We start from the raw sequence: 121,896 nt of genomic DNA on the forward strand, positions 1-121,896 counted from the left end.
TGTCCAATATGAGTTAATATGCCTCTGCCTTCAGCCACTGGAGGCTCCTTGTCTCACCCCATGTACAAGCCTGGGTTATTGATTAACTCCAGAATGATTTCTAATAACAGCTGGAAAATGACATCCACCCTGTGCCCAAAGTGGGTCTTCTCCCTCCTATGGAGGAGCAGAACTGATGCCACTGTTCCAGATGCTGCAGGACAGCAGCTCTCAGCAGCTGCCAGGGTGGTGCAGGACAGTGGGCAGCAAGGTGATGCCCGGAGCAGCCCAACATCAGTACTTTGGGCACAGAATCCCAGCATGAGCATGTGGGGCTCAGGAGGTTTCCCAGCCTAACTCAGAGTGAAGCAGCCTGGGCTGAGTCAGCCTCCCACCTCCCACAAGGGCTGGGTGAGATGGGGCTGTGGGATGGGGCTGCTGGGACTGGAAATTGCTCTTTCTGGTTTTCATTTCCTCGTTGACATGGGCTGCCTTGCTCAGAAACGAAACAGAGATGCCGCAGAGCTGCCTGAATGCAGAGAGCCTCAGTGCCAGGCCGTGGTGCAGGGATAGGGCAGCTGTGGGGCTGTGTGCGTGTGTGCCATGTGGGCACAGCCCCGAGGGGCAAAGGGAGATGGCTGAGTCCCCACACAGCTCTGAAAGAGAGGGATGGGTGGGGAGATAATTTCAGGGGCAGAGTGGTCCAGGAGAGATAAGGAAGTGATGCTGGGAGGGAAAGAGCTTCCCATCTGCCCATCATTGCAGAAAGCACAGTTGAACCAGGAGATGCAGCATCTCGCTCTGCTTTGTTTCAAGGCAATATTGTTCATTTTTAGCTTCAACTCGTGGCAATGCTCCTTTCCCATAAGTAACTGTGGTGCACTAAAGGTTGTCTTCCTTGCACAGACAGGGCTAAATATGGTAACCCTATATGAGCCAGTGCCACACTGTGCAGGAGCTCTTACATGAGGCTACCTGGTTTCCACCATGACATGCAAGGAAAATGCAGGAGAGGTAAGTGAAGATTTTCAAATTCCAATTTCTATCTAAAGATAGAAAGAATAAAACTCAGGCCGTGCTAGATAACTCATCACTCATTCGGATGGAGTTCTCCTGATAGAGTGATGGAGATCTGTGTCTTTACTATGGAATGGCCTTAGGAAGAATCCTTTTCTTAGCACAGTTTATCATCACAGAGAGTAATTTATTCTGTAACACAGAAACCAAATCTGCATTCAGTAGCCTCATAAACACAAAACCAAAGTGAGCAATGCACCAACACACAGTAATTCTGAGCCTTTGAGCCTGGACAAGAGTCCTGCATCCCACTCACAGACATGATGTCTGTTTTCCCATTCATTGCACAGCCCCCTGGACATAGACTGGAGATCACTTGCTAACAGAAGCAATAGACTCGGTCATGAGAAACATGCGGGTAAGACTAGAATTAACCAATGAGAAGCAAGTGGAACGTCCATCTCATCCCAGACACCGTGCCAAATACTGAAACCCTCTTTGCTGCCCTTTAAGAGTCAGACAATGCAGTGCAGTCATCACCGTGCACCCACTGTGAGCTGGTTTCGATTTCCCATTCATTCAGAAGGGAACAGAGGCTGAAATATTTGTCCAAAGGAACTCCAGTTCTTTACCAGCTGAAACAGATCTCCTGTTCAAAAGCACGTGGAGCCACAAGGCAGAGGGGTGATGTTTGCTGGTTCTTCATCAACCTCGCCAATTTGTACAGATAGCTTAAAGTGAAAGCCGTAATTAAAAGCAAAGGGACAGCGAGTCCCGTTAGAGACTAAACGATTAGATTAAATATTATGCTCTACCTGATTATTAATGTGCAGGATAACTGTTCAGCCACTCACAATTTGTTTGGCGCATTTCATTAATAGCACCATGGCTAATATTTCCCGTAACGCGGGTTCCTTGCACCGAAGTTAAATATGAAAAGTTGCACCGTTTTCCTCTCGTGGTTTCTTTCTGCCTGGTGATTTCCAGATTTTCTGCATTATTTTGCTCTCAGGTTTAGTCAGTGCGGGTCTGGACTGCAGCCCCGATGGGGAGAAGAACTCTCCCGTTCCCCAAAATGCAGAGCTGCAAAACAGGCTGATTTCGTTTTTCCCTTTACGTAAATGGAAGGTCTCACTCTCCGTGATGCACTATCTTTGATTTCAAGCAATATCTCCAAGAAGCCCAACACAGCCTGTTCTGGTCAACCACCTCCACCATCCGCTGAAACGAAGGTGCGAGATCCCCGCTGAGAAGCACCGTGAAAGCAGCAAGGAGGAAAAGTGAGATGTGGAGGGAGCTGTTTGCCACCATGCAGCACATGAGCAGCTGGCTGTTGGGTTTCGTAACCTCAGAGTCAGTATTTCAGATGTCAGTATTTTCCACTGACAGCAACTGAGCTCCGGCCAACTCAGTGAGGGACTCAGATAAATGGGGGTAAAACTTTATGCTTGTTAGATGGAAAAGTCACAGTGAACAGAGAGGTGACCTAGGCGAACAATCCCTCCACTCAGCCCACTTTCCTCCTGTAGACAGCCAGAATGGATCTTGCCCAAGAAAAAGGAAGACAGCTGGCTCATGTTTGGCTGTCTAATGGCTGCCAGGACTCTACATCACCCTGGTCTTCCAGCTGTGCTCAAAGGGAGTGTTACAGGGCTGGCAGCAGTGGGGCAGAGCTGGCCGTAGTAGAGGAGCACTGTGTTCTGCATCACCACGGCTTCCTCAGAACCAAGCAGAGTTGAGCAGGAGCTGGCACAGTCTGAAAGAAAATGGTGCCTGGCTGTGTGCAGCTGCAGGGCTCACAGCAGTCATGGAGGAGCTGAGGGTCAAGAGCTGCAGCCTGGCAGTTTGAACTCAGATGTCTAAACTGCAGCAAGATGCCTTCTTCATTGCAAAAGTCCTGTGTTTGGGTCAGGCTTTGCTGGTCATCCATATCCTTACAGAGCTCCTCTACATAGGAAGCACAAGGCAATTTGGCAGGAAAAACCTGTCCCTCAGGGACTCTGAGCTGCCTGATCAGTGCTTGACCTAGAAGTGGGCAATCCTGATCATGGCAGGGGAGCTGGAACTAGATAATCTTTGAGGTCCCATCCATCCCCAGCCATCTGATTCTGTATTGAACTCTGACAAATCAACCCAGCTGGATGGCTGTGTTCGTAGTGTTTGAAGCAGGCACACAGCTTCCCCCTTCCCCAGTAAAAGCCATGCAGGAGCGCCTTGCTTGGCAATAGACACATTGCATTGAATCCCTAAGCTATGTGTCTGCAGACTACTCAGAATAAGGAAGAAATGTTGTGGGAAGGACTCTTAACTTGCAGTTTATTATATAGAGCACCATGAGACCTGGTGGGATCATCATCAGGGCCCCAGTGGGATCATCATCAGGACTTCTCCTCCAGGACAGCCAGTCCTCTCCATTATCTTGTTCATTATTAAAAATGGGATTCATTTTAAATGTATGCTCAGAAGGAACCCAACCAAAGGTCTTATAGGCAAGGAAAGAGATGCCATCAGCATGGCATCACTCACCTCATCACTCACATGTGAATGATACCTTAGTCATATTAATTATCATCTCAGCTCCAGAGGGCACCACAGCTTTGTAATCTTAGGTATCCCTTCCACCAGGAGATGTCAACCAGTTAGAGGTCAGTCCCATTTAATCATGCTCGGCCTTGAACACCCTCACAAGCTTGTGGAATTAAACATCTTTGCTTGAGTTGTCAGTAGGGGGTCATTTCACAAGAAGACCAGAAGCTAAATAAGAAATCTGATGGGTGGACTGTTTGACGGACAAAGAACTGGTTGCAACATCATACTCAGAGAGTGGTGGTCTATGGCTCAATGTGCAAATGGCCATCAGTAACAAGTGGTGACCTTCAGGGGTCTGCACTGGGACCAGTGCTCTTTAACATCTTCATCAATGACACTGACTGAGTTTGCAAACTCACCAGCAGTTTGCAGATGACACGAAGCTGTCTGGTGCAGTCAGCCTGAGGGATGGGATGCCATCCAGAGAGACCGAGACAGGCTGAGTAGTGGGCCCAAGTGGACCTTATGAGGTTCAACAAATCCCAATGCAAGGTCTGCACCTGGATAGTAGCAGCCCCACTATCATTACAAGCCGGGGGATGTAAGGATAGAGCACAGCCCTGCTGAAAAGGGCCTGTGGGTACTGGTGGATGGCAAGTGGGACACAGAACAGCAATATTGCCACTGATCGTCCCTTCCACAGGGGCAGCTGGATGCTACAGACCTCCTGTCTCCACTCCACACAAGGGGCCATGACTGAGCACTGCTTCTGTCATTCTTTAAGCCACTACACACACCTATGAAATAAAACTAAGGGAAAGAAAATGATAACCGTCTGCCTTCGTTCACTGTCATTCCCCGCTTCACAGCGCTAACAAACAACACGCAATGAGAACATGGAAGGCTCCCAGTAATAGATGTTGTGTTTTTATTGCTGCTCCTTTCTGCAAGGGTGGGCAGCAGGGAATGAGGACAGGGAGGCAAGAGAAGTGGCTTTCAGTCTGAACTGTGGCATTCGGTCCCTCTGTTTCTGAGTTCCTCCGTGCTTTAAAGCCCACTCATGCACCTCCAAAAAACTGCTCTTTGAAACCGGGTGCATATCATTAGTTGATGCTCTAGATACGTTTCGAGATACGTTTTAAAACTCACCTCTCTCTGGGCCTCCTTTCCCCAGGCTATGTAAAGAGAAGAAGAGTAATGAAGACGCAGGTGTATCTTGATGGAAGAATCATTTCTGTTCGTGTGGGGAGAGAGCACAGCTTCTGACAGTATTGCTGCTGAATGGAGGAGGGGCTGCTGCCTTCTCAGAATAGCAGACGTCCCTTAACAACATGGCCTGAACCGTTTTCTTCCTACCAAGAAAGAAACCCCAGTCTTAATGAGGATTTCAACTCGCAGAGCTGTGCCAGGGTTTAGATTAATACACAGAAACAGTTGTGGAGATCTCAGTATCCTCTTAATGCACTCGTGAGTCACTCAGTGCCTGCCAAGGTTTTATAGACTGGCAATTCTTCCTAGCATGCTCGTGGGTTGAGTGCTTGTGAGCTCCCTTGGCAAAGGGCAACCTGACAGTCAGATGTGATGGATGCCCCAGGACTGTGCGTTCAGCAGCATCAGTCTCCTGGCTGGGAAACCCCATGGACTTCCAATGGGCATTTAGGAGGGAGGGCAGAATGGAGGCCTCAGTGCCTCAGAAGTCATCAATTGCTGCTGACCTCTGGCTGAACATGGTCCCAGTGCCCTCAGCTCCCACATTGTCTTGGTTCTCACATCTTGCTGCTTTGGCAATATGTGCCTAAAATGTGCTTCTCCTCTTTATCTCTGGGCTCATGTTCACCTTATTCAGGGCACCCATGGAGGTGGCAGAGCCATCCTGATGCTGAAATCCAGTCTGGCAGACCAGACAGCAGGGAGCGTGGGGAGGAAGGGGATGACAGCACGTGCAGAAGCAGTAGAAGCACAGTCTGACATGGCTTCTGCACAGACTGACGTGTCCCAGGTCATGTCAACTGCACAAACATGACAGGGGCACCAGGACTTCTCAATAACTTCAGTGTGGCTCCCACTCCTTCTGTTCTTCCTTTTTCTTTCCTCCTACTGTACTTTACTTTAACTTCTCCTTGTGAGGCCTTCCCCACTCTCTTGGGTGACTGTGGCATCCTTTTGGCTCACTCTGAGCTCTCTCTTTTCTCTTACAAATCCCCCTGTAATGTCTCTTCCTGTTCTGCTGTGTTTTCTCAAGATACTTATTTCCTGTCTCTCCTTTTCCTTTGTCTTTGGTAGAGATTTCTCCCTTCTTTACACCTCTCTAAGCCCAAGGGAGGGAACTGGAATCCTTCTTCCAACACATCAGCTCTTATTTTCCTGAGCCCTGATCTACTGAAGCACCTGAAAAGATGGTGATGACAACCATAGCTGTACAAGTACCCAGTGATGAGTTTTTATTGAGAGTGTCATGGATGCCTGAGAAGGAAATAGCCCGTTCTGAGCCTCTGGTCCTAGACTGAGCTTGCTAGATGTGCAGTGATTGGTTCCTCCCATCTTTTTTAAAGTCAAAAGCAGATTTTGGTTGGGTTTGCCTTGTTATCAGTCGAGGAGATTAATCCACAACCCACCTCCTGCCCCAACCCTGCAGGAATCCCAGTTGCTCACAATGACAAGCAAGTCCAATAAATAACTTGGATGGAGTCAGTGCATTTAGTCAAACAAATAACTTCATTCAAAGGGCAGAATGGATTTTGTCTTTTGTCAAAAGCATTTTTTTTTTTTCTATTCTGTCAAAATGAAGGAAAAAAAAACGTGCCTCCCTTTCATTCTGTCACCACAAAGGCATCTATTCGAGCTTCTGGTTTTGCCTGATGTAAAAAAAAAAGCATAGCTGTCAAGCTCCACGCAGCGCATCGCTCTTCCTCATCGTGTTAGCATGAGCGCACAACCCCACGCTTCCGTGCTTGGGTGAGAGGGGGATGAGAATTGTCTCTCCCCAAAAGCTCTGTTTCAAATGGGGTCTGGGAATGGAGGACAGCAAAAGGCTGCAAACTCTCAGAACACTTATGGTGTAACTCTTGTGCAGGCATATACATGTATTCATGTCTTAGACACCGTATCTATGGATTGTACATATGTGTATGTGCAGATGTAGCTTTTGGATGGTTTTATCCCATGAAAAAATCCTAAGAAATGATCCCATGAGTCTCCTAGGAGTGATGGGCTTTGGGTTGTCTCATCAGCTCCATGGAGAACCTGGGACACAGAATAAATGTTTCCTAGTATTCAACCTGAGACTCCCCTGGTGCAACTTAGAGCCAGAACCTCTCCTCCTATTGCTGCTACCTGGGAGAAGAGGCCAACTCCCACCTCATCACAACCTCCTTTCAGGCAGTTGTACAGAGCAAGAAGGTCTCCCCCCAGCCTCTCCTCCACACTGAACTATCCCATTCCCTCAGCCACTCCCCATAAGACCTGTGCTCCAAAATACTCATCCCATTCACCCTGAGCTCATGTGTATCTGTCCCTTCTGTATGTCCCTTCTAGGAGCACTCTTCAAGGCATGGCAAACTCCAGCAGGATTTCCTGGAGATTCTGCTCATCTTCAGCCCCTCTGCCCTGGAGTGTGAGCAGAGAGCACTGCACACACTGAGTGCCCAGAGGAAACTCAGAATTCCCATATGGTTTTGAGAAATCCCTCTGTGCTTCATTGAGAACACTTTGTTAAATGAAGCGTGTGCACATCAGACGTCCAAAAACCGGAAAAGAGGTAAGATGGGTATTTTTGGCATGTTTTTCATTATATTCATTAGAAGTCATTGAAAAGAATGGGAAGAATTCTGGGGACTAAAACCTGTTCTATTTACAGTCAAAGAGGAGAGAGAAGGAGAGGGTCCAACAAGCAGAGTCAGACACCAGATGATGGAGTAGGGCCCTGGGCTATATCTCCTGCACATTTTCTCAGAGTATTTGCAGTCTCCCCTTGCAATATCTAGATGTGATGTGAGTTGCAATTTACCCCATAAGTCTTCATATTCACTGCAGCTTATAGCCAAATTTCCAGGCTGCCACCCAGAGGCAGCAGCCCCACAGAGGTCCCGCAGGGCTATGGTGATGCTTTAGCTAGCAGGACCTACAACTGTCCAGCTAAGCACAGGGAGACCTAGGAATGCTGCAGGCACTGCATAGTTCCCTCCAGCAAAGAATGGGGCCACCAGGGGATCATCACATCCAGAAGGACACACAAAACTTGCCTGTCTTTGTGCAATAAATTCCTCCGATATAAAAGATGCTCACGCATATGGCAACAGCCTCATCAGGCAGCTGACTCATAGCTGCTGGGGAAAAGAGGGAAGACATTAATACAACATGCTATTTTTATTTCCTGATTGGTGCTCTTTGCTGGAGGGGACATAAAAAGCTCAAGAAGACATGTTACTGTGTTGGATCTGTGCGAGTTCATGGTGCCATATCCTTCCACTCTGCCTGAAGGACCCCCCACCACCTGCAGCCTCCTCCAGCCTCTCACATCCCACTCCACACAGCAGCTCCAGGCCCTTTCTTCCCCAGGACAAGGGGAACCATGTTGTCCTCTGCACAGCCACCCCATTCCCAAACCCCACAGGGGTCCTGCATCTATGGACAGAGGGAGAGGAACTGCTCCATGGGATGAGAACAGGGCATTTCCCATCCCTATGGTAGAGCCCCATCCCATCCCATCCCTAGAGGTGGGACACGCCAAGCCTGTCTTCATGCTGCCATGCATCAACACGCAGCCACTCAGAGAATGGCAAAGCAGCCCTTCTTTCAGACACAGCAAGAGAATAATGAGTTCATTAGATACCAATTGATTGATAAAGAGGGATTTATTGAAAGGTCTAATGTGTGTAGCCAAAATTAGTTTGCCATGTAATTAACTAAAAATGACTTAAGCAATGCATTCTTAATTATTATCTTAGTACAGCCAACTTGTAAGAAATTTCAAGCATCTAATTGGCATTTGATAGAATAGCTATAGCAAGCTAATTAGGTACCAAATTATGGAATGCGCTAATTGATATTTAATAAGTATGTCAATTGGTATCTAACTAGCCAATATGTTATAGCTATCTTGGAATATGTCAATTAAGTGCCTAAAGATCTCTTTCAAGTAGATTATAAATGTAATCTATTAAGGATGTAATTTGCAACATTTTTTGATTATGGATTGTAACTTATTTTCTTCCTGATTACGTTATTGCTGTTCCTGGGCTCATTCATACCACGTACAGAATTTTGCATACATGAGCAATTTTGACAATCCATCTTTTTCTGGGCTTTCCCTTCCCATTTACTCTGGTGTAAATTTACAGTGCCTCAACGGGACCCGAAGGGGAACATCTGAAATGGATTTGCCAAGGGAGGTGGTGGGGTCAGCATCCCTGGAGGTGTTCAAGAGCTGTTATGGTGCACAGGGACGTGGTTTAGTGGGTAATATTGGTGGTAGGCAGATGGTTGGACTAGATGTTTTTAGAGGTCTTTTCCAACCTTAGTGATTCTATGATTCTGTGTTTCTCTGATTCAACGTGTGGTCTTGCTCCTCATCAAGTGGAAATCAAGGGGGATGCCACTGAAGTCAGTGCTGTTGCCCAGGTGTGAACCTTGCAAGCTGGCTTCTGAGATGATCAAAACTGCTGCTCTCAAGACAGGAACAAGAGGAGGTGGTGCATAGGAAAAAGCTGAATTTAAGTGTAAGATGTCTGCAGTGCCCCTCAGGTACTGCACACGGGGACACCACGCATTGCACAGGGGGACAACAGATATTGCACACGGGGATGTCATGCACTGCACATGGGGATGTCAGACATTGCACATGGGGATGTCAGGCCGGCAGTCGAGCTCCTGATGGAATTTACCTGTTGCAGGAGCACCACAGTCAGCCTGCAACCCCAAAGAACCTCACTAAAGAGTTAATTTAAAGCACGGCAATGACCACAGTTATTTTCTTTGATTTCTTTGATACAAGTTGCCATTCACAATACGACTTCTGAGGTCTTTTCCCTAAAGCAATCCACACATCTCTTTGTATCATGTGTAAGTGTAAGGCTTGTATTCTGAGAGGTGCAGCACATAACATTAGTGTTGGAGCGATCTGAGCACTTTATCTTCATGAGTAAAGTACCCAGCTGCTCTCGAATTCAACTGAAAAAAAAATATGCTGCCACTCGTAACAGCAATACATTTTCAGTTACTAATAACAACTGTTGTCATGGAAACAGCTGGTCCAGCATGAATGTAAGGATTTGCTTTCAGGTCAGTGCTGTATTAGTCAGCAGCCTTTCACAGCCCCATCTCCCAGCACTGAGTCTCCCGTCCAATTTACTCTCTACAACACTTTTTCTCCATCGTGAATTACTCAAAATTAATTACATTTTATGACAATCGTGCACAGCTCCTTTTCAACTCTTCTCGTTGTATAATTGCTTGGAAATGTTTGATGGAGGCTAAAAGAAAATTACATCCCTACATCCAGGTCCAGGGGTTCTTTATTTCACCTTTTATTTTCACAGGAACAGTAATAGTAGCAATAGGCTGAATGATGATTGTGATCATTAATAATAATAGAGCTTTCAGCATGCAGATGGACAAGCACTTGGGATGACTGTGGGTCCTGTGCTCCTTTCAGTGCCCAAGTTTGTTCTTCTCACCATGCAAGGTGCTATGAGACCATTTCTAGCATTACTTCTGGGCTCAAGGTTCAGCAGTGTCATATATCCAGAGCTCACATTGATACCAGGAGGAGCAAGAGGAATTTCAGCCCTTTCTATATTCCTCACTGCATGCCCAGCAGAAAGAACCAGAGCATTTCCAAGTGTGGGCACACTTTGCCTGGGAGCCCCTGCTCCTCTGTCAGATCCCTCCTACACAGACACAACCCTCCCGTTTCCTGAGAGTTGGAAAAGGAAATGCATCTATTTTCCACCATAGTGGTGTACAGCTTGCTGGTAAATATCCTCAGAGATGAGTGCAGAACAAAGGGCTGGTACTGATCCCATCCACTGCCTGTAACTGTGCTCCAGACTTCTGGTACAGTGAGGAGCAGAGGTTGGTCCTTCTTTCTTCTCAGACCTGCTCCATCCAGTTTCTTTCCTCTTTCTTTTCCCTTTAAAGGATCATAGCTTAAAAACTGAACTAATCTTCTGTATCCTTTAAGAGTGTGGTGGACAGAGCCCTGGCTGCAGGATGAGTCCTTGCCTCACTGCTGGGCAAGAAGCCATCTCACCAGCCTGAGCACAGCAGTCATCACTGAGAACTTCAGTCACTGCAGTCACTGTTCTTTGAATGAAAAGTCAGAGTCTAAAAGGGGCTGAAAATCACATGAAGGGCTGCAAATTGGTCAGCTTGGATGTCAACATCCTTCTCTTCACTACAGAGGTACCCCAATGCTCTCCCACATTCAGAGTACGACTAGTGCTGGTCTCCCTCTGAACATCTCCATGGAAGGAGAATGCTCTTGCCTCCTTCCATCCCACCAGCACCTTGTTGCTTCCTTCTGAGATGACTGTGTCTCCCCTTCTACCCATATTTTCCCACATCCTTCTTCCCCATGCCTTCATCTCCCTCCTCTCTGCTTGTTCTGCTTCCCAGCCCCTTTCTTCCTATTCTTGAGCACTGTTCTCGCTTTGTTTTCTTCCTTCCCAATGGTCCTGGTGAAGAAAGAAGTCTGAGCTGAGTGCAAAGAAACTCTTCTTGAGGACCATCTGCTTGTCTTCTGCCATCTTCTAAGGTAATGGAGTGGCCTGACAGCGTGAGGACATGAGAGATTTGATGGCATTTTTACTCTGGAACCATGGTAGAAACCTCCTGGCTCTAGCTAGGTAGAATCTAGAACATGATCTCACTGTTCTCTTCTAAATCATGTTGAAAGGAACTTCTGCTTCCTCTTGTCTTGCAGAGAAGCTCTGCAGGCAAACATGGTAAAGAAAAACAGCAATGGTCTGGGGCTTCAGGGAGGTTTTCTGAGGCAGAATTCTGTGCCAAAAGCTGTTCAAAAGGTTGGAAGGGCTTTGGCTTCAAGACCAACAGGTGCTGACAGAGAGGGGATAGAAGGGCTGAGGGAAGGAACGTAATCTCTCAGCATAGGAACTCAATGTGCTACCTGAGCACCTCCACCTCCCAGAGCCACTCTGCAGCCCTGCCTCCTCCCTTCCTACCCCAGCAGGGCTGAACGGAGGGGGCAGTTTGTTTAACCTTGAGCACTAAGTTCAGAATCAATACAGATAATGATAACGGGAAGGGAAGGAGCCTGGCAAGGACTGCTGAAGAAATGTTTGATTTCTCATTTCAGTGGAAGTTCTGCTCACCCAGGTGGAACACATGGTCTCACTCTTTGCCCATTAACCCAACCTGATTGATTTATTCATGGGAGCTTCGGGAGGCTGAGGGTCACCGCAGTGCTCCTATCTCAGGCTGTGGTATTGCAATGTCTGCACAAAACAAGGCTGTGCACTTGGCAGGTTAGACTGGATACAACCAATTTGTTTTGATATCTCTCCTACTACCCAAACCACAGGAAGGCATCCCAGTTCAGGGGTCCCCCTGCTCCCAGCAGTCACTCCACACACCCTTCTCTTTGCACAAATCTCCCTGTCCCAAGGAAATGAGGCACCCCAAAGGTTTCTTCTCTGAAGGTCAACAGTCTCACTTCTTACACTTCCTTCCAGCTCAAAACAAATAAAGGTTAGTCGGGCAGGAATCAGTGGATAAACCTCCATTTTCACATATTGCTTTGCATGCTGTAATGTTTTCTTCTCTGGGTCTTTAGTGAAGGGGATGCTGTAGTGATTGTGGTCTCCACTCACACACTATGAGGAACTGAGTTGAATCAACAGTTGCTCACATGCTTGAGGAGGCTCAGGTTGGATATTAGGAAACATTTCTTATCAGAAAGAGCGGCGATGCAGCGGAACAGCTGCCCAGAGAGGTGGGGGGGGTCACCACCCCTGGAGGTGTTGCAGAACCATGGAGATGTGGCAATGAGTGACATGGTCAGTGGGCATGGTGGGATGGGTTGGGGTTGGGAGATATGATCCTAGAGCTCATTTCCAACCTTGATGATTCTATGATTCCATGACTGAGCACACTCACTTGGTGGCAAAGCGTTTGGGCTCATCCTTCTTCACACTGTCACTACAGTCTGGGTGGGGGTCAAGCTGCCAGTCTGAACTTCAGGCTCCTTGTGTTGATGGTGCAGCCTGCTGAGGGGAGTTTGTGTCCTGGCTCAGCATCAGCAGCCAGGTTTATTGCTTACTCAGTAATTTTCAGGCCTTTGTCAACTGTTGATTTGCAATGTATATAAATAGAAATATAAAAAGTTGTTACTGAAGCCACAAAACAACCACTTTTAGAATTAGACAAGACACAACTCATGGTATCCCAAACCACTTCTCAGTGCCTGAGTCAAAAGCAGAAGGGAAAGCTAGCCTAGAAAGTACAACCACTGTGCCTTTTCTTTGGCCAAAAGACCCCCATTTTGACAGATAAGCATACTAGAAACGTGAAAATAGAAAATGAACACGGCTTGAGTCCTGAGATCAGTACCAAAAGGGCTGAGATACCTCAGCCAGACCTGCTCATGACCCCTCTCAGCACACAAGTGGACATAACTGTGCTGTACTGCAGTGTCCACAGCTCTGCTGCTGAAATCTCCCCTCTGCTGGGGAAGATACAGGCTTTGTTCTTAGCTCACTATGTTTCCACCTTTTTATTATTCTATTATCTGCTCTGAAATCTTGAAAAATGCATCCCAGACAGAGTACAGACAAAGTTCTGTTCCTACCAATGCATGGCACGGAAAAACAAGATGACAACAAATTGGGAACTAAAAAAAAACAATAATAGAATAGCTTTGCTCTTATATAATGCCTAATATGCACTGAAATAAATGAGTCTTCAGAGTGATAATGCCCTCATCCCCCAAGCCTGCTCTGCTGTGAAGCCGGACTGCTGCAGCAGTAGCTGCCTTTACAGCTCATTATGTATGCTGGAGTTTTTCCCTTCTCCTTTGAACTTGTTTGTAGGCTGTAATGGGACCCTTTCTGGATCTTCCTCCTATCCTCTGATATATGGGAGTGAAATGGAGGTTTTTGATATATTGAATATATTGAATATTTAAATGCTGTGAATTTGCAGGACAGAGCAGAGACTGCCTCTTGCGATAAGAGACATTATTATTGTTGTGAAGAATTCCTTTTAGATTCCATCTTAATCATTCTGCTATTGAAATGGAAGAATAAAGTAATAAATGGTTTGAATAGACTTGATTAAAAAGAATAATTATATTCCTTGGGTGGGTTAAATATATAAACTCTTTGTGGTTTTGCATTCTTTCAGCATGTGCCTGCTCGAGAGAGAGCTTTTCTTTTCAATGAGTGGGGTGTGCTGCAAGGAGGAGAAACCCACAGAGCTCTGTATCCCTTGGGAGAGAAGCAGCTCCAGGAATTGGGGTGGAAAAGATGGATTTTCCATCAGCCAGGGATCCTTTGCCAATGTTGGCAAGCTGCAGAGGCAGCTAACGGCCAGATGGATCCATCCCGCAGCACCTTCCATGGCAATTCAGACATTACAGTGTATTCTTGTGCCTTCAGTTATGAGGAAAATCGGACTATATGGCAAAATCAGGTATTCCAAGGTGTGTCTTACTGGTATTCTGGGCTCCATGTAGGATAATTGTAGAGACATTGAATTGTTTGAGTTGGAACGAACCTTTAAAGACCATTTGGTCCAACTCCCTTGCAATGAACAGGGACACCCACAGCTCCACCAGGTGCTCCAGCCTGACCTTGAGTGCTGAAAGTAAAACGTTCTCACTAACTGCAAGTGTGCACCTTACTCAAATGTATTGAGACTTCCTTCCCTATCTTAACTTCCCACTGATAGCTTTCCAAAGATGAACACTCAATGGGCAAAATCAAGTTTTCATTGCACCACCAGTTCCTGAAGGAAGCTGCTCTACAATAAGTCCAAAAAACCACTCCAGAGAAGTCTCCCTTTAACCCCCACAATACTAGGTCTACTTTGAAAACTGTTGTTAGTGAATTGCTTCCAGCCTACATTTCACTTTCTGCTCACATCAGAGTGACTGCCTACCTCCCCCTTCCCCTGCAGATCTGACTGTAGATGCTATACTACTAAGGCTTCATTATTTTTACAAAAATCCACTCCAGTACAGTACGAAGTGTTATAAATAATTAAAGAAACACCAGAGTTGTCAAAATAAATGAACAAAGTACACTTTGAGATGCATGTTCTTGGCTTATTTGGGCTCGTTCCGTTGGCAGTTGCATCTCACAACTCAGTCCCTGGAAATACCCACCAGGAACACAACCAGCAAGGCTCAGCCAGCAGCCAACAAGGAACATTTGTCTTCCCCTCAGAGTCATCTAGGAACAGCGATGGATGTCAAACAATGTGCAAAACACCAAGTGCAAGTCTTCTCTTGGCTTCTGCGGTGAATGTGAGGACCCAAAAGGGATCCACCCAGCCATGTATCCAGAAGTTAGCAGGACTTCTTGTATGGCTGGCTTTGTGCAATGTTAATGTTCCAAGTGAATGCCTCATTGCCCTGCACAATAAACCTTCTTCTCTTCATTCAATGCTCTTTTCCAGAAGGCCTTCTTTGTCGCCATGACGACAAATAAATTGCTTCTTGTTCACTGAGATCTGCTAAAAAGCTCGTTATTAAGCTAATGTGCCCAGGATGGCCACACAGCAGGGAAAGGCAGAGGACACCTTCTCCTTTGTGGTCTCTGTCCCATGGGCACCACTTCTCTGGGGTCTCCCTGCTTCACTTTCAGAGGTGTCTTGTAAAGATAAAGACCTTTCACAGAGAGGAGAAAAAGCTCCTGAGTGTGAGCCAAAGACATTGATAACCACCCACTCATCCGTGCCATCTGCCCCTGCCTACTGCTGTGCTCTTCCCATGCTGGCCTCTAACGTGCGCAAACCCAGTGTCCCCAGCACTGCCATCATCCCCAGTGTCCCCACCCCAGTGGGTGCTGTAGGGGCAGATGCCTGCATGAGATGGAGATATGAAGTGCATTGGCACTTAGAGAAGGGTCTTGAGAGCAGCAGTGCAGTTCAACGTGGTATGGATGAAGCTCATGAAAATCCCCAGGAGCTGGCAGCTTCTCATGGGTTGCCCATACCCCTTAACTTTGCAGGGTTAGCTCCTTCCACAGCATCTTTTTACCAGATTTCTTGCTCTCCCCAGAATCCAAAGTGCTAAAAGGTCCCGTGAGAGTAAATGTGAGCGCTTTCATGTGGTTACTGTCACTAGGGAAACCACTTCCTTGTGATTCACATGTTCTGTGAAGCTCTCTTCAGTTCTCTCTGCGTACAGAGAGGTGATGTTGTGCTGGGGCATGTCGGGGGGGATGGGGCTGGGAGAAGCAGGAAGATGTGTTAGCATGCAGTCAATTGTAGAGGCTGGAAAAACCTGAGCATCATGCCGGGGTGAGGTAGAGCAAATTTCTAGGAAGGGGTACGTGTCCAAAACTAGCAAAACAATTAAACTGACAGTGTGGGACTCAAAGTGATAGTCCCACAAAGAATTAAAACGCCCATTTTTCCCCTTCTGATGCTACTTTCCTTTTCTTTCCAACCTGTTTGCAATAGTTTGAGTTCAAAATGAGAGGATTGCCAGTCCTCAGTTCAGTCCATCTCAGGTGTGCACTTGACACTGGGTTTCATAGGGGGTCCTCTGCAAACTCCCCAGATGGTCAGGCCTTGTGCTGAGGACATCCACCCCCAGAGTCCCTTCATCCTCCTGTCTGCCTTACCCCTCACCTCCCTTCACACCGCCCTGCTGCAAGCAGATCTGTGCTGGCAAGGGTATCCGACCTGCAAATTGAGTTAGCATTCAGGTGCCTTTTATAGCCATAAGAGGTGGGTGCTTAAATCAAATGAAGATGAATATATTCGCTGACATATAATTGTTTTCTTTAGTAATTGCACTCGGGTCTCTTTGTCATTAATGCTGGGCTAGGATTGTTTGTGAAATGTCTTACTGTTTCTGATGAATCCTATGAAAAGTGACATTCTTGATTATTTTGCCATGCAGAGGATTACACCAGGATTCACTGCTAAGCAGTATTGATGGACCTTCTGCTGTCTTTTACCGTTCAGCTGCTACTAATAAATCAGAACTTGTTTTTTTCTCCACGTGATGAATCCTTTATCACACATGATGATGAGAAAAGAGAGCTTTTGGTGTGCCAGGGCATCTTCCTGTTGTGGTCAGCCTTATAGTGCTGGGAAGAGGCTGGGAACTTTGGTGCAGCCCCAGGATGGGTCCTGAGCACTGTTCTGGTGGTAGAAACCATGATAAGGGTTTGGAACTGGGTGGGTTTTAAAGTCCCTTTCAACTCAATCATAGAATCACCCAAGTTGGAAAGACCTACAAGATCACCCAGTCCAACCATCCACCTATCACCAACAGTCCCCTCTAAACCACAGCCCTCAACACAACATCCAAACTTCCCTTGAACATTTATTTTTTCCAGAATGGTAATTCTTGCCAACATGCATAAATGTACTTATATTTGAGAAGCATAATGTTAAGAAAGAAATGGTTTATTCCTCTGTAAGTACTGATTGGTGTATCTTTCACATAAGACATCATCTGTCATTCTGTGTTCTGTGACCTTTAAGGTCCTTTCCAATTCAAGCCAATCAGAGATTCCATGACTCTATGACTGTGTGATTCTATGACTCTATGATTCTATGATCCTATGACTTTATGATTCTATGACTCCATGACTCTATGATTCTCTGACCCTCTGACTCAACGATTGCATGACTCTGTGATACAATGACTCTATGACTCCCAGCCTAAAGCAGGGAGGTTGGAACTAGAAGACCTTAAAGGTCCCTTCTAACCCAAATCATTCTATGATTCTATTACTCTATTATACTATGATTGCATGACCCCATGACTCTATGATTCCATGACTCTATGACTCTACGGGTCTATGATCTATGGTGTTTGGGATGGTGAGTGGCCATGCCTGGCAGGTGACCATCCCACTGCGACAGCAATGTATTGGTGATTGCTGTTCACCCAGCGTGGGGCCTGGGAGCAGGTAAGCAATTAGAGAGGGAGAGTGAGAAAAAATACGCCTCCCCCTCCCTCTCAGCCTAATTGAGCTAATTAATTTAGCAAAGATCCAGTGCTCTGTAATTTGCTTATCCCTGTGAGCAGCTCCGCAGCAGCTGCAAGCCCTGCTGGCCATGAGCAAGGTCCCGTCAGGAGCTGTGCACCCCTGGGCACCTGCAAAGCCCCTTTGGGCCTCACTGCATACCCAGGACCACACCTGGCCACTACGTAACTACAGACTAAAAATATAATAATTAAATATTTCCCATGGCAGAGGATGTGATTTCTAACCTGGATCACTTGAAACCGAGCCTCTGATTGTCAAGAGCAGTTAAACTCTCAGCTGCTGGTGCTTGTTTATTCCCCAGCACCAGGATCCCTTTCCTACTGTGATTAGCGAGCTCCAGGCAGAAGGGGTTTTGCACAGATCCCCCTCTTCCAGAGGCTGCTTTCCTGCCTTTCTTCCTTTTTCTCTCCCTCTTAATGAAAATGTTGCACGCTCATCAAGTAAGTGTTTGTGGCTATGGATGAAGACGTGGAAACTGCCATAATAGGAGACCAAAATGAGCAGGCAACCGCGCGCTGATTAGAGACCATTAAAATCCCCTCTGCAACTGGCACCAGGGGTAGGAAAACAAGAGGGACTTCTATGCTGAAGTGGACTGCCAAATAAAAATTACATCTCGCTGAGGTCATTTCTTGCATGATGTATCTTGGGAAAAGAGGGGTTTCTCTTCTCTTCTTTCCCTGCAATATGCAGAAATTCAAAGTAAAAGCTTTCCATCGGGAGGGGCGGCACAGAGACCCTCAGAGCAGCCCTAATTCTGCCTTCATCCTTTTCTTCCTCTCTATCTGACAATCTTTAGGAATAAATAATAATAATAATAAAAAAAAACAACAACTAGATAAATCTTGACAGTTTTGTTTCTTTCTTTACTCGTCTCCTCGGTGTGTCAGCAATGAGACAAGATTATAACAACAATCCCTGCTCTCAGCACAAGGCATACATTCGCCATCCAAACAGGTTGGGTTTCTCCCTTTAATGCGAGCTATCACATTTGCCCAAGTTATTACCATCGATGCAGCAAAGCCACATCTATTTTAATCAGCTTGTTTATCAGCATCCCTGCATTCCCAAATTGCAAGGGAGCTCTCTTGCTAAATACACCTTTCTTTTCCAGGTAAGATAATTTCTAGGACAAAATGTCACAAAGCTCAACGCATCCCTTCAATTACTGCTGTACAGATTTTCTCTGAGCTGCTGGACAATAAGTAGCTTTCAGGGAAGCATTAAGGAGATTTGCCCTCCAGGGTTTGCATTTCAGTAGAGTGACAGTTATTTTTGTAATACACACATACAGAAAGAAACAAAAAGAAGGAAAAGAAAGGAAGGAAGGGGAAGAAACAGAAGGAGAAGAAAAAGATGGGGAAAAAAGAAAGGAAAGAGGAGAAAAAGCCCATCCAGAACAGCATCCCCCAGCCCCAGTAAAGCAGACAGACATGGGCTAGACAGCTGCTTATTACCCAAGAACCTTGAATCAGATAGGAAAACCAGAGTTTCTAATGTCTTCAAATGTCAGAGCATTGTGATTTATACCGGTACACAGTGTACCACGCTTCATTATAGGGGAAAAAAATTGAATTACAGCTAATGTCTTCCCCTTTATTTCAGAAGGCTTCGCGAGTAGTCTGAGGATATCAAATACATCATTAGTTGTTTTTAAGCTTGTCTCTAATGATGAACAAAATAATGGGGCATGAAACCCAGCCTTAGCAAAACAAAAACACAAAACGCAGCGTTTTACAGACTTTACGTAAACATAATGTGACAATGCACTTCCTTTCATTCTCTGCTATGACAGTTAATTCCAGACCAGGAAAACTGTCAAAAATGTTTAGTTCTGCTTGGGTTGAGTTAATTACAGGCCCCGGGGCTGTGTTGACTTTCTCCTGCTAATGGCACTGTGCTACAGGTAAAAATCCATTTGCAAGAATGTTTTCAGAGCTACAGATCTAATTTACTGAATATCAAATATTTATGCCATTGCAATTAAAGTGACAACGTTCCACCCCTCTTCCCCATGCAAGCTCGGGCTTTTTAATAGAATTTATTATACAGTAAACATTTGGTAAAAAGTTTTACTCGAGCTTATAATGTGAAAGCTTTGAATATTTTATTGATTTTATTTCTTTTGCACTCAATTCCTATCAACGCCGGAACGTTATGAACTTCTACAGCGCGGTGAGGATCATTTTTTACTGTCAGAGCCCTGCAAGATGCACGGAGGGGCTGAGGATGGAGGGTGGGCTGTGCCCCCACTCAGCCTGTGTGGGGAGGAAGAGGAGGCACCGAGGAGGGAGGAAGCATCAGGATGAATCTGCCATGACGTGGGATGCCATTTTACATCGGTGTGAGGGAAGGGCAGGGCTGTGGGGGACCTTTCCTGTTGGCACAGGATGCCCGTGGCCATCAGCTGCAGGACCTCGAGTGGTTGTAAGGAGCGTCTGTGAGGTTAACAAGGCTTCTGATGACGACTGTGAGAGTGGAGGAAGGGAGAGGGTTGCTTTCTCCCTCCCTGTTTTGTTGTGTTTTATTTAACACCAGAGATCAGGTTGCAAATTCTGCGCTCAGGACATTTTGTGCAGCATCTCCAGCTTTACGGAGCTCTCGCCAGGACAGCACCTGCCCATTATTTTGGCTCTGTAAGCCTGGCAAGTAACTGTTATGCCTCCCATGTGACTCGTTGCTCCTTAATTTGTGTCAGCCCCTTTTGACCCTGCTGACAACCACCTACTTCCTCAGGGCAGGCAGCTTCAGAACCTCCGCCTGTCTTCTCTGTACACCAGGCTCCCAGCAGCTTTATTAAATTCCCTTTGCACCACTCTGCTCCTTGCCCTCTGCATTGCTCCGTTGTCTTTTAGCCAATTTGCCTGACTTTCACATGGTTCTCCTATTGGAGCTGAAGTCCATATAGAGCAGGGATTTTTATCATGTCACACCTAAATGAGCTGCTGCCCTCCTGCAGAAGCATCCCAGCAGCACTCCTGGTGGGCTGCAGGGCGCCTTGCTGTAGGATGCTTCTATCACATCCCACGTGCAATCTCTTCACCTGGACCCAATGAGCAGCTGAGCTGGCTGGTGCATACATAGCTGATATTTCACACCATCACTGCCTGCCCCAACTCTGCAGCTCGGCTCAGCCCACTTAATGCATCCATGATTCTGTGGATATAATTCTCTGATTCCATGCCTCAATGACCCACAGCAGCTGGGGACAGTAGGTGGCCAGGCCTGGCAAGTGACCATCCCACAGGGACAGTGATGTACAGGTGCTATCATCATACATGCCATGCCACCCTCCCATCCACCCCGGCCCCTACCACTGTGCTCTTCCCTTCCCATGGTGCTGGTAATGCAGGATCATCACGTTTCAAGCATAGACCCCTCCGCAAGGGCTCCTTGATGCCTGCTGAAGGAGGACTGGTGGTCCCCAGGTTAAATGCAGCCCACTGACACTGTGCAGGAGCCCGTGGAGGTATTGCTGCTTCATGTGGAAGCTGCTGGTCAGCTGGATGGCAGATGTCCCATCCGATCCCACAGAGCAACTCTGTGCACCTGATAATGGCACCTCAACACCCCCAGTTCTTCCAGCACCAGGCCACGGCCTCGAGTTCTGCCAGCCACCGATCTCTCACCTCCTGCTTCCCTCTAATCACTTCAGAACCCAACTGCTGTCATGTCTTATTGCTTAGATACCTGCTCTGCCAGCTGCACATTTACATCCCGGCATTGACTCAGCTAATGTATCTGTCACTTAAGCACTAGTGATCTGCCAGGGATATTACTGCGTTCAGCAGCTATCGAGGTCAGGGCTCAGCACCTTCTGGTTGCACTGAGAAGCCTTGGGCTGTCCTGAGAAACCTCTGTTGGGACATCGCAGGGTTGCAGGATGGTGCTGACCCCACAGCATCTCAGTGGGGCTCAGCAAGGGGCAGACCACATCTCCCCTGCTCCAAGATCCCACTTCCAGCTGCCCCAGTGCCAAGGAAAAAAGGAAATGCCATGGGAAGCTGCTACCTGCTTGGAGCTGGGCCCTGTGTCACAGGAGGGGCAGGGGAAACATGCAGCCCTTGTTCCTCAAGTCAAGAACTGATGTAGAAATCACAGAAATTCTCACCTTTGATGTTTTTTCCCTGTGAGCAGCTGCCATGTACCTGCTTAAAATATCTGCAGGAAAATATGCCTAGAGCACGAGACAGGGAGGGAGATACTCCGGGGGTCAAAATCACATGCTGATGGGAAAAGGGAAGATGCCAGTAAATAAATGTGGAGGTGCCACGGGGACCTGGTTATCCCCTGGGGTGTGGGTCAAGCCCTGTTAGGAGCTCCTCTACCTCAAACCCATGCTGCTGCTGCTGCCCGGAGCCCTTCTGAGCCGCTGCATGGGAAGGGCTCATGTTCTGCCTTTGTCACTGCCTTGTCCTCATGAAAGTTTAATGCATCCCTTCTCTGTGGCTGGAAGTGAGCTGGCTCCCGCTGTTCTGCAAAGAATGCAATCCAGGCTGCATGGCCAAATCCAGCCCCAGGTCTGAGCAGAGCAGCCATGGGGCAGGAGGGGTGGTTAGACCCAGCCCACAGGTGAGCAGGGATGTCACAAGGTGGCACAGCTCTGCTGCTTCAGTAGTGGGGCCAGCGCCCAGAGGAGCCCCTCCGAGGTCGTGCTGCGCTTTAGGAAGCAAGCAGACTTAATGAAATCTTTTGTTTGTCAGTAAATGCCGCTGTATGAAGTGTAATTAATGGATTTACTAGAGCTGGATGTAGCCCAAACTGAAATAGAAGCACTCAGGGAGGCAGCCCAGAGCAGTGTCCTCTGCACCACTTAATTACAGGGTCAGTGCCGGAGCGGTGGGAGCTGAGCTGAGACTCCACTCAGGAGGAATCTTGCCAGCTCTGAATTTCCTCCTGCAGTGCCATGGTTTCATGGCTGCAGAGCAGCAAGCAGAGCATGCAGGGCTGCGGGTAGAGCCCAGGATGTGGCCAGCAGGGCTGTGGAGGAGTTTGCTCTGGTCACAGGGATGCCAGCACATTCTTTGCTCTGGCCGTTAGGTGCAGCCAGCATCAGGTTTTCTCCCCATCTGTCAGGTTTTCCTTCTGATCCCCCTTGGGTCCCACAGTACCTGTAAGTACTGGATGAGCACTGATGATATCCAGATTTCCATCCAGTTTTCCATGAGGAGAATTAGGTGCTCGGCTCAGGCCTCAGCTGGGGAGAAGGAGGTGGGATGCTGGGATGCCCAAGGGGGAACAGGGAGAGCAAGACAAGTCACAGCCCAAAGCAGCCCTGGTGTGAGGCCAGAGGGAAGGGGTAACATGCACTGGAGATGCCCAACCACCAGCAGGAAGTGGGAGCCTGCAACCCAGGGGGATAATTACTTTTTTAATCAAGTCTTTTCAAAACATCTAATTTTATTACTTTATTCTTCCATTTCAATAGCGGAACGATTAAGATGGAATCTAAAAGGAATTCTTCACAACAGTAATAATGTCTCTTATCGCAAGAGGCAGTCTCTGTCTGCTCTGTCCTGCAAATTCACAGCGTTTGAATATTAAATATATTCAATATATTAAAAAACTCCATTTCGTTCTGCAAAAAAATAATAAAGGAGATAAATATATATATATATATACATGTTTCTGTCTGCTTAAAAATAAATTGTACCCAAATGCTTTTCTCCTCCTCCCTGGGAAGGGAGTGGGGACAGTGGGGGTTGTGGGATGGATGGGATGCTCCCAAATAATGCGAGAGGAGTTTGTATTCTTGCTCTTCTCCCCGCATATAACTGATAAAAGGAAAAGCTGTTGTGTGAGTGGGGAGGAGAGGAGAAGCACATCGTGGGGGAGAGGCATGTGTCTGCTTTTGGGTTGTTGATGGCAGCTTATGGGAAGCTTACCTTTGCAAGCTCAGGATGCTGGGCATGAAGGCTAAATAGAAGGCCGAAACAAAACAAAACAAAACAAAAAGCCTAAAGCACCCAAAAAGGCTTGATTCAAGAAAAGGAAATAAGATACAATGTTGGAAATAAACATAGATGACCCTGAGCTGCTGTCTCATTCCAAAAGCACGCCTTTAATTTCCTATCTTGCTTTGCTTTTCAAAAGGAAAAGGTGAGAACAGATTCTATGGTGTTAAACATCCTTCGGGTGATCTACCTTCCTGCCCTGCTGCTGCTTGGGTCTACCTGTAAAGCTGCTGTGCCCCTGCCTGCCCATAGCACACCTGCTCACAGTACACCTGCCCAGTGCAGGCCCAGCTGTTACAGCACCACCAGGACCTGAAGCTCTGGAAGGATGAAGGCTCAGTCCTCCTCACAGCCCTGGGCTGTGTCTGGATGGCCATTTGCCACCCCACACCCAGCACGAGCTCTGGAAGCACCATGACCCGACAAGGAGCATCCCTCCCTTGTCAGCACCTGCTGCAACAAGTCAGCTCCAAAGCCCCGAGTTTGGATCTGTTATCTAACAGCACAGTTCTCTGCTCTGTAATGCTTTCCCCTCAGCATCGATACCGCCATGAGATGAGTGATTTTGAATTGATGTCTGCCTCTAATAGACTTTCCTCAGGCTCCCCTCGCACCGGTTGGAGATTAAAACCCACTCGAGCCTGCCCGGCAGCAGTTCATCAATGCCAGTTGTTTCATTTAGTTGATGCAAACCCGCTTAAAATAAATTCTAATTAAACCAGAAACAGAAATCATAAATATTTCTGGAGCAAGGCCGGCTCCCGTGCTGGTGGCGCTCAGCTCTGCACACTTTGCTCCCAGACCCTCTATTACTCAGCCCCGTGTCGCTGTGGATGCAGTGCAGACAATGCTAAATAAATAGTGCTTTCATTAACATCCCAGGCAATGCAGCAGCAGATTGGATTAGTTGTTCCTCGAGGTTCCCTGTGCACGTGAGCAAGGAGAGGGAAAAGAGGAGGGGAGGCAGAGCGGCTCTGCTGTCCCATCCTTCCCAGTGCCAATGCCTGCAAAAGGGACAGAAGGAAAAGTTCCCCTGGACATTCCCCTGGCACTGATGCATTGGGCTGCTGGGACAGAGCCTCCCCAGCCCAGCAGGCGCACTCCTGCTGCAAGAGATGGCAGGCATGCAAGAGGCTTTGCTTGCAGACCCTCAGGCGGGTGCCAAGGAAAGAAAGAGAGGCGGAAAGGGATGCTCTGATTGTATCAAAATCCTTTTTCCTGCTCAGGGAGCAGCTCCTCAGGCTCTGGAAGACGATTCTATTTAAACCACGAGATCATGTTGTAGCTACTTCTTATTTACCGGACTGGAAAGTTACATTAAGAAGTTATCACTTATCTTGCAGGAGAGCAGATTAGGAGAGAAGGACCGTTCCCTGGTTTGCATACAGCTGCACTTCCCAGGTTACTAAAAAGACAATTGATGTACCAGTTCAAGAAGAAATATGATTTTCATTATGATATGCAGGCATCAGGGACTGTGTTCTAATGGTCCCCTGTCACCAGTGAAGAGCAAAATGGCCTGTGACCACTGTAATGGAAAAAAAGGTTTCTGTAATATTTTGCATAGCATGGAGGGATTTTTTTTTTCTTTCTTTTTTTTTCCTTGATGGCAGCATTAAAGGGAACAGCACCTGTTTCTCCTAGAGGAGGAATCTGGGGTCTCACAATGAGCATTTTTTCTCTCAAAGTGTATTTCTATTTGAAATTAACTTCTTGGTTAATGATAAGATGAAGCAGCGGACCCCAATTTCAGCAGCCCTTGGAGGGGGGGGGGTGGAACCTGGGAACCTCTGCAGGCACACCCATCTCAGCAGGCAGAACTGCATGGTGCTACCCGAAGGCACCTCCTTTCTGGGATCCTTCCAGGTCCTTCTGGCAATACTGTGGTGCATGCAGGCTGTGGGCTGTTGGAAAACATCAGAGGGCAAAGCACGATGGGTTGGGTGCCAGGCTCAGCTGCAGGCAGGGCAGGCGGATGGCTCACACTGCCCCTGAGACACAGCAGCAGCCTTTGAACATCCCCTATTCCTCACCCATTACTTGGGAATCATTCCCAGAGGGGAAAAGAATTGCCAGCTTCTTAGCATCCTTAGCTTCCCATCCTTAGCTTCCATCCCATCCTTAGCTTCAGAACCACCAGAACAATGTGGGAAATGCTGCAGCAAGTGATGGGCTGTGATTTTTTCCCTCCCGTTTAATTGCTTACCTGCTATAACAACCAAACTGAGTTTCAAAGGCAGATAACTCCAATCCCTCCTCAGCAGTCAGCAAGCAGCCCTTCCCCTCCCATGAACTCCAGACAGCTGGGCTGAGCAGCTTTCCTTTAAACCCACCTAAGTTAAAGACAAACAATTTAGGTCCATTGATCTGGAGCTGCGGAGCCTCCTGTTTAAACTCAGGGAGCTGGAAGAAGCCTAAAGCTAGCGCATAGGATTTTCTTTGCATTGCTCAGATTAAAGGACGCGAGGATGAGTGGTGTGTGTGATGATCAAAAGATTTAACACGCTCTGCACCTGTCACAGGTACGAGCTCAACTCCGTATAGATAAAAACAGAGTAGAGCTGGCATAGCATGAGAGACTTACAGCAAGGCATGTGTGGGGAGTATAGTTTAAGCAGGCTGAATATTGGATTAGATGCTGGTATTATATGATAGGATGCTAATTTTCCTTAATTAGGCCATTCCTCACCTGAAGTTCCCATTGATCAGAGCACTCTGTAGCAGATGAAGAGGGGGATGAGGAATTGTCTTCATGGAAACAGGAGAAAGTTTCTAAATGCTGAGTAGGAAACAACCACAGTAACTCAGTGCTGTTTGCACGGCAGCCTCATCAGAATGGAGGAAATGGAGAAGTTCCCATCCCAGCACCAACCTTGGGAGCTGAAACAGAAGTGCACCTCTCTCAAGAGGATCTTTTGTTAAATCATCCCCTTGTGCTAAATTTACATCTCTCCATGCTCATGGCAAGTTAGAAATAAACAGATAAATGATACAATTAGACAATCAAGCAACACCCAGATAAAGACAGAAAGCAGCAGGATGCCAAGGAAAAGGCTGTGGGGAGATGCTAATTCTGCCAGACCGTTGCTTTTTATACTCATTCTTTCCTGTTCCAAGTGTCCATCAAAAGGCACTAAAGGAGATGGGAACAATGAGCTGGGAATGAGAGGAGGTTCAGGTGCTCCCTTCCTGCCTTCATCTGCATGGAGCATCCTGTACTGCCATCACACTGCGCACAGTCCAAAAATGGGGACCACAGAGATCCAGGAGCACCACCCACACCTGGATTTTCAAGGTAACCCAAAAAAGTAAATTACTCAGTGATGTCTCCTGGAAAACCCCCACCTGTGCTCAGCAGACGGCCCAGTGCTGCATTAACCTATGGGGGGATCTAAGCAGCTCACCCTGCTCACCCCACGCCCCAGCTCTTACCCATCCAAAGGAGTCCAAGAGCATCACAGCCGACATCAACACCTCATCTCCTGCAGCAGCCAGGGATGCTATTTCTCATCCCGGGCTCAGCACCTCAGCTCAAGATGAGGCTGAACCATAAGTCACAACAGTCAGGTTTCCCTGGTCTGGTTTCAGCAGATGCTTCACTGAAGAAACAAATTTCAAGCAGCAATTCTCCCTCAAGCCATCCCTTGAAGACCCCAAATAAAAGCACATTACAATCTGATCAGCATCCACAGGCAAAGTGACCAGGCAATTTCCTCCTGAATGTTGGCTTCAGAGAAGCAAGTCCACAACTGAATAGTGAAAAAGGGCTCCATAGTAGCTGAATGGGGAACATTTTGCTACAGAAAGGGAAAAGTGGCCTCACCAAGGCAAAGGGTAGTTACAGATAGGTAGTTTATGTTAAGGGAGGACAGAGAAAGGAGGAATTACAGACACTTAGTCAAAAGAAAACTGGAGAAGAGGGAAATAAAGATAAGAAGGAATTGTCTGGAGACCTCTGACAAGAAGAAGGATTAGATACCCCGGGCAAGACGACGCTGACATGGGAGAACTATAACAGCAGATAACACCAAGAAGAAAACAGAAGAAGAATGTCATCCCACAACAACAACAAGGGTCGCAGGGAATGGGGTCAGGGGGAATGGGGGAATGGGGTTGCAAGGGAATGGGGCCATAGGGAATGTAATGAATATGTAATCAAACTGGGGAGGGGACTATTGATTATGTATTAGCTTGACCTATATCTGTAACACACTTTTCTCCTTACGGTGTGCAAGTTTGGAGGAGCTATCCCCCTTGCACCCGGCGCTGCGCAACGCTGGAATAAACATACCTGCTTTATAACCAGTCTCTGAGTTATAGAGTTTGATTCCGCAAGTCAATTTGGCACCCCAGATGGGACCTCCTCTGTTCGGCTGCAGGACCAGCTGAGAAAGGGGACGCCTTTGGCGCGCCCCGAGATTTCTCGGAAGGACTCCCCTCCCTCATCTGATCACTGCAGGAGCAGACAAGGACCCTCTATCGGTGGACCAGGTATGTGAAATGGGGGACCCGTAAGTCGTGAGGAGACGTCCTACGCAGGGCACTGAGGAGTCGGCGTGCTCCCCCCCGAGGGATGTGAGCTCACGGGTTAGGTTGCCGGCTGGGTTAGGAGGACTCCATAGGGAGTGCCTACAAAGGGGCCAGTAAGTCGTACGCATGGTAAAAGAGCTATTGCTCTCAGGTGATTGCTAACAGGGCAGTATCATGGAATACTCAAGGTTGGAAAAGAGCTTCACTATCACCTTGCCCAACCATCCATGTCACCTACCGTGTCCCATCTCTAGACCAGTCCCTCAGTGCCACAGCCACACCTCTCCTGAATACCTCCAGGGATGGGGACACTAACTTCTTCCTAACATTCAAATTCTTGGCATAAATAGATTCTAGATGCATATATGGGTTATAGGATCGTATATGGGTTTGAGAAGCACATAAAGATTATAGATGCACCCCTCCTTCCCAACATCTGTCACTGGGAGGTGACTGAAGCCACCGCTGCTCTGCCAGCCACTGTGCACAGTAGAGCATGGCATGGAGCTGGCTGGTAGGACGCACTGTGCTGCACTGCTGATGAATAAAGCCATCCCACTGCCAAGCTTGGAAAGGGTTATTCTTCATAGAAGAAAAAGAATATTTAAGTCTGCAAAACTTCCTTTGACAGAGCTGTCTTTTAATTACCCTGCGGAATGATAAAATCCCAGCACTGAAAATGTGTCTTTACAAATCTCTAGCTGGAGTAATTAGTCCTGTGCCTGGCTCTCCTGAGAGATTATTGCTGCCTTCTTTTCAGATTACTTACCCAAATAGAAGTGGAATCGCTGCTATGTTTGACAGTGAGATATAAAATATCAGATAAAGCTGTTAAAATACTGTTTCACACACTGCTTTTCTGTGGAGTAAGGAAGCATCTGCTCTCAGTATCAGCAGCAGAGCTGAGCAAAAAAAAATCACAGCTGAGGGCTGAGACGATGAATCTCAATTCTTTTCTTGTTCCTGGCCGTTCCTGGAAAGATCCAAGTAATCAAGCATTCAATCATTATTGAGTGACTCAAACAGCACGATTTGCAGCTTGTGTCCATTCCAAGGCTTGAGCGCGCTCATGGGGTTTTAGGTCTGCTGAGTCCTCTGCTTCAGAATGAGGAGCACAGCTTGAAATACTCCTGTGACAAAGGGGAAGTTGCCCGGTGGTGCTGGTGAACTCTGAGAAGTCCAGGTCTTGTCACAGCCCAGTGGCTGCTAGGTGGATATCTCCCTTTATGCTTACACATACCCTACAGGGGATGCAAAACATAGGCAGCATCCCACCTCTCCCATGCTTCCTGGCATGGACTCAGACTGAGTTTCTCATTCAACGTGGCACAGATCCGAGGTAAAATTTCCGTTAAGTATGTTGCAGTTGTTATTTATTACTTTTTGGGGAAAGAAATCTTGCTTTGGGAATTAAAGTGCTTGCTACATTTTGTCAGGCTATTAAACTCACAGCGCTCAGAAAACGCATTACTGACAGCTCCCATCAGTCGCTGTGCAGTGGTACAGATTGCACCCTTGTTGGTTCATTCTTTTCTTACCAGCAGGACGAATCTATCCATGAGTATTTCCCAGGCCTCTGTAACTTCTGTGCTGGCTGTAGGGACACAGCACCAAAACAGCAGCTGCATCATTGAAGCACTGCCCCAGCATTGCATGGCCTGGAAAGGAGAGCTTGAGCGGCACCTTCTGTGCCATGAAACCATGAAATACAGGCGTCTTAGGATTATCAGAGTCTGTTATGTGCTCTGCTGGTCTGCAATGCAACTTTTTGCACCAAGCTAGGGCAGGTTTCTCAGGGTCTTTCTTGGTTGAGTTTTGAACATCCCCAGGAATGTCCATCCCCACAGTTTCTCCGAGCTCTGTTTCTAGTGTTCCACCAGGACAGAGAGAAAAAATTATCTACAGTAGCTAAAGGGAACACCCTCCTTGTGCAAGGAACTCCTGCCCAGGTCAATGTTATTTTACCCAGCAGAGCCCCAAAACACAACACACTCAATCATTTCCCACACCGGGAGTCGAACCCGGGCTGCCTGGGTGAAAACCAGAAATCCTAACCGCTAGACCATGTGGGAGCACATCTGGGTGGCACATCTGGGTGGCTCACCTGCCTGGCTCTGAGGCCACAGGCACATCTGACCCTGCTGAGCCCTGCAGAGACCCCGGAGCCAACCCCTCCTTTTCCTTCCCTTACACATCGCACAGCTTCGAGGGCAAAAGCACAAGAAGATGCTGGGACCGTCCTGTATCTCTTGTTTCAGAGATGCACAGTTTGCAGCAGGGACAAGCAGAGCTGGTGCAAGTCTTGTCCCAGGGCTGCTTACATTAGGCAGCTGCCCACCTGCAGTGCTGCTGCCCAGCTGAAGGCAAGGTCACACACGAAGCAATTAACACCATTAAATCGTTGTTAATTGGCGGCAAGAGCTAATTCCACCCAGCATGAAGGCACACTTCCTCCTTATTTTATTTGATTACACTTTTTTGTTGTTTTTCATGATTTCCTACGGTAAGTAGCTCATAATTAACGGAGGATGAATAACATTTCTGCCACTCTGTGCATTAAGTTTTCCCACAACAAATGAAAACATAATTGCCATCGCGCAGCACCTTTATCTGAGGAAACACGCTGCAATTGGGATGATGGAGATTTACTGATAGACACGCACACTTCAGCTGCTTAGAGATGAAAACAAACTGCCTATGGAGGGGCTGGAGCTGCTGTGCACTCTGCACAGCTTCCTGTTGAGAAGAACATTCCTTTGCTTGTCTCCACCATGGGCTTGCAGCCAGGAGCCAGGCCAGCAGGCTTTGCAGCACAGCAGCTTCTATGGAGCAAAGGATGGTCTGAGGACACACAGGAGGGGATGTGTGGGATGTGGTCCCTCCTCCCCCTGCCCAGGGAGACTCCAAAAAACTGATAGCGTGTGACAGGTCTGACATCACCCTTTGCTCATCTTTGATTTGTTCCAGAAGCCAGGGTGGGTGAAGCAGCCGTGAAGGGTAAGTGCAGGCACTGCCCAGGCTGATGATGGAGCAACATCAACACCCTGCACACATCCTTGGGGACACCAAGGAGGCACGACTGGAGAACCTTTATTCTCCCAACTGAATGTTTTCATTTTTCATCCAAAAGCAATGGCCAAACCCTAGATGTTAACCCCAAGAGCTTGAATAATGCTGCCAAAGATGCCCCATCCCTGGAGGTATTCAAGGCTAGGCTGGATGTGGCTCTGGGCAGCCTGGTCTGGTGGTTGGTGGCCGTGCACATAGCAGGGGGGTTGAAACCAGATGATCTTTGTGGTCCTTTTCAACTCAGGCCATTCTAAGTTCCTGTAATCTGGAACACTTGTCCAGGGCATGGGAAAAGCAGGATACTTCATAACCATGGACTTCCCTCTTCCTGTCCTGCTGCTACAATTGCTCCTTGGCATGGCCATTCTGTTTTTACTTTTCCTTCTTCAGTAGGCTCAGGTGAAACATGGACCCTTCACCCATGTCAGTTCTGCTCTAACCAAACCTGGGATCCCTCCAAGCACATTTGTTGAGTGATAGCTTCCCCACAGAGGACAACCTGGAGCATTTCCCACTCTCTGCCCTTCTGATTTGCTCATGCAGCAGCCCAGGCTTCCCATCTGCTGTTGTGATGCTGGTGTAGAGTTGCAGACAAAGTGTTTGGGGAGGATATAATTGCCAGTTGCTTCATGTGTTGCCTTCCCAACTTCTTATCTGAAAGTGAGTTCTCATTGCAGAATAAAGGAAATAATGAGTTTCTGGGAACAGACCTGTCCTGGCTGTACTTCACAAACAAATGGGGGCACAAAACGCAGGGCAGAAAATGCTGAGCTGTACTGATGTGCTGCAGAAAAGAGCTGCATCATTTGTGCTGGGTGTAATTAGTACTAATTAGAGTTACTTATCATACAGACACTCCCAGAGGCCCTACCAGGATTTCTGCTGGGTGTTGAGCAAATCCATGGAGAGAGCTTCCCTGCTCCCAAGCCATCTCAAAAGGAAACCTCCAGTGGGTATGGAGTTAAACAGCTCTAAAATGGATCTTGGTCAGCTTACTGCTGAGACCCAGCATTTCCTGCATGAGAATAACACAGGAGCTGGTTTCATGGGGCTTTTTCCTCCAGTTCTCCTCCATACACTGTAGTCCAATCATTTGGTTTGGTCATTACCTACATCGCACACAGCCTCAATGTGGCTGCCCCCAGCACACTGCATTGTGAGGGTGCCTGCCTGCCAGCCCCCTCCCAAAGCCGTTCCATTTTTATTTGTCAACCGCAAGAGATGTGCTGGGATCCAAAACGAAACACAAATGGGAACCATCCTTCCTCTGTACAGCGTTTAGAAGATTGAAAACAGATCTTCCAAGACGTTCCCATGGCTGGGAGCTGGATGGTGTTCTTCTCACACCGAGCTATCAGGATTAACACCATAATCACAGCCGAAGGAGAGGCAGAGTCTCAAGGGCAGCCATGCAAGGGTACACACCCTGCCCCCACCAATTTGCACATGGGTGTCACCAGGAGGCTGACGTGGCAGTCTGAGGACTTGTCACAACTAAGTACTTCTTCTAATTAAAAAGTGCTCTCTGTATATTGTGAACAACACGGGAGCACCTGAAAAGCCAGAAGCAAGCAAGAAATTGTCCAAGTTCTTTTGAAATGGAAGAATTCTCCTGATAAATAAAATCTCTTAATGAAATACAAGCAATTAAGCTAAAAGCCCTATCGAATGCTGCTTGTCACTCCACACATTGACATTTAATTGAATTTTTTTTTCCATCCCCTGGTCCCTTTTCCCTGATAAACAAATTCATTCACAGCGGATCAGGTTTCACTAACCCAGAAACCAGATGATAGTCAATCAACTAATTGACACAACAAAGACTTCTATATGAAAAAAAATAATAATTTAAAAAAAAATACGAGTCTAATTAAAGCTCAAATGAAATTTAATGATACACAGACGTCTTATAATAATGAACAGTCTTCTTATATTAATTACTCTGCTTTTAACCCTTTCCCTTCTTCTGGTCACCTAAGCCGTGAGGCTGATGGAAGCACAGGCTGTTGTGTCCATCAAGTCCCTCCTGGGAGACACTCCAGGCAGAGCGGGGTGCATGTGGGTGACCTCATTGCCTGGCTTCTGGGTGCTCCCAACCCACAAATAACAAGACCTGATCGAAGTAGGAGAGAAAAGCATCCCCAAACCAATGAGCAGCCGTTTGGGGAAGAGCCAGACAGAAGGAAGAGAGAAGAGCTCACCAAAGGGAATAAGAGTTACGTTTCTTAAAATGCTTAATTGCTTGTGCAAGGTGAATCCAAGAGGGATGTCAAGTGCCTTTTCCATTCCAGCTCTCTGCACACAGCGCTCTGGCCCTTCTTGCTGCTCTTGGCTCTCTTATTAAGAAGCAGCTATTATTTTCACAATCGTTTTCTAGTGCACTTTATACCATTAACGGAGCACGCTGTTGTGAATGGTCATTTTGTCTGCAGGCACGTTTGGACACACACAGCATCCAGCTCTTTCACCAGCAGAAAGCACGCAGTGCTCCTCTGTGTGCATGGGGGGCTCGGATACCCGCGGAGCTCATCAAGTGCCCAGGGCGATCCAAGGCACGCCGCTGCCATGAGAACTCAATTATGCTAAACAAAAGCTAATAGGGCACCAGAGGGGAGAGGAAGGGGGAATTAGCAGCCCTGTCAGACTTCTCCAGGTAATTATGGTTTCTCTATCTAAAAATTACAACTGCTGTGGAAATGCTGTTTGGTTATGCTGGTGCTTTTGGTGCAAATACGAATGGAGAAGAGTTGGTTCCACAGTGAAAGCCTTTATGTGTTTGAAAACGTTCTGCAGAGGTAATGTTACTGCAGAACTAATTGTCACCAGGAAGAAATCAGTTCTGGTTGGTGCCATGAGATGTAAAGATAGCAGAGAACTTAGAGTGCTTGAATAGCTGGGGGAGATCATAGCCTCACCGTCCCAAATGGAGATCCTCCATCTCCATCCCTTGAGGAGCTCAAAGCCATGTGGTCTAGATAGGGGAAAAAAGAAGACTGCTGGAAAGGAGAGAGAGAGATGGTGAAGGGGGAGCACCCCCAGAAAGAGCCCAGCATCCTTTCCCAGAGCCCTCAGTAACCAAGGCAGAGTGTCCTGGTCCCCAAATGCTCCCAGCACTCTCCCAGTGAAGCTCAGCCCACCAAAGCACCCCCCTGGCAGAGATCCCTGGGCCCAATCACTACATCCTCAGTGGTAGCACTGGGACATGCTGTGTCCCAGCAGGCAGAGGTGTGCAGCCATGGCTGCTGCTGCGCACACTGGAAGCAAAAAGCCCCCAGGAGACACACCAGAGGTGCCCAGCACTCGGGGTTGCTCCTTTCCACACCCTGCATGTCTTTTGGGAAGTGGGAATGCCAGCGATAGAGACTACAGTGCAGCTGTGGAATTTTCCCTGGTATATTTAAACGCATTGCTTGGCATTCGTGGATGTGGCAGGCTGACAAATGCTAGTGCTCTAAGGGTTAAGCTCTTTCAAATGTCTTGGGAGTTATTTGTAAAGCCATTACTTCTGAGTTTGTTAATAAATCAGGATTTAATACACCTGAGTTACATTATCTCTCGGTTCTAATGTATAAATCCTGTCACTAAACCTTCAGCCCCAAGTGCTGTGTGCTTTTAGTCTTAGGTTCAGCTACCTGGTTTCTAAAACATTAGATTGTTTCACAAGTCGAGAGATGGATTTTTAAACCCTTCAAATCTCCCAGCAAGTATACAAATCTGTGTCTGGAGTTACAAATCCGATCAGGAGGTTTGTAAATCCTACACCAGATTTATCTGAAAAAGTTTTCATTTACAAATTCTTGCTTTGCCTTTGGGACATGTAAGTGACTTATTTACAAAGGAGGATTCGGCAGAGCTGCTGTTGTTGGGTTAGGTTGAGAAATCCTGCTCTTCCATTGCCACACACGCCGCGTGGGATAAACGCTCAGTCAGCCAGCCTACATCCATAACCCAAATGGAGCCTGGGGTTAGTGATGGGATGTAGAGAACTTACAGAGAGGAATGGGTGCTCCAGCAGGGTGGCAGCCTCCCCTGAGGCCAAGGCACCATTTGGGGACTGTCATGTTCTGAAGATGCCACCTCACCCCACCAAGCACAAAGGGAGAGGGATGAGGAGCTGGGAGTAAAGGCCCTGCAGTGAGTCCTGTCCAAGGCTGTACCTGAAGCACATCAGTGCCTTCAGAAACATGGCTTGATGGAGAGGTGGAGGAATGGTGCTGCCATCCCAGCTTGTCCCATTCTGTGCTGCTCCTCCTGCCATAGGTGCCCTCCCCAGGTGCCATTGAGCCCAAGCTTTCACCTACCCTGTTCCTAGACCTGAACCCAGAGTCAATGCGAAGCTCAGCAGCATCATCCAGACAAGCTTCACCATCTTTTGTATCTGAGTTGATGTCTACACTATGGTCGTCTCTCTAAGTGCTTGGATAAACATTGTGCACCAGCACAGAAATCAGGACACGCAGTTTGGGTTAGTTCAAATGCTAAAGGTTTTTTAATCTGTTTTGTTTTTTTCCTGTGCTGTTTCACCTGCTGGTTTTAGACCCTCCCATTTGTCCTAGAAAACCTTGTTAGGATGCGGACCTTGGATGATGTGGAGGCAAATACAAAATGAAAGGAAAAAAAATAAAATCCAGGGAGGTTTTATCAGAAGTAGATCACATTAGACTAATTTAATATCGCTGTAATAAGAAAACAGTCAGGAGCAGAGGAACTAATCTATCTAGGTTTAAACAAAATACTGCATACACGGACTGATAGGAAATTATTATTTCAGTAGAGATTCTGGGAATGAGGACTGCAGTTACCATGTGGGTGCAGTTAGAGGGAGGCCATGAAGAGATACCAGCCCAGAGAGCAGTGCTGCAGGATGCTGCCTGGGAACACACCGGGCTCTTCCAACAGAAGTTATGTGTGTGCTTATGAAACTGGGAGTCTATGAAGTCAGAAGGTATTGCCATTGCTCAGGGAGTCCAGACTGCCATAAACGAAGAGATGAAATGGATTGCAAAATTAAACAAGAACAGACCACAATATTTGATGCCTAGCTTGCTTGTCCTGGGTTCAACCCATAGTTAAATTTGGGCTCATAAATGGCTTTCTTCCCACATGGACCATGGGAATTTTCTCTGTAGCAGAGTCCATCTTCCAGATGGTGTGAGTGTGATGGCAGAAGACACCAGTGATACCAAGGGCCATTGATGATTGGGGTTTTCCATCTTTCTCTCAGGATGCTTTTTGGCTCCTGTGCCTTTACAAAGATTCTGCTTGGAGCAGAGAAGCTGGGTGGACAACAGAGATCCCAACAACAACACGGCCTTTTCTCCTCTCCCCCCAGATGGTACCATGCTTGTTTTTAAAGGCAAAAAGGAGCAGGAGGACACCTGGTGCATTCTGCCTCTGTAGATGACCTAGTCTAGGGATGGTGAGATGCTGGGGGTGTGAAGATGCTGGAGATGCTGGGATGCAGAGATGCTGAAGATGCTGGGATGCTGGATGCTAGGATGCTGGGGATGCTGGAGATGCTGGGAATGCTGGATGCTAAGATGATGGAGATGCTGGGGATTCTGGGATAACAGGGATGCACTACCTGGGGTGAGGCTACCCATGCCCTGGGCTATCTGAATACAGCAGCAACAAACACCAGCCTGACCGCATCCCATCCTGTGGCTCCATATCAAGAAGGGTGGCCTAAAACGATATGGCACTTTTTAATTATAGAATCATCAACGTGAAATAAGTAGACATACTAAACCTTCCAAAAACAGATGCAGCTTTAAACTTGGGCTTAAAATTAAAAGAGAAACAAACCAGTCCAAAGGCTGGTTCAGCTCTGCATTTCTGTGTGCTTGAAAATCCAAACTGTCTTTGTCGTCTCATAGTGCTTCTGTTTGTCCATTCTTCCTGTCTCTGTTTTCATGTTTTCATTTTTCTATGGCTATGTGGAACACATTTCTCAGTTAAGTACTTGCTTTTGAGAGTTGTTGCCATAACAACCGTTTCATTCCACGATATGCACACTATCTCTGAAATACAGAATTTCTCCTTAAAGGAGCATGTGCCACACACATCAAAGAGGAATATGGACTCATTATTTTTACATTATTTTGTGGGCAAATAGATGTTTTCCAATACATTTTCTTTCTAACTGGATTTTCTTGTTCAGTGGAACTATGGTGGTTCTCTTTTAAGAATTCCTATCTTACAGCATAATTTTTGCCTGAAACCCAGAACATAAAGAGACAAGAATCTTTATTGTAGTTCCTTTTCTCCGAAGGTCTGAGGTAACTGTGCTGCAGTTAATGCATTTAAAACCCATTTTAATAGACGGAAGAAAATACATAAATAAAATATTAAGAATGCACAGTTCTGGAAGTAAAACCTTTACTTCACTGCACAAATTGGTGGCGGTAGGAAGGAGGGGATCAAGCAAAGGGAAACTGCTTCACTGCTTCGTTTCTCAGCACCTTGCTTTCCGTGGTCCTTGCCACGTGTATCATGTGTGCAGCAGAGCTCTTGCCACAAAACTCCCAAACGTTTCTGTGTCAGAAGGACCAAAATGCAGAGCTTTGCACAAGAGCAGGACCCTGCTGCTGGGGCTCCCTTTGGCTCCCAGTTCCCTTCCTGGGAGCTCTGAGCAAACCAGGAGCTCCCAAAGGCTCTTTGTGGGCCCAGCATAGGAGGGAGAAATGGATCCTACCTGTTGTTCAGGGCTCAGCAGGCCTGCTTGGTCCCCAGGATGCTTCAGTCAGCAGAAATGCTGTGAGCCTATCTGGTATGCAGCAGCAGAAGCACTGAAAGGGATGGAGGCACCAAGGGCAGGCAAAGGAAGCTCAGCCTTTTATCAGAAAACCTACACTTTTTAAAGGCCACTTCACAGGTCCCTCTTGTATGCAAGCTCCGGGCCTGTCTCCTAAATTTCTCCCACAACCAAACCCCAGGGCCACCATCCTGCATGTGATGGACACCATGGAGGCCTTGGTGCCCCTGGGAGCCCCTGGTGCCACATGTGCCCATGGTGCCTGTGGTGCCATGAGTGCTTCTGAGACCCCACATTGCCCCATTGGAGGCACAGCCCCACATGCAGCCGCCTCCCCCAGCAGCTCATCCATAGGCTTCTTTGAGCCCACTGCCACCATGAACACTTCATAGACTTGTTAGTGATGGGCATTCAGAAACACAGGTTTGGAGCTGTGGGAAATGGCTGTTAGCTTTCTCTGATTACTCATGTTCTACATCAAACTGATGTTTTCTAGATGCATTTCAATCAATACAATGGCATTTTTAGCACACATTACTGCTTGCCTCTGGCCTTTGGCCAGCCATCACTTTTCTTTGCAAGTGCCCATTTACATCAAACTTACCCCAATGGTGCACCACTCTCCCCTGACTGCCACCAGAGCTTTGGCAAACACTCCCACTTAGGTTTCAAAATGCCCTGTACTCTCAAGCTTCATTTCTGAGTGCTTCAGACAAACAGTTGGATGTGTTGTGCCATTCATGTCACACAGTTATTCTCTGCACAGCTTTCCATGCCACGGCAGCATGAATATTCAAGCTAACTCCTTTCCCTGGCCTCACTGCTGTGTGGGGGTCAAGGCAGTGCAGGGAGGTACACCCAAGGAGAAGGCTGAAAACAGGGCAATATCTTGGGTGAGCACATGCCAAGTGATGTGCTGCTGTGGTTTCACCATCCTGGGTACCCACGGGGCTATTTCCAGCCCAGCTCCCATTTGGCTCTAATATCCATCTGCTTCACTCAGTGCAGGTATGACAACATCTCTTCTGCTGCATCCAAGGTCTTCACTGCAAAACAAGAGTTGCAGGATCTGGGTGACCTTTAGAAATGTAGTAGCAATAGGGATATGGGGTTTTTATTTTGGATCCCTACTTTGAATAATCACCAACCCTGAAGATTTGCCTTTACTGCAATATGTGGCACACGGTTCTGCTTCTCAGTCAGTGCTATTGTTCTTCCCATCATCAGTCAGATCAACCAAGCCAAACCACCTTTGCTACCAACTATATTTTTAATGCTCCAGCTGCACTTGTTAAGGTCATTCAGTCCAAACCTGCAATTCCACTTTTCACTGAAAGGGCACATGGCGTTTTGCATGTTTTAAAGGACCGTTCTTTGTCGGTTGTAAAAAGCACACTGTTAAATAACACAGCTGTTGTCTTCATTTGTTCAGTGGTAAAATGAAAGCAAATGTTGATGTAGCAGAGGAGGGGGAAGGGATCTTCTTCTGCTGATGTTGCAGACCACAGACCAACTTCCCAAGCGTGCTTCACATGCCTGTTATTTCACTGGGTTGGTGATGGCTTTGTTGAGCTTCTCATGGCACACTCCATCCACAGCACTGAAGCCTGTTGACCATATATAAACACACCAGCCCACAGTGACAGCGATGAGCCCAAGGACAGTGGCATTCCTGTTCTCCCCTCCTGCCTTCAGCACATCCATCCCCACCAATGACCATCCAAACCAATGTTAGGTGCAAGTGCCTGAGCACACGTGAGCTCAGCTTCCATAGGCACTAGGAGGCAAGTGCTTTCATCCCTAGGCTGTGGGGAGCCCCAGCCCATGCTGACCATTGGACAGCTGTCACTGCAGTGGTCTCACCCCACACAGTGTCCTCCAGGTAAGCAGGCAGCCCAACTTCATGGCCGTCCTGTTCACCAAGCACCACGTTTGCCTCTTTTCCTGTGGCTGTTTTGTTCTTCCTCATGTTCAGCGTTCACTCGGGATTTGAAAGCATGTTTCACACCGAGAAGTCTAGAAAACTCCTGCTGCCTCTCCAGGTATCAGCTTTCTTTCCTTAACTTTTCTGCAAAGACTTGGTCTTTGTGAGCTTTTCCTTTGATTTCAAGGGGTGGTTGAGGGCTGGAATCAGGAACCTGAAAATCCCAGTGTTATAACCCAATTCTGCAGGAAAACAGTGAGCAGGATGGTGCTGTTGCCCCTCCAAGGGGAATGGAGTGACGAGGAATGTCTCTCCAAGCCCAGAGCACTTGCCATTAGCTTATGCACCACTGAGAACCACTGACTTCAGTGGGAATGATCTGACCAATGGATGCCAAAAGCTCCTTCAGATCCAGCCAGGGACTTTATCATCAGGGATGGCAATCAGCTACAGGCCTAGAGCTGGGAAGCATTAGCTGAAGTTAAGAAAGGGAAAATGTGATGTGAGGAGCAGCAAGCATTCCCTCGAGTGGGACCTACCAGCTGCTGAAATCTCTGGGGAAATGGCATCAGGTTCATCACTTTGGAAACTTAAATAAGGCACAGGACAGCTCATGTTGATGGTGAATGGACAGAAGTACCTGGAAGTATTTCTCTTGCTCTCCCAGACCTTCTATGGTTCCATCACGCTCATAAATAGCACCAGAAGTGCCCATCAGACCTGGACAGCAGTACAGCACAGGACAGGCATCAACTTTCCAGCACCTGAGGATCAGCTGAGTGTGAAAGATGCGCCAGGAGCGAGGTGATGTGGGAAAGATTTGACCAGCCAAAGTTTATCTCTTTCTCTATTCCCAGGTTTAAAAGAGCTCTCACAAGGTGCATATCTTATTTAAGTCCCCAGAGGCTGGCAGCCCCTGCACCTCTGTCCTGGTGTGTCCTGGAGGTGGGCAGCAGGTGGATCCAGAGGGAATGGCTTTATACTAGAAGAGGGGAGATGTTAAGAGGAAATTCTTTACTCAGAGGGCTGTGATGCCCTGGCACTGCTGTCCAGAGAAGTGTGGGTGCCCCATCCCTGGAGATGCCCCAAACCAGGCTGGGTGAGGCCCTGGGCAGCCTGATCTGCTGGGGATGTCCTTGCCATTGCAGGGGTTTAGAACTGGATGAGCTTAAAGGTCTTTAGGACTCCTTCCAACCCAAAGGTTGCCATTCAATGGTTCTGTGTTAATGCAGATGAGCAAGGTGCTGAGGAACAGGACCAGGACTGTGAGTATGGCCCAGACGTGGCAGTCAGCAGCCCAGAAGCACAGACACTGAGTGAGCACCAATGGAGGCAGAAACTGAACCTGACCTCTGCCCAGCCCCTCCATCCTGGAGCAGAGGGTCCAAGAGAGAGGTCCCTGTTGCACCCCAGAGTGAAGCCCTCTCCTCACTCTGCTCTCAGGCTCTGTGCTGGTGCTGCTACTTGTTTTCCACTTCCAGTTCTTGCAGAGGAAGAAGGAAAAGCCGTTTCCCCTGGAATTCAAGGTCAGTGCTGCTGAACTTCCAGGCTCTCAGGGAGGTTAGCACAAACTATTTCACCTGCTGAACATGGAGCCTGAATCCACGTTTCCACTCCCAGCACAGAATTTCCTTTGGCAGTAGTTTTTTGTTGAAAATAAAACTGAATAGAGGGCAGGATGTTGTCTTTAACTAGTCTGAGATGACTAATTATTAAACTCATTTTCTAAAGGTTACCATATACAGAAAAGCAATTATACGGAGATTAAAACAAGTTCAGAAACCTGATTCATTCTGAAACTATGGTAAACCCAAATCTTGTACTATTTCTGATTTTTAATGACCTCAGAAACATTTTATTTAACTTAGATGTGAAATGCGATTTCAAAATGAGAGATTAAATGTATTTCGTGCCTTCTTCTTTTCCCTACCGTCGCGCAGCACACAAACACCCAATGCCAATTCTGTCAGCAGATTCCAGCTGACGAAGGACAGTCCTGCTTAACCCCTGTGTGCCAGCACTGCTCTGAGGCACCCAGCAGTGCCTGCAGCCTGGTGCTGCATGGCTTGGGTGGGCTGTAAGGCTGCGCTTTGGGATTGAGAGGTGGGAAGTGAGGTGGGGCTGGTGATGCTCTTTCTTCTCACTGGTGCTCCTTGCTTGTTCTCATTGCCCAGAGCACAGCGTTGTAGATCCTTTTCCTCCTGGGTTGGGGGAGCACAAGGGAGTGTGATGGTCTGCACATCCCACTTGGAGCTGCTGGGCATCTTCCTTCTGTGGGTCTCTGGAAGAGGAAGAAGAGGCAATTTCCTGGCCTGGGGCAAATGTTGGGTGCACTGTGCCTACAAAAATACACCAGGGCTTGGCATAGGGCTGAAGGGAACCCCTGGCTACCTCTGCCATTGGCTGCCCTGGAGCAGTCCACTGAAAATGCCCATTTCTGAGCGAAGGAGGAGAATCCCTCCTAGTGAAGAGCAGGTCCCAAACAGGCTGAAGCTCAGACTCAGGATGTAACGATGCAAGAAAACATTTCCAGGACTAAATAGGACCCAAGGTTGGACCTACCTCGTACCAGCGATGGGCAGCTGCTTCCTGAGTCCCGGCCAGAACCCCCTGTGCAACAAGAGCTCATCCTGCGAGGAACATCGGCCTCCCAATCAGCAGTTACTAATTAGTGCATTGGCTTCAGTATTCAAGGTGCACACTGGCCTCTAGCGGTGCTCAGACAAACCCCATGTGATGTAACGGGCAGCACCGGGATGGATGACAGCACAAATGGTACAGATAGCATTGATAGACATACATGCACTTGTATCTGCGTCCTCATCTATTTGTTTACATAAAGACACACATTTATAACATGCATCTCATGCATGTCATACCGCAGCTTGCCCTTTGTGCAATTGCTTGAACTACCAGAGTCTCCTTTTGGCTAAAACCTGGAAAATGGGCACAGTTCTGGTCTGAAGTTGTAACACTGAAAACACTCTGCTCATTTGGGCTGATTCCTGCAGAATAACACGAGTGTTTGGTACAATTTCAGCTTCAGGAGTTGCAGCTATAGGAAAACACGTTGGATATCATGAATATCACCAGTGTCAATGGGGCAAGAATTCCAAGGGCTAAGTGTATTGATAGGAAAGTCGGGCTCTTTGCCTAGTGGTTCACACTCAGTACTCCTATCGCATCACTGTGCTCCATGGGGGAAACTGCAATACATCAGAAGGGGATCTGCAAAAGCACCACAAAACTCTGGACGCCATAAGAGAGAGCGGATAAACCCCTGTGGATCTTTATGGACTATGGGTGGTTATTAAACCTGGCTCGAAGCATTTGTAATTCAAGCAGACAAAGTTCCCAAAGCTCAGGCTTTGCTCACCTCAGTGCAGAGGTTTCTGCTTTATGTCCCACCCTCCCTGCAAGGCTGCACTGTGAGCTTTGCACATCCTTCCACGTGGCTCAGAAATCACACATTGTCACAGGCTGCAACCCAGGGCAGGTGGCAAAGCCCTGTGCTTGTGGGGACTTCTCACCTCCCAGGCTTTGGACAAGCTGGCTGGAAATCAGTCATCAGATTTAAAAGCTCTGCGGGGGGACTGACAGACAGATGGCAGAAAGACAAATAGGCAGCTGGCATGAGTGCAGCCTTAGAAGAGCAGAAATGAATGGGATGTGTGTAGTGCCAAAGCTTTTCAGAGGGGCTCGATGAGGCAGTGCTGGGAAGAAGGGCTGGCTCTGGGGTTCAGCAGTGCTTGAGGGGATGGAGAGGATAAGGGCTGGGGAGCCAGGAGTGTTAGGAAATAAAAAGGTCTCAGAAAATCCTAAGAAACTGCAGCAGCACCTGAGGAAAAGCAGCAGGGCAGGGCAGGACACAGGCTGGAGCAAAAGCACACAGCAAAGAGACTTTGCCCATCCCATATGAAGGATGAAGAAACCAAACTGAGCACAGCTGCAAAGAGGGAGGGATGCAACAGAGGGTCTGACCCCAGAATCAATTCCCCCTCCAGCCCAAGAAGCAGATGAGATGAGTCCACGAGCCGCAGTGTTGTCACAAGCGGCCAGCAGAAAAGCAGGCAGGAGTCCTTGATGCAAGCCCTGCAAGGACAGGTTTGTCGGTGGGTATTTCCCTTCCCTCCCTCCTCCCAAAGTTCAATCAGAGAATATTTTGACTCCTGTGGAAACATTTTGACTTCCCCCAGCGAAACTCCCATGCGGTGCCTGGCTGTTATCTGCAGTCTGTCTGCGTGCCCCTGTAGTTGTGAACCCGCCTGCTCAGGTGCAATCACAGAACACGAATAGGAGATCGACTTGGGAGATTTGGAACCATTGTTTTATGCTTTATTTCTTTGTCAGCAACCAAGAGAAACGTTCTGTTTAAAAAAAAAAAAAAGAAAAAAGAAAAAATGCCTAAACACAATATTTTGACATTTTCAAAATGTTCTCCTGTTCCCTTTAGCCAAAACACGCTGCTGCATTCAAAGCAAACTCACAGATCCCTCCAGGCCTCCCAAAGTGGTTTTGCTGTATTTCATGTGAGCTTTGCCACAGGGTGAGGGGCAGAGAGGAGTGGGTGAGGTGAGATGGGGCTGAGGGGAGCGGAGGGAGGGAGAAATGAAAGGGGCAGCGTGTTTTGGGGTGCCAGGAAGGAGAGACTGGGAGGCAGAGGGAGATGGGTTCCTAGCAGGGATGGAGGGAGCCTGGGAGAGTGGGAGCCCTGTGGATGTGGGGAAGTGGGGCTCAGTAGGTGGCACATGGGGCAGAGGGGTCGGCCCAGAACAGAGGCAGGCAAAGCTCTGGTGCCCATCAGCTGCAGGACAGCAGCCAGCAGAGCATCAGTCTCCATGCAGACACCTGAGCTGGGCTGTGCACCCTGGGCTGTGCACCCCTTTCTCACGGTACACCCAAACTGCCCTTGGCAGGGAGGAAAACAAAATAACCACATCTGAGAGGCTCTAGTGATGCTGCTTGCCAGCAACCATGGCCCATGGCTGCTCAGGTGCTGGCACATAAGCAGTGTCAGCAGCAGCAAGCCACACCAGGAAGGGGACTCTGCCACTCTGTCCTGAATCTCATCCACATGGTGAGGTAGAGAAAGGACTCCTCACCCAGCTGTGAGCACAGCTGCCAGAGCTGCTCTCAGGACTGCTCAGAAGCATTCTGCACACTTTCCCCCCTTCCAGCCCTATAAGCCAGGCACAAGGCAAACCTGCAGCCCAAGCTCATCAGGGAGGCAGCTGAGGAGCGTTCACACTGTTGAGTCCCATCCAAACCTGTTTCCATGGCAAAGGAACGAGTGTGGTACATGCTATCAGCATCATCAGCACTGAGGTGACATCTCGTTATGCCTATATTTCCTGTTATTTTACCAGAGTTACATGTGGATTCAGAGGTGATTCACGGGGTTCGTGACCAGCACAGATACTGCATTAATGGGGACACTGTGGGTGGCTGCTATAATTAGTGACTAATTTCTTGAGTTCAGTTGCAAAATCATCACATTACTCTCTCAAGCCAGCCGACCATATGCAGACCACATGGAAAGTTGGCCCAGAGGACACGGTTCATCCTTCGTACCCCGCCATGAGAGTCCCTGCTTCAGCATGGCTGTAGGAACACGTGATAGGAGGGTGCTGTGGTGCTGTAGGACCCCCAAAGGGCCTGTCCCCTGACCCACAACAGCCTTTCCTGGCTCTGCTCACCATTGCAGCTGGGATTGTCTTGCCCCAGTGTACAGAGCACAGGGAAGATGACCTACATGCAAAGCAGCCCCCAGAAACCCACAATGGAGAGAGGTGAAGCCAGAAGGTTAAAAAAAAAATCATTCTGAGGAGAATGCTGGGATCTTCCTCATAGTTTTCAGCATTACCAGTGGAAGACAAAATGGAAGCCTGCAATTTGGCCTAACCTCACACCAGGATGGCTGGCGAGTATGAAGCAGACCGTGAGCAGCAAGTAAAAGATCTGGAGAAGTCTGCTGAAGTGTCTCAGGCTAAAGACAAACACCGTCTGCTAAAGCCTGGGTGAAGCTTTCTGTTGGCCAAGCCAGATCCCAAAGGCTCTACAGGAAGCTCCAAGCTTTCCTCTGATACTGATCATAAGCCAAGAGATGACCGAGTAGGTATCCTTTGAAAGCACTGTGATGACCTAGATTTCCAGAGAGTGCAAAGTAGACATCTGAGCTACCACCCATGTCTGATCTAACACCTCCCTGGGGTCATCTGGCACCACCAGTGTCTCCCATGGAAAGTAAGAGCTGATTGAGATCTCCTGGTGTGTGATTAGGCAGCTCTTCACCTCACCCATGCCATTACCAGGCCAGCTTCACCACAAGTTCTGCCCCAAGAGTTTACCCTCTCATCAACGGCACAAAGCTGCACAGATGGAAGATTTCAAGGGGAAATTATTTAGATAGGAAATTATCAGGTACGCTTCGATGTCAGCTGAGCTTCTGGGCTTAATGCAGAATGATGGATCACCCATCCAAGTACATATTATTTTCCCTGAAGGCACTGCCCTTGTGAAATTTATTTCCCTCTGAAGGGCCTTGTAAATCATTTGTAACAAATAACCCACAGTATTTCCAACCCCACCTGGTAAAAAAAAAAACCCACAGTATCATAGAATATCCCAAGGAGGGATTTCAGGAGACCACCACTGCTCAGGGCTGAAGGAACTCAGGGACCCGGCTGCTCCTTGCATGCTTTGCCCCCCAGACCCTTCCCCCCCTCCATAAGCCTCCTATGGATGCTCTCCAACAGTTTTCTGTCTTTCTCACATTCTGGATTCCCTGTCAGATGGACCAGGGCTGCTCACGTGGTCCAGTGGGAGGTTCAGGAGCTTTCAGAAGCACCAGAGATTGCAGGTGCTGCAGTTTTGATTACGGCTTCAATGGACATCACCAAGAGAGATACCTTGAGCAAAAGCTGCAGCATTTTGCTACCTCTATCTGATAACCTCCCACCATCAGCCCTCGGCCCTATCTGATCCTGCAGTTATTGAAAACCCAGCTGGGTGTGACTGGGATCATTTTTCAGGGCTTTCATGTTTTTCTTTGACCACGGTGAAAATTAAAGAGCCAGTTGTTGAGCAGGAGAAAGCGCTGTACTTTCACTATGATACTTTCTGGTAACGAGATATTTATTAATGTTCATTTCTCCTTATAGGAAACAAACCAAACCCAATCCCTTATCTCTCCCACAGTGTTTAAGTTATGAGTAACACAGGAAGCTATTAGGCCATGAGACAGCAAATACACCCAGCTCGGGAGCCTGTGGGTGTAGGAGGCACAGCGATAAAACCAAGATAGATCTAATCACTTCCATCTACCTTGAGCTTTCTGCAACTCTTGAAATGATGTAGGGATCTAAAGATGCTTTGTCTTTTTTTTTTCTTTTAATGAAAAACAAAAGCAGCTGTGATTTAGCAGTTTAATCACTTCTGTCACAAAGAAATGCAAAACAAAGCCTATCACCGGGCTATATATTTTTTTTTTTCAAAGCTCTGTTTTGTTTCCCATCAGCAAGGAACAATTGCAACACCTAAGAGCAGGCTGAGATAGATGCATATTCAGCGATGCTTCTCCAGTGGCCAGGCCTAGATCAGCTCTTGGAAACTGCTGTCCCACTGCACGTTTAGTGATGATGGCCATGGCCAAAGCCTTTGGGTGCTCAGCAGGTCTTGATGGGCAGCTTGAGGGTGTTGACTACATATCAAACAGCTGTCGGAGCACCAGGCAGGATTTGGGTTAGGATTTTCTTGCCCTGTGCTGACCTTGTTGAGATGACCTGAGAAGACCTTGTTCAGCCTGAAGGATTCGAGAGGTGGCTGCTGTAGCTCTCACTCTCACAAACAACAGGAACAACCCATGTTCAGCAGTCTGGGTTCACTCCCACAGTCTGGACATGAAGACCTGGCTCTGCTCTGCAAACAAGCACTGAGGTGTGAAGAAATGGGTTTCTCAAGAATTAAATGCTGCAGAATCATTGTTCCCTTTGTCACTCTACCATGCGGTTCAATAGCAAGGCTGGAAACTTCACAAACCACTTCCAAGGAAGCTGGCTGTCCCACAGAACTTCAATGGCGCTGCTCCCAGCCATGGAGCTCCCTCACATAAGCCGTGTCCCAGCTCCAGTCTCCGCTCGCAACAGGCTTTGGGGATCTTTGTCTTCCACCTCTTTCCATGCCCTCCTCTCTGCTACAGCCCAGCTCTCCTGCTCATAACCAGGAAAAGGCCAGAAGCACTCTGCATAGACCACCTCACACTCCTGTTCAGTGCAAATGGGAGTTCTGGAGTTTTTGATTGCTAAGTTATTACCTAGTGCCCTGCTAAGTGTATGCACAATGGGGTTTTTCCAAAGGTTTGTGATATAGCCAAACTGGGGCACATGTGCATAGAGAAAGCAAAACATCCCTGTAGCAAAATGATTACCCCTTACCTGGCTCCAAAGCCTTGCTGAACCTGCCCAGATATTACAAATATTGGTAGAAGGAGGATGGTTGGACTAAATAATCTTGGATATGTTTTCCAACCTTGGTGATTCTGTGACTCTAAGATTATACGATCATGACTTTGTAATGCACCTTCTCCTTCGATCCCTTAATAATTGTAGTCAAATGATCCAGAGCTCACGTGAAACTGTCAGCCCAGACAAGAGGGGTGATACAAGATCCAGAAGCCTTTTGTCCTCGGTGGCCTTTTTCAGAACCAGGTTGTTTTTGTTGTTGTTGTTTGTTTGTAATTTCATATGTAGTGCCTTTGATGCATGACTGCATTTCCCAGTGTCAGTCCATGGCAGCACATGGCTGAGTCCAGTGCTCTACTCAGGACATAGACTGGAAAAGGGAAAAGGCTCCACATGGCTTTTGATGAAAATTCACCCTCTGACATTTCTTCTTTGTGTTCAATGAGAGTTTCCCAACTGGGCACTGGTCAGGTTGGTCACTGGTCCCCAAATGAGCCATTGCAATGTGGAAACCAAGGTCCCTCCAGAAGCAGATCTGTGATAGATTGCATCAGATCTTGAAAATGAACAGCAAGGACAGGTCTGTGCAGCTGTGAAGAGCTTATGGACGTGGCCCAGCCCAAGGAACAAGGGCCTCACTGCAAACAAAACATCCTCATTTCTCTTCACTTGCTCCTTCTCATCTCTCTGATGGTGACGTTTTGTGCAGCTCCACCAATTGGATGTATCTATCTAAATATTTTGGCCTGTCTTTCAGTCCATTTTGGGCCGGAAAACACATGTGATTGACTGGACAGTTAGAAACAAAGCAGGCCATGGCATCAGATCCCACAGTATCACCATCCAGGGATGGTTTTTGGCATGGCTGGCCAAAAAGCAAGCCAAGGTTGGAGAAGACTGACAGCAGCCATGCCCTTAGCGGAGTAAAGGTGCAAAGACGAGACTTTCTGTTTTAGTAAGACCGAGCCAGGTGGAGGTAAATGGGAATTTCCTAAGTACTCTGTTTTGAAGCATTTGATAATATTACTCTGTCTTGGAAAGTGTGGATTTGTTGAAGCAGACTTTTTTTCCCCTGCCATAAGCTAGGTTTTCTGAAATTTGCATTGAAAAATGTTTCTCTGGTCTGGAAAGAACACCTGGTTAAAACCAGAAACAAAACCAGCGGCGCTTAGAGACTCTCTATAAGGATGTTGATGACCAGGTTTGCAGTGGCTGCTCCAGAAAATGAGCGTTTTGCTCTATTTGTTCATGACACGGAGAGCAAGGAGCAGGGTTCTGGTTGTCAGCTGAAGACCAGCTGGGGCCAGGTAGGTCTGGAGGGAGGGGGACATGACACCTTCAGGAGACCCAGCCCCATCCTCACCACCAGCTGTGTTCGGTCTCAGCAGGCAAGATTCTCACAAGAAAAGTCAGAAAGTCGTGTTTCCACTTCAACCCGATACGGGAAGGTGGCTGAGATCACGGCCGTGCTGCAGAGCGGAACAAGCACTGCTCACCACCCGTGTGCACGGAGCACCAGCAGCTTTGATCGCTATCGCTGCTCGCTTCGCTTCCGCGCATTGCACTGCAGTGATGGCAGTTATGAGATGAGCTGGCCTCTGAGCCCCAGGGCAACACTGCAGCTTGGCTATGGAGCAGTGGATGTAACACCAGCATGCGAAAAGTCACAAGTGCTAGACCTGCAGGATGGCGATGCTCTGGTGGCAGCCCAATAGCAACCAGACAACAAATAATGGATCTGAGATCTCAAGAAGAACCAAGCTCAGGCCAATGGCTCCAAGGAGATTGGCTTTGTTTCCTAAAGTCTCAGCCAACGTGGGTCAGTTAGAAACCTCAGCTGTCAGTAAGAGAAATGCTCTGCTTCTGGCCCTGAAGGCAGCAAGAGACAGTTGGAAAAGTTCTGGTATTCGACCCGTCAAAACCCTGAAACAAGGAGAGAAACTGGAGGTCAGAAACTTTAAAACCTCATAGTTTTGCAGCCCATCTCCTGATTTCAAAGTCCCAAAGCCTAATGGAGGGATCAGTTATCCTCTCCTGCACAGGCTGCAGAGGACTCTTGCAGAACACAGTTTGAGTTTCCTTTGACTGCAGGTTAACAGATCCCTCCCTCGTCCGCAGAAGGAACCTCTCAGAGTTTTGTCCCATTGGATTTTGTTTTGGACAGGTCACATTTTTCCCTTCCAGCTATGAAAACTGCTCTTCATCTGTATACGTGTGCAAATTCAGAAAGCGTGTGTTGGAACAAGATATTGCCCTCAAAGTCTTTTTAGATTTAAATCTAGATAAGCAGTCGAGCTTAGTCATCTGAATTTTAACTACATTTTACTAAGCTTGCTACATCTTGTGAGTGAATGGTACAAGAAGGAATTGCTCCAGAATGGCTTTAAGGCATCCAAGTGTTGTTCAGTAAATTCCTACCCCATTTCTAATTCCCACTAATTCTGATTCTCCACCAAATTTTGACACATCACGAGAAAAGAAGACAGAGGAAAAGACAAGAAGTGAGCCCTGACAGCCAGGTCTCACAATAAGCAAAATACAGTTCAGATCTGTTGGCAGCATCCAAAGAAACCTGGTCCCAAAATCGCAGTGTGTTCTTGCAGTAGGCTGGTATGTTGTTGTCGTTATTTGCTTGTTGGTACTCTTCCAATTTATGAGAAATCACAACTATAAACTTGAAAGACGAAGCCGCAGCACTGATATGTTTAGCACAGAAGAGCAGATTCAACACATGCTGACATGGGGGCTTAGCAGAGGCAAAGACTGATTGGTTATAAATGCATCGCATGCTACAAGTGCTGCAGGAAGGGTGCAAAGTGAGGGATGTGAGGTGTGCTCTGGCTGCTTGGCCACGTCATGACCAAGGAGAGGCTGGGATGCCCCTCATACCACTGCTGGTTACTTCTTTACATATGGCTGAGCAAAATGGTTGCATTCACAGGGGATGAGAAGCTCAGAGGCAGACTGTGCCTTTACATTCTGCTCAATCATGTCCAGAACTGAGGTCCATCCATAGGTGTCAGATCTTCTGTTGTGCTGGCTTCAGTGGGAACCTACTTCTGTTTCGGTGGAGCTGGAAGCTCATGGCAGGGAGCTCTGCATATCCCTTCACACCACCAGCCTGTTGTCTTCACATCTGGAAGATGGGCTTTCAAAGCCCATTGCCATCACATCACCTCACTGTCTCAATTGAGCTTCACAGCTGGCTCAAGGCAGAGCCAGCACTTATCTTCAAGCTTCTCTATCAGGCTCTAGAAAACATCAAGAGTAGAAAAGAATACTATGAATACCGTCTTCAAATAAGAAATGAAGGAGCTCCTCAGCCCATTGGTACCTGAAGCAGACCAGACAGCAGCAGAACTGCTAGGAATACAGATCTCTGGTGTCACAGAAGCTACCTGAGCAGCCCTAATGATTGTAGCAAGAAATGCAAGACTTTTGAAAAAGTAATTTCCATGTTGGCAGCTCTGTTGGTTGTTTGCATTCTCTGCAGCGCTGTGGTCACCCCTCTGCTTACAGCCAGTGGCAGAACAGGCCATGGGAGAGGAGATAAGAGTGTCACAAGGGCCCAGCCACAGCAGTGATGCACCTATGGGCCAGAGCATGATACAGAAAGACAAAGAGCCCAAAGGTCACTGCCAGCATCCAAGAGCACAAGCACTTCTCTAAAGAGATGATAAGATCAACTCTTAAGATAAGTGCAGCACTGTCACCCCTGTGTTAAGGCTCAGCAATCTCATGTGCTTCAGAGGAAGATAAAATGAACGGCAGCTGCCAAATCCTGCTGCACTGAATGAGGTGCAGGAGCTCCCTGGGGACAAGAACTGGGAACACAGTGATGCGAGGCCTTTTGGTTGCCTCAAATGACTTTTCACTGCCAGTGAATCTCTGTCCACTCTGCTGCAGAAGTGGCCGATTCTGGATGGGTTCTGCCCATCACATCTGTCTTTGTCCACAGCTTTGCCAGACAGCATGAAGAAAACTCCAATGGGAGAGGAAGCTTCGCTGCCTGCCCTGACACCCAGCAGTACCAGCAGCTCATACACACAGCCCTTGTCTCTCGCCTCAAAAAACAAACTTACCTTTGTTCCGACCTTTTCCTAACAGCAGGAGTCCCCTGTTCTGTGACAAGCTTCGGTGTATTTGTTTTACACAGTCATAAACTAGGGAATAAAACATCTCTGCGATCTCTCTGTGTTTCCAGACACAGGAGGATCAACTCATTGCTTCTTTCCAGCTATGAACTCCATCCTTTTGCCACGTTCAGCACGTGAATGTGAAAGCTGGGTTACTCTCTCAGACAAAAAGAAAAAGGTTGTGGTTTTTTTTTGAGTTTTTAAGTCAATCTGGAGCCAAGAACCAAACTGGATTTCTCAACCCTTTCCCACCATGTGTGCTATAAAGCTGAACATCTATAGTCCCAAGCTCCACCTTTTTTTCCCCCTATCTCTGGCTGAATCCACAAGAAAAACACAGGATGCAGAATCAATGCCTCCCCAGACATCCCATGTGGCCCAAGGGGCTGACCGCAGAACATGATGAACTGAGGCAGAAGGAAAATGCAGCCCATCCTCTGCTCTGCCTATCTGAATTCTACAGACACCAATCATCCAAACACCTCTAAATCTTCCCAGTAAAAGAATATCAAAGCCACAATCCCTATGGGAAAATGCTGGCACTCGGATCAAGAAAATGAAACCTCATTTGCACCAGTTGGCAGCTTCGGACTTTATCGATGTCGTGTAACGTGGGTGCCATCAATCCTCGCACTAAAAACCAAGACACATTGATGTTAACTCCATTTTATTTTTGCTTTCTCACTTGTCAAAACCTCAACAGTAAGCCAGGCTTGCATAAAATATTCAATTCTATATGGAGCCACAATTCTTTGTGAACGCAGTACAACAGCTCCCGCATGAGCCTGTTTGGAACAGGAGCTCTCACTGCATTAATTCTCTGGTTGCTGCCTATCAACAGCTTCTGCAACTACTTGTTAGTTAAGTTAGTCGGGATGGTGAAAGAAAAAGAAAAGATGCACAGAGGAGTGCTGCAGAACCTGCTCATCTCATCTTTGCTGTCACTTCCAAGTGCTGTCTCAGTGGGACACACACTGTTTTCCTGCCCAGAAGCACAGAGCAGTGCAATGCTGAAACACTTTGCCTGCCACAGCCATGCAGCTCACAGCCCAGCTGCTCCAATCTGAATCTGCAGCATGGCTTAATATCACAGCAGCGAGAGGAAGGCCGTGTCTCCAGTTGGGCTGTATGTCTTTTATGTTCATCGGGTGCTAAACAAATAAAATCAATTCTGAACTTATAAAGAAAGCAATTGGAAATGTCTTTTATAGTGAAATCTTAACTGCAGCAGCCCACAGCACTTGGAGAAAAATCAATCATCATTTCCATCCCACTATGGGTGCCACTCAGATTAAGAATCAATGTTTGGCTGCAAAGGAAAATTGTTTCAAGAGAACCACCTTAGCAACAGTTTTCAGTGTTCAGAAAACTCCTGTTTACGTTTCTTCTCAGAACAGGCAAACTCCTACACCCCGCCATGAATAATAAATATTAATGGCTAGTCCTGATTTACATACTTTCCATCTTAATGGGCATCAAAATCGCAAGCAGAGCAACAGCGCTACTTACTGTAACAGCAAGTAGTAAACAAGCCGTCAGCCTAAAGATGCCATAAAGCCCCGTGTTCAACGGCCCTGTAATTATATTCTCCCTCACATCCAAATGAAACTTGGTATCATTTTGCCAGTGGCCTTTTCACAAAGGCCAAAAGCCCGAGGAGCCAGAGACAGACATCTGGAGCAGCACTTATCTCTGAGGCAGCCAAAATACTGCAGTCTTATGTCTGTGTGAAAGCACTGCTTCCCCTACCTCCAATTTGTTGCATCAATGCAGATATCGCTGCATGATCAGAGGAAACGTGCATGCTGTGCTGGTATCCCTCTGGTGTGTGCTATGGGCACATCAGACACCACTCAGACCTCCAAGTGATGTCTGTCCCGTAGCAGCTGTGTGTGTGTGTTTGCTGACTCGTGCTCCCCACAGCACTGCACCAGCTGTGGCTTTTCACAACCTACAACCTTAGAACCCACCTGGTCCATCAGTGTCCCCAGACCTGCTGCCCTCGGTGCAGGTTGAGCATCAACTCTCATCGTCCCTTCCAGCTGAAGGGACAGAAAGCACTTTTGCTCCAATCTGTCAGAACCAGAACCCACGTCTGAGGGGTTCTTTGGGTTCAAATAGCTCACACAGTGCACACAGCGTCTAATTACCGGGCTTCGATTAGTGCCCACGATGCGGCACCCCTGGAATTCACCCACCCGACGGCAGTGCATCCCAACCCTCCGCTCTGGAGGGAACGCAGCTCTGCCCTGCTTTCCTTTCAGCTTCACAAGCACCGAACCAGCTTTTGGAAGTTGCTGACCGACTTCGGCAGAGAAATTCCCGTTGCGGTGTGCGGTAAATGACAGCGGTGCAGAACGCCGTTAAAGAACTGAAGTCTGGACAACGAACTTTAATCAAACGCTCTCCGATATACAGAACCGTGACGGCTGGCGGTGAAACCAACCGCAGCACCTCTGATACTTCCCCGTCCAACAGCGAGATGCGCCGCTGCAGCCCTGAGCTGCTAAACGGCCCCAGAACCGAAATGAGAGCACTGACACCTAGCGGGACAGCACGGCGGGGCTGCGCAGCGCATCGCTTTGCCTTTAGCTGATGGGGGAACGCCACCTGCAGCCCCTTGTCTTACTGAACAGCAGCACGGGCTGACAGAGCGCTGGGTTGGCTCTCCTATGAGCACGCTGCTTTGCAGCTCTGATCGCTGTTGGCTCCCGCTCCCTCCAGAGCGGAGGAGGGAGGTGGAGAGGGAGGGCTTGCTGCGGGTCGGTACCGAGCCTGAAAGCAAGAAGGGGAGCAACTATTTGCATGATGTGAGGACGAGGAGGAGCGGCTTTAAGCCGGCAGAGGAGAGGTGCGGGTCGGGAAGCGTTGAGCTCTGAGCGCATGCGCTATGCCGGCGGCTCCGCACGGGGCCCGGCCATGGCGTTGCTGCGCTCGCTCGGCTCGCTGCTCTGCCTCTGCGCGCTGCGGATCCCCGCGGGGCCCGGCGCTGCCGCCCGAGGGCTGGACGTGGCTTCGTACCGGTGAGTGCGGGGCCGGGAGGGGCTGAGAGAGGGGCGGTGTGTGGGGCCGGGCAGCTGTGAGAGGTCCGTGCCGTGTGTGCCGCAGGGAGCGGGTGCGCGCCATGTTCTACCACGCCTACGAGCACTACCTGGAGAGCGCCTTCCCCTACGACGAGCTGCGGCCGCTCACCTGCGACGGGCACGACACGTGGGGCAGGTAAGGGGGGGCGGGGGAGGGGAGGGGCTGGGACACGGGCTGAGTCTCAGCTGCTCCGTGCTTCCCCGCAGCTTCTCGCTGACGCTGATCGATGCCCTGGACACGCTGCTGGTGAGTACGGGCAGCTATGAGCAGAGCTGTCAGCGCTGCATCGCCCTCTGAGCAAAGAATTCCCACTTACATCTAAGCTGAATCCCCCGCTTTTAGTTTAAAGCCGTTCCCCGTTCTCCTCCCACCCCCTACCCGTGTAAGAATTATCCCCTGTCGGGGGGTTGTGCCCCGTTTTCCCGTGCTGTCACACTCTTGTCACGCTGCAGATCCTGGGGAATGTCACCGAGTTCCAGCGTGTGGTCACCGTGCTGCAGGAGGGGGTGGATTTCGACATCGATGTCAATGCGTCCGTCTTTGAAACAAATATCCGAGGTGAGGTGGGTTTTTCTGTGCTTCTTCTAAGGCATCGAATTGGGGTCTTAACCACGTGCCATCCCACTTCTCCTCCTCGCAAATCCTGTTCTGCATCAGGATAAAATACAGCTGGTTTGGGACTTTGTTCTCCCTCTATCCCAGCATTTCCTAATGCGATTCTTGCTGTACACCTTCCAGTGGTTGGTGGCCTCCTTTCTGCTCACTTGCTGTCCAAGAAGGCTGGCGTTGAGGTGGAGGTGGGCTGGCCGTGCTCTGGACCTCTCCTGAGGATGGCAGAGGAAGCAGCTCGCAAACTGCTGCCAGGTGAGAGCTTGTCTGTTCTGTGCTGCTGCATTGTGGTTCCTGAGGTGACTGCTGTGCTGGAGGGAGATGGCACTGCTTGAATTGTGAGCTTATAGAACAGCCCTGCATTCCCTGAGCATCTTAAGGAGGTGAACTTCCTTTGTTTGCAGGAAGGCATCTTGTAAGTTCACAGCACAAGTTGTCCATGTGCATGCCAAGTGTTTGTGCAGGGATAAAGACCCTGCTCTGGACAGTGGGGAGTAGATCTGCTGTAGCTTCTGTGGCTCCATCCCAATTTGTTGCTGCTGTATGTGCCTGGGATTGCAGGGTGCTCCTTCTTATCAGTCTGATAAGATGTAACAGTGAATGCCCTCACGTGACCCAAATATTTCATTTCAGCTTTTCAGACTCCCACTGGGATGCCCTACGGAACAGTGAACTTGTTGCATGGAGTAAACCCTGGGGAGACCCCAGTTACCTGTACTGCTGGAATTGGTACTTTTATAGTGGAATTTGCCACTTTAAGCCACCTTACTGGTGACCCAGTGTTTGAGGATGTTGCCAGGAAGGCTCTGAAGGCACTGTGGAAAAACCGCTCAGATATTGGTCTGGTGAGTGAGGAAATAGACTTTAAGCTTCATATAGCTTAAGGAGATGCAATTTTAAGTGTTGAAAGTATCAAGTAAGGAAAAAGGATGAGGTAAATAACCAGAGTGCTAACAACGGGGCTGAAAGTCATATGCTTGATGTTGTTCCTGAAGACATGCAGCATGCACATCTTTGCTTTAGTAGTGCAACTCAATGCCATTGTTATGGAGGGAAATAAGAACACCAGGGTATTTCTAGCCTCTACAGCTTTGGTGTGCTGGGGCTCTCTAGAAGTGTCAGCTCTGTGTTCGCTGTCACCTGATCTTTCTTCAGTTAATGTCTGGCTGCTTTTGAATCTATGTGAAGTATAATAGATGTATTCATATGCTGCGTGAATCATAGATCAGCTTGAGTTGGAAAGGAACCGACAAGGATCATTGAGCCCAACTCCTGACTCCACACAAGACTACCCAAAGTTCAAACCACATTAAAGTTCAGCAGACCTGGCGCCTATTGGAAACACTTCTGTTTGCTTTGGGATCTGTTTGTTTTTATTTGGTGCCCTGATTGTTGCCCTGGAAAGAAACAGAATAACTTTTTTTTCCTCCAATTGTTCTTAAATTCTCCTTCAGCTCTTTGGAGGCTGAAGGCTGCCAGGTGTGAAGGGTCTGTTTCAATATTAGCATGGCAGCTCTCTCGTGCCCCTGATGTTCTTGGCATCCTGCTCTGTACCTCATCATCCTTCTCTATGCTTCCATAAGATAGAAATTAGTACCAATCATATGATGCTCAGACTGTGGATTTTTACAGTAGCGTGACATTTGGTTTTGGCCAGTGCAGTGTTTGTACTGGAAGCAGAAAATCCACAAGTAATGATTTCCTATGGCTTGTATTTCTGTAGTGCTGGTAGACATCTCTTGTACTAGGGAAAACACTCATTAATGTTGTATCACTCATTGTATCACTGTTTATCTGTCAGAAGCTTTTTGTGTGGTGTTGCTGGGGAATTTAATAATTTAATATTTTAATAATTTAATTAATGACAAGATGGGCTCTGTTTCCATGCTAACGTTCTCTTTCCTTCTCCCCACACTTCCTCCAGGTTGGTAACCACATTGATGTGGTAACTGCCAAATGGGTGGCCCAAGATGCTGGCATTGGAGCAGGAGTGGACTCCTACTTTGAATACCTTGTTAAAGGAGCCATTCTCTTGCAGGACAAGGAGCTGATGGCCATGTTCCTCGGTAAGCAGGTTTGTTTGTTTCCCCTAGTGTTGAAGGGTCCCAGGAATGTGCCCTTGTCTTTACCTGTAAAAGTTTCCCTGTGGGAGAATAAGGCTAATAAGTTCTGTTTGGGACTGTTCCCAATGTCTTTGCTGTAATGCTTTGGAATGGTCTGTTATGAGAGTTATCACGTTCTGACAAGGAGGAAAGCACAGCTCATTTGTTTGACACAGATGAGGTGAAACAAGGACTCCAGTCATTCTGATAAAGAACATTAGTTTTATTACCTACTCACCTATGCTTTTTATTTCTTTTTTTTTTTAATACATAGAATATAACAAAGCTATCAAAAATTACACAAAGTTTGATGACTGGTACCTCTGGGTTCAGATGTACAAAGGAACAGTGTCCATGCCTGTTTTTCAGTCTCTGGAGGCTTACTGGCCAGGCCTACAGGTGAGAGCTGCCGCACTGGTAGCATACAGCGGTTTTGTTTAAGTTGATCTATAAAATATAAGTCACAGATGTGCTGGTTTAAAGCTCTGTTCTCATCTCTGGTGATGTCTGCAGCAGTCCTCAGTTTTTGGAAGAGTAAATGTTGATTCCACCTGTGGTCTAATTAAGCAAAGTTACTAAGCGTAGAAGGTGGTTTTGTTGTAGCAAACTCTGCTGATGGTGGCCGTGTAATCTAGATGGGGACCTAAAGGAAAAACAAGACAGCTTTGCTGCTGCTACCACATAAACACATTCTTTTTGTGAATGCTTCCCACAGAAATACACTGAGCAGTTTGCTTTCTTATCTGTACTTATGTTTGGTCTGGGACTTGGTTATCCTTACTGGAACAAACTGGATTCTAAAGGAATCCCAGCCTTCTGTTAAATCAAGGCGACTTGGAATTTTGCACACCCAAACTAATGTTATCCAACTGAAAAGCAGTATCCAATGCCTCTTCAGTACTACCTATTCTTAAGACATTGTGTCTAAATGCTTATCATACCATTTAGACTTGCCAAGCAACTCATTTCTCATACCTTGTTTTGACTATGGGAGCGTTACTGAATCAACCTTTGTACTGTTTCTTCTTCACTCTGACGTTGCTTTGCTGATTGTTTTGTCTCTCTCAGAGCCTAATTGGGGATGTAGATAATGCCATGCGAACCTTCCTCAACTATTACACTGTTTGGAAGCAGTTTGGTGGGCTGCCTGAATTCTACAACATTCCTCAGGGCTATACAGTGGACAAGAGAGAAGGATACCCACTCAGACCAGGTAAGCAGAAATGAAATAAAAAGGAACGTGAAGTTCTGGTTTTGTTCTGGTGGTGAGATCAGAGCAGATGTTTGCAATAACTGCCATCGAAAAGCTCCTGCCCAGTTTAGTTCTGACTGGGTCCTGCATGGGTTTCACCAGTGATGTCCATTGGTCAAAGCCAAATGCTTTGTTTTCTGCCATTCACAAAGACAGGGCTATTAAAGAAAGCAGATGGTAGTGTTATTATATAAAGAGGCCTTGATAATGAATTGAGTTCCTGGTGTCAGATATGACAGGTTTGTTTTACATTCTCTAGCATGGAATGGTTTTACTTATAGTCACATGGAATATGAATGTTACTGCTTATACCCTTGGATTTAGGAAGTGAAAGACTGTTCTAGTTCTGCTGAGTTCCTGAATCAAATTAATTCTAGTTATATGAGTAGACATCAACACATAAGAGGATTAATTTTGTCTGTAGTACTACAGTGCGATCCCATTCCTATTAAGATCTTTTTGGGTTTATTTTGGCAGAGCTGATTGAGAGTGCAATGTATCTGTACCGTGCTACACGAGATCCCATACTCTTAGAACTGGGAAGAGATGCAGTGGAGTCCATAGAGAAGATCAGCAAGGTGGACTGTGGGTTTGCAACTGTAAGTGTGGCTGCTAAATAGCAGCTTTTGGGGTAACAAGTTTACTTACAGATGATTTTGTGCTTCGAGTCAAATGATCACATCTATTAAAACACAGCTTCTTTTTCAAATAAAACCCTTTTTTTTTACTCTAAAGCTGAACTGCCAATCATGTTTCTGGGAGTACTCTTCCCAGGCCACATGTACAGGCAGTGGAAACGAACATCTATCTCAACATAACATCTCAATTTGACCAGCTTAGCCATGCTGGTTTCATCCTTCCCCATTTCATTTCTTACACATGAGGATGGAGAGCTCTTGCGCTCTAATAAAAGCCTCCTTAAAGAGTTGCCAGCTCTGATCAGTTCACCTGTCCCTATAGTCAGTTTCCTGGGGGATCTCATCCACTCATTAAGCAGCTGAAAGTTCTCTTTTCTGAAGACTGAAAGTTTTCGGTTGTTTGTTTTTAATGAGGTAAATGATGGGAAGATTATTCTCCTTACACATTTCTTTTTGACTTAGTTTCCTGTCTTATATCACTGGATTATACTAATTCAAAACAGCTGAAAATGTGTTGGTAAACTGTATAGGACCATCTAAAATATGGGCTGTGTTGATACTGTGCTGTTTGGCATAGATGAATTGCAAGCTAGTTTTACTTTGTTTTTTTCACCTCCTTCTTGGTTCTTGAATTTGATATAAGTGTAACCCACTGGTTCTCTTCCTCTGTAGATCAAAGACTTGAGAGATCACAGGCTGGACAACCGCATGGAATCCTTCTTTTTGGCTGAAACAGTGAAATACTTGTACCTACTGTTTGACCCAGACAACTTCATTCACAACGATGGATCAGACTTTGATGCTGTGATCACCCCTTACGGCGAGTGCATCTTGAATGCTGGAGGGTACATCTTCAACACCGAAGCTCATCCCATAGACCCTGCTGCACTGCATTGCTGTAGGAAGCGGAAAGAAGAGCAGTGGGAAGTGGAAGATTTGATGCGGGAGTTTTACTCGCTTCAGAAAAACAAGAAATTCCCCTTAAAGCAGACTTCTGACTGTGGCGAAGGGGGATGTGTGAAAGACCCCACGGGTGCATCTTTAGGTGGAAAGAAAAGAAACTCTAAGAAGAGCTCACGCTCCCTTTTGAGTTGCCCCAGTCAATCTTTTAACTCTAAACTCGCTGTACTGGGACAGGTCTTCCTGGACAACACTTGAGTATATGTTTATTATCAGTATAAATCACTGAACTTGATCCAGACTCTGGGAATATATTTTTCTAGTTTCGTAATGGGAAAAAGTTGTACCTCACAATGTGAATTGTATGAAGTGAAAAAAAGCTTCACATTAAATTCTGCTGCTGATGATTCATAAATGTGATTCGCACGTTAGCTGTTGATGCTGTGAAATTGTGCTAACCTCAAAACAGTTGGTTACCTGAATAGCAAGCAGGTGTTCAGAAGGAAAAGCCTGTCCAGGTTGAGAGGTACTGTGTTTATTTCACGGTGACTTCAAGTTTTGCAGCCTTTTGCAGAGTCCACAGCTTACTGTGCTCCATTAAAGTGAGCCTAAATGGTTCCCTGTCAATGAGGAAGAAGCACTGAATTATGAGCTCTAGTTGCAGTTCTGAGATGATAAATCCCTCCTCTGTGGGGAACTGCGTGCTTCCTGTGCATGTAGAATCAGCAGGAGTCAGTACTACCCACCTGAAACTGGTTTAGTAAGCATCCAGGTAATGTCGTCTACAAACTGAGGTGTAATGTGGCCTAGCAAAGGCTTGATTTACCCTGCAGTATAAATGTGCTTTCTTCTTCAGAATCTGATATGCTTTTCCTATGAAATTTCCCCATTTCCTTCCTCTTTTAAACTTCCCCTTGGGGCCTCACTCGTTCAACTCCACATCCGCCACCTCTAATAGTGAAGTTGGCCTCCAGGTGGACCTGCTGAGTTATGTGTGCAAGAGCCATAAGGGCAGCACAGAAGGTGATCTAGTTCACAATGCAATGCAACTCTCCTGTGATGCAGGAAGTTCTTAAGCTGCTGCCTGCAAAAGGAAGTGAGAGGTGCTTGTGATCCTTCCTGCAGTGGAAACGAAGCTGCATCTCCTTTGTTGCCTCAGCAGGGGAAAGGCCTGAAAATTCCCAGTGTTTAGCTGACTTGGCAAACTCAAACCATTATTGGTGTTTGGACACGTGTATGCAATGAGCAAAAAGAGCAAATGCAGTCGGGTTCTAAGGAGGTTCTTATTTTTAAATACTATTTTTTTGAAAGGGCAGGAAAAAATGCTGGGCTTTCTCCAAGCCTGCTGGGCGGCGAGCAGTCAGGAACAAGCACAGTGAAGCCAGAATCTGTCTCAGAGAAGCTCTAAGCTGGCAGTTTGAATGTGTGGATGGCTTGTGAAATGGTGTCTCCTGGCCTGTATGGAGGCTTTTGCACAGATTAGTACATAAAGCAGCCAGGAGAATCCTGTGTTTTCCCCATGTGTGGCAGCCACTGCTGCCTCAGTGCTGTATATATCACAGCTGTTAATCAAGTGACTGAAATGCCCCCTTGGCAGCGTGGGGACGTGACTGGTTTGGCTTTGTATCTTTTCTTTTTTCTTATTTTTCCCCTCCTCTGTGTTTTGTCTGCTGCAGTGATGTCAATCTGGCACGTAGTGTGTGGTTTTGCACAGCCTTGGCTTTCTTCATTTGAATGAGTCGGAGGTACAGGACAAATAAATCATGTTTAGCCTCCAACTGGCTAGTAAAAACTGCAGCTGAGTCAAGGCCCAGACTTTGCTGAGGTAGAAACGCTGCTTGGAGAAGCTCTTGTCTCCATCACCAGTGCTATAAAGTTACATGAAGCCTGCACTCCTACCCCTGAGGATGGAAATACTGTTACAGTTGTTGAATAAACTGTAGTAACAGGCCCTTCCATCTGCAGACAGGCTGATTGGAAGTATAGGTGACCTCTACAGACACTTGTAGCCGTGTACTTCTCTCTTCAGTTTCTCTGGGGTGACAGCTGCTGCTTTAGAAACGCTGCATGAGCAGAGCACCCTAAAGCTGAGGCACTGTTGGAGCTTAGGCTGGTGACTCCTCATTGTAACCATACGGCTCTTTTCCAGCTGTTTGTATCTCTCACCATTCTCTGTCCAGTTCCAGAACAACAAAATAAGGTGTTTTCCAACAGCTGCACACGGTGCTTGGTCCTTGTTCTCTTTCAGCACTGCTCAACCCACAAGCTAGATGAAGAACTTCAGGATACATTGCAGTTTACTGATGTAGTGGATGGATAGTAATCATGGAGTTCTGGTGCCCTCACCTGAGGTTCCAGTAGCAGAAATGAGGTAGTAACATCAGAAGGTAAGATCTTACCTCGGCACAGCTGGAGCTGAAAGAAATAACCTGGACACAGCTGTTCTGCTGAAAGTAAATAGGTGGATTTCCATCAGTGTTATGGGACAGAATAACACAAGATCACCTTTTGGTTTGCTCCACATCCGGTTGCCTCTCAGGATCCTCACGATGAAGGACATCTGTCTCTTGAAGAGCTGGCAGGTCTCTTTTAGTATCTTCCAGCAGGAGGGAGAACTCAATATGGTGAGCACTTAGTCATGTCAACAGAATGTGGGGTTTTGTCGGCAATCCAAATTGAGGTGAGCATGAAACGCAGCGTTGGGGTAGTAGAAACTTTTTATGGCTTCCAAATGAGGCAGGTCAGAAGTGGGCGGGCAGGTCCCACCTACTGGGACTTCTGGCAGCTGTCAAAGGCTGGAAGGAACCTGCAATTTTGGTTTGAGTTGTGAAAAATAGCACAGAGAGCAGATTTAGCATTTGCTGTTTATGTCGCCTCTGTTTTCTACGCTGTGTGCAGCCTGCAAAGCCTAGAGCTTTGGCCAGGTCTTTTGGAGATATCTCAAAAGTAACCATTTGTAGTTGGAGAGGCTGTGGATGTGGCTGGACTGATGAAAGGTCTGACAAACATCTTTTAATGGAGCTAAGCAAGGAGAAGAGAAAGGAAAATGAGTCAGATCTCTGCGTGAATTCCAAATGGCAAACACCATTTCACACGTTTCATCATTATTCATTGTCATGACAAGTGATGTAAGATATGATGCTATAAAAACTTTAAAGTAATTCACCTGGATCTCAACACAGCACTGGTTAGGCAGCATTGTTAAGCAATGTGTTAATCTCTCCTGTCTTTATTCCCTTCTACCCATTGTTCTTTGTATGACAAGGGCAAGTTAAAACGGAACCCAGTGTCAACTGAGGTCTGTGTTCAAAGTGGTTGCAGACTGTGTGCTGCAATTCTGGCTGTCTCTCTAAGAACCCCATCTGGGCTGCTCTGCTTGGCAAGAGATAGCAGCTCTGGAAGCCTAGAAGGGGCTGTAGCAAGCAAAGGAGGAAGGCAGCTACTGGTGATGGTTAAGTTCTAGGAACTGCTGCTTATATGTGAATCAGGAACTCGCTCTTGTGTGTCTGCCTTTGTAAATTGGTATGACCTCTTTGTTTGCTCTATTAGCCCTCAGGTATTTGTGATGTTTTGCACTTTCTTGTGCAGTTAGTGTGAATCCAAGAAGCAGAGCAGGTTTTCACAAGGTCTGTTTTGTGGTCTGTGCTCTTCACATGGTTATGAGTCACTGTTTTGTCATTTAGACTTGATTCAAGAAGCTCCTTGGGTGTCGCACTGTGGATTTTAGTTCTGTGGCTGAATTGCTCACCTCAGCTGGGTTCACAGGGCACTGGGCTGCTATGCTGACCGAAGGGCTGGTTCCTCTGCCCTGAATGTTGTGTTGCACAGACCAGGATGCTGGGAGCAGGGCTGGTAAGCAGCCTGCACATCGGGGAAAGGTTTTGGACATTTTTGGACCATTACCTTGGCTCATTACATGAGTTAAGCTGCACCTGGGGGTTCCCTGGTGTGTTATTTATGGCACGGTTGCCTGGTGCTCACGATGGTGTTCTGAGGGCTGCAAGACGCTGATTACAGGAGAGACATCGAGCTGTTGGAGCACAGTCAGAGAAGGGCCACAAAAACAATCCTTGGAGTGGAACAGCTCTCCTGTGAGGACAGGCTGACAGCTGGGGCTGTGCAGCACCTGAGAGCAGCCTGTCAGCATCTGAAGGGGAGCAACAGGGAAGAAAGAGACAGACTCTGTCTCTGCGGTGACTGGACATTGAAGAAATGGCTTCAGGCAGTGGGAGGGTAGATTTAGGTTAGGTGTTAGGAACAATCCTTTACAGTGAGGGTGGTGATGATGGAACAGGTTACCCAGCGTGGTTGGTGCCCTGTCCCTGGAGACTTTAAAGGTGAGGCTGGATCAGACCCTGTGCACTGCAGGGGAATCGGACCAGCTGGCTTCAGAGGTGCCTTCCAACCTAAGGACTGAATGGTTCAGACACATAACCTGGTGTGACAGCCGCTTTACTAACCCTCCTTACAGCTTAACTCAAGTGCCATTAATCCTGTTAGGCCCGCAGTGGAGGAGGGCTGTTTGCTGTAAGCCTGGTGGCTCACTGCGGCCAGTCAGCTCCTAACGACAGCTGCCTCCAGCTGTACAGCCGCCTGTGGTGCGTCCACATCGCCTGTGGTGCGTTTACATCGCCTCTTGAGAGCCCGTGCTGGGACAAACCGCCCTTCCCCCGCACTACCCTCCGCCATGCTTCTTCCCAGCGCGCAACGCGCATGCGCCAAGCTCCCAGGACTACATTTCCCAGCAGGCTCCGCGCGCGGCCTGTTCCCGCAGGGCGCTGTGTGACCGGAAGGGGGCGCTGCGGCCGTCCCTCGCGCCGCTCCGTACAAAGCGGCGGGGGAGGGGGCGCTTCCTGTTTGTCTCGGGCCGAGCGGGGCAGCGGCCATGGCGGCGGTAGGCCCTGGGCCCGGAGGCCGTCGGAGGCGCGGAGCCCCCACTAACATCCTGGCGCAGCTCCGCCACGGGCAGCTCAGCGGCCGCGGCCTCACGCGGGGGGCGCAGGTACCGTGGGGAAGGTTTGGGGGGGGTTGGGGAGCTGCGCGACCGCGGCCCCGTGGGGCGGGCGGAGCTCCGTGCTGCGCTCTGGGCCTGCCCCGGGGCCCGGCATTAAGGCCGCACCGGGAGCCGTTCCTGGAGCTGCTGGGCCCGCTCGGGGCTCCCACACGTACCGGGGCCGGGCGGGGGCAGGAATCGGGGCAGGAGTCGGGGCAGGGGCAGGCCGCCTGCGGGCTCTTTTTCTCCCGTCCTGGGGGAAGGCCGCAGGGCAGAGCCGTGCTGTGTGGGGGCTTCTTGTGGGGAAAGGCGGCCCTTCCTGAAGAGCCAACCGAACACACCGTAGGATGAAGGGGGTTTTTCTGCGGTCAGGTGCTTCTGGGGCTCTGAGGGGCACAGCTCCGTGTGGGTGGTTATCCTTGTATATGTTCCAGGTCTGCTGAAAATCGCCACCATTCCTAGCTGATGATGTTGGGAAATGCTGAGGAATGAAAGCAGCTCGTTCACCTGGGCTGCTGCCCGTCGTGTGTGTGTGTGTGTGTGTGTGTGTGTGTGTGTGTGTGTGTGTGTGTGTGTGTGCAGCTTCCATCATGAGCTGCTCTGGCATTTTGGGCTGGTCGTTTCTTCTTGCCAAGAACAGTCATTCTTTCTTTTAAAGGTTAAATGTGGAAAGATGCAAAGCCAGGAAACAGAAGCATGGCGTAACGAACTTACTTTTTTGGTGGTCACTTATTTGAGCTACGGTATCTTAAGTTTTAAAATGTAATAAGAATGGGATTTAAGTGATTTTCATTAGCTCAGACTTCAGGGTGTTTTCCTCCATTAAGAAGACTTCTGAGCAATTACTAGGAGAGTACTTGCTCATTCAAATCAGCATCCATCCCTAATGCTGTACATGAGGTAGGTAGGAGAGGCAGGAGGTGAATTGTAAACTGCTGCCTTGTCTTTGGATCTGCTCGTCGTTCAGTTTCCAGTTTGGTTAATGCTGGAGAAAAAGCACATTGCTTGCTTGGATTTAACCCTGTTACTCCCTGTTTTACAGGCAGCTGTTTCAGTGGGATTGTTTTAGGAAAGCATTCTGCAGACATGTAGGTACAGGGTGTGTTGTCTCAACCAACTCTGCCTCTACGCTCTGGCTCCCATAGCAATTTAAGCCAAATAAACCTATAACAATGCTGTGCACCAACATGAAGTGCTGGGCTGCTGTGTCTGCACTGAGCTTCATTTAGCTTGAGAAGCACAGTGTTGTACCATGTTTTAATTCAGGGCCATTAGCAGTTGTTTGATACAACCACAAATAGCCAGACTTGGAGAAATCAAGGAGACTTCTGCCAGTTACATCCTCCTTCTCACAAGGCCTAAATTCAGGGAGGATTTTGTTGGGTTTTTTTGTTTGTTTTTCTCTATAAATTTCATTGTCTGTGCTGAGCTGAGAAATTTCAAGCTTGGGCCGTAGGGCTCCCAAGTGCTTCACAAATGTGGTAGGAATGCATTTTTGAATCACTTAGACTGAGGGAAGGGGGAAAAAGAACCACCAACAACACCAAACTTCTTGAATGATTTTCAACGTTGTGAATTGTGCTCTTTGTACATTTACCTCGAAGCGAGTCTTTTGTTTGTAGATCTAAATTTAAAACGCTTTGACGTAACCTTTAAAGAAGTACGAGGCAGTTTGGGGTACTTCAAGTCCTGTTTTTATCAGAGTTCATCAGACTGTTTTCCTCTATTGACTCCCCGGTAGCAGCGTGGAGCTCTGGAGTGGGGTGCTCAGCTCATTTGCTTTGAAAAGCCTGTGAGCTGAGGGCTTCTGAGCTGCTGTGTTCAGGTCTAGAACAGAGTCCGGAGGGTGCCCTTACTATTCTCTGCAGGGAAGCTGTCTCAGGCTGTGTGAGCTGCACATCTGGTGTCCTGTGGAGAAACTCTTTTCCAGCACTTACTTCAGAGAGATTGGGAAACGCTGTTGCTTGTTGTGGTTTCTGCCATCCGAGCCCTGTTCTCCCACAGTATTGGTGTTAATTCCAGCATCTGGTCCCTGGGAAGCAATTAATATTCTTCTGTGGGCAACAGTGGAGTTGCTTTGTTTGTAACCAAGCTCTGAGTACTGATTTTAGGTGATCTCAAAATCTCTTTTGATATGAGGAAAGCAGTTCTTGAGATGGTAAGGATAACATGTCTGTGTGTCTGGAAATTCATCAGTCTGATCTTACAAGGACGTGAAAATAATTTGGACAACAGCTACGTCAATATCTGGCAGCACTGAGGCCAACTAAACCTCTACAACCTGGATCTTTGCCACGTGCTCCTGCTGCACTCACCTACCAGAAGTCACCATGTTCTTGGCAGCTGGCCTGTATGCATTATTGTTAAGATGTTAGATGAATTAAGCAGGTTTTAGTAAACCTTCCTGTTACCTGTTCATATATCCCTTTTAGCCATATTGCTAGCATCAGTTTCTACCCTGGATGTCTCTGTTACAGATTGTATAACCTCATATAAAGGTTTGCCCTGGTGCTGAGCACTGGAGCAAGTGAAAGGGGCTTTTCAGGTGCCGGTAAACAAGAAGCAGACTGACTTTCCAGAACTGACACACAGCTTATAAGGAAAATATTACTTGTGAACTGGCTGGCCTGTGGTGCCTGTCCTGGCACAGCTGTGCTGTGCACAGAGGCACTGTAAATAACACACAACAGGGTTTGTGCTGCACTTCGTCGAGGCGAGGGAACGTTTTAATTCACCTGACCAGGCTCAGAGCAAAGCTTCGTCCCATCTGCAAGAGGGCTGTGAAAAGCATGTCTATAACATGAAACCAGAAGATATTTAGATGCAGCAATGTGAATCCCTGTAGAGAAGTAGTATAATAATGGATTAGCCAGAGATTTGCTGGCAAATTAGCATGCTTCTGGTGCAGTCCCGAGAGCAGATCGTCAGCACTGGTCTCACACTCTCACAGGACTGCCAAGGTTTAGCTGAAACAATCGGAGTGGAAAAGAGTCCATTTTTTTCCAGCTCTGTCTCACAATCTGCAGTTCTTTTTAGCTGTGTAGTCCCTATTCGCTTTGAACTATTTTGCTGTGAAAGGAAAGTATTTTCTAGCTTCTTATGCAGATTTCCATCCATTCTGAAATCTCTGAAAATATTGTGTTTTCCAACCAATTTTGTTTCCTCCTGACAGCAACAACGAATGGATGTTCACGTGAATATAATCCCCTCTAGCAGCTCTAATTGTATTGCTCTGAGCAGGCTTAGACCTCTTCAGGAGAGCACAGCCAGCTAGTGCTGGACAGCCTGCACTGGCTTTTATGTAACAAGGAGCAGAGCTCTGTCATATGCTGGAGATGATATTGAGAAGTAGCAATGTTAGTCTCTGGGAGTGTTATTTTGCTTGACTAAACGTGAGTGGGAGGCAAACAGTTGCAGGTGTGATAGTTCCTCACTCCTGCCTTTTCCTTGCTATCTTTAAATGTTTGCTTTCAAAATGGATTTAAGAAACTGCCAGTTTTAAGGCAGGAGTGATCACTGCAAAGTTAATATTTTACAATCTTATTGATGTATATATTTTTTTTCTCTGAGCCGTGAGATCATCAAAATAAACACTGGTAGCCATTGCAGTTAGCCCCGCAGTGATTCCAAAGAGCTGCTGCTGCTGAAGATCTGCTTTGGAGTCGTTCTGCTCTCAGAGAGGGTTGTGAATTTTGGAGGTGGATGAGGTGTGGTCTCTTCCTACAGACACAGGGAGTGGAGCAATGCTGTGGGGTTCACAGGGATGGCTGCACCAAGCTGGAAGCTGCAGCAGGGCCTGTCCTTGTCACCGTGCCTCTGGGTCTGTCCCCTCTTTTGGGATGTCAGGAGGAAGGTGGCAGGCTCAGGCTGGGCTTTGCAGGAGCCATAGTGTTGGGAAGTGTAACCCACACCTCGGGGCTGCAGAGAGGCTGGCAGTGGGGATCTTTGCCAGCTTCATGCCACCTGCAGAGAGAGTTGCCTTTACAAATAAAACACTGGGGGCCTCTGACGTGTTCTTACTCAGGTCTCCATGTGTCATGGTAAAGCACTGACACCATGCCAAAGACCCAGCTGATAACTGGGAGCTGCGGGCTTCTGCACTTAGTCCTAAAGCACTTCCCAGAGTTGCTGCAGTGGCCTGAGGTTGTGTGTCTGTAACACTGCCTTGTGAAAAGAAAGATGGGGCAGGAGTTAGCCTGGTGGTGGTAGGCTGTCTGTGAAAAGTAGAGGGAGGAAAGAAACACATTGGCCAAAGGACAGGGAAGGAAAATGCAATAAAGAGCAGAAATGATTGGACAGTCCCCAAAACTGTGAATAATCATTTTCCTGGCGGTGTTTCAGAGACAACTTCCTAAGTTAGTACTGTGGGGAGGAAAATTAAATATTTAATTGCACAAATATTAGTTTCCTGTTTTATGAAGATGCAGCCTAAAAGGTTTGGCAGAAGAGATATAGGAAGGATTTTGTTTCCTTCTAAATACACCGAGGCCGTGTGCTTGTATCTGTTCCTTGAGATCCATAATATATGCCCATTATTTTTGTCTTTGGGAACATGGGAATGTGCATTTACACAAAGGATTGAGACAGATACTGGGAATGAGAATTCTGCTTTTAAGAGACATCTAATCTTAGCTTAATCCACAGTTGTGACAGCCAAAAACTGAATTAGAAAAACCCAAAGCCTACAGATGGGAAGTCTTGGTTTTACAATCTGACACAGAATGGGTCCTTTAGTGGTGTGAAGGATGCCTGGACACCTGAGTTAACTGGTTTTGCCTTTTCAGATATCAGCCTCGTAGCAAAGAACTCTCCAGTAATGACTGCTGAGTAAGACTGAAACATTTGAAGGGTAACATGTGAAATAAAGCGTACAGAGGCTTTGAAGCAATCATCACTGCAAGAGGCTTTAGGCAGGTAACAGGTGTTGCAGCACATGGTGCAGCTCTGACCGTGTGCGCTGGCACAGCAGCAGGGACTGTGCCTGGAACACTGCGGTGCTGCACGGACACAGCAGCAGTAGGTGCTGGGGAGAGGGGAAGGGGAAGCTAGGCAGATGGGGTGTGCATTCAGGGAGATAGGAGCACAGGGCTGCTAAGGGATTTGTTAATATTTGTTGAATGTTAGAAATTGCTAACGGATGTCCTTAAGGAATCCAGAAGGTTTTCTAACACGAGGAAGGAGGAAAAGTACATAGATTTGTCTGCGGTCTCTTTGATTTTGTGTATAATTCTTCCTCAGTGTACATTAACTTTATAATGGGAAAGTATTCCTACTGTAGCTATAGGTGCATGGGTAATCTCCTGGGAACTGATGGGCTGCAGTCCTCTGGGTGAGAAGTGCTGTGCATGCCCTACCTTGCTGTACTGGGGGGGCTTGATGCTGCATTTCAGCTCAGTGCCTAAATCCTCCTGAATGTCTGTGCCCTTCCAGCAGAACCAGGCTGCTACAGCTTGGAGCGGGAGCTGGTTGGAACAGTCCCACCAGGCTGGGTGGTTGGCAAGTACGGATAGGGTCTAACCTCACAGCCCTCCTGTAGGGATCCCTCAGGTATCCTCTGCAGCAGTCCAGTGAGTGAAGAGTTCTGAGGGGTCCACATTTGGTTGCTTTATCCTGATTATGTGAGACCAAAAATGTATTGGAGAGGGAAGGGGGCCCCACTAATCCTGATGGCTGCTCACAGAATGTCTACCCAAAGAGAGCAAGGAAAAAAAACAACTTTGCTTATAAGGGAAAACTGGTGACTTGCTACTATTACAGAAATCATAAGATACACGTCTTAACCAAAATGGTTGTAAAGGAAGACAGCTCTGTACGATTTAATTGAATCTGAATCCCTCCACAGAATCCAAAGTCTTCGTGTTGGCAAATACAGCCCCACCACAATGGAAATACTGAGAGCCACAGCAGCCTCATGACTGCAGACTGGGGACCACAGGCTGGAGTTTGCAGTGAAACCAAAGATGGGTTTTAAATCAAGAGCAGAAAAAAATTCTCTTAGAAAGCAGTTAAAAGAAGATGAGAGTAAGGAAACGTTTACTACAGCCTTTCAGAAATTCAAGTCTGGAAGTTTTCTGCAGATTAACACAAATACATCAGCTGGGGAGAGGAGCCCATGTGCCTCAGTGTTGCTTGCAGTATCATCTCCATCAGCTGGATAGCTGGAGCCTTTCCCTGGCGTTCTTTGCACTTTACCCAGCAATTAATCTGGTTCCTCCTGCAGCTCAGTGTTGTGTGCTCCTCCCACGGCGAGATGGGGCAGTGGCAGAACTCCTCGTGCTCTCTGCTGGGTGCTGCAGGGAGGAATGGGGATCTGTGGCTTCAAAGGAGCTGACCCATTATTCACAGCCCAGGTGACGCAAAGCCATTTTGACTTTCTGGTTTTGCCCTACCATTTCTTGTAGGAACAGCTTCCATAGAAGGAGCTCTGCGTCATTCCCCAGCAATGCTGGTTGATGACTCTTATTCTAAGTTGGAAACATGAGAAAAGTTGAAAACCGAAGAGAGCAGCGTTATGGGCCAGGTTTGCTCATACCGCTTTGATCATTCCTTGTAACAAGAAAAACTGACCCTTAAAAGCCTTGAGATCCTTAAAGTACTGGTTTGAGTATTTGATTGAAGGAAAAGCAAACAAGCCTTATATATCTGGGAAGGTAAGAAGGGAGAGGATCCACAGATGCTGCCATCATGTGCCTGTGTCAGTTTTCTGGATGCACTGTATGCTGTCTTGCTCAGAGAGAAAAGAAAAGGGTTAAATTCTCACTCAGAAATTGGCGTATATTTGCATATAATTGTGTCTAATCAGGAACTGAACAGCCCTTTGGAATTGTTCTGAGGTATAGCTGAGAAGGATGCCTGGGCTGAAACAATAAGGAAGGAGATTTCCTGGCTGCAGTTTGGAACAATGAGCATGGAAGGAAGCATGGAGTTAACCAGAGATCAGGGAGTAACTGCACAGAGCAAGGGCAGATGGGGTCTGGAGTAAGAGAAAGTCCACTAGCATTGCACTGAAATATGGTCCTGCTGGCCTGGGGGTGGGTGTGTAAAACATATTGCCAGAAATCTTGCAGGTTGGACATTTTGTCATCGTTGGCTAAACTTTCTGTACAGAAGGCAGTCCTGCAGCTTTGTTAGGTATGTCTGGTGAAGCCCCATTAAGGAGAGGGGTCACATTTTGGTTAACATTAACTGCACTGGGGGCTTCACAAAGGAATTCCTCCTTTAGAGCATCTGCTGGATCACCTTGGAGGCCTTCCTGCTCTGCAACGCTTGCTGCAGCTTCTTTGAGTGGAATATTCATCAGTGTTGTGCTGCAGCTTTTTTTTCAGGTGCAATAAATATTGTGCCATTTTTATTGTAAATAAATATTGTGATAAATATTGAGGATTTTTTATGTGTTTTGAGAAGGAGGAAAGCTGGAAGAAGTTGACAAAAATGTGGTAGCAAATGCTGAGATGTTCTTGGTGATTGCAGCCTTCTCCCCAGGTAATAACACAGTGCTGTTCCCCTGGTGGTGGAGGTGCTGGTCACCATTTATGACCAGCCCAGGACTGCAGGAGTCCTTAACTGTGGTGTAGATAACATTCCTCAGGAGCCTGCTTGTCAGTCCTGGTGATTTGGGTCATTACTATGACCAGTAATGGCTTCAGGGACTTGACTGAGGAGAGGTACTCATTACACACCGAATGGGAGAAGGAATGGAGTCTGTCTGTCTTCATTGTGTGCTCTCTACTTTAGTCTCATATCATTTTTGATAGTGTCAAGGTCACCAATTTCCACCTTCAGTGGTTTGTCAGTCAGAGGTCTACTAGTGGAATTAGATGAGTGTGATCAATGTAAAAATACGGAATGATGAGAGTAGGCTTTCAAAACGAGAACATCTATCTGCTTTCAGGCCTGTCCTACTGAAGATATGTTAACCATCTGTACAGTATGTATACTATGTTAGCCTTGGATACATCCCTGCTTGGAGACATGGCACTGTCTACAGCACACACTTCTTTCTTTGCTGTTCCTGTATTGTTATTATGGACGAATTGTTTTCCTGAGCATTACGCACTGGACACGTGGGAATTACATTCTTCCTTTGTTGCAGATCACAGAGGCCTTGTTGAAGGAAAGAGATAAACAAGCAAAGTGGAATGGGATTCCCCTGCTGTTACAAAAGCTATATGAGCACAGCCACCCAAACAGCGATTTCTCCCAGTGCCAAAGCATCTTAAAGGTAATGTCCACTACTGTGTTCTTCTGGAATCCATGTGCTGTTTTGTTGTTGCTTTCTTTAAAGGCTTATATTAGATGTGCGTACTAACAGTGATTTTAGGAACTGTTTCTATGATTGTACCTGTGAACTGAATGTAGATAAGAGCTAGGAATGCCTGTAGCTGATTAGTCAGTAGATCACATGGATGCTCTATGGAAGTTGTGTATATGCAGATAAATAGTATTCTTTGTGAATCTTTTTTTCTTTTCCATTGCACGCAGGAAATCTCTCCACTTCTTTCAATGGAAGCCATGGCGTTTGTGACTGAGGATAGAAAAGCTGCTCAGGAGTCCACTTTCCCAAATACATATACGTTTGACTTGTTTGGAGGAGTTGATGTAAGCATGGTGTATTTGGTTTGTTTTGCTGTGTTTTTTTGGTTGGTTGATTGTTTTTTCCAAAGATTTCTGCAAAATAGCTGTGCCATTCATACGTCCATAAATAGGATCTTTGAGACTCTTCTAAATGCAATCTACAGAATGATTTTACTGTATTGATGTTAACCATTACAATTGCGGCTCTTCTGCCCCCCTGCTCTGTGCTGGTGAAGCCCCACCTGCCGTACCCTGTCCAGATATGGAGTCCTTGGTGCAAGAGAGACATATTTTCATGTTACATAAAAGACAGGATTGTTTCTTCAGGTAGCCTGCTTGTAATGGGCTACAAGACCTCTAGGATATTAAGGAATAGCTTCAAACGTTTTCTAGTTGTAAGACTAAGTGCAGTACGGTCAGCTTTAGAGCACTGAGAATTTCCTTTACCACTGAAGGATATTTGTGGGCAATTGTTAGGCACACTAAGTGTGCTCTGTGAGCAAGATGGTCTGTGTTTATTGCTGGCCTGCAGCATACACCATTTTATCTATGGAAAAAGAAACAACTAAGCAGGGCTGCTAGGTTTATGTGTAGATGTTTTGACAATTTATCTTTCATTCTATTGGTTGCAATTTGGTGTTACACAGATACCTGAGTCTACCCAAATTCCCAATCATCAGCCTCTGCGATCTTAGCTTTCATTAGAAATGTCTGACTCGTGTTTTTCAGTGGACTGACTTTATGGTTTTTGCAGTCTCTTTGCTGATTCACTCTTATTACAACAGCGTGCCTTTGTTTCAAAAACATCTATTTAGGGTTTATTGCTCTGGGAACAACACTGGCTTAGTTGCTAATATCTTGTCAACCGAGGACAAAGTTCTTCAGCTACCCAATAAATTTAGAACGTAATATGAAACTGCTTAAAATAATACCTTTTATTTTAAAACAGAAACAGCGGTGCTTCCTGTTGAAGTACATTTACTACAAGAATGTAAATCACTTTGTATTTAAAATCTAAGTGCACACGTTTGAACTTTTGTTTGGTAGCAGGTGGTTTTAGGTTTTGTTTTCTTTTAGCTATCTTGGGTTACAGAGTACAGATCAGACTGAAATCTATAGTTGAAACGTATTTTGAAGTCCAGCAAGATTTAGAGATAGCTGTTTCAAAATCAGTGTGTATTTGCAAATTGCTGAAGGTTTATTACTTTGGGGGATGTGTGATACCCCTCCTTCATGTTACCTGGGATGTGAAATCACTTTCTTTGTAGATTCACATTCTTAATAGTTTGCCATAGGAAGACTATTTTATACAATTGTTATTCTTTCTTCGGGGTAAACAAAGCTACTTCTGTTAAGTTTGACACCAGTGGGTTTTTACTGTACGGACTGAATCTTAGTGATTTCAGCAGAGGTGGGACTAAGTTTGGGTTCGTCTCTTGACAAATTAATTGGTTATTTGTATCCCAGTTATTATTCCCTTTATTCTGTATCTGTTGTCGTTTCAGCTTTTAGTAGAAATTCTCATGAGACCAACTCTTATGACACAGAAAAAGAAACAGAAAAGTGAGTAAATAATTCTGCTGCCTTTTCCTTTGTTCTTGCCGTGTGCCCTTCTTGAGACAGGAGCTGTCCCATTTTTCTGTTGCTTTTTTCTCCATGCCGTGGATTTCCAAAATGAATCACTGGTTTCTTTATTTTCTGTACTGCTGATTCATGTTGGGGTTTAGGATATTCACCTGCTGCAAAGTGAAGCTCAGGAGCATTCATGCTATCTGCATAACTTTTCTCAGTGCAGAAAATCTCCAACCACGAGAAACTTTTCATCTTACTACGACTACAGCTGCTGTTAACAATTACTAACGATAACCCAGTAACATTATTTATGTAATAGGATTTGTGTGGATTGTGAGATAATGAAAAGTATGCTGTTTTCCCAACCTAGGCATAGTGACTAGTAATTTCCAAAATGATGTAAAGAGCGTTTGTTAATGAGGAGCAATGGCTTCAGGGCTGCTTTCCTGCTGGAGCAGCTTGAATTTAGTGTTTTCATTTATCTTGTCTGTGATTCTGTTGGTTCCATGCAACCCTTCTGAGCAAATGTCACGCTGTGTGACATGCCCATCAGCCAGAGAACTTCAAAGGTGAAGTGAATTGGGCTTGAGGCAGCTGTTGTATGTCTGTACCGAAAATACATCTTAAATATTGAAATGCTGGAATAAATAGCATTTGAAAGCTTTTCTAACATTTCCTGATGCTGCATGAAGAAAACCACGTGAAGAGGCACTATTTTAATACATCTGTCATCAGGCTTCCAGTTGACAGACTTTGAGTTAATTTCTGATTTCCCTCTCCCCTTTTGAAATCTTGCTTACTCTCTGTCTTTTACTTCTGTATGTGACTAAGCTGTGCACTAGACCTCAGGTATACCTTATTGTCTGCAGTCCAAAGCAGAGGTGAGTAGTAGTTGTGGAAGAAACAAGCAAACAGGGTAGGTAGTTATTCTTCCTCTGTTTTTTCTTCTCCAAGCATTTGCAGGTGTGGTGTAAACCAGCACTCGACCTGAAGTTCTTGCTCTTTTCATAGCTGTTCATATCACTGCTTTGGATGTTAGTATTCCTTGTCATCATAAGGCTAGTGAATGTCTGTGTTCTCCTTTGCAGTAAGTGATGACCTCATCAAGGACTGTTTAAGCATACTGTACAACACGTGTATATGTGTAAGTACAACTGCTGTAAAAAAGTGTTCTTCTAGCTTAACTAGTACGCTGGTTGTGTTTTAAATGATGTGATTGTTTTATACTTAACAAGATAACAGGCCCTTTTTGGCATTTGAATTTACTCTGAAGCTTTTCACTACGGTTCCTTTAGATAAATACACAGCCACCCTATATTGTGGATTATTATTCAGTTATTTTGTTTTCTTAGGCACATTGTCAAGCTTAACTTCTCTTGTTTAGATCTTTGAGTCTCCATGTTCCCATTAGAAAACTGTGTCAAGCTTTCTAATGTCATGCGTTCAAGCTTGAAGTTGGAAACTGGGATTGAATGCCCACGTTGTAACCCAAGCTTTATTTTATCTTGTTCAGTAACACTACTGAGAAACACTTTTAAGTTCAATTGTGCAAATTCTTCATATACTAAATATCAGTTCAGTTACCAGTTGATGACAGATCAGTGCCAGCTATGGAAGCAGCTTTAGAATTTTAATGGAGAAGGGCATGCCTCTCGTTATGCTTACAGGAAACATCCTCAGCATTGTTTACTTAATCGCACAGTTCATTATGTCATAGCCTAGGGAGCATTGTTTAATGGAAAAAAAACAACAAACCAAGAAGGTAGTTACTGGGCTGGAGCTCTTCCAAAGACAGCAGCTTTATCTCAGGAGTTTGAGTGCTCTGTATCTGAGTACAGAAAGGAGAGCAGAGGGAATGACATTTTACTTACACGACTTTTATTTTTCTTAAACCAGAGCTAATGTGACTTTTGCAAACTGCATACTGTAATAGCTGAGAAACAAGCTGTGTTTGACTTGATTTACTGTGTTGTTACTGCTTGCTTGAAGTAGTGTTTGGGATTGTGGATATCTTGTGTGTGCAGCATTAACTGTTTTCGTGCTTCCAGCATAGAGATTTAAGTTATGTTTAATTCCAGAGAAGATAATCTGTGCTGTCAGAGATCAGAGCATGAAAACTAGCTGTAATGAGCTGTGTGGGGGCCCCAGAAATTACTCTTTAGCATACTTTAGTATGGCTGTTCTTTGCTGAGTTTGTTATGGCTGACACTGGATTCTGGTTACTCATGCTCTGAAAGCAACACTGACAGTTCAGGAGGAATCTGGGAGCTGAATTTGCATACTATGAATTGGAGCTGATAATAATTTGTATGGGAAACTACAGGCAAGCCTTTCTGACGTGTTTCCAGGCATGCAGTGTTTACTCTTGGCTTAAGCAAGTAAACAACGCTGTTCTGAGATGTAGCCTCCCATCCTGGAGTCTGTAGGTCTTGTACAGCCCATTTGAACTTCAGACAAGGGTTGGAGTTACTTGTGGTCACCATAAACACAGTGCTTTCTGGTCTCAGGAACAGCTGATTTAGTAACACAGCCTCTGAAAAACTATCCTACGTGTGCCTGTGCCAGGTGATTCATCAAGGTGGGTTCTGACTCCGGGTTTATTTTTGCTTCTCCTTTCTAGACGGAGGGAGTCACAAGGCGATTGGCAGAAAGAAATGACTTTGTGCTCTTCCTGTTTACACTGATGACAAACAAAAAGACATTCCTACAAACTGCAACGCTCATTGAAGATATCTTGGGAGTAAAAAAGGTTTGTTACTGGTTTCTTATTTTTGTGTGGCTTTCCAGGCCAGTGGGGATATGACACTATAAGATAGCATTCTGAGTTCTTGTAGCTTGTTTTGAAGCATGACTGTTTTCACCAACATTATCTTTAATTACAGTTCAGGCAGAAGCCAGATTATGTATGTGGCTACTTGTAATGGTTCTGCATGACTTGCACGGGATGGTAGTCTTTTTCTTCTAATTACACATTGATTATTCCTATTATTTCAGCTTCTTGTGCTTCTCTCTTACCATGGGTCTTGTCATGTCTCTGAGATTACCTGAAATTGTTTGCTGCAGGCTGAGGGAACAGGCAAATGAGGTCTTCTGCATGAAAAAGGTTTTTGAGCCTGCACTGAAATACTTGCTGATGTCACTGCAGCTTAGTACTGTGACGTGGTGCAAATAAAACAGCTGGGGTGTAACCCTTAGTAAATGCACCTTGTGTGTGTTAATATGGAGAGCATCAGGGGCTTGTCGCTGTTGCTGGTTTTGCTTTTTTGTTTTCTGACTGAAGTTGAGGATATTGTACTTCCCTAGGGAGGAAAATATCTTAATTCTTAGTATAAGCTTATGCTGAAAATGGTTTCAACATCATTCTTATCTCTCTTAATGGAGAGGACTGGGGGGAAAAGAAAACTAGGAGTTGTTGTCTTCTGTGAGCCTTCAGGAGACTGCAGATAGAGGCAGAGAACAAATCTGAAACATAATTTCTGAATGCCAGTGGTCTGTTAAATGGTTTTGAAGAAGTCTACACATAGATGCATGAGGGATGGGTTCTTTGAAGATTTTAAGGATGCATTTATACCCTTCTGGAACTGATGAACTTAAGTGATGCCAGTTGCGGTTGCACAGCTGTTTTCAGACTCTTTACCTGTCACTGCCTATTTGCTTCTCTTCTACTAACATTGAGATACACAAATCTCACCAGGGAGGAACTGTAGACGAAACTTTCAGGCCATGCCTTAGTGAATATCATGTGTGATTCACTCAGCAGATTGTGTTGTCTCTTCCAGGAAATGATACAACTGGATGATATTCCCAATCTCGCAAGCCTTGTGTCCAGTTTTGATCAGCAACAGCTTGCAAACTTCTGCAGGATCCTTGCTGTCACAATTTCAGAACTCGACACAGGAAGCGATGACAAGCACACTCTTCTTGCAAAAAATGCCCAGCAGAAAAAAAACTTGGGTCCTTCTCGAGCTGAAGTTAATCAAGGTAATGGTTACGTTGTGAACGAACACATAAAAATCACAACCATTTACAGTCTAGCTCTTCTCAATGTCAGATCCGTATTGTTTGTAGCAGATGCCCTGAGTGATGTGCCTTAAAAGCATTTGTCTTTATTCCCTTTCTTTGAACAGTCTCGTAGAAATGGTCTTCTCAGTTAATGAAAATTTCTAGCTTTCACTTTCATATGTGATCAGTAATTAGATCAGTTGAGTTCTGACATTTTAGCCCTCTTTGATCAACTGAATGGCTTAAGATAATTGGATTTGTTTTCTGTAGCTTGGTTGTTTCTGCGACCTTTCCTTTAGCATCTCTCATTAATTTCCTGTCCTCCTTAATTCCCGAACTGAATCTCTACAAGCTTTGTTGCTGCTTTCAGAGTAATCCCTTCTCTGATTTTAATCTGGCATTGTCATGAGCAGGATATCTGTCTTTATCAACAAGGGAAGTATGTTTGATGTTAGTCATGTTGTCTACCATTACCACACCAGCCCTTGAAATCTATGGGTGTAATCTGAACTTAAACCTGGGACACAGTGCCCATTTTCTCATTTTGCTGTGTAGAGATGCAGAAGCCTCACTTAGAGGCACAAGTCCTGAATTCATACCCAACTTTCCAGGCAAGATATTTGAACTGAAATACCCTCAAAGATGGAATCCACTATTTTCAGCTCTTCATATACTGAAAAACTTTTGAACTCCTGAAGCAGACTTTTCTGTGGGCTCATGCCAGGCCATCTCAGGACTCAGGGAAAATAAAGAAAAGAGTTGGGGTTTTTGGGGGGACTTGGAGCTGTGTCTCTCATCTGCATTCCACATTACCCATGAGTGATAAAGCTCTGTTTGTAACCACTGCCAGGTATGGAGTACATAGCAGGAGACAGACAGCATAATATGGCTGGCAGAAGCTGAGAAACTTTAGTGGAGTGTATTGTCTTCTGCCCTGTGATCACCAGAGCTTGCTTGTAAACAGCAGTGGGCATATGCTGGTGTGGGTGCAAAGATTAATTTAAATTATTTGAACAATAAGCTTGGATCCTGCAGAGCTGAGCTTACCCAAGCAAATGTTTAACTACCCATTTCTTGTTTGCACAGTCAGAGCTGTGTCTAAGATTATAAAGCATATTCAATTTTAAAACCTTTATCACGGAGTTTATTCTTTCCAAGATGGTACCAGTAGGCAGAATCACGGCTCTTAGCATAGAGTTGATGGCTAAATTGATTGTGTTTTTCTACTTTATTTGCAAGTGCAAAGACTTAGACATGTGTCTGAAGAGGTCTTGCAGTTACGATTCTTTGAAAATACTGGGACAAAATGTACCTCCTGGCACCTTCCAAGCCCTCCCCAAAGATTTCACAGATTGGTGACTTCTGGCCTTGGACTAACTGCTCTTTCTAAGGGTGCAATGATTCTGTAATCCTCCAACCTGGGGCAGGTGTCATGTGCTCCCCTCCCATTCTGCTCTGTGGTGAACTAGCTCAGGAAACTAGTACATGAAAAATGAAGCCTTTTCCAAACAGGTACTGAACTGAGTTGATTCAGTTTGCTCTGAGGCAAAGGACTGCAGGAGGTAAAACGTTGGAGGTGGCATTGTACAGAGGAACAGGGAGGTAGAGCTGGCCCTTGCATGGGCTGCTGCTTAATTTCTTCCTACTTAAGAAACTAATCTTGCTGAAAATTGATACTGACTCTTTGTGAGCTGGATAACAACAGTGTTGGCAAAAGGGAATTGGCCAGAAAGAAGCAGTCAGAGTAGGGTAGAGCTACTTTTTATCCATTGTAAGTCTAACATAAACCAAGTCAGTGCTGAATTATGCCTAGGGTACCAATGCTGTCTTCCAGTCCTTAGAAGGAGAGTGCAATCAATCTTCAGTCTTTGGATCTTTTTAAGTAGGTGGAATATTTTTCTCTATACTCTTCCATATTACTAATGTAGGTATAGAGGATTTGGGTATTGGTGGTCTTGAATCACAACAAAATGTTTTTTCTTTTTCAGCTACACTTCTGAATATACCAGGTTTCATTGAACGATTATGCAAACTGGCAACACGGAAGGTATCTGAAACAACAGGCACCTCCAGCTTCCTCCAGGAGCTTGAAGAATGGTACACCTGGCTGGACAATGCCCTCGTGCTTGATGCATTGATGAGAGTGGCAAATGAAGAGGCAGAGCAGAGCAGTACAGGTATCTGGCCTGCATTCCTCTAACCACCACCAGCTAATGTGTATTTAATCATCTTTGGTGGTTGTCGTTTGTTGCTTTTCCTTTCAAACAGTATCAATTCTGGTTTTATTGCATGAAATACTGAAATATCAGCACTTAGGTCTGACTCCTGCTTTGTTCTCAGGTAGCACTGATTTAGTTTCATAAGCTAAAGTTAGTGAAAAGGGAAAAAAAATACTCCTCACACCATTTATTTGTAATCCTATGCACCCCCATAACTAATGTCCCTCAGTGACAAGAACATATCTGATAAGTGGGGTAAGTGACTTTACCAGGGTTTGCTCTGAGGCTTAAGCAAATGGAATTCATTTCATGCACTTCACATGAAGCAAGCAACCCCCTCTTTCAGAAGGAAAATGGGGTTAGTTGGTGGGGGAGCTTCTTTCAAGGGACTGTTCGGAAGAGTCAATGCAACCTTAAGAGAAGGCAGTGAAATAAGGGCCTGGTTTGTTTTTCTGGTGTTACAGAAATGCAAGGTATGTCTTATTTAACTCAAAGCACTAAATAATGAGATGAGAGTTATTTCCAGCGTTTGATATCTAAATGTTTGCTTTCGTGCTTAGAAAGTTTAGCCTTGGAAGCTTTTGTCACGATCCAGCTTTGTGAATTTTGTAGCAATTATTAAAAGTTCTGGAAAGTGCACAAGAAGAGAAAGATGTGAATGTTCCAGCAGTGCCTTGCACGTAACTTTATGCACCCTTTGGTGCAAACTGGGACTACTCAGTAATCCGAAACAGGATTCAGAGGGCGACTTTGCTGAGTTGGAACATGCTCAGTTGCAGCTCTTGACCCACAACATCAGTTAGCAGACAAACCTAGACATACTTTCCCAGAATACTGCCTCAGTCTTCACTGACTTGTGGCTTAGGGATGTATGAGTCAAAGGCGGTGTCTGTGCTTTTTAGCCTTTGATGGTTTCCTTCTTCCATGTTCTTGTCTACTGAATGTTTCTTCACATGGCTTCAAAAAGCACTCATGCTATCCTCTAGCAGCGTGGTTGGCAGCTTAGTTATGAATGTTATAAAGACCTCATTCCTTTTTGAACTGCAACCTGCAAGTTTCTCTGCCCTTATTTACTTTATCCGCATCACTCACAATTTCTATGTTTTCCACTTGAATTTGTGGTATCCAGTTTCTTCCTTTAGCAGTATAATAGGTCATGAAAATGGCTTAACTGTGTCCTAAATATATACTGGTATTGAGGTACAAAATACAAGTAGATTAACAGTAAATATTTCTGATACTCTCACCCCCTGTTTCTATAACCTTTTCTGTCATGCTCTTTCTCATTCATTGGTATACTAATTCATATTAGTTGATCTTGCTTATTTTGTTGTATGATTCATTCAGCTTATGGAAAAATTAAACTTTAAAAAGTCAGACTTTATCTCTTCTAAAATTTCAGCCGTGTTTTTTCTCCTTCCCTTGCATTTAATTTAAATTGGTTATTTGTTTTATGCCAGCGCTTTTAGTTGAGGATTCATGCACACACATTGGTCTTACGTCTGCTGTGTTTGAATGTAAAAGTAATAGCCGTAATGAATCCTGTTGAAACTGCTTCAGGCTCACATCTTTGCCATCTTCTTCAGAGTCTTCTGATGAAAGTGGTTTGGCCAACACCTCAACACGAACACAGCTTCCACAGTCTATGAAGATCATGCACGAGATCATGTATAAGCTGGAGGTGTTATATGTCCTCTGTGTGTTGCTCATGGGGAGACAAAGGAATCAGGTGAGTATTTGTGGATGGTTACATGCAGAAGTTGATATCCCTTTAGGCTGAAGCACTCATTAATGAGGTCATGGATAAAGAAACATGAAGGGCAAAGCTCAAGACATAAAGCTGAGAAGATGTACTTCAGTTTTGTCAGTTCTGGGTGCTTCATAGCAGTCCTATTCATATGTTCCATTTGCATTTCTTGCATTTGAAAAGAAAAGTAAATGATTTGTTCCCTATCTTTTGTAACTCCTGGAGAACCTATCACTGCAGTGTGGCTGTAGCAGGATTTCAAACAGGTTGAAGGCATATTGAGGAGGTAAAGAGGAAGCAATCTGTTGGTGCAGGTTTGACAGATTTCCAGTACTGGCAATCTGCTCAGCTTAGCAGAGCAGCTTGGAATAGCAAAGTATTGGGATGCCCTAAAGACTGGGAGGATCCAGGATCTTTTTTTGTGTCCTTGAAGGGCTGTTGTATTAAGCAAGAGTTAGTGGTACTGGGGGCTGTTGCTTGAGCACATTTATCATGTTCATTTTGTTCTTTGCTAGTAACCTCCTACCCTATAGGAGTCACAAATACTTGTCGTAGACAATCCTTTAAATATATTAATTTGAATTTAACGTAGAAGTGTATTTGTAGTACACTTCTGCAAAGTAACTTATCTGTTCACTGTGACCCTACAAAGTGATGCTCTGCATTAGAAAGAAATTCTATATAATAGTAAACAGAGGAAGTATGCTGCTGAAGTAGCTGGCTTTGAAGCTGAATCCTAGTTTTATTTGCTGGAAAAACTCCTTACTCTTCCTCTGCCCACACGGGAAGCCTTGGGGTAGAACTGCCTTGTGGTTTCTTCTTCCCAGGAGTTCATTCAGGACTGGATTTGAATTGTTGAAGATTTAAAGTTACTTCATTCCCAAACAATTATTGTTGAGAGTCAGATCCTTTTGTAGAATCCTGCTCTTGCTTGACAGACAATAACGTACATAACTCTTTAATCTGTTTAAAACTTCCAAGGAATTTTGTGGCAGATATAAATCCATTCCCCTTCTTGAGAGGAACCCAACTTAAGAATTAGAACTGAGCTACTCTGTGTGCAGCTGAGCAGCAGTGGGCAGGTAGTGGCAGTGTATGCAGTCACACTCTTGCTGACAAACATTTCAGCTGCTTGATGGTATCCTTTTTCTATCAAGAAATAAAAGCATAAGATCTGTAACTTCAGTCTTCCAGTGTAAGCAACTGAAGGATCTTACTAGTTTTATATTTTGTGCAGAGTTCCTAAAGGGCATCACAAATCTGCTTCAGTCCACTGTGGTCATCAATGTAATGATCTGACATTTGCTTGAAGCATGATGCAGCTCCTTAACAAACTAAACCTGTTGTTGAATGTTTATTCTAAACCCTTGGTTTAAACTTGACTTACTTGCATGTATTGCAAACTGTGTTAGCAGTGAGTTGGCTCCTGTTTGCTGCCACCTTGGGATGATCACACCCTTGGGGATGAGTGGTGTCTCACTGCAGATCTGCGCCACTGCTTCCTTCTCATTATGGTCACACCCTTAGTTACTCTCCTCATACATTTTCCACTCTGTCTTGCATGTTCCTATTGTGACAAATATTCAGCTCAAAGCTGCCCACTGCTCTGTAGATTATGTGAACAAAAATTGTATCCACACTTTCTGTTGTCTTCAAAGGACAACCTCAGCTTCGGCTGTGTGAGCTAGAAAGGCAGAGGATGCTCAGAGGGTGACTGGCAGCAGAGAATGTATGCAGCTTAGTGTTGTGACACAGGTTATGTATGGATGTATTCTCAGGGTGTTGCAAGCAATCTCCCAGCTTTTTCCCAAAGTGTGTGTTCTGTCTGTGCCCACCAGGCTGCACACCATGCTGAGTATCTGTGCTACTACACACATATGCTGTTTGGTAAAGAATTTCCTTTTTCTGTTGTCAGAAGATGCTGTGTTTTGTCTGTATATGAGGCTGCAGCAAGTGATTCCTTCTTTCTCTTCTTTTCCAGGTTCACAAAATGATAGCAGAATTCAAACTGATTCCTGGCCTCAATAATTTGTTTGACAAACTGATCTGGAGGAAGCATTCGGCATCTGCTCTTGTTCTGCATGGACACAATCAAAATTGTGACTGTAGCCCCGTGAGTAAATTTTTAAGTTCTGTACAGATTTTGATGTTATTTATCATACAGATCTAAGAAATTGTATTGAATAAAGGAATGCCTGTACAATAAGCTTAGTGAAACATGGTGGGACTCTGGGTTTTTAGGTTCTTCAGTTGCAAATTATTGTTTTCACTGAAGTCTTCATCTGTGGTGCGTTGTAGCATATATCAGAGGGCAGTTTAACTTCTCTCTTCTTCACTGGGAACTGAGAAGAACATTCCTTCTGTGGTTCCTGGAGGCCAAAGCTAGGAGAAGACCAAGACTTAATGAAACAATTACTGATGAGTCTAGCAGTGAATTAACTGTTGCATGCATAGTCTTGCTGGCAGCTTCCAGTTCGGTTTTGTTTTTGGGAAGCCTGAGAAGTGCAGCCTTCCCTGTTTATGCAGATCATTTGCTCTGCTGTTCAAATGGGTTTGATTTGGGTAGGTTTCCAATTCAGCTGTTTCATGTCAGCCTAATGACCAATGATATCCAAAAATACTGCAGCAGTTTTGTTGACGTTTCTTTACTCTTTTTTAGGATATCACTCTAAAGATACAGTTCCTGAGGCTTCTTCAGAGCTTTAGTGATCACCACGAGTGAGTATGAGAAGCTGTGGTATATTGTGGCTCGGTGGTATTGTTTGCCTGGTTACGGGCACCCCGGGCATGGTGCAGGCTCTGTGTGAATGGAATGTTGTGCTGTCCTTAAACATCTACTCAGATGTTCATGTTTAGGTCCTGATGCAAAAAGGCGAGGGCTGTGTTCTCCAGTAGGCAAGTTTTAGTGTGTCTGTTGAAGATTAAAACCGAGCCCATTTTGTTTAATATTGAAATGAACTGAAACACTGATGTGATGAGCTGCCACTTTCGGCTGCAGAAATAAGGTTGTAGCTTTCATGGTGCTGTTTCTGTCTTTTTCCTAAGAGTCAGTAGTGAGGCAGTGTGCTCACATCGGATGTTTTCCCTGTGGATGAACATGAGTCTGTTAAAATATCAGGGTGAAAGACAAGATGTTCACTGTCCAAGTGCTGGTAAGATGTCTCTGCCATCTAAATACCAGTGATGGAGAAGGCCTGGTTAAACTTGATCAGAAAACATTAGGGGAAAATTAATTGGAAGCTAGTCTGGAAATAGGAAGAAAGCTTCTGTTTGCTTCATTTCAGAAGGCATGCTTATGAAGTTTGGTTCTACTGGAGTAGTTATGGGATGGTACAGGTTTTTAATATAGGTTTACCTGAGAGATATTCCTCCTCTTACACAGAGATAATTGTTGTTCTAGTTTGACTTGAAAAGTCACATCTTGAATTCTCTCAGCGTCCTTTGGCTGTAATTCAGCCCTACAAGATGGTTTCATGTTCCATACAAACTTCTGCATTTGAGGCATATTGCTCTAAATGTGCACATCTACACTTGTTGCCTTGCAGGTATTTTATGTGTAGGATTTATGTGGTACCATTAAGCTTGTTACATATGCGTGCTGGAAGTGGCAACCTTTTTCATTTGGCAATACTATCTGTAAGAACCAGGGATCTGCTGAGCTTTTAAACATAAGAGGAACAAATCCTTCATTAAGGCATTGTTTGCTGAGGAATCACTCTGGGTTTTCCAATAAAATCTCTCTGGATGATGCTGTTACTTAGATAGCTACTACAAGGATCTCAGGCTTGTTTAGGCAGAAAACTGCTTTCATCTGTAGCATTTGAGCAGATGGTATGTGTGGAATCTGGTCAAGGTTTTTAAACAAGCAGTTGCCTGAACTGTACGAAATGAGTTTAGTGGAGTTAGCTGAGGACACAATGGGAGGAAGTATTTATATGCTGATACTGGCTGCAGTTAAATGACGAATAAGCTAAACTCGCAGAACTGTTTGTGCATGGAGAGAGAGGCTGTATTTTCATTACAGAAACCTGTTGATGCAGATCAAAAGAAGCTTCACAAGGCAGTCTCATTGGGCTCTAATCTGGAAGATAGCGTTTGAAGCAAGAAGGCATCCCAGTCACCTTTCTGGTCTAATAACTTATTTTCTTTATAATTACTGTGTTTTGATTAATGGGTTCCCTTTGCACACCCCCACACCCACTGCTGCATCATGTACTCCTCTGTGTTTCTTGGAAGTACCACTTTGCTATCTGTTACTGATGAATAGAGAACATGATGGAATTGGGGGAGCTGGCATTGGGAGCCCCTGGAGTCCATTTCTGCACTCAGATTTGGATGTTAGGCTTTTCTGCTCAGCTTTTCCACAGATAAACTCAGTGGTTTTCTTTAAGAAAAAATACAACAGCACTGTTTGGTAAAGCATTTATGCAAATTCCTCCTTCTAATATCTATTCCTGTTTGCTGTGTTTTATGAAGCCTTCAAGTATTTTCAGAGTAAACAGTTTGTTCAAAGCAATAAAGTACTAGGAAGACTTTTCAGCAGTTGCTGCTTTCCAGTTGAGGCTAATTACTGATAAGCAGCATAGTCATTATTTGCTGGAGAAAACCTGTTGGAAGCTATAAAAGAAGCTGGCTATTTATGTCTGCAGAAATTCATCCGGCTGTTGCAGAGGTTTTCTAAAGCCATCTGCAAGCAAATATTTTTAAGACTCTCCATGCAATGATGAACAGATCAGCACAGAATAGACATCTCAAAGCTGCTTGGTGCTGAAAGTTGTGTGAGAGACCACTTACTAAACAGCAGCTGGTGGGCCTAACATGGGGGAGTGCTATGGTGGAAGGTAGTAGGGTGAAAAGCTGTGAGAGATGGAGAGGTGAAAACCGATTGCCTTGTTCTGCAGCCCGCAGAGGCCTGTGGCATTACTTCCCATAGAACTGCGTGTGTGCTTGCCACTCAGATGGATTCATCACGTTTTTCCCCCCTACTCCCCAATTGTCTTGTTTTAGGAACAAGTATCTCCTGTTAAACAGCCAAGAACTTAATGAGCTGAGTGCAATCTCCCATAAAGCCAACATCCCTGAAGTTGATGCAGTTGTCAACACAGACAGGTGAGTAGGGACAGAGGGTTCAAGGACAGCAGCTCCCAGCATTATGCAAGCACATACACTGGAAATTTGATGTCACCTGTTTTGTTTGAGATCCACCATACTTGCTTTGATTTCAGTCACATTTTTCAGCAGGAAGTGTCTAGCTTTGTGTGGCATTTATGCTCATTAGCAAACTTAGTGTGCTTGTGCTCTCTTTATAAAGAGAAGCAACTTAAAATGAGGATTCTGATTTCACAGCCCGGACTTATGAAGTGCTCAGCTTGGCTGCACGTTGGGCTTTTCGCACTACTGGCATTGCAGACACAGCTGGGAATTAAGCTGGGATCCCTCTAATGCATCAATTGCTGCTACTGGTAAACCTTAGTTTTCAGATTCACAAGCAGTTTGTGCACACAGTGTCAATTTAGGGGATGCATAAGCATTTCCAAAGGTGTCTGCCTAAAGTCTGTATTTTAAGAGTGGCTAAAAGCTAGAGTAAGCTAGAATACATTAATATGTTAAACCACTTATAGAATCCATAGTGCTATAGTTGAGTATTTGTTAGATTAGCTGCTTTGGTTTCAAGAGTTCTTTTAATACGTAGCTCTGATACAACCTCAAAGGTTGATTGTCAGAGTACTGCTAGAATGCCTGGTAAACCACTTCCCACCAGGGTGTGATCAACAGACTCTTGATTGTCCAGCAGAGGCGCTGGTAAGAATGAGCAGGTTAATGCATGAATGCATTAGCTGAATGCACCTGCTGAGGATCTTTGAGTAGAGAAGCGTGGTGAGAGGCATCCTGCTCTGCCTCTTTAAAGTGATTTGTGCAGCCACATGTGCAACACTGCTTGGCTTCTGGCATAAACGTGGTTTCTTTTCTGTCTTTCATGTTTTGTTTCCATGTTGCCTTTCTTGATACAAGAGTTCAAGGCATTGCTTCTGCACAGAGCTCCTGTAGGTAAATACTCCACTGAGGATGTTATTTAATACAAGTAGTACTGCAGTCCTTTCAGCCCCTATAGTTTTATCAATACATGCAGAAGGCTCCCTCTTGTAGAGTCTTACAATCATTAAGGTTAGAAGAGACCTCTCAGGTCATCTGGTCCAACTCTTGACCAGTCCTACTGTTAAAACGTTGAGATAAAAGAAGTGTTTTTCCTTCTAGGATTTATCTGTAAGCCATATTGCAGGTATTGCAGGAGTTTTCCAAAGCCATTGAGAACTCTGCCAGAGGTAGAACTGTTAATGCATTTTCACGTTGCATATTGAATACGGTGCATTTTATCTTTTGGAGCACTTCAGTGTTGTACAAGGTGCAGTGTTTGCCAGCCCTCCCAGTCACACTGTCATTTCTTCCCATGCTTTAGGAGTCTTGTCTGTGATGGGAAGAGAGGTTTGTTGACCAGACTGCTTCAGGTCATGAAGAAGGAACCAGCTGAATCCTCCTTCAGGTAGGCTGGCTTTACATTGCAACATGCTGTTTTGAGTTGAATGGAAGGTCGTTCTGTTTTCATGCAGCTCACATGAAAATGCAGTTGAAAATGCTCAGGAACCATAAGCTGTGAAGATAATGTGGCTTTGCTCTGCTTGGCTAACAGTGGCAGTGCAGGTGAGGGAGAGAGCCAAAGCTTGCATTGGACCTCATTCCCAGTACAGACAGTGGTTTTCTGCAGGATCAACAGATATCTCTCCAGCTTCAGATTGGCATGAAACTGGTTAGGAAACTTGGTTTAAACTGTAGCTATGATAGAATTCCCAGCCTTATTCCTAAAGTAAAACTTGCTTCCTTTCATTTCTCAGGTTTTGGCAAGCAAGAGCAGTTGAAAGTTTTTTGCGAGGCACCACCTCCTATGCAGACCAGATGTTCCTGCTAAAGAGAGGACTCCTGGAGGTAATGATTGCTCATCAAACTGCCTGCGTAACATAACTCTGTAATGATTGAGAAGGATTTATCTGCAAAGAATTCAAACGGGGGTAAAAATACAGCATTAAATACTCTGCTCTGTAGCAACAGAACAAGTTTTGCAAAGCGTTTGTGAGTTCTGCTCGTGGCAGCCAGGCACGAGGTGGCCAGCTCTATAGGTTTATATCACTGGGATTGTCATTTAATAGGAGACTCCTCTGAATTTTTGTCTTTAGTTCAAATTTAAGAACTAAACCTGCAGGAAAGTGTTTGAAATTAGTGATTAAATCAAGGCTTGTGCTGAACTTGGGTTCAACTGTGACAACAACATGTTTTCCTCCCACGCCAGCATATTCTGTACTGCATTGTTGATAGTGAGTGCAAATCACGGGATGTGCTTCAGAGTTACTTTGACCTTCTGGGAGAACTGATGAAATTCAATATTGATGCATTCAAGAGGTTCAACAAGTACATCAACACGGATGAGAAGGTAAATATTTGTAAAAGCTGTCACCAGCAGGTCAGCTTACACCCTGGTATAATCAAACGTAGCACTTGGAAACTCAGATTCATTTGCTGCTTTGGGTCCAACCATTGAGCTCGGTGCATTGTAAACACAGAGCGAGCTGCCAAAATCTCTTCAGGGGCACACGTGTCCCTGCATGCAGTTGTGTTTTCAGGAGCATTCCTTGTTGCTCTGAGTCAGCAAGTACTGAGCTGTTGAGAACGTGTTGCCCATGTATGTGGTCAGACAGGGCCAAGGTCAGGGCTCAGAGGTGACAGAACAGTGTGAAGTCATTGCCACTTGGGTTAACCTGCTGGTTGCAGGCATTCAGGTGGGCTCCAAAAAATGTTTCATTGGAGCTTGTTTACAAGAGTAAACATCCTTAATGGAGATGACTTAAAAACACCCATATGCCTTTTTGCAACATCAGATGTTTTCTTTGATATTATTTGGACTTGCAAGCATTTGAAGTCCCATCTGATGTGGTTACATAGGAAGCTGAGTTGTACATGTAAATCAAGAATGGGCAGCTCTCTTCTTGCAAAGTGATTTTGTACTTTTATGCACAGCCCTTGGGTAGGTTTTGAGTTGCCTCCTACTCTTGCTCATGTGACTTCAGTTTTCCTCTGGTTGCTGTCAGATCTGGCAGATCTTGGAGAATAGAAGCAGAGATGTATTTACAAGGCCAGGAATTCACATCTCCATTTATTCTTGTTAGAGTTAACACGAATGAGTGTATGTATTTGTGTGAGAAGAAAATAACCAGATGTGTTTTGGCATTCAAACCTAGCCTAGGCCTCACTCTCCCTTTGGAAGGGAAGTTCTCTACATCTGCGTGTGCTTCAGGTGGTTGTGCTCAGAACTCAAGGTGGTTTCTCTGATAACCTTCAAGAACTGTATTTGTTCAGTGTTGAGAATCTGGATGAGCTTACTGTTGTCCAGCTCTGTATTTCTGCTTAGGATTGCAGTTCCTCTGTACTAAAGAGGTAATTAGTTTGTTACACCTGCAGGCCATACGCAGTCTGAAAAGTGCTGCTCTGTGAGACCTCATCAATGTGTGCCCAAGTAAGATGGCTTGTCAACTTCTGCTTTTCTTTAATGGAATACTGAATTATTCCTCTTTAGTTCCAGATATTTTTAAACCAAATCAACAGTTCATTGGTTGATTCTAACATGCTGGTTCGCTGCATCACGCTGTCCCTGGACCGGTTTGAGAATCAATCTGATGCTAAAGGTAAAGAAACATTGCCATGCACGTTTGTTCCTCTGGCCTAACCACGAGCTCCTACTGCTGTGGTGTGTGCTCAAGTGTGTCTGAACTTCAGGTACCTGATGAGTGTCTTTTTCCTCTTGCTGCAGTTGCAGAAGTCCTGTCAGAGTGCCGCCTGTTAACATACATGTCCCAGATGTCCATGAGAATGTCCTTTCTTTTCCGTCTCATTAATATTATTCATGTACAGACACTTACACAGGTAAAGAGCTGGCAGTAACTTTGTTATCTCGCTGGTACTGCATGTTGAGGTGCTGGGCTGGGAGCAGGCTTTGCTTGAGGAGATCAGTGTCTCTTCTTTCCTGATGCAAATGGGAGCACTTCCTCCATGTGCTTACCACGAGCATGCCTTGTGAGGACACATATACTATACTATGATACTATGATACAGCCAAGATGTTGATTTTTGTGTTGTTTTTATTTCTAGGAAAATGTCAGTTGTTTGAACACAAGTTTAGTTATCCTAATGCTGGCCCGAAGGAAAGAAAAGCTACCATTTTATCTGCGCACTTTGCAACAGATGGAATACACAGAGAAATATCCAGGCTTCATCCTCAACAACTTCCACAGTCTTCTGCGATTCTGGCAACAGCATTACCTCAACAAGGATAAAGACAGCACCTGCTTAGAAAATGTATGTAGACCTATGACCATAGCCAGAATCAATTGCAGCAGTATCTGACAACTGGCAGAAGTGGGGCTGGCTGTGTGCCCTGGGCCCTGCATTGGCCAGGCATTGTGTTGCAGCTCGTGCCATGGCTTGCGTTAATGCTTCCGTGGTTGCAGACAGGAGATGTTGCCGAGAGCAAAGTTGTGTGCCATGCTGTGTTTCAGGGTACCGTGCTTGCACGCTGCAGTATGTGCTGTGTTTTGGGCTACTGTTCAGTGCATGGAATCAGATATGGCTGTCCAGTGGGTAAATAGCAGACAAAATATAGTGTGGAATAGGGCTTCTGGTATCTGGTTGTTGCAGGAGATGCCTTTTGGCTTTACAAGATGGATATGAGCAGGGAGTGTGTCTTGTCTCTGTGTCTTGTCCAGGTGTGGGAGTCCCTCTCCCAGCTCTGGCATCATCTGCAGCACCACAGTGACCTGCTTTGTGCCTGATTTGGGCAACAGAGGAAGAATTGGGGCTTGTGAGTGTGGTCTGCTTCTGGGCAGCCCTGTCTGCCCACCTTTGTGCTGCTCTCTGCAGGGTTATGGGTTACCCAAGGGCTGGAATGGTTCCCCTATGAGGACAGGCTGAGAGAGCTGGAGCTGTGCAGCCTAGAGAGGAAAAGGCTCCGGGGAGGCCTGGGAGCAACTTTTCATTATCTAAAGGGGCTGTAAGAAATGGATAAGCTCTTAAGCAGGGTCTGTTGTGATGGGACAAGGGGAAATGGCTTCAAGCTACAAGAGGGGAGGTTTACACTGGATGTAAGGAAGAAGTTCCCTAGAATGGGGGTAGTGAGGCACTGGCACAGGTTACCCAGAGAGGTGGTAGGTGACCCATTGCTGGAGACACCCAAGGTCAGGCTGGTTGGGGCTCTGAGCACTGATGGAGCTGTGAGTGTCCCCGTTCATCGCAGGGCAGTTGGACCAGATGGCCTTCGGAGGTCATCCAGCTCAAATGATCCTACGAAGCTGGGCTGCATAGGAAGCAATTTTCAGTTTTCTCTCCTGCTGCACGCCATGTTTGCTGACCACACTAACTGCTTTCCATCTCTTCCCACAGAGCTCATGTATTAGTTTTACCTACTGGAAAGAGACTGTATCTATACTGCTCAGTCCAGACCGGACATCCCCCTGTGCCATAGTTAGCTACATCGACGAGGCATACATGGACATTGACAGAGACTTTTCTGAGGAGTAATTCTTTGCTCTGGCTTCTGATGGGCAGCACTCAGAGGGTACCTCTCAGCCCGTGGATTTTCAGGGATACGCTGTGCTGTGTGTGTGAGGCTCGGAACTGCGGAGCGTCACCGCCTTGTCCAAACCCCATCCCTATCTCCGACCTCTGATGGATGAGACTTTGAAAGCTCTCTGGGTTCACATTCAGGGATGTATTTTCCAGTTGTTCTGGGATAAAAAGAATCACCTGCAAAAAAAAAAATGAGCTCCCCCCACCCTTTTGTTTTTTAACCCCACTTATTCTCTTTCCCAATCAAATGTGGATGAGTTTTGAGCTGGCAGATGAGGACAGTCTGTGTGTGCCAATTGAGTTGTGATTCTTTCCCATGGCCATCAGAATTGGTAAGTCAAAAAGCACAGCAATTGCCCTCCAAATGTGAGCTTCAAGGAGCCGGTCTGCTGGGACCTGGATGCACCACACACACAGAGGGCTCCCTCCAGGTGCAGCTCCTCTGTTGGGGTTTGGAATCAGGGGCTTAGGGTTGGTCAGAGTGCGAGTGTGTGAGTGTGTGTGAGTGTGTGTGTGTGCTTTTAATTCCTGAGAGCCCTTGCTCCACTCACCTCTTTATCATCTACTTTTGGATCACTTGGTACTAAATCTGTTCAGCCGCTGTCTGTGTTAGCAGAGATCCTGCTCTCTTTCCTCCCCACCTGAAGGCATTTCACAGTGCTGCGGAGCACAGGGACGTTGCAGTGGTGGAATTGCAGCAGGCGTTGGCTGTTTCCATGGAGCACTAGCATTCAAATGTACTAATTTTTTTTAAAACTTGGGGCTTGTAACTAATCTGGTTTTAAATCCTTTTCAGCACCCATTGCTCTCGATGCCCACCTGCAATGTGTGGCAGTCTTACAGCAGTCTCTGCTTTCAGTCCTTAATATCAACACACCCGTATATCTTTTAAGTGCAATATTGAGCGGAGACGGCAGCTTTTTCCTGGATCTGTTTGAAGCAGAACGTGTTAAATGCTGGGAATAAACACTCCTAGTTGACCAAGAACTGAGCAGGATGTGTTGGGGAAGGGGGGAAAGCAGATTTTGGCAGTCACAGTTCATGCTTGCCAGCTCGTTGCACACCCTGCCAGCTCCCCAGCGTTCATTGTGTTGCTCCAAGAACGTCACATTCCCAGGAGTTGAAGTACGGTCTGAAATCCCGCACCACTGCATTGCATTCAAACCATCTCTGTCTTGCAGCTCCGGCTCCAAGGAAGGGGAAACGCATCTGAGTTTTTAAAGGAATCTTTTAACTTCTGTGAGACAATGTGATGTTGGCTCTCTCGGGCCTAGAGCTGTGCTGGTTGGTCTCTATCCCTTTACCAGCAGAACTAAGCCCCCTCTGGGGGGGGGTGGTCCCTGTGCTGGGGACCTGGCTGAGAGGAGGAGGCTTCCAGCCCCACGTACAGGACTTGCTCTCTGAAGCCACCCCTTGCTCATCTCCCACTTCTGTGTCCTGCTCCCGCTAGCAGGCAGTGCTTTGCTTGCAGGGTGGTCAGAGCTTAAACTGGCAGGAGCTGCTGGGGCCATTCAGTCCCTGCTCAGCCTTTGCCCAGCTCCATTGTGCTGGGGAGCTCCTCGCTGCCCCTCTGCTCTCCATCAGCTCACCCTGTGCTCTCCTTCCCCCAGCTAATTTCTTTCTCATCTGTACTTTTTTTGTTCTTGGGTATTTGTGTTTTTGGTGTATCTTTGCTTCTTCTTAACTGTAATAGATGTACACTTCCAATAAATGCTTCAAATTAAAAGGCTTTTAAGTTAAGGGATGCCTTTTCCATAGTCTAGTTAATTGGTGTATCCAATGATTGCTGCTATAAACCTGCAAAGTCTCATTTACATCTCTGTATTTATGTAACGAGCAGTGAGGGACCAGGCTCTGTCTGTCCTTGGCCGTGCTCCCAGCTGGTGAATCTTCCTCCCCATGTGGGAGTGTGGCCATTTCCACTCTGCATTCTGGGCACTGCCTGCTGCAGGCAGCTTGGCTCTGCATTCACCTTCAGGCTGAGCTGGCTGCAGAGGCCCAGGCTGGAAGCCTGCAGCAACAGCAGGTGCTGGACTGTAGGGGCTGGCTCTGTTTGCAAGGGGCACAGAGCCCAGCACAGGTGGGATTGCCCCAGGGCAGTGCTCCTTGGGACCAGGCAGAGGCTGCAGTGGGTGAGAGGATGGGGACAGAGCTGGGATCCCGGTCACTAACACATCTGGAAGGCTGCACTATCCCCACGGAGCGCTGTGTGCTGCCCAGGTGAATGCCAATTTACTAACTGCAAAGTAAACAAATAAACGTATTAAATGGAAACTATTAAAGAAATCTATTTTAAAGAAACGAATGGAGATGTCTTTTCTTTCACAGTCCCTTCGCCAAAGCCCTGATCAACCTCTTTGTGCTGCACAGGATTGTGCTTAATGATGGTTATGTTGGGGTTTGGTGAGGTCTGTTCTGCACTCCACCCTGTCCCAGCTCAGTGATGGGAGTGAAGGAGGGGGCTCTTTTTGCCACCTGGAGCAACATGGTGCAGGGTGAGGAAAGGCCTCTTGCTGCTGCCTGGCTGTGAAAGATGCTCCCCAGAGATCCCAGCTCACCCTGCACCTCACTACTGCAGCCCCCAGTAATAGCACAGACACAAAGGAGCCGGTCCTGGCACAGCTGCATTTATTCACATGAAGCTGGCAGTGACTGTTGCAGCCATTTGCCTCCGAGGTACAGCAGGTGGCAGGGCAGGCAGCCAGGCTCCTGCTACTCGTGCTGGTGAAAAAGAAGGGTGTTGGTGCCACGCAGCTGCTCCTGCGGCTGCAGAGGGTGTGCAGCAGGGCTGGGCCTTACCTTGAAGGTGATGACCTCCTTGGTGCGGGCACGCAGCTTGTTGACCTGCGTCTCAGCGATGTCAGCTCGCTCCTCGGCATCATCCAGCTCGTGCTGCACCTTGCGGTACTTCACCAGGTTGGAGTTGGCCTGCTGCTCCTGGGGGGAAGCAGGGACAGGGTGAGGGACTGACCTGAGTACCCCCGGAGGAGAGCAGGGTAGGGGATTGTGCACTTACTGCCTCCTCAAACTGGCGCTTGTAGCTCTTGACCTTGCTTTGCAGCTTGTCAATCAGATCTTGCATCCGGGTCAGGTTCTTACGGTCTTCCTCAGTCTGCAAGTGCCCCCCACCCCAGTCAGCAGGGTCCCGGTGGTGGGAAAGACCCCTCAGCCCTACTGCCCCAGTCCAAGGCAGCCCTGTGCTTCCATGGGCCCTTCACATCCACCAACTCCATGCCACACAGGCTGCCCCTGTTGTGTCCCAGTCCTATGCCATCAACAGAGCAGGGGGTGGATGCTGGCAGCGTTGAGTAACATGAGGGTCAGAGAAAGGGGGGAAGTGTGAGGCTGGAGCTGTGCCCAGTGCTGCCATACCTGGTAGCTCAGCTCCTTAATCCTCCTCTCGTACTTGCGAATGCCTTTCTGGGCTTCAGCCATCTTCTTCTGCTCCGTATCCAGCTCTCCCTCCAGCTCACGTACCTACAGCCAGGAGAGGCCACCTCAGCCACAGGACCCCAGGCAGGGACAGCCAGAGCCAGCCCCTCAGTGGCACCAGGGTTCTGTCCCTGTTCCCTCACCCTGGCCTCCAGCTTCTGGATCTGCTTCTTGCCCCCCTTGAGAGCAATCTGCTCCGCTTCATCCAGGCGCATCTGCAGGTCCTTGATGGTTTGCTCCATGTTCTTCTTCATCCGCTCCAGGTGTGCGCTCGTGTCCTGCTCCTTCTTCAGCTCCTCTGCCATCATAGCAGCCTGCAATGCCAAGTGCACAGAGACATCACTGGGCAGCCCTGCCTAGAAGAGCTCTGAGACCCTTTCCTCCTACCCACTCACCCAGCAGCATGTTGGATAACCCTTGCCAAGCCACTCAGCCCCATCCCCCAGCCCGCTCTTACATCCGTAATGGCCTTCTTGGCCTTCTCCTCAGCATTGCGGCACTCCTGCACAGCATCCTCCACCTCGCTGCTCAGCTGGGAGATATCAGCCTCCAGCTTCTTCTTTTGGTTGATCAGGCCGGTGTTCTGCAGGCAGACAGGCAGTGCCACAAGGACTGGCCTTGCCCAACAGGCTCCTGGCTCACCTGTGCCCCAGGGGCCAGTTTGCAGCCCCTCACCTGCGAGTGGAGCAAGTTGACCCTCTCGGTGGCCTCCAGCAGCTCCTGCTCTGCCAGCTTCCTGCTCCTCTCAGCCTGTTCCAGGGCTGCCCGCAGCTCCTCCACCTCTGCCAGCAGGAGGTTGTTGCGACGTTCCAGGGCGGCCGTCTGCTCCTTCAGATCATCGTTCTGGCGCTGTGTGTCATCCAGCTCGATTTGCAGGTCCTGCCGGGCAGCGTGGGGTCAGCGGGGACAGGAAGGAGGAGGAGAGAGCTAGGAGAATGGGGGGGTGGCACAGGGACAGCAGCCAGCACATCCCCCCCCTCCTACCTTAATCTGGGCCTGCAGCTGGCGGCCCAGTTTCTGGAACTCGGCAGCCTGGCGGTTGGCATGGCTCAGCTGGATCTCCATCTCATTGAGGTCTCCTTCCATCTTCTTCCTCAGACGGACAGCCTCATTCTTGGCCCGAGCCTCAGCATCCAGCGTAGCCTGCATGGAGTCCATGGCACGCTGATGGTTGCGCCTGCAGGAGGGATGATGTGTCAGCCCCACTCACATGGCACATTGATCCAGGTCAGCCTCAGCCAGAGCTGCTTGTCTCATCACGGCCACGATGCTGGCTCAGCCCACAGCAACAGCCCAGCCTGTCCCCACGCAACACACACCTCAGGTTCTCAAACTCCTCATCCTTCTCCGCCAGCTTCCTGTCCACATCAGCCTTGATCTGGTTCAGCTCCAGCTGGATGCGCAGCGTCTTGCTCTCCTCATGCTCCAGGGCTCCCTACAGACAGCAGCAGCTCTGGGTAAAGTCCCCCAGGGAAGCCTCCCCCCAGCCATCCCAGCCTGGCCTCAGCCCCCACAAGCAGGACACAGGGGTGCATCCAGCCACCCACCCCAGCACCACTTCCCCAGAGCTGCAGGGAGTCCAGGGGCTCTGAGGTGCAGCACACATCCATGAGCATCCGTAAGAAGCACAGGCTCACCTCAGCCTCCTCCAGCGCTGCCTGGATATCGCTCTTCTCATTCTCCAGGGCTTTCTTCAGCTTTTCCAGCTCATGGATGGTTTTGCCGCTCATGCTTATCTGGTCGGTAAGATCAGCAATTTCCTCTGGCAGGAGCAGAAGGTGTTTGGTCAGGAGCAGGTCTGCAGGGCCGGCCCCATGCAGGACACACTCATCACCCCACCCAAGTTGAGCCCACATTCCCCCAGACCCTGTGGGAGCAGCAGACTGGGTGCTGAGGCCTGGGGAACAGAACCAGCTGGAAGGGAACCAGCCTCCTTTGCTGGGCCCTGCTGTGCTCCCCTGTGGCCAGGGCTAAGGAAAGGGGGGAGAGCAAACAGCAGGGATGTGAGGAACCTCGAAGACCCTCTTGTCAAAGGGTCACAGTGCTCCCTTCCTAGATGGATGCCTATCCTGCCATACATCTGCCTCAGGGCCGAGCACATGGGAACTATGGGCTACCCACGACAGCAGGGCCTGAGGCTGCCAGCAGTCTGAGGGGAAAGCCTGATCCCAACTCCTACCCTGCAGGTTCTTGTTCTCCCTCTTGAGGGTCTCCAGGTTGTCCAGAGACTCCTCATAGGCGTTCTTGAGTTTGAAGAGCTCCGTGCTCAGGCTGCGTGACTCTTTCTGCGACGCCTCCAGCTCTGCCTGAGTCTCCTCATACTTCTGCTTCCACTCGGCCAGGATCCTGTCGAAGTTGCGTTGCTTCTTGTCTAGGGCAGCACAGGCAGAGTTGGCTCGCTCCAGGTCCACCGACAGGTCCTCGATCTCCGTCTGCAGCCGGTGCTTGGTCTTCTCCAGCGAGGAGCACTTGGCATGGGCAGCCTCCACAGCCTCCTCCGCCTCCTGCAGCCGAATGGCCAGCTTCTTCCTGCAGACAGCAGCAAGGAGTAAGCACATCCAGCCCAAGTGCCAGCCCAACTGCAGCTCTGCAGGGAAGGCCTTGGCCTGTTCAAAAAACCTTGGATCTGGGAGGGCTTCCACCTTAAATAGAAACCTGCCACCCACAGTTAACCTAATCCTGGCACGAGACTCACTTGGCTTCCTCCAGCTCCTCTGTTCTCTGGATAGCATCTGTTTCGTATTTGGTTCTCCACTGGGCCACCTCAGCATTGGCCTTGGACAAGTTCCTCTGGAGCTCACTCTTGGCCTCCACCTCCTCCTCGTACTGCTCCCGCAGCAGGTCGCAGTCATGGCGGGATGCTTGCAGGGCATGTGCCAGGGCATTCTTGCTCTGAGGGAGGAACAGCTCATGATACGAGCAGTCGGCCCCTGGATGCCAGCTGGGATGTTAGCAGGGAAGGAACTCTGGTTTTCAGTGGCTAAATGCTGCCTTGGTGCATCTGTATGCAGGTTACGTCCCATCTCCTCAGTACTGCACTGCCAGCTGTCACTCTGAGCCACCCCGACACCATCCATACCCCAGCAGTCTCACCTTGGTCTCCTCCTCTAGTTGCCTCTTGAGCTCCTCAATGGTCTGTGTGAATGAGGTCTTGCCACGGCTCAGCTGGTTGATGAAGGACTCCTTCTCCTCCAGCAGCCGGCTCAGCTCCCCTGGTTTCAAACAGAGCCGAACAGCCATGATGGGGCTGTAAACCCATGAATGAGCCCACAGCCACACACATCTCATGGCCTGCAGTTGTGTGGAGACCTCCAGAAGCCAATTATATCCCCAATCAGGCAAGCTGTGCCCCCCAGAAGCTAATGGCTCAGTGTGACAGCTAAGAACCCCCTCCTGATGCCTGAGATCACTGTACATCCCCTCCAGCACTGGTAAAAACAGCATTATTACAGCAGTCCTCTCCCTTACCACGCCATACAACACTACTGCACTGCCTGAGCTGAGGCCCACCACAGACATCCAATCCCCTTTGCTCCAGATGGAGCTCCCACTGACATCTGCCCCGGGAGGGGATGAACAACCTGCACAACTGAACCACGGCTCCCCAGCTCAGGTGCCCCAGTGCAGGAACAGCCAGACGTCCCCCACCTACCATTCTCAGTCTGCAGCCTGCCCCGCTGCGCGCTCACATCATTCAGCTGCCGCTGCAGCTCATCCACCTTGGACTTGGCTTCGCTCAGCTGGTCCTCATAGGTGCGGCACAGCTTCTCAGCATTGGCCTGCACACAGCAAGTAAAGTCTACATGAGACGAGGCTCTGCCCAATGAGATCCTCCCAGGAGGGACTCAGTGACTGCATTGCCCTGGGACCTCACAGCCCTGCTCAGCAAACTCCTGGTGCACACAGTGCGGGTAGGAGGAGCCTGGCACAGCTCTCACATCTCTGCTAAGCTAACCATAGAGTTCTGAAGTCACGCACACAAGCAGCAGCTTCCCAGACCCTCCAGATCTGACTAGGACAAGCAAAGCATCCTGGAGGTGCTGCCATAGTGACAAAGGGACAGGCTACACATAGCGAATAAGTGTGTGTGGACGGGGCAGTGCAGAATGCAGTGCAGTGAGCGGCGCTGATGACAGAAAATCACAGCTGCCTAATCACAAAGGAGACGGAACCGCCCAGCGCAGAGCACCCACCTTGTTCTTGGTGATGTATTCGATGTTGGATGACAGGTCGTCCACCTCCATCTTCATCTCGCTCTTCTCCTTCTCCAGCTTCTGCTTGACACGCTGCAGGTTGTCGATCTGCTCGCTCAGCTCAGCCACGCTGTCTGCGTGTTTCTTCCGCAGGGCGGCCGCCGTGGACTCGTGCTGCAGCGTCGCCTCCTCCAGGTCCCTCCGCAGCTTCAGGAATTCAGCCTCCCTCTTCTTGTTCATCTCCAGCTGTGCAGACGTTGCTCCTCCAGCCTCCTCCAGCCGCTCGCTCAGCTCCTCCAGCTCCCGGGACACTTCTGCCCGCTGTTTCTCCACCTTGGCTCGAGCTGCACGCTCAGCCTCCAGCTCCTCCTCCAGCTCCTCAATACGGGCCTAGAAGGGACAGGATGGGGAAGATGCTCCAGCACCTTTGCTCCCCACAGTGGGCCAACCCATGAAGATGCCCACATTACATCTGATGGGAATTCGGGACCGCTGGGCTATTGAGAACAAGACTTCCCACCATACCTGGAGCTCCTTGATCTTCTTCTGCAGCTGGGCCTCAGTCACTTGCTGATCCTCAATCCTTGAGTTCAGCTGGCTCATTTCAAAGTCTTTCCTGTACAGAAAGAAGGCAGAGCTCAGCTCTGCTCAGACAAATGCTGTGCTGTCCTACACATCCTGAAGCTGGAGAACAAGTATTCCCTGCGCTGTATTATCCAGGACCAGAGATAAAATAAACTAATCTTCATAGGAAAGTGCTCAACAGGATGAAGAGTAGCAGACGGGATGTTCTGAGGGAGGTGGCTCTTAGATTTTACCTGCAAGTTCCCTAGGTGCTGCTCTCCGGTTCCCCAGTTAGAGCTGGGGATGGAAGCGACCAGGTGATAAAGTTTGTACTTGTAGCTGAGGTCTCAGCACTAGAATCCTGCCAGACAAGTCTGTACAAAGGAAGTCCTATAACTCCCCGATCTGGCAGTCTGTGCAGCTGAGAAACTCCTCAGGACCCTGCAGCACCTCTGCACAGCACCCATTAAAACTAAACCCTCCTATTGCTTGGACTGACACCAGCAGTGCTCAAAGCCACATCCCAACAGCTCCTGCAAAGACCACGTTTCTACCTGGTTTAGAAGCAGGCACTGACATAAAATACACAGCCCTGCCTGCACCACACACTCACTTTTTGAGCTTCTCCTCCAGTTGCTGTTTGTCATTCTCCAGATCCATCACAGACTCCTGTGTCAGCTTCAGATCTCCTTCAAGCTTCCTCTTAGCTCTTTCCAGGTCCATGCGGATTTTCTTTTCTTGTTCAAGAGAGCTTTCCAGCTGGAGAAGAAAGGGCAACAAGGCTAGGGAGGAGAATCGCCTGTAGTGCCTGACCTCCCCCATACCCATTGCTTGGGAACCTTCACCCAGCCCTGAGAGCTAGAGCTGTTTCCCAGTTGGCTTCTAGTTCCTTTCTGTTGGCCCAGGGGTGCTCTCAATGGGCCACCACTTGGTTCAGGGCCAGTTTGTCAATGAGGTTGCTCACCAGCTGGTCTTAATGCATGGGAATCAATAATCACCACACATTCCAGACCCCACTCAGTGGCAGCCCATGGGCTCTCCCTGAGGTGTCTGAGTCAAACCACTCTCCCTTCAGTGTCACTGGCCCATGACTCACATCATCCACTTGCTGTTCCAGTTTGACCTTGGCTTTGGTCAGCGTGTTGACCTTATCTTCCTCAGCCTGCAAGTCATCCAGGGCCTGCTGATGGGCTTCTTGTAGTGCTTTCTTCTCTTTTGTCAGCTTGGCAATAATCTCATCCAGAGCAGCCATCTCCTCGATCAGGTTTTTAACCTAGATCAGACAGGTAAAAAGTGCATCTTCTTAGAGACAGATGATGCAAAGCTAACACAGAAACTTGGCCTACAAAAGGCAGGAATCCATGATCAACAGCAGCTCAGCCCCACAAAAGCAGCTGGCTTTGGTCAAAACCCCAAAACATTTACTATTGCACAGAATCATTCGCCCATTCCAATCCCATGCAGTAAGGCAGGACACTGTGGGGTTTTGCTCTCTCCCACACCTTTTTGCACCATTCTCAGCCTCATTTCCCACACATTAGCAGCACTGTCCCCAACAATTCACTCATATCATGTCCCTACAGAGGCTGACATATCCTAGCAATTAGGCTGTTCCCTGCAGGAAGGGTCAGTTACCTTGTTCTCGGTGGCATGCTTCTCCTTTTCCACCTTGGCCAGTGTGATCTCAAGATCATCAATGTCTTTCTTCAGCTCTGCACACTCATCCTCCAGCTTGCGTTTCTTGGCAGTGAGGTCTGAGTTCATCTCCTCCTCGTCCTCCACACGCTCTGTCAGCTCCTTTACCTTGGCCTCCAGCTGGATCTTGGACTTGATCAGCAGGTCACAACGTTCCTCTGCATCTGCCAGGTTGTCTTGCTCCTAAGAAAGACACAGGAAAGCTAATGTTCAGCCACTGCCCCAAAAGCATCCAGCAGTCACACTGTCCTTGCAAAAGTCAAGAAGTGGAAGACTGAGCAAACCCAAAGTGATCAGGTGTAATGAAAGGAGATCCATGCAGGGCCATGGGACAACAGCTAGCACTGACCAGAGCCAAAGAAAAGAGTTAACTGCACCAACTCTGTCCAGAGGCAAGAAACACTGAGCTGACACTTCCTGGCACAGAATTGCCACACATCAGCCACAGCTTGGACAGCAAACATTCCCATCACTTCCACCTCCACGTGAGATCACCTTTTTCAGAGCCGGGGAACCAGGAATTCCCACAGCAGCCATGAGACAACAAGCCTGGAATGCAGCTTCAGGTTTTCACCGAGTCTAACACTGTATTTCAAATGGATTGTGGCAATGCCTGGGTCTCAGAACTGCAAGAAGTGATCCAGGACTCTCTGCTCCTTCCTCTACTCATGGACCCTGCACTATGTTTATGCTGCCAGGGAGAAGGTGAGGCACTCACTGCCTGTAGCTGGAGAGCCAGGTCATTCTTCTCCTGGATCATGGAGACCTGCTTCTCTTCCAGCTCCTTCCTCTTAGCCTCTGACTTCTCAAGAGCCTCCTTCAGCTTCTGGAACTCCTCCTTCAAGTTGGACATTTCCTTCTCAGTCTGAGCAGACTTCAGCAAAGGCTTGATCTTGAAGAACAGTTTCATCCAGGACCAGTTCTTAACAGCATTGAAGGCTCGGATGTTCCACTGGATGGTATAGAGGGCTTCCCTGGAGGGATACAAGCACAAGGATCATCATGGGTGTAGGTGCCCCACCTCCAGCTCTCAACTGCAGCAGAGACCTGACTCCATTCTCCACCAGCAAGACAAATGGCAGTATCACAGAATCACAGAATGGCCTGGGTTGAAAAGGACCACAATGCCCATCCAGTTCCAACCCCCTGCTGTGTGCAGGGTCACCAACCAGCAGACCAGGCAACCCAGAGCCACATCCAGCCTGGCCTTGAACACCTCCAGGGAGCACTGCTCAGCAACAACTAATACAGCAGTGTGTTATCAACCTTATTTTTTTCTAAAGACAAAACACAGCATCATAACAGACACTATAAAGGACAAGTCAGCTCTGTCCCAGCTGAAACCAGGACACATGCTCATCCTCTGCCAGCCACAGGGAAGCCCTACAAACCGAACCCACTGAAACGCACAGAGGAAAAGAGAAGCACTCACAAAACTCTTTCTGCCCCCACAACTCTACCTCCTGCTGATGATCTTCTGATACTCAATGCGTGCGAGGTGCCCACGGATCCTGGCCTGCAGCATGGTCAGGATCTTGGCCAGGCGCTCATCCCGCATCTCTTCCAGCAAGCCCAGCAAACCAGCCTTGAAAAACACCTGTAGGCAAAGGTGTGAGAACAGAGTCAAACGTAAAGAGGACAGAGAGCTCATGGGTGACATGACCTTAGCAATATGTGCAGCCCAAAGGGGGGGTATTCAGAGCAGCAGAGCATGAGCCCAGGCTCTGTAGAGGGGGGAAAAGCTGGACACCAGCTCTCCTTGCCCTGCATCCATCCCCACATACCCCCAGCAGGATTAGTTGTTGCAAAGGGTGGTAGGGGCTCAGGCAGCAGCACCCACACCTGTTTCCTCTCAGCCCACTTTTCCCTTCCCTCAGTCTCATGGAGGCCACGCTCAGCCTGCAGAGCACAGGGCTTCTGCAGAGCTGCAGTCAGACAGGGGGCAGGCTGGGAAGTACCAGCCAACTGGGGTTGCAGAGAGATGGGAAGTATGATGTGTCCCTCCCAAGGACCAGCAGTTGCCTGATCTCACCTTGGTATGACCAAACTTGTACTGGGAGTGATCCAGTTCCAGAGAGCTCAGCAGCTTCTCTGTGGCCTTTCTGCTGTCCACAAACTTGTCATCTGGAATGGCTGCTGGGTTCAGAATACGGTAGCTGCGAGCACAAAGCAGGGGGAGGGAATTCAAGAGAACTTCAGCACAGAATCGGTGGCTCCATCATTGTCCCTGTATCCAAGTCATGCCAGTTCCCCTAGCAGTGCATCACTACAGCACATGCTGGAGCCACAAATGGACCAGGAGCTCCAGGCTTCAGTTTGGGATCTGCTGCAGAGCAAACCCCAGGAAACCTTGCCATATCTTAGCCCCTGTATAGGAGGACAGTGCAGGAGGAGCCCATTGGCCTCGCTTTGCCTGGCTCAGGCCCAGGCTGAGCACGATTTGTGGAGCCAACTTGGGCAATGGGAAGGATCCCAATTGCGGAAGGATATCAGAACCAGGACCAGAGGTCCTGCGCCTTGCCTCCAATCACCTGCATCAGTCCTGCATTCAGCACCTTAAATATCAGTTCTCCTGCTGTCTCACTGTGCCTGGCACAAAACTATCCACATTTAGCACCACAGAGACAACTGCACAGCTATCCCGACCTGTGCACACTCTGCACATAGTGTGGGCTTCAGAGCAGCCGTGCACAAGCTGGGAGTTGAGCTTCCTCAGAAGCTGGGGAGGGGAGAAGAGGGAGTTACCGCTGCTTGAAGTCTGCGTAGAGGATCCTGTTGGGAAATCCCTTACGGCAGATGCGGATACCTTCAAGGACACCGTTACACCGCAGCTGGTGCAGCACCAGGAAGGCATCCATGGCTCCTAGGGGTGAGAGCAGGGACAGAGGAAACACTCAGCCCAAGAGGAAGCATGGCCTGAACTCTGCAAACAGCCTATGAGAGCTGTTCTGGGAGCACAGGTGTTGAGCTGTTTTGTAAGCCTATACTGAGCACCGGTGCTGCAGCCCAGGCTCAAGAGGATAGAAGTCAGACTGAGAAATTCATCTATGCCTGATGTGCATACAGGCAGCCCAGCTGCCAGCACACAGCCCAGCTGGGAGCCTGGCAAAACTTCATCCCTGACAGAGGAGACTGGCAAGGGCCACAGTGGTTTCCACAGAGATGGAGTCAGGTCTCAGCAACAGCAGAACTGCTGTGAGGAAAGGACTGGGTAGCAGGTGGGTACAGGAGTGGGGCTGGAGTCCCTGTCAGGACATTGTCTCGGTCCATGCATACCTGGGGTCTTTGTCTCATTGGGGATGATGCAGCGGACAAAGTGGGGCTGAGTGGAGCGCAGGTTGGTCATCAGCTTGTTAAGATTCTCCTGTAGGGCAGACATGGGATGAGGCATGAGGTGGTGTCTCAGCTCCCACAGCACTTGTCTCCAGCTCCTTCCTCTCATGGGCAGGGAGAGAGCAGGTGGAGGGGAGGGAATTTCCTCTTGCTTCACTGCTCTCACTGCCACCCATAGCAGCACCACTGCCCTCTGCCACGGTGTGTGCAACAGCAGAGAAACCACGGTGGGCAGACGTGCCAGCTGGCACATGCTGGTTTTGCTGGGCCAGACAGAAGTCAGGTTCCTCACAAGTGTTTGTAAGTAAAGTTCTGCTACAGGGAAGAGCCAGAAACACAAGACTGAGCACATTTCTGGCATACAGCTCTGCTGGTGTCCATCAGCCCTGCCCTCAGCGCTCTACAAACCCAATGCTGGCATCTATATCAACTGCAACTCTCATCTCAATAGGGGTTTTCCCTGTACCCCAGAGTGCTGCCCATGCCCTCTGGCTGTGACAGAGGGCCCTGCCAGGCCAGCCTGAGCCTTCTCCATCCTCCCAGTGGGTTTGTGTCAGGTCTGGCTCATGAGGGATGCTCTGGGAACATCTGCTTGGAGACCAGCATGCCCTGGCAGGACAGTAGAGCTGAGGATTAAGGCCCTGCAGCAGAGCACTGTCAGAGGCCCTGAACCTTGGGATGACTCACAGTCCTGCCTCTTCTTGTGGGAAAGGCATTTGCATCCTTGTTTTTTTTCCCAGGCTGCCTTTCCCTCCTTAGAGGTTCAGCCAGCCCAAGACCAGCTCTGGCAAGCCCTACCATGGGGCAGCTTCTCACCACAGACACCTCCCAGGAGCTGTGAGTTGTCCAGAAGAAAAAACACCACATGCTTCCCTGAATAGGGTTTGCTCAGGAACCTTGTCCCCAGGGACCTCTCCTTGGCTACCAGAGCTCTCGAGTGGATCTGATAGCAAGACTCTCTTTGAACACCCAGCCACCATAAGGCTGTCACACAGCTCTGGGATTACAGACACCTCTCTGTGCTGTTTTTAAGTTGACTGAACTCTGGGATAGACAAATAAATGCCATGGTCAGCATGGGATCAGGGGCACGTGTTATCCTGAGCTGTCACATAGGATAGGAGAGCAGAGAGCTGCCTGCTCAGAGACCTGGTTAGAGCCTCCTCCATTTTCTTCTGCCCAAAGGCTGTCCTTCCGGCCGACAAGAATGAGGAGAGAAGTAGCACAGACTTAAAGTGATGTTCATGTAATACATTATCTAAACATCACTACAAGTCTTAACTGCCGCTCCCTCAAAGGTGAAGGAGCTGCACAAGCATCACGTGGGCAGAAGCAGCACAAGCCCCAGCTCAAATGGAGCCATGGCTCTCCCAGCCTGGAGCCCCACATCCTTCCCTAGCAGCATGGGGACAGGGTTGGGACTCTGCCAGGCACAGGGCCAACCTTTGCCCAGGGATGAGTAGAAGACACCAGGAGCTTTTGTCTAGCCAAGACAACTCTCTAGATCCCTTGTGGTCCTTCAAAACTGAGGAGCTCATATGTAAGATAGCCTGGAGATCTGGAAGGGGAGTAGGACTGGTGCTGGGATGCTCTGTACGTAAATCCCTCATGGCCACACATGAGGGGTTGGCTCTTACCTTGTGTAGCTGGGACACGGTTTGGAAGGAAGCTGCCTTCTTACGTTTCTCTTTGGCCCCTGGTTTGTGAGGTTCCTCTGTTGGGTTAAAATATGGATGAAGTATATCAGCAAAGTGTCAGCTTGCTTTGAAGGACTGCATAGCATCTCCAAGCACCTCTGCACTGAAAACATCAGCAATGTGCCCACAGCCCAGGGGCATCTCTGTAAAGCTCACCTGAGCTGGAGCCCACATAGTTCTCATAGAGAGAGGCCAGGAGCTTGTTTTGGGATTTTTGAAAGACGGACACCACTGTCTCATTCAGGGGGTCCTTGTTTTTGTCCAGCCACCCAATGATGTTGTACGGCACCTGCGGGTAAAGGAGAAAGGCAAAGAGGTAAGCTCAGCCCTGCAAGAGGAGTGTGAGTGCTGCAGAAGAGCAGGCAGAGACATACCACACCAGCATAGTGCACCAGCTCAAAGTGGGCCTCGTATTTCCTCTTCTTATCTGGCCGGGGTTTCTGGAAGTTGGGTGACTTCCCAAGGTGGTTGTCGTAGAGCTTAGCTTTAAAAGACATGTCAGAGGCTTTGGGGAACATGCACTCCTCTTCGAGGATGGACAGGATTCCCAGAGGCTGCAGAGCAAAGGTGGCATGAGAAAATCTGATTTAATTCTTGCCACGTGCCATCCCAGAATGGAGAACCCTCTGTGATACTGGGCAAGGTGAGGCAAGGCCTGACCTGGAAGTCATGTCCTCATTCAGGCAAATAGTGCAAGATATCTGCCATGGGGCAAACCCTCCTTGCTCCTCTGGTGTACCTCAGGCTGCTTCTTCCACCCAGTAGAGTGGGACTGGCCAAGCCTATAAGACATTGCTCTTGCCCAGATGCAGTCCATTGTCAGAGAGGTGTGCTCCTTTCCATAAAGGAAAACAGACTGGGTTTCCTCCAAGAAATTGTGGAAATCTTTTATAAGAGGTGCTCAGAATCAATGAGAGATCACCGTTCTCTAGAGGACAAATTCTCCGTCCCCTCATTTTACTCTCTTCCCCCCCATTTTGCAGGTCCTGTTGCTCACTGGGCAGTAGGAACACAATTCCCCTAGTTTTACAAAGGCAAAGTTTGCATCTAAAAAAGGTCCAATCAATGAGCTGAAGGCTCTGAGGGAAGGTGAAGTTGTTCAGTTGCCACTGACTGGGGAGAGACTAACTCTATTTCTGGTAGTAAAGCACCTCTCATCGTTCCAGTCTTTGCAAACAAGCTATCAGAAGTATCAGAAGTACCAATTCAGTGTCCTGGTTCATGCTTTACCTTCTCAATCAGGTCAATGCAAGCCTGTAGATCCAAGCCAAAGTCAATGAAGACCCATTCGATGCCTTCCTTCTTGTATTCCTCTTGCTCCAGGACAAACATGTGGTGGTTGAAGAACTGCTGCAACTTCTCATTAGTAAAGTTGATGCACAGCTGCTCAAAGCTGTTGAACTGCAAGAACAAAACCAACCTGGTTCAGCAGGTAAAGCTCCAGAGATGAAGAGATAGAGCTCTAAGACAGTGGGGGACATAGCTGTCTTGTTACAACATTCCCCTGCACCCACTGCAGGGGGATACAGAACTCACATCAAAGATCTCGAAGCCTGCAATGTCCAGTACTCCGATGAAGAACTGCCTGGCCAGCTTGGTGTCCAGGGTCTTGTTGATCCGAGTCACCAGCCACTTGAACATACGATCATAAGTGGCTTTAGCCAGGGCTCCCACAGCATAGACAACCTGCCAAAGGAAACCAGACAGCAGGTTGTGAGCACCATGCATTATACTGCTTTTGCAGGGATTAGGCCGCAGAAGAGCACTCCTCTTAGTGCACAAGTGAGAGAGAATGACAGATCCAGGGAGTTCAGGGTTGTAGCATTCACTCTGATAAGCTTTCACATGCTCACAAGCATGTTCCTGCAGCCCTGGACCAGTGAACACCAGGACAGCCTCCAAGGTCTTGGGATACAGGCTCAATCCAAAGTGGTATTTTCAGATGTGCAAGGCAGGAGCCTACACCTCACTGCCTCAGGGTAGGACTCCAGTCAATATCAGAGGTCCTCTGAAATTTTACTTAACAAATGGCTGGGACCATCCAGGCCAGGTCTGGGTGCTCAGTTGTGACGTGGCTGAGCAGATGCATTTTTGCTGCATTACAGCCTCCCACAGGATTTCAAAGTTACTGAATTGAAACCTCAAGCTTTGGTTGACACCCAAAACTATCCACCAGCCCTGAAACCAACTGTCCCAACTACCAAAAACCAGTCAGTGTGGATATATCTTGTCATGGTGCTCTGGGGTCTCCTCCCTAAGCACCAGGCATCCCGTGTAGGTAACACTATACAAAGGGTCTGACTGCAGAGGATCACAAACCAGCATGAGTATCGATGCCTGTGTCATGAAACACCCACCTGCTCCACGTTCTGACCTTTGGTCACGTACTCATTGCCCACTTTCACACGAGGATGGAGCAACCCCTTGATGAGGTCAGCTGAGCTGATCCCCATGAGGTAGGCGGCTTTGTCAGCACCTGTAAAACCATAACAAGACATTAGGAAACTAGAAAGTAAGCCACAGGAGAAGAAAAACCACCAGGTGTTCTGCTGATCAACGCTAATTATACTGCTTCAGAGTCTGCTCCAGTGGCTGTACAGTGGTTACACATTCCTCTGTGTCCTCACACTGCAGCTGCTTGGGATCACAATCACTGACATTCACAGACCAGTCCAGGGCTGCAACCTGCCCTCAGAGGAGTTTGGATGCTCAGCTCAGGTTGAGTGAATCTGGCAGCACAGATTAAAACTCACTTTCAGTGCCGTCAGCCTCTGCCTGCTCTTCCCGCTGCTTTTGTTTGAACTTCATGTTGCCAAAGTGCATGATAGCGCCCACTATTTTATAGGAGCCGTATTTCTCATCGTTGCTGAAGCCCAAGATGTCCATGGCATGCTGAGGGGCAGACAGACAGCAGAGACAGAACAAAATCAGCACCCTGAGGTGAGGTTGGGTGCTCCCATTATCTTCCAATGTGTTTTTCCTATTCTGGGGCTGAGTGGGACAGGGTGCTGTAATTGGTGAACATCTGGCTGAGGAATCCCACTCTATGAAAACCTGACTGTGAGTCCAGCTCCCCCAGGACACCCATGACCTCCCCCAGACCCCACTTCTGGCTCTGTGGCATGAAGGAAGCGCACATACATCTGTTGCCATGAGCTCCTCGCCGTCATCCAAGTTGTCCACAGTTGTTACGCCCTGAGAGCAGAAGTGGTAATCATAGGGGTTGAGGGAGAGCAGCAGCATATCTGTTGTGGGAAGACACACAGGCAGTGAGGCCAGAGTGACAAAGTTGATGCAAAAGGGGCAACACTGGATACAGATGAAGAGGTAAGACCAGGCTGGCCTCAACTAGATGGCACCAACCAGCAGGACAAGCTGGGGTAGTCCTTCCCTTGGGTCCACCTCTCTGTGATGTTCCTCCTGCTTGCTATCTTGGGAGATGGCTTTGTCGCAGACTGATTTAGAAGTGGCCATCCATGTCCTTGTGACCACCAGATAAGATTACTGCTCAGTGCAGCAATCCAGACCTGCCTAATAAGGTATTGTTCTGGAGCCAGCAGAGGGCTCAAGAGCCTGCAGCCAAGTGGCTGACCTCCCCAGGGCATCGTGCCACCCATCTTTCTGCAGCGTGGAAAGGTTTCCTGAGCACTCTTTGCAACCTGGCATCTGGAGGGCAGGGCTGCCCAGCACACAAGAGTGGCTCCAGGGCAAATTCAGGGTCAGCTGGGTCTGTATTGGGGAACGCATTTAGGATATGTCAACACCTGGGTTGTTGCAGCAAGAATGAGGTGCAGCTGTTTGCTTTGTGGGTGACTGTTTGTGACTGGTTTCTCCACCCTGAATTACCTGAAAATCCTCCAATCCTGCACAATCATCAAATCATTTGAGGGCCAGACCTGTATGGTGAGCTGGGTTTGCTCAGCCACTGTGCACAGCAGGGCCCTGACACCCAAAGCAGGGCTCTTCCCAGCTATTTTCAAGCTGTCACACTGTAAGGGTTATGTTGTAATTTTCGCTGCCTTACCTTGCAGCTCTGGTTTCTTTCCAGAGAGGATCTGGTAGTAGATATGGTAGCTTCGCTCTTTGGGTTGCTGGAAAATCACTCTTGATTTTTCCAGAAGATCTAGAAACAAACAAGGCACAGAGGTTAGAAAGAGGGTTTGCTTTTCCCTGGAGGTGACCCAACATCAGCAGAAACAGCAAGGAAGAAATCCACCCCCCTGCAGCTGGCACGTGTTACTCACAGATGTCGATGTCCGCAGAGGCCAGCTTCCCTGAGGGGCCAAAATGGATGCGGATGAACTTGCCCTGAAAGCATTTACAGGGAAGTAAACACCAGGCTTTGTCTACACAGGCACAACTCTGGGCAGCTCCTAGTAAACCTGTATAGCTCAAGCACACTGTTAATTTCCCACTTCTTATGTTTCTGTTGATGCCAGGCAAGATACTGTGCTCTGTGAGAGATAAGTGGGTGAAGTCCCCTGATAGAGGATCAGGTGGTGTCGGATGGGGCTTTAAACACTGGGTAAGCAGAAATTCTGCTCACAGCAAATAAATCCCTGCCCTCAGGCCTGCTCTGAAAGCTCAGCACTCCTGCAGGGCAGCGTGATACTAAGTCTGCCCACAACCTCCTGGTCATCACATGCTAGACAATCTCAGCCCCTCCATCCCCAAGGCACAAGAACAGACCTGTGGTCAATCAGCTCTACAGCCCAAAGCAGACCCAGGCTGGGCTTACAAAAGGAATGCAGCTGCCTAAAAAGCACACATTTATCTGCCTCAGCTGGAGCACTCTGAGCTTTGATTGCTGGTCCCTGGAAGGGACAGGGGCAATTCAATCTGACCAACACACCATCCATTGCACCAATTAAGCCAGCAGAAGTTTGGCCCTGGCAGTCCATCTCTCCTAGAGACAAGCTACTTCTGCGCCCCCACCATGCAAAAGCAATAGTGATGCATTTAGCTTATGCATATCCTGCACATCAGCAACGTCAGACACTTACAAAACGTGAGGAGTTGTCATTTCTTATGGTTTTGGCATTGCCAAAAGCTTCCATAGCTGGGTTAGCCTCAATGATTTGATCTTCGAGGGTGCCCTGGAAAACAAAGCCAAGGAATGCATCAGCTCTCACTCAGCCAGAGGGGATCAGACACCAACATCACAGGGAAATGGAGTGTGAGGCTCTGTGCCCATCTGCCTGCTTGCACTTGTTTGTTGCCTTTAGAGCCCACTGTTCCTGAAGTCTCACTTTGTCTCACGAGGGGATGCAGCTGGGTTTGGGGCCAGCTGAGCTGGGTTTTGCAGCCATGCTCTCTCTGGGATTCCCCCTGCCTAAACTGCACCCAGAAATCCTTTGCTCCCTTCCTAGGTTGCTACACGTGCAAACCAAGAGCAAACACACATTGCCACAACAGTCTGAAGCATTTTAGGTTCTGCCAGGCATTTCCCCTTCCACCAAACCAAGGACTTGGGTAGTTCAAACATCAGTGCATTGTGAATGAAGAGATGCAGAAAAGAGGCTTAGCTCCCTGCACCAACCAACAGCACGGCAGGGCCACAGCGTGACAGGGACACATCGTGGCTCCCAGCTGGCATGATCTGCTGACCTCCCTGCATCTCTTTGGAGCAAACCTCAAGATTAATGGCTCTATAACCGCGCTGCATACACATAGTTCATAGTCTGCTTCATACATGTAGAGACAAAGACTGTCAAAGAGACAGAGACAGGCACCACCTAACACAGGCAAAGCAGGACAAGAGTTAGAAGAGAAACGCAAGAGACTCGTGCCAAGCCACACGAAGGACGGCAGAGTCTGACAGCAGTGGCACTTTCCATGCAAGAGCCTTTCAGTGCCCACACCCTGACACCATGACAGCTCCCACATGTCTGGGGCATGGCTGCACCCTGCCTCTGCAGCTCTGGGCATGTAAAGGGCAAAAGAGACAGGGAGCAGCTGTGAATCATGGCTTTTAGGAGCAAGCTGCATTTTTCCCTTGGATATCCTTAGATCTGTTGTCATTAAGTTTAGCCCAATCTAAAATTGCCCTGCCTGCCCACGGGCCAGCCCGAGACCCACATGCTCAGCCTTCCATTTGGCTCTTAGTAATAGCTTTCCTGAATGGGCTGAGCTTCACATTTTAATGTATATTTCCCATCCTAAAGGGCACAAATGTAGTTACCCATGTGTATAAGCTAAATGCAGCCCCTTGGTGCTTCTAAAGAGGAGCTGGGAGCCAAGGACATACAGCCGAGCTGCTACAATGGCTGAGCCATGGCTGTTGGCATTGGCATTCCCTATCAATCACCTTGCCATGGCTTCCACTGCTGCAGAGCCCTGTCCTCAGCATTAAAGATTAAGAGTCTGTAACACTTACCCCAGTTTTAGTGGCAAGAGCTGCCTAAAAGAAAGGAAAGAAGATTGTCTTTAGGAATCCAGAAAAGCCAGGCAAGAACCACAAGAAGCACGGTCAGAAAAGCAGGACACGGCCATTTAGTGCCAAAAACGGCCCAAGAAAAAAAAGAATAATGGGAGGATTAAACTTTTTAAAGAGATGCCAAAAAGTTGTTAAATAGATTAGCTCAAGAAAATGAAGAAATGCATCAAAAAGCAAGAACAGTTAAATCCAAACCAAGTAAGAGTCAAGAAAATACTCAAGTATTGTTTGTCCGATACCTAAAGCAGCCAGTTTGCTTCTATAAGGGGAAAGCAGGCTGGAGCCTCAATGTATCAAGAAGAAAGAAGCAATTGCAAGAGCAGCTCAAAAATAACCAGCACCAAAGAATCAAAACAAGAGCAAGAAAAGCACAAGGTAGAAAAGGGTCAAAACCAACAAAAGGGGGGAACAACAGGAAAAAAAAAAGAGGAGAAAAGGACGAAAAGCAAGGCTTAAAAGAGCCAAGGTGGGAAACGGCAGCTTTACTCCATTTCTTATTGAGCTCCTTAAGAAGGTCTGTGGGGTGTTAAGAAGGAAGAGAAGATAAAGAGGGCATCTGAAGTGCCTCTTCCAGGATGCTCAGAGTGAGCAGGTGCTTAAAAAAACATCCATTCCCCCCCTAAGCAAGATAGTTTCAAGCCTTGCTTGTTCAAAAGTCAGGGGAAAAGCCAAGCCCTGGGCGGGTCAGACCAAAACAACGTTTCCAAATGCAAAAAGTTGAGAGAAGAATTAAAAAAGAAAAGTAAAAAGAAGAAATGGGGAAGGGAGAAAGGGGGGGGGGGGGGGGGGGGGGAGAAGGGGGAGGAGGGAGAAAAAAGAAAAAGGGGGGAAAAAAAAAACAAAAGAAAGGAAGAAAACAGCAAGAATTTCTTTCAAAAGAAGGTCTTACTAATTTCTTGCCCGGTGTGTCGCCCAAGGCTGCGACAATGGCAAAGTACTGAATGACCCGCTTGGTGTTTACAGTCTTACCAGCACCAGATTCTCCGCTTAGGGTAACAGAAATACACAGATCAAGGATATGAGGCAAAGAACAGGCAACACTTCAAACAGAGACCCTGCGAACCTGCCGGCGTTGCCCAGCCACCCCACTGGTTGTGCTGCGTAGGGTAAGCAAAGCGCAAGGGAGGGATGGGGTGATGGGATGATCACCCTCCTGTCTTGGGCAGCAGTTCTCAAGGGAGGGCAAATGTGGTGTGGAAAGGAGCAAAACCTGCACCGTGTCCTCCAGGGCAAGCCTGCCGTCATAGCCCCTCTGCTATGGGGCCGTGCACGGCTGTCAGGAGGTGCCAGCAGACACTGAGGCGGTGCTGAGCTTTGTGCTGGTGGGCACACAGCCCTGCCCCAGGGCTTCAGCTGTCAGGGATTCAGTACAGGATGAGTGCTGGCTGGTTTCAGCACACCCTGCTTTGTTGGCTGCTTGGACATGGCCAGGATGGCGTGGCATGGCCGATCCTGCCCAGGTTGTACCCACACAGGGCTGGGTGAGCAAGGGGCTTGGGTGGCTCACCAACTGCAAAGGCCCCGGTGAGCTCATCCCTATAGATAGCTGCTCCCTATTGTAATCCCAGATGACAAAGAGAGGGGGGAGCTGGGGAGCACAGCACGCAGGACCAGAGCCAAGCATCTCTCCTCGGCCCCTGCATTACCTAATTAGGCTATGGCCGCTGCTAAAAATGTCCGTGGCTCCTGGCAGAAGCCTGGGGTCCTTTTGAGTCCTTTATATAGCCCTTATCTATATGTCACTTGAAATCAACCTGGTCTACACCCTCCCACGTCGCCCGCTGCCCCTCCGCCCGCCATCACTGCCATTTCCCTCTGGTCTCAGCCGCCATGCGTGGTGCAAGGATGGGCGCTGCTGAGGGAGCCTGGCACTGTAGGACAGCCTGACAACCTCTGGGGTGGGATGAGGGCAACAAGATGGCGGTGGGGGGGGGGGGGGGCGAAAGGAAGGCGGGAAGCGAGGGGAAGAGACTTACGTGATGAGCATGGACTGGTTCTCGCGGTCTGCAAGGGAAGGAGGCAGCAGTCAGTCCAGATTGCCCCCCAGCCCTCCGCCATTGCTGGCAGCAGTGCCCCCCTCGTGCCACCATCGCCCCCCGCCCGTACTGCGCAGCATGTCGTTGTAGGCGTTGTCGGCGATGGAGTAGATGTGCGGCGGTGCCTCGGAGCGCCTCTTCCCCTTGTAGGCCGCCACCACGGGTGCAGTGTAGACCGGCAGCCATTTGTAGGGGTTGATGGTGACGCAGAAGAGCCCCGAGTAGGTCTGTGGGTGGGAAGGGGGTGGTTGAGGTGATGGGGGGCCCCAGACTCTCTTGGTGGGGGGAAGGGAGGCAGGGACCCCCCGGCGGTGGCAGCTTACGTAGATCATCCAGTGGGAGTAGCGGCGCTTGAGGTTGTGGAGCACAGAGGCCTCATTGAGATGTGTCAGCATGGCCATGTCTTCGATCATGTCGAACTTCGGGGGGTTCATGGGCTGCAGCTCATCCTCCTTCACCACCTTTGTCTGTCAGAGTGACATGGCGGCACTGGGCTTGGACCCGATGCAGCCTCCAGCCCTACATCTTCCCAGCTCCACTATGGAGACATTTCCCTGCAGGTACCACCTCTGCCCCATGGGGTCCTTCTGCCCTCCTGGGGGTGCCACCCTCGGGGCAGGGGAACAGGCACAGCCCCCGTATAGTGCTCAGCACCCCTTGTCCCATCAAAGAGGTCTGTGGTTATTTGGGCAGACAGCTGAAGTGCATACCCCACCACTTTGAGCTGGATCCATTTAATCCTTCAAATCCCAGCCTTGGGGAACTATCACCTTACATATCTGGATGCAAGGGCCTGGATTTAGCAAATGGGCTTGTTAATGCATCTGAAACAAAATCTTTCCGAGGTTTTTTTCTTTAATAGGTGAGCATTAAGCATGGGGTGTTGAAAGGTGTTAGATGGGTTAGAAGGGAAATAGATGGAAGAATAAGAGTGGGGTTTGTCTCTTGAAACCGTTTCGGTTGGAAGTGAGATCCTGAGGCAGCAGGTTAAGCTTCGGGTTTTGGCAGATCCCCTCCACAGTAAGTTACCTTTCATAGGAGGAATTCTTTTATTATTATTATTATTTTCCTCCAATTTTGGATAAAAACCTTTTCAAAGCCTTGGCATATTCCAAAGGCAATTAGATGTAGTTAAGTTAGGCAGGAACAAGCAGTTCTCAGTGCCGTGAAATCTAGCTGGGAAACAAACACAACCAGGTCAGCACCTGGTTCTTTTTCCCCATGTTATATCAGTAAGAGTCTCTGCGCGGCAGCAGTGTTGCCATGCACTTTGCATAGCTGAGGAGGAGATATTAATTCAGCTCGTTTGCAGCCATTTGTAATGCTTGTTGTTCTTCTCCCGTTCTCTGTTCCCCAACCAGTACTGCTTAATCTACTGCAAATCCAGGCTAAAACAAGCAAGACCTGTCTCCTTACCTCTGGTTTTTACCTCCAAGATTAGCAAGGCAATGGTTCAGCATTGAACGGGCTGAGCTGGAGCTGACTGCTGTCCCCTTCTCTCTCCTTGCCCGGTACCCCGGGTTTGACACATTTGGTGGGGGATGTTGGGCGGTCCTTGGCCTACAGTGTGCTGACACCGCGCAGTGACAAACCCATGGGCAGCCCTCGGGGGACAACTGAGTGCCGAGTGGGGATGGGCGCTCAGCTTGGCTGGGTTCAGATGTGATCCTGTCACACATATCCCCCCTCCACACATAGTTGCAGGCCCTTGGAAAAGGAAAGGTATTTTGCTTACTTGCTTATCTTTAGTTTCCACAGTGACTTTGCCACCGGTGCTTTCTTTGATTTCCACTTCAATGTAAGCTTCTTTCTCATCCGGGATCCAAGCACGCTTCTTCCCTGGGGAGGGGGCAGGGAAGGAAGGGAAAAGAAGGGAAAGGATAGAAGAAGGAATGAGAAAAGAAAAGGAAGGGAAAGAGCAGAGAGAGAAGGAAGGGGAATGGAGGGGAATGGAGGGGAATGGAGGGGAAGGGAATGGAGGGGAAGGGAAGGGAAGGGAAGGGAAGGGAAGGGAAGGGAAGGGAAGGGAAGGGAAGGGAAGGGAAGGGAAGGGAAGGGAAGGGAAGGGAAGGGAAGGGAAGGGAAGGGAAGGGAAGGGAAGGGAAGGGAAGGGAAGGGAAGGGAAGGGAAGGGAAGGGAAGGGAAGGGAAGGGAAGGGAAGGGAAGGGAAGGGAAGGGAAGGGAAGGGAAGGGAAGGGAAGGGAAGGGAAGGGAAGGAAAGGAAAGGAAAGGAAAGGAAAGGAAAGGAAAGGAAAGGAAAGGAAAGGAAAGGAAAGGAAAGGAAAGGAAAGGAAAGGAAAGGAAAGGAAAGGAAAGGAAAGGAAAGGAAAGGAAAGGAAAGGAAAGGAAAGGAAAGGAAGGCATATGGTGATGTGTAGAAAACTATTTTAAAGTGTCAACAGAATGCTGCATGAATGCAGTGTGGTAATGTGGAAACACAGCTATTATTCCTTCCTACAATCTTGGCAATAGGAATGAGGATTTCTTTGCCTTTTCCATGTTTGGCAGCTGTTTAATTTGCCTGCGTCAAATATATGAATGAAGTCTGCTGTTTCCCATGTGCCTGCAGGCAAACTGTAATAAAAAAGGAAGGCAAGAAGTGAAACTCCCCTGGTTTGATGTGTCGGAAGGCACAGGGCAGAGCGGGATGGCTTAGAGCAAGTTCTGCACATTTCCAATAGAGATGCAGGAGGTTTTGCCACCACCAGTCCCTCAGCCCATCTCCCCCAGTCCTCCTGTCCCTCAGGGTCACAGAAGATGACGGACCACCCTCAGCCAGCAAGGGGACACTCGGAAACCTTCTGAGATCCTCCCGTTCTCTGGGGTGCCGGGGGTAATTCTGCAGCACCTGCAGTGTCTCAGGGAGCAGACCCAGGGAAGGGATGGGAGCATCTCCACTGAGAGCCACGACCAAGGGCTTGGGGCTTACCATCAAATGGGATTGTCTGAAGCTTCAGTTGCTCTGTGTAGCTTTTCCGGAGGTATTCAGCAGCCTCCCCAAACTCGCTCATGTCCAGCATAGACATCTTGTCTGGCTGGAGGAGGACTTGCCAACAGCAAAAGAAGAATGAAAAACACCTGAACGCTGAAAGGAGGGAAAGGGCAAGAAGTCAGCACACAGAAAAGGCACCCATCACTGGGCTGCTATCAGCAATGTGCAGCCACCAAACATGCTCTTGATGTTAGAGAGTGAGAGAAGACAGCGACGACAATACTGGCAAATAATAACTGCAGTAACAACATGATCCCTTCCGCTGCTATCAGCCCTGCTGTGCAAGCCTGTGTCACATTGGTGTCAAAAGCAACACTTGTGTTTTAGGGCTTGGCGAGATGTTGTTCGTGGCACCCATTTTCTTGACAAAGCCAGCTAAAGGCTACTCCAGCTCTACAGTCCTGCTGGAGCCTTGGTGCTCTACACAAAGCCTCTGTAAAGACCCGTGTTCGTGCTGCCGAGCAATCTTGCAGGATGATAAAAGCAGGAACGGAGGCACGATTCCCTTGGAAGACCTATTCTAGAGAACCGAGCTGACAGCTGCTTGGAAAGGCACTTTTACGACACTGCTTTCTAACATCCATCTCATGCAACGTCCCGCTGCAGGACGCCCAAATGC

At 47.7% G+C, this 121,896-nt stretch overlaps 3 protein-coding genes and 1 non-coding gene across 6 annotated transcripts; 2 read left to right on the top strand and 2 right to left on the bottom strand.

Moving 5' to 3' along the window:
• Nucleotides 1-30,198: 30,198 nt before the first annotated feature.
• Nucleotides 30,199-30,270, bottom strand: TRNAE-UUC (transfer RNA glutamic acid (anticodon UUC)). Its single transcript has one exon. It is a non-coding gene; the product is annotated as a tRNA-Glu (tRNA).
• A 25,015-nt stretch (nt 30,271-55,285) lies between these two features.
• On the top strand, nt 55,286-63,133 carry EDEM2 (ER degradation enhancing alpha-mannosidase like protein 2). Its single transcript, XM_072350197.1, has 11 exons — nt 55,286-55,563; nt 55,649-55,759; nt 55,831-55,870; nt 56,077-56,182; nt 56,363-56,488; nt 56,867-57,078; nt 58,158-58,299; nt 58,610-58,734; nt 59,404-59,548; nt 60,065-60,186; nt 60,898-63,133. Exons 1-11 carry the CDS (start codon nt 55,424-55,426, stop codon nt 61,381-61,383), a joined length of 1,755 nt encoding a protein of 584 aa, XP_072206298.1. The 5' UTR covers nt 55,286-55,423; the 3' UTR covers nt 61,384-63,133.
• Nucleotides 63,134-65,942: 2,809 nt separating this feature from the next.
• TRPC4AP (transient receptor potential cation channel subfamily C member 4 associated protein) lies at nt 65,943-96,710 on the top strand. The gene is made up of 19 exons (XM_072349933.1): nt 65,943-66,127; nt 74,211-74,339; nt 74,600-74,716; nt 76,198-76,255; nt 77,353-77,408; nt 78,885-79,013; nt 80,044-80,245; nt 82,255-82,443; nt 84,072-84,214; nt 86,214-86,345; nt 86,892-86,950; nt 89,240-89,341; nt 90,690-90,773; nt 91,123-91,213; nt 91,575-91,715; nt 92,856-92,964; nt 93,090-93,202; nt 93,428-93,634; nt 94,715-96,710. Exons 1-19 carry the CDS (start codon nt 66,011-66,013, stop codon nt 94,850-94,852), a joined length of 2,316 nt encoding a protein of 771 aa, XP_072206034.1. The 5' UTR covers nt 65,943-66,010; the 3' UTR covers nt 94,853-96,710.
• A 133-nt stretch (nt 96,711-96,843) lies between these two features.
• On the bottom strand, nt 96,844-121,311 carry MYH7B (myosin heavy chain 7B). 3 transcript variants are annotated; one of them, XM_072349929.1, is made up of 42 exons: nt 121,215-121,311; nt 120,021-120,124; nt 118,609-118,752; nt 118,356-118,512; nt 118,226-118,253; nt 117,139-117,235; nt 116,190-116,213; nt 114,817-114,909; nt 114,058-114,121; nt 113,838-113,936; nt 112,955-113,058; nt 112,567-112,705; nt 112,171-112,289; nt 111,350-111,499; nt 111,044-111,214; nt 110,188-110,367; nt 109,970-110,102; nt 109,754-109,830; nt 108,061-108,148; nt 107,530-107,647; nt 106,817-106,940; nt 106,245-106,381; nt 105,503-105,758; nt 104,725-104,967; nt 104,186-104,362; nt 103,703-103,848; nt 103,051-103,141; nt 102,526-102,915; nt 101,985-102,111; nt 101,426-101,544; nt 101,028-101,224; nt 100,512-100,861; nt 99,970-100,094; nt 99,652-99,767; nt 99,317-99,509; nt 99,008-99,211; nt 98,790-98,915; nt 98,476-98,646; nt 98,273-98,377; nt 97,917-98,012; nt 97,700-97,837; nt 97,562-97,621 (listed from the first exon to the last, which is right to left on the bottom strand). In XM_072349929.1, the coding sequence occupies exons 1-42, from the start codon at nt 121,309-121,311 to the stop codon at nt 97,613-97,615; spliced, it is 5,826 nt and encodes a 1,941-aa protein (XP_072206030.1). In that variant the 3' UTR covers nt 97,562-97,612. The 3 variants fall into 3 exon arrangements, with proteins under 3 accessions (XP_072206032.1, XP_072206033.1, XP_072206030.1); XM_072349931.1 differs by lacking the exons at nt 97,562-97,621; nt 116,190-116,213; nt 117,139-117,235; ... (3 more) ...; nt 120,021-120,124; nt 121,215-121,311 and adding an exon at nt 96,844-97,139 and having other exon boundaries at nt 114,817-114,954; XM_072349932.1 differs by lacking the exons at nt 97,562-97,621; nt 114,817-114,909; nt 116,190-116,213; ... (4 more) ...; nt 120,021-120,124; nt 121,215-121,311 and adding exons at nt 96,844-97,139; nt 114,503-114,531.
• Between the last annotated feature and the right edge of the window lie 585 nt (nt 121,312-121,896).

Source organism: Excalfactoria chinensis, chromosome 15 (genome assembly GCF_039878825.1).
Source record: "Excalfactoria chinensis isolate bCotChi1 chromosome 15, bCotChi1.hap2, whole genome shotgun sequence".
NCBI classification, from domain to species: Eukaryota; Metazoa; Chordata; class Aves; order Galliformes; family Phasianidae; genus Excalfactoria; species Excalfactoria chinensis.

Bases quoted from the DNA above. Each gene is read 5' to 3' on its own strand.
- MYH7B (XM_072349929.1), bottom strand. From the start codon at position 121,311: ATGTCTATGCTGGACATGAGCGAGTTTGGGGAGGCTGCTGAATACCTC. The intron at 111,500-112,170 runs GTGGGTGTTTCA...TTCCTTTGGCAG, and splicing joins AAGGTCAGAACGTGGAGCAG to GTTGTCTATGCTGTGGGAGC. The intron at 102,916-103,050 runs GTATGGTGGGAA...TGTCCCTTCTAG, and splicing joins AGAAGATCAAGGAGCTCCAG to GCCCGTATTGAGGAGCTGGA.
- EDEM2 (XM_072350197.1), top strand. From the start codon at position 55,424: ATGCGCTATGCCGGCGGCTCCGCACGGGGCCCGGCCATGGCGTTGCTG. The intron at 55,760-55,830 runs GTAAGGGGGGGC...GCTTCCCCGCAG, and splicing joins GGGCACGACACGTGGGGCAG to CTTCTCGCTGACGCTGATCG. The intron at 57,079-58,157 runs GTGAGTGAGGAA...CACTTCCTCCAG, and splicing joins ACCGCTCAGATATTGGTCTG to GTTGGTAACCACATTGATGT.
- TRPC4AP (XM_072349933.1), top strand. From the start codon at position 66,011: ATGGCGGCGGTAGGCCCTGGGCCCGGAGGCCGTCGGAGGCGCGGAGCC. The intron at 79,014-80,043 runs GTTTGTTACTGG...TGTCTCTTCCAG, and splicing joins ATATCTTGGGAGTAAAAAAG to GAAATGATACAACTGGATGA. The intron at 91,214-91,574 runs GTAATGATTGCT...CTCCCACGCCAG, and splicing joins TAAAGAGAGGACTCCTGGAG to CATATTCTGTACTGCATTGT.